Source organism: Cyprinodon tularosa, unplaced genomic scaffold, assembly GCF_016077235.1.
Source record: "Cyprinodon tularosa strain WSP-4 unplaced genomic scaffold, ASM1607723v1 ctg446, whole genome shotgun sequence".
Classification (NCBI taxonomy): domain Eukaryota; kingdom Metazoa; phylum Chordata; class Actinopteri; order Cyprinodontiformes; family Cyprinodontidae; genus Cyprinodon; species Cyprinodon tularosa.
Genome location: NW_024039170.1, coordinates 26,508 through 130,438, shown reverse-complemented (window position 1 = coordinate 130,438; position 103,931 = coordinate 26,508). Strand labels below are relative to the sequence as shown.

At 37.6% G+C, this 103,931-nt stretch overlaps 2 protein-coding genes across 5 annotated transcripts; one reads left to right on the top strand and one right to left on the bottom strand.

Moving 5' to 3' along the window:
• Positions 1–14,172: 14,172 nt before the first annotated feature.
• tpd52 (tumor protein D52) lies at positions 14,173–41,152 on the bottom strand. 3 transcript variants are annotated; one of them, XM_038300317.1, is made up of 7 exons: positions 41,004–41,152; positions 24,974–25,101; positions 22,268–22,416; positions 21,593–21,694; positions 18,675–18,716; positions 15,856–15,904; positions 14,173–15,706 (listed from the first exon to the last, which is right to left on the bottom strand). In XM_038300317.1, the coding sequence occupies exons 1-7, from the start codon at positions 41,020–41,022 to the stop codon at positions 15,581–15,583; spliced, it is 615 nt and encodes a 204-aa protein (XP_038156245.1). In that variant the 5' UTR covers positions 41,023–41,152; the 3' UTR covers positions 14,173–15,580. The 3 variants fall into 3 exon arrangements, with proteins under 3 accessions (XP_038156245.1, XP_038156243.1, XP_038156244.1); XM_038300315.1 differs by lacking the exon at positions 41,004–41,152 and adding an exon at positions 28,039–28,306; XM_038300316.1 differs by lacking the exons at positions 18,675–18,716; positions 41,004–41,152 and adding an exon at positions 28,039–28,293.
• Positions 41,153–44,940: 3,788 nt separating this feature from the next.
• On the top strand, positions 44,941–72,360 carry zbtb10 (zinc finger and BTB domain containing 10). 2 transcript variants are annotated; one of them, XM_038300312.1, is made up of 5 exons: positions 44,942–45,875; positions 53,142–54,174; positions 59,337–59,402; positions 65,051–65,226; positions 69,180–72,360. In XM_038300312.1, exons 1-5 carry the CDS (start codon positions 45,219–45,221, stop codon positions 69,459–69,461), a joined length of 2,214 nt encoding a protein of 737 aa, XP_038156240.1. In that variant the 5' UTR covers positions 44,942–45,218; the 3' UTR covers positions 69,462–72,360. The 2 variants fall into 2 exon arrangements, with proteins under 2 accessions (XP_038156242.1, XP_038156240.1); XM_038300314.1 differs by lacking the exon at positions 59,337–59,402 and having other exon boundaries at positions 44,941–45,875.
• Positions 72,361–103,931: the final 31,571 nt, after the last annotated feature.

Here is a 103,931-nt window from a genome sequence, read left to right as displayed (position 1 = left end):
AGTCTGCATGGCCGTACTACTATTCAGTAGAATCCATCATGCTGTGGGCCTTTTTCACTCAAACAAAAGATCACAACCTGAAAAAAAACATGTTGCATTAAAATCCTGGTGGAGACTTCTTATATTCTCACCATTTAAAGTAGGAAATTAAATGCTTCATAATTAGCAAAACAAAGATACACTATATTGCCAAAAGTATTTGCTCACCCATCCAAATTATTGGAATCAGGTGTTCCAATCACTTCCATGGCCACAGGTGTATAAATTCAAGCACCTAGGCATGCAGACTGTTTTTACAAACATTTGTGAAAGAATGGGTCGCTCTCAGGAGCTCAGTGAATTCCAGCGTGGAACTGTGATAGGATGCCACCTGTGCAACAAATCCAGTCGTGAAATTTCCTCGCTCCTAAATATTCCACAGTCAACTGTCAGCTGTATTATAAGAAAATGGAAGTGTTTGGGAACGACAGCAACTCAGCCACGAAGTGGTAGGCCACGTAAACTGACGGAGCGGGGTCAGCGGATGCTGACGCGCATAGTGCGAAGAGGTCGCCAACTTTCTGCAGAGTCAATCACTACAGACCTCCAAACTTCATGTGGCCTTCAGATTAGCTCAAGAACAGTGCGCAGAGAGCTTCATGGAATGGGTTTCCATGGTCGAGCAGCTGCATCCAAGCCATACATCACCAAGTGCAATGCAAAGCGTCGGATGCGGTGGTGTAAAGCACGCCGCCACTGGACTCTAGAGCAGTGGAGACGCGTTCTCTGGAGTGACGAATCGCGCTTCTCCATCTGGCAATCTGATGGACGGGTCTGGGTTTGGCGGTTGCCAGGAGAACGGTACTTGTCTGACTGCATTGTGCCAAGTGTAAAGTTTGGTGGAGGGGGGATTATGGTGTGAGGTTGTTTTTCAGGAGCTGGGCTTGGCCCCTTAGTTCCAGTGAAAGGAACTCTGAATGCTTCAGCATACCAAGACATTTTGGACAATTCCATGCTCCCAACTTTGTGGGAACAGTTTGGAGCTGGCCCCTTCCTCTTCCAACATGACTGTGCACCAGTGCACAAAGCAAGGTCCATAAAGACATGGATGACAGAGTCTGGTGTGGATGAACTTGACTGGCCTGCACAGAGTCCTGACCTCAACCCGATAGAACACCTTTGGGATGAATTAGAGCGGAGACTGAGAGCCAGGCCTTCTCGTCCAACATCAGTGTGCGACCTCACAAATGCGCTTCTGGAAGAATGGTCAAAAATTCCCATAAACACACTCCTAAACCTTGTGGACAGCCTTCCCAGAAGAGTTGAAGCTGTTCTAGCTGCAAAGGGTGGACCGACGTCATATTGAACCCTATGGATTAGGAACGGGATGTCACTTAAGCTCATATGTGAGTCAAGGCAAGTGAGCAAATACTTTTGGCAATATAGTGTATTAGAGTTAGGGTTGCCAATAACTAGTTTTTTTTTTTGTTTTTTTTTAAGTGAATAATTATTTCTTAATCAGGCTTTTGTTTTCTGACTATAAGATCATGCTACTGTGGTAAAAGACATTTGTTTAAAACATTTTGCACACAGGTTGAAGGTTTACTGGAGTTTAGAGCTATCGGGTTATTCCTGTCAAATGTGTGGGCACTGGAGTGCATCAGGCACAAGAAAAACATCTTAAATCAGAAAGAAAAATCAAATGTTTTATTGCTTATTTATTCCTGAGATTTTCATCTTAGGCACAATGTTTTCATCCTTAAGTATTTAGTAGGATGGATAACATGAAAAACATGATTTGAGCAGATTAATGGAATGCTTTTTTTTAAAGCAATAAAGCCAATAATGTGAACATGTTACCAATATTGTAATTATTATTTTTTGGATTTAGGTTAACATTGAATTTTACCAGTTTGTAAAAAAGTTATTACTTAAAAATAAATAATAACCATAACTTGATAATGCAACATTCAGCACAAATTCAATAAACATATTATCTGAGGAGACTTTAAAAGAGATTAAAACTACACATGGACTTACTAGACTATTGACATTAAAGATTAATTAATGGTCGACTGATTAATATAATTGATTGCAGCTAAATGTGGTTCATTACACCATTTGGAAGCAATTTCCTTTCTTAGGATACGCATTGAGTCGTTAACTTTGTAGCTGTCCGTTGTTAGAAAACTTGAGGCGACAGTGGAAAGGAACAACTATAGTATATAACTGGAAATCTAAAATGTTCTGCCCACTTTCAAATACAGCTAACCGGGAATAATTACATTTCTCTCAATATTTGATTTCAAATATTTAAGGAAATGAACAATATTAGACAAAATGTAGAGTAGAGTATTAGTATGAGGAATAGTTCTCAAATTGGTTTGGACTACCATTAATTGAACAAATAGTGCTCCATAGAGGATAATTCTTATATTCATCGATTTATGAATATGATACTAATGCTATTTTTGACTATTTAAAAAAATAAAAAGCAACCTAAATTACAAGATTTAAAATAATAACACTGTTAGATATTAATATCCACTGCAGTTAAAACTTCTTGAAAGGACTCTTTGGTACAAACCTAGCAATATAATGACTAGCCACAAAACGCTTTGTTAGATCACTGCCAAATCAGTAGATGATTGGATTTATTTCATTTAAAATAGCTAACATTAATGGCTGCTACAATCGAATATCTGCTGCGGCTCATTTTTCTTTGGCCAATTTTGGCCAGCTAATCTGTGGCACATTTTCAAATAATGACTTAGTTTAAGAATTGTTTTCTAATTAAAAGTTTTCCTCAAATTTCAGTGAATTAGTTGGAATAATAAATCTCTATTCTTTTAAAGCAACTGAGGAAGGTGCTTATTGCTCCTTAAGTCTTTTAAAAATGTCAGTTGTATGTTTGTAATCTCAGAATCATCTCGTCCCCAGGCTTTTATAAATATAAGCTTCAATTCACAATTTAAACTTTAACAGATCTCTTAAATGTTTAATAGGGACCATGTGAAACAGTCAAAAGCTCCACAGATAATAAAATATGTGTTTTCATTAAAAAAACAGCTTGTTTTCCTGCTTTTCAAACATGTAAGAACAGCCACTCTTAGCCATGATTGCAGCACCTTTGGGGTCTTTAATATGAAATCATCATATCAATGTGTTTTAACATGTAGGAGATCTTAAATGGTCAACTTTGTTTAAGGAAAAGCTTGCATAATTTGTTTGTTTTTTTTTGATGATACCTACAGTAACAGCATTTGACCTGACTTATTTATATACAGTGCTCTATCTATAAATCTTTCTGGAGGCTAATAATCATCTCTCCTTAGGTAACGATGGACTCTGATTCTTTGTCTTGTGTAATTGTGTGCAGTGGTGGCACCTTATGTGTTGACGGTTTTATATGGAGTCCTGGTTTATATAGCTGATCTTTAAACAACACCCCTTGTACATGATGAGAAGCTGACCCCTTACATACCCTGTATCATCTGCATATGGGTCAGTATATTCTACAGAATAAGCTGTGGTGCAGTATATCTAAGCAGTATCAGTGTGTACTAGTATTCAAACCTGTATACTCTCAAAATGGCATTCATGTTGTTCAGTCTGTGTGTGACGAAGGGGCTTGAAGGTCCCCCTCAGCTCTGTGGCTGCTGATTAACCAGCCACCTCCCCTCACTGCATGTGATAAAGAAACGCCTGAGCCACCTTTATCTGCCTTCTTACACAGCGATTCCTGCTTTCTGCTGATGTAACAGCAGGTGGCGCCCTGTGGAGTAGAAGTCATGTGATGGTGAGCTTGAGCCAGGTTTCTGTTAGCCATCTGTATGGCTTTTTGGGGGGTTTCAGGCTGCCAGTCCAGGTGTTGCTATCAATGAAAAGAGAAGTTTGTGTTTCGGGGATCTCCTTCAAAGTATATTTGAAGGAGTCTTGAATGTGCCTTGATAAGCGTGGAGTTTAGCCACGTCGTGTGGAGAAACTTTTGGACGTGTGATGCCCATTGTGCGCGCACGCAGATGAAGACGACGATAGAATGTTTCTGGTGCTGGCTAGTCCGAGTTCTGCTTTTTGTATCTAAGAGTCAAAAGCTTTGTGATACAAAGGAATGTCTTTTGTGTTGTGTACAGCGGGGCCTGTTTAGCCTCTCCTTTTCTTTTCTCTTGTCGGGGTTCTAGGAAGATGTTGCATCTTTAGAGCGACTTTTCTACTCTTTGCTGTAACTTGTAAACTATTTTTCAATTATTATGATGATGAAGCTGTGTTCCTGTCTGTTGTTTATTGTCTTATTGTCATCTTTGTTTTCCCAAACATGAACCCTCTCTCCCTTTCAAAAATAGGGCTTGTAGACTACCGTGGGAGGAAGTGTTGTGGCACACTCCGGCAATGTTTGGGAAATCAAGGAAGCTTCTTTTGTTAAATGGTCGGTGAAATGATCTCTCTCCTTAGCGAGGAGCCAAGCAGCCGTTTCCACATGAACCTGAGTGGGACTCCCCTCACTTTCAATGTGAATGTGGGTGAATTTTAATGTCTTTTTAAAATAGAGTAAAAAAAAAAACACTCATCAGCCTTGAATCAATTATTGGCTTTGATTGCAGCGTTAATCGGCTGCTTTTCTTCAGAGGCATTACTTACACGGCTCCTTGGGGTTGAAATATGCAACAGAGAGCGGCGACTGACCCTCTCTTTAAACAGGATCATCTCACTGGCTGTTTTTATATAAATACAATCACATAGACCTCAAGAACTCAATGACTGTCGCACTGGATTTTTACACCTTTTTTTCAAACTGTGTACTACTCTGGTCTTACTGTATTTCTAATGCTGCATGTGCATGCGAATAAGGAAGTTATAGACTTGATATAAATGTCTGCTATTTGTGCTGTAGCACCATAAATGGGTTGAGAAGCAGCCAATGTCACCCCATTCTGGTTTAAATCTAACTGGATGCCCACCATGTGGAGGATTTTACAGCTGATAAGCTTTCTATCTTGTGATCAACCTTAAACAGCCATTGTATTAGAATCATTCTAGCTGTTTCAGTTTGTCAAGCGGTCTCAACCATTGTGGGGACCAACAGATCTATGGCGGCTGCGTGGATCGGGTGTTTGTCAAACGTGCAGAAATGTGTGTGGACATGTTCTGATTTCACAAAACTCCTCTAAATCATTTACCGTCAACAAAGCAAAGCAAAAACTCATCTGAAGCGTGTTTGAGCACTTTGCTTGGCAGACGCTGATATCCACCCTCCAAGGCTTGTTACAATTCATTTTATTTTTTATCCCTTGAAAGCCTCTAAATGTAAATATTTTATATATGTCTCTGATCTGTAAACCCTAATTGTAGATGCAGCCTATTTTCCTTCTGCTCGGTGCATTTGGTGGCCCAGCAGGGCTGTAAAATGTCAAACACGACCATATCTGATGTTGCACATGGATGGGTGAGAGCAGTAGAGAGGGTAGAGGGAACTATATTATATACAGTGGAGCTCAGGATTTCGTTTGATTCACAGGCAGGAATTTTATGTTGCAGTCAAAAGTATTACTAAGATGTTAGAAGCAAAGTAACGTTTATATTTTAATGAAATGCATTCATTATTGGTGGGGGACGTTGATGGCATTAAGAGATAAAATATCTTTTCACCAGAACTTTAGAAAGGAAAAAAAAAACTGTTACTATTCATAAAGATCGAGATGAAACACATATATTTTACATATTTTTCCTGACAGTTGGAAAAACTCCATATGTTTGCAGATGCTACGAGACTGTGCTGACGTTTTTACGCTTTTTGTTTTTAGAGACACAGCTTTTACACGTATCGCACTGAAAATCCTATAGAAAGAGATGTGGGTAAGTACAGTAGGGCAGACAGTTTTTCAGGTAGTTTTCTAGTCAGGGTTTTGTGCAGCTGCTGCTTCAGTAACACCCTTGATTACATATAAGGTCTTTTTATTCAGCTTCATGCAACACATGTCAGTTCCAAACACTTGTCACCGGCGCTTTATGGAGCCCAGGAAATGCAAGATGCTGAGACAGAAACAGAGGTTCAAACAGATTTGCTAATGAACGTAGTTTTTTCAGGGAATACTTGATGAGGTTCTTACTCCTAGAATCTTCTGCAATAACCTCATGGAAAGATGCACCTCCTTCCTATAAAAACTGTCCAGACACCATTAGTCTTGTCGTGGTTTTATTCTTTCATTTAACTCCAGTTCTGACCCAACTAGCTGAAATCTGGACCCTTATCTTTGAAGAGTTGGAGTGTGACGTTACTTTGGTTGACAGTAATGGCCCCTGGTTTAGTCTGCTCATTGAGGTATTTCTGTCCACACATTACAGCTCGCAGACTATTTCCATTCATTTGGACCATTTTCTGTAAAACGAAGTTGACTTGCTTAAAACATCCCAGTAGATCAGACTGTAGATCAGTTCATCCTACACCAGCAGCCACAACTTTTTAAAAGTCATAGAAAAGTCTGATTCCTCCACACTTGCATGCTCAGTTTGAGTCTTTATGGAGGCTATTAAAACTAACTTACTTGGTTGTGTTAAGGTTTAAGATGGTCTAAAACAACTGGTGTCTTTGGCATGGCCTCCTTTAAAGTAGAGATTCTTGATCTCAAACTGTTTATTGTTAGATAACAGTGGTGGGGGGACTTCTTAGATGAACAGTCTTCATGCTGATTGATTAATTGATAAGCTAGACACTCCTGTGACAGATTCTCCACCTGATGTCGCCAGCTGCGTTTCCATTACCCATTTTTGCAATTGCGGTGCGTCTAATATTTAAAATACAAGTAAACTTCTATATGAATAACTTTGTTGAAAAAACGTAGCAGCAGTGGATGTAAAAACCTGAGATGTATCCATATTTCCGCCACAGCTTAGGCACTAGGGATGGGAATCGAAAACCGGTTCCTGTTAAGAACCGGTTCCGTATTTTCCGATTCCATGGCATCGTTTGGCAGCTCGCTGAACGATTCTTTTTTCGATTCCCGCAGCACCAGAGCCTAGAGCGCCGGCTCTGGGGAGCACGACTTACGTCACGTTTTTTACGTAAGTTACGCAAGTTACGCAAGTTGGAAGAACTATTCGAGGAGGAAGACAACGAGCTGCGGTCACTTTGTGAATCAAAGCCCCGTCTTTCCTTAGCCCAGAGGGTAGATCAGGAAATCCAGCTCTGTAAAAGCTTGCCCTCCATCCCCTGCAGGGATAGCGCCACACTGTGGTGGTGGAAGAAGCAAGATACGCTGCCCTTGCTATCTGGACTGGCTGAAAACTACCTCTGTGTGCAGGCTTCCTCCACCCCATCTGAGAGGGTGTTTTCCACGGCTGGAGACACCATAAGCGCTGAAAGATCCCGTATCCTTCCAGAAAAAGCAGATATGCTCATCTTTCTGCAAAACAATTGTTAATTTTCCCTCACTGCAAAAACGATCTGAAATTAAGTAAAAATATCTTAAATCAAGTGTATTTACCCTTAATTTGAGCAGGTAAATAAGACAGTTTGCCAATGGAATGAGTATTTTTACATTTAAAATAAGATAATTAGATAATATGCACTTGAAATAAGACAATGCAATAGTTTTTTTCTTATTTCAAATGTAAATTGTCTTGTTCCATTGGCAAAATGTGTCACTTACTTACTCAATTCAAGAAAAAATGAACTTATTTTAAGAACAAATGACTTATTTAGATTTACATTTTTTGCAGTGCTACTACTGTTTTATAATTAGTATTTTTTGTTATTTAAAATAGGTTATTATCCCATCATTTGTTATTAGACATTGTTGGTTATTAAGTTTGTTCTTGTATTCATTTTTCATTTAAACACAGATGTTACTCCAGTTTCACATTTCCTGTGGACATCTTGATCTTGTTGAGTTTGTAAGATTGTGCAATAGTTAAGTAAACAAAGTTGATTCTGATAATCAAACTGTTTGTTCTCCTTTTTCCCCCAAATTGGAATCGAAAAAAGAATCGATAAAGAATCGAATCGTTTCATAGAATCGAAAAGGGAATCGGAATCGTGAAAATCTTTTCAATTCCCAACCCTATTAGGCACATTGTGCGTTTGGTCGCAAACTAAATGTAAAAATACTCAGTCTCATTAAATATCAAAATATGCTGCACCATCATCCTCCAACTACTTCCAGTCTTCTTTTTTTCTTCATCTTTTTCTTCTTTCTTTATCTTTTTAGAAGGCAGTAAGGTCCAGTTCAAGATCACGCGACTCACCATGTGAAAAAACTGTTTCCATTGCATTTAAGCAAAATAGAACAATTTCGATACTAACCAAAAAAAAAAAACATACTAATCGAAATGCAAAAACTGCGAAGCAAAAAAAAACAACGTGATTTTTGTTCCATTTTGCAAATTTATTTTCATAATTACTATTCCAGCAATTCGATGGTTAATGGTAGCACAGCTAGCCCTGTTCTCTAAAGATCCAAATGTTTAGACATGGCTTCGTAAACCTCTCCAAATTGGAAAAAGTCAGAATTAGTTTCTAATCTATTCTTGAGTTTTTTTTTATATCAGGTCAAACATTTAACTTAGTTTATTTCTACTAGTCTTGCTGCAATGAGACCTGGTCCTGGCAAATGATATGTGAATTACTATAATCCATGATTTATCAAAAGTGCGGTTATTTTTTCTAGTAGGTCCAGTTGGGATTTACATCTTCATCATCTTTGAAAAGCAGCTATTTTGTATTTACTCAGGTCACAAAAGAAGAGTAGAAATTTGTTAAGCTAGTTAATGTTTTCTTTTTCACAGCTTTTCAAGGACTTCTCTTTTTATTTCTCCACCTTGCACTCCCTGGGCTCCGTACAGTTTCACCGTCTCAGATCCTTCCACACAAACACTCACACTTGGACGTAATATCTTGCAGTCAGAACAGTTTGCTCCCTAGCTGTCTGACATATGTCCCTGTGGCTTTGGGTCTCACCCAGAGATGACATGGAAGCTCCTCAGGTCTGCTTTGAGAAGCTCTGCTCTGGAGCTGTAAGCTTTTCACTGATGCAGAGTCATTTCTGTGACCTCCCAAGGTACGTCCCATCTGCTCAATGTAACGTTCACACCTCCTCCCGGTTGTTTTGGTTGGTGGAAGTGAACCCAAAAAGCTTGCCGTGAGCGTCTCCAAACAATCTGACCAAATGGTTCTCATTTTCACAGCCATTATGCACATTTCAGCAAGCAAGCTGTTGTGCCTCCCATGCTACCAGCTAGAAGACTGACAGAGCTTAATAAGCCCCCCACTGGCACTATTTGCGCCAATCTACCTGCCACTAATCATTAACATGGTTAACTGCAGCGCATACTTAGACCAAGCTAAGCTTTATGGCAGTTTCCATGATGCAGGGTTGCTTCTCTGGGCTGAAAGGATGAGATTTGCTTCTAAGCAGAAGCATGCAGGGATGGCAGGGAATTAAGGCCTCAGTGAGAAGCAGTCGGTGTTTGTTAGAATGACGCATGGAGGGAGCAGGAGGCTCAAGCTGTAACGTAAGCTGGCTTTAATCGCTGCCATCTAATTCCTGGCTCCTGTGCAACAGGTTCAAAGTTAGGGAAAGAGATCTTCTTTACAAGTAGAGCCAATCTAGATGTTTAACACAAGGTGAGATTGCTTTAAATTCAACTGCAAGATCTGTCTTAAATTGAAGAAACTGTTAGGTAATTATATATTCTAATACAAAGAGGAACTGTGCAAAAGGCCTGTTTTTAAAGATTTACTTAGTCTGATTTAAACAAACCTTAGACTGAGGAAAAGGGGCGAGAGGGAGGGGACACCCCGACATGTTACCAGTCAGTCAGAGACTTGTTTATAATCTAACCAGCCTATAAAGTGAACTTTATCCCTTGGTTTTTATGATGCCTTAAACACAGGTGTACTCTAGTTACTTATTACTGAATTCCGAAGACAGTTATGTTTATGGTTCTTCCCCGTTCAACATCAGTGTTAACATGAGCAAATGGGAAAATAGTCATATGTTCTGATAAACTGTTTTTCAAACCTACCGTTATTTAGAATTTTGCTTGAGAGAAGTACATTTTAAGGTAGGGGACAGAGGATCAGGGGGTTTTGTTCATTTTGCTTTCAGATTTCAGTTTAGCCTTGAATTTAAAAAGAATAATCTTTATATAAGATGGTGTGTTAAAACTATTAAAGCTATTTCCAACCTTTTGACCTCTTCATGCTGAGCCACCTGTGCAAAGCTGACGTTCAGATAGGAGTTTGGCATCAACCATCACTTTTACCTCAGCAGTTTGTTCCAAAAAAAAAAAGAATCATTTAAAATTATCCCAAATAATGAATTTGGGATTTGGACCTCACACACAAAGCCATGTTTGAAATGAATGTTTACTTTCTGCACATTTTAAAGGATTTGCTTCTCCATAACACACCCTAACAGCCATCAGTGTCACACACTGAGTCAGTCTGGGAATATCTATCACACCAACATATATTATATATATGTATATTTGCAATATATAAATATGCTCTTTAACAAAGTGTATATTCAAAGGCACCTCGGATGTTTCCTTATATTCTTTAACAAAATATATCAAAATGGATTCTATCAGTATATGATGATTTTCTTTTTCTACATAAGAAGAATCTGACTGTTAACTGTAATGTCTTCTTATTCCTGTGAGCTCTGTGTGTAGAAACTGCCATATCTCTCGTTGTAAACCGTGTTTTATTATTATAATTATCATTTTTTGCGTTTTCTGGTGATGTTGTTGCTGTTTGTACAGTTCAGGCTTTCTGCAGAGAAATCCATCCTGCAGCATCCAGTTATAACTGAATAAAGGTTTTTGGCAGCTGTTTGTTAAGAACTGTACATGTGCCATTTTCTTCCTTTTTTTTTTAGCTATTGTTGCCAGTTGGTGGTGGAGTGATATAGGTCATATGGGTGGCTGTCCAGGGTGCTATTAGATAGGGGAGGAGGCCTCTTACTAAAAGAAATATAACTTTTATGACAGTTGCTTTGTTTGCATGCAGTCAGTAGATGTCCTTCTAAGAATAGTTAGTTTATTTTAGATTATGTGAGACTCTGTACTCCAGATTTAGATGTTTTATAGATTCGGATTGGTTGCAGAACGCAAAAGCTTTTTTTTTTTTTTTTTTTTTTAAAAAGCTCTAAAAGCTTTTTTTTAAAAATACATCAAATATATGCAAAGTGTAATTATTAACCATGTGAGCTATTCTTGCTTAATTATTTGAAGGTATTAAATCCCCCTTTTTTCTTGGTTTTTAAGACCTGAGCAGACATCTGAGAAGGTCCTAAAACCTAAACTTTAGGAGCCAAAATGTTAATGTAAATATTGGTTCTTCAGTTAGTTTTCACCCTTTTTCTTTTAAGCATGGCGCTTGATAGTCAGGTCATGTTCCTTTTCTTCTCCAGTCTTCCCAAACATTGTGAATAATCCATCTTCCAGTCCTCTGCAACAAAACTTCAAGGACCTTCTGCCGAATACCAGTCTGTCCTTTTGGTTTTTATAAAGGAAAGCAGCTTTTTTAACTACAAACATGCAGATAAATCTTTAGATTTCGCTTGGGTAACCTCAGCATAAGCAGAAAAGGCATTGACACTAATGTTAGCACACTCCTATGTTGCAGTATAGTTTCACCTTTTACATGAGAGCTGAAAAAAATTCTAGAATCAGGAAAGACTTCCTTATGTTCGATTGGATGTAAAATAAACAAGTTCTCACTGCTAATTATGCTTATTTGCAAAAGAGCTGAGGTGGTTGCAATCGAAAAACTTAAGTCACAAGATTTCCCTCCAAATTCAACAAAAAGTTAAATTTTCAAAAAAATAATGTATTCTGAAAAAAGTTCAGAATTATTGATCTGAGGAACATTCCAAAACCAGACTGTTCATATTGAGGTTTCTTTAGATGTTAGAAATCTTATGTATTGTAATAAACAGTAAGCAAAGAGCTAGAATGTTTCTAGAAAGACAACTGGAAGCAGGGAGCTCTAGAGTTAAAGTAACAGGGCCTGCATTACAGGAATGTGGCAAAAACAGCAATCCACAAGTAGATTTCCTAAGAGGCAGGTGGTCAAATTAGTTCAAGTATCTTGAAAGTATCCTGGCAGCAGCCAATGAGGTCTAACTTTAGAGTGAGGCATAAATTAAAGAATTCACAACAGTCTTTTACTCCCTGACTGACCCAAAATACAAAAGAACAAACCTGTTCTGACTCGTTCAAGAGTTTTCCAGGCCAACAAATCAGACATGGAAGTGGACCAACAGAGCATCTGCAGAAGAATAACTTTGCTAGTGAAGCATGGTGGTGGCATGGTGATCCTCTGGGGTGGCTCTGCTTTTTACCAGGAAACCATCAAAAAATCCTTAGAGAAAACTGAAGCACTGGACTTTCCAACAGGAAATTGATCCAGTAAGTATATTTAAAAACAGCAGTATTAAAGTGTTTTCTTTCCACAAGGTGTGTTGGAAAATATTAGTGTGGCCATTATAATCTTCTGACTTGGTTAATATAGTTTAGGTGTCTTTCAAATCTCACCAGACAGTTTTTTTTCCACAAACTGCTCTTTGCCCATAAGGAGCAGGAAAACTGCCAGCAGATGCCTTTGAATCACATGTGTAACAGGTCATGCCAGCAAAACCATCCTATAACATCTAAACATACTAATCACGAAGCGACTGGGTACTTTGGAAACATCTGTTGTCATTAAAAGTGAACCTTTGTGTTAAGTTTGAACACAGGTCTCTTATAATTTTGATTTTTTGTTTTATTTGGGGCACCTGTGGACTAATATAGTTGGATCGCAAAGCAGTAAATTCAATTCCAGCTTTCTTTAGGGCCACATGAGCAAGGCAACACGTTCACCAAGCTGTTCTAGACACATATTGTATGCCATCATTTTAATCAATACTCTTGCTGTAAGTTGGAGGAGGAATAAGCCCCTGAAATAAACACTAATGCACAGAAACAACAGTGCACCAGTCACATTAGGCTACATTTCAGTCAAATCCTCATGCAGCACCCTTTTCCTCATAGTCAGAAGCTTATTGGGAACATTGCCTCCTCAAGAGGTCTACTTTAACGCAACAGGCAGCAGTTGTGAGGAACCAATAATGCAGCAGCCAGCTTTCAGGCTCCGGGCAGTCTGGTTGAGAATAGAAAATAAAGCTCAAAAGTAGGTGGCACTTCTGTGATTTGCTACCCTCGTGTGGTCATCAAAGGTACTGCACCTGAATTAAATTAAACCATCATCTCTACGGAAGAGGATTAGAGCCTCTGTAAAAATATAAAAAGCTAACAAATTTTAAAATTTTATTTCAGTTTACTATGGGAAAGAAGTCAGAATTCTGAGATTACAGTTAAAATTCTGAGATAAAAGTCAGAATTCGGACTTTTTCCCCATATTAAACTGAAATAAAATAAAAAAATCAGTTAAGCTTTTTTATTTTTTCAGTGGCCCTAATCCTCTTCCGTATGTTTTTATTGTGTATTTGCAGTGATTTTCAGATGAGTCAAAAGGATATTTTGGGGGGGTTACGTGTCAAAGATAAAACCAGGCCTCCACATTCCTAAGCCTGACATACAGGGTTTGTACACTATCAAGCCTCTTCCAATGATTGATATTCTGTAAGCTTTTTTTTTTTTTTTTTTTTTTTATAAACAAAATCAGGAAATCTTTTCATTTTTTAATGTTATATTCCTGTACTTTCAAAAATTGTAAAACACATAGCTGGAAGTGTAAAAAAACTAGAATCTTTTTGCACTAGAAGCTGTCATGTGAAAGCTTCTAGTGCCAAAAAACAATATGCATTCATTCATTAGGCAGGAGTTGTCATGTGACCTGCAGAGGAGCAGTTTAGAACAAACTTGAATTGGCAATTCAGATGCTAAAAATGACCCAACTACTAAAAGTTGCATCTATTTTGAATTAAAGTGTTTTCCCTGTTTCTTGGTCAATTATGTCCTCGAAAAAGTAGTTGCAGACTGAATTTTTATTTGTGAAATAAAAATTCTAATTTTTGCTGTAGAGACTAAATAAAATTTATAAACTAAAAAATTTTCATCAAGATTAATATACAACTAATATTTTTTTTTGTTCTTCTTCAGGCTTTAAATAAATAAACAGAAACACATCTAGAGTGTTGAACAGTACATTATACAGTTAGTGAAATAAATAAGTACAATAAAATAGTATTCAGTGAAAACATGAGACTCTTTATTGATAACAACCAAAGAAAAAAAAGACACATCAACACAACATGTCTTCCTAATCCACAGTCTTTACAGCAAGCAGTATCACTAATGAGTTATACTGACAGTGGGAGCTGATTTTTGCAATACCTGTTATCCATCAGCAGAGGGGAACCTTGTACCAGCTTGGACCTGTAGAAATAATTGTGTCCTTTTAGTTCAACTCGGCTCTATTTGGGTTTTATTGATCATTTTCACTGTTTGAAATCGAATCATATAAAGTGTTATTGCTTCCAGCATATAATCGAAAGAAAGCAGCATGAGGCTGTAAAGCCAAAATAACAGCTTAAAGAGTTTTTGCATTTAGAAGATGGATTTGATGAATGCAAAAGCAGCATTTCTCTAAGAATACTATAAAACTCTGCAGCTTGCCAACAATTGATCAATAAAGCTGTTTTTTTTTTCTCCCATCAATGAAATAAAAGAAAAACACTACAGGCAGCGCTGTGTACTACGCAGCATGGGTAGGTTGGGTGTTGCAGCTTTTGCAGAAACAATGCACTAGTGTTTAAATATTGACTCTGGCTGGCTGTGGAGGCTGCATTTATTTCTCTGTCACCTCAGGTCAAGGCTGGACCTTGACGCCATGTTTGCTCTGAGCTGTTCTGCTGATCTTGGCTCTTTTCCTGCAGCTTTCCAAGCACAGGGGGTGTTCATGGTAGTGATGGGGGGGGGGGGGGGGGGGGGGGGGGGGGTTCTGACAGGGTCGCTACAATGACATGGGGAAGGATTGAATATGAAGCTTGCAGTCAGTAGTCATACTTATGGCACAGTGAATCAAACCCGGAAAGCAGAGTAATCAGAGCGCTGCTTAAGACACATAAACATTAATATTCACGCCTCAGACATCATTAGTCTGGTGAACAGTTTGGCCTAAGAACAAAAAAAATAAAGAATAAAGTAATTCAAAACCACACAGGTTTAATAACAATAACTCCAACATTTAATATACTTCTGTAATCGACTTCTTAAGTACAATTGTTCTAAATGTGCAGTTTTCTACACTCGAGTGTTAATTTTATAAAGAAAAAAAAGTACACTGGAGCATGTTTGGCATTCAAGCTTTTCTGGTTAGAAAAAAAAGGCAAAGAAAAAAGGAGTGCAACAAGAAAGGAGGATGTTTTCTTGCACACTGAGCATGAACCAACTACATACACCAAAAGACAGGAGAACATGTGCCTGAACCCATCCCCTGGTTTTAGTTTCCACATGTCCAGAGTGGACAGCGGCCACAGAATACTGGGAAGGTGTTTGTTTCCAGTAAGGGAGCAACACAAGAGTTAGACTAGACAGGGTGGCGGGGGTCAGAAGGTTTAAAGAGGGGGGGAAACTGAGGGAGAAGAGGTGAGTCTCATTGCATGGGTGCGTCCTGAGAGGGAGGGTCCTCTGGTTGGCTGATCAGAGACTCAGTGGTTTCAGGGACACCGTCGTCCTGGTTACTGGGAGCACTGGTGGATCCTGCTGGGGTGATCTTAGTCTGAACGAGGAGGGAGAAGATTACGTTATTGACTTGAATGATCATATTCCTGCACTGCTTCTGCTAAAATAACATTAATTAAAAGAAAAATAATGATGCTTATGGCATCATCTGGAACATCAAGCAAATCCACGTATTAATCTCATCACCTTCAGGGTCTCCACTTTCTCCTCCAAAGTCTTGAAAGTTGGTGCGTTCCTGATAGAGAAACAGAGAGTCATAAGTTGACAAACGAACAGAGCTGAGCCGACTGCGTTTATCAGACCCGCAGCCTGAAAGGCAACACTAACAGTAAGCACAACTTTAGGAGGTGCAGATATCTGATACTGAATATTGGCAAAGCAGCCTTGCCTAAAGGTGGCCCCATTCCACCCAGATCTGTTTTTTTTCTTAAAGACTGTGAAGAGGTGTTGCTTTCCAAAAAAAGAAAAACTTAATAACAGGGAGGGGGCGATAAAAGCTGCAGATCTTAGAAAAAGAATAAAAAGAAAATGGTGGAAACTTTGAGAAAATTAAACTGGACAGAGTTTAAATTTCAGGGCAGAACGTCAGTCTCCATGCAGATGGGTTTGTGAAGGCGGGTGTTTGTCTTTATTTGGTGACTCAGGTTTATCTCCTTGTTTTCGACCGACTTTCTGTTAACTGGATGCAGCAGCCTGGCTGAGGGAGATTATCTAAACTGAAGTTTTGCTGTGTGCTGATAGCGGCTCGTACTGTTTGGATCCTGACAGTTAACACTCAGACCCGACTATATTCTCTGACAGGAATGGGGGATGCTTCTCCATACTTACAGAGCCTACTGGCAAAGCTAATATGGCAAAAGCATTTAATTAAAAGATTCTTCAGAGCAGCAGTGAAATCTTTCTTTACTAAATCTAAAATGTACTTCAAGATCATTTGAACTTATGTTAAAACTGATTTTTATTATGAGCACATCTGCTGTTAAAATGCCCAACCCTCTTTCTATAATAGGACTACTGAGTTTTGCCCAATAACAGAGAAGAGAGAGAGAGTCAATCTGCCCAATCACTGGAGATAACCCCTGATGTACTTTTTTTATTTAACTTTTAGATCTCAGGGCCGAGGCGATGTCTGCTGATCTATTAGGTCATCATCTCACTGCAAGAGCCAGACCCATTTTGAGTTGTCATTTTAAAAGCTTCGGAGCTTCTTGAGAGAGAAAAAAGCCACAGCATCATAGATCCTCCATCATACATTGCTCAAAAAGGGAACACTCAAATAACTTTGTTTTGTATAAAGTGGAATGTGCTGTCAACAACAACAAAAAAAGAAATAAAATTACACAATAATCATCAATGGAAATCAAATGTATTAGCTAATAGAGGCCTGGATTTAGAGTCACACAAAATTAAAGTGGAAAAACACACTATAGTTTGATTCAACTTTGATGCAACAGTATGTCCTTGAAATAGGTCAAACTGAGGCTCAGTATTGTTTATGGCTTCCATGTGTCTGTATGACCTCCATACAAAACCTGCGCATGCTCCTGATGAGGTGGTGGATGGTCACCTTGCAGGAAGGTCTGACACACTACAGCCACATGAGGCCTAGCATTATCCTGCACTAGGAGGAACCCAGGGCCAACAGCAACAGCATATGGTCTGACGAGGGGTCTGAGGTTCTCATTCCTGCACCTAATGGCAGTCATGCGCCTCCATGTGGCAAACACATGGAGGGCTGTATGGCCCCCCGAAGAAACGCCACCTACACCATTACTGACCCACTGCCAAACCGGTCATGGATGTTGCAGTCATGAGATCGCTCTCCAGGGTGTCTCCAGATCCTGTCACATGTGCCCATGTGCCCCTGCTTTCATCTGTGAAGAGCACAGGGCACCAGTGGCGAAATTGCAAATCCTGCTGTTCTCTGGTAAGTGCCAAGGCACATGCATGGTGTTGGGCAGGGAATGCAATCCGTGGACGTTGGGCCCTAATGGAGTCTGTATCTAAATGTTAGTGCAAACACATGCACATTTATGGCCCGCTGTAGGTCTTTTTGCAGGGCTCTGGCAGTGCTCCTATTCTTGCTTGCACAAAGGTGGAGGTAATGGACCTGCTGCTGGGGTGTTACCCTCCAACAGCCTGCTCTATGTCTCCTGGTGTACTTATCTGTCTCCTGTTGGGGCCTCCAGCGCCACAGCTCGCATTGATGGGTCATCCTGGATGAGCTGCACTACCTGAGCCCCTTGTGAGGGTTGTAGAGTATGTCTCATGCTAACATAAGTGTGAAAGCACCAACATTCAAAAGTGACCAAGACATTATACTGAGAAGTGGTCTGTGGTCCCCACCTGCAGAACCACTCCTTTATGGAGTGTCTTGCTATTGGCAATAATTTACACCCGTTGTCCATTTCATTTGCACCGAAGAATGTGAAATTGATTGTCAATCAGTGTTGCTTCCTAGGTGGAGATAGAAGTTTGATTTCAGTTGAAGTTGTATTCTGTTGTTTACATGTTTATTTTATCTTTATGGGCAGTGTACTTAAGAGTGGACATGAGGTTCTTTCTCACACAGTAAATTTTTTTGCCTAATTTTTGGTAGTGACGTTGTAGACTGATAAACTCATAAGCAGCGAGTTGTGTTTTGTAGTTTGTAATTTAGCTAAGCTTTCTTCTTTTTGTCCGATTCTTTGCATTCACATTCCTCTAAGGGATATGTTCAGACTAATTGTGCCGTTCACAAGACATGTCCTTTTAAATTAGCTAAAGCTTCAACTTTGGCTTGCAGTGGCAGGATCTGTGGATACTTGACATTATTGGACATCACTTTTAAAGGGCATCCTCCCAATCTTAGAAACATTTAAGGGCTGAGAATTTAATAAGGTTGTCAATAAGATTGGACGATGATGTATAATTCTTTGCTGACTACAGCTTGATGACTCCTTTGTTTGATTCATCATTTATATACCTGTAACATCAACATTAACCAGTTGGGCTGGCCTCCTTACCTTATAGCTGGCATACTAGCTGAATGTGGAATTGATTGTAAGCTATCCGACAGCATTAAGGAGAAGAAAGCTGGGGTTAGTCATGTTGCATAAAAACATAGCATGCACAGAAAGAACAGAACAACAACGGTAAGACGGGCTTCACGTACAGAACAAACAGAATTTATACCACCAAGTGGATAAAGCCTATAAACCCTGCTTCATCCCATTAAGATCGATTGTGTGTTATCACAGAGGGTATGTGTTAATCCCCGGCATTAGGGGTGAATATCTGCTCATCAAACAAACACATAAATCAACATCGGAGCAGACCAACAAAAAAGATCAAATGTAGGGATGGAATGCCTCCGACTGCTGTGGGTTCACAGTTCTTTACCCCTCTAAACGACCCAGACTCCATGAGGCTGCATTTCTCAGCACCTGCTGCTTTGACAGGGGCTAATAATCTTGTTTGCTGCTCAATAATCCCCAGAGAAGAAGGAAGAAGACAGCGTAGGTCCTGAGGAAGATCACTGAGCTGCCATTGGGTGTTTTTAATCCGTTTAATCCTGCTTAATCACAAACTGACCGACCAGCCGACAGAGAGGGATGGATGAAATAAAAGTTGGGGTGACGTGGAGGGTTACTAAAATCTCTCATCAGTAGGTCAGACCTCAAACACAACTGGAACTTGGTATTGGACAGTAAAAGCCTGATTGATGGATCAAATATTAAAACAGTAGAGGCACCAATTAGGTAATCAGAGATCCCCATTTTCCTCTAAATCGTATCTGACCTGTATTCAGTGGATTAAAAATACTTAAAAAATAGATATTCTTTCCCTACTATTTTATAAGGCAGCTTTGTAAAACAGTAGTTCCTCTAACTACTTTTTTTGGTCTATAAACGCGTCAACAACAGCATGTAGAGTTAATCCTAACCATTCCTACCTTTGGTGATTTAGGTTTTTAGGACTCTTTTTTTAATTACCAGAAGTAAGTTAAACATTTGGGAGTGGCCCAGATAGAATCCTGATTTGAATCTGTAAACACAGCTAAAGATTAGGGTAATGGAAAGGAGGTTTATAGAGTTCATCCCCCAAAGACTAATTCAAAGACACTCATAGCAATGATGACATTTTTGAGACATATGCCCGTGTTATTTCCTTTCACATTTTCATTGCCAATGGCTTTAATAATGTAGGGAATTAACTGTACTTAGATTTAATCTTAAAAAAACTAAATATTAGAACAAGTTAAAGGTTGTGAATACATACATAGATGTATTAATACTGATATGTTTGCTGAGATTCTATTGTATTAAAAACTAATACTTCAGCACAGCAATGGGAAGCTCAGAAATTGAAGAATCAGGCTGGAGATGCATGTTAGCCAGGAAAAGGCAATTGATGCATCTCCATTAAAAAATTAAATACTAAACAAAAACCTGTCAGATCTTTTTCCTGTAATTATCAAAAGAAAATGTCAAGTTTGAACTAAGAAGGGATTTAAACGGAAGTGATTTCAAAATCTCTCTTTCTATATGCAGGGCTGGATGTTAACCATCGCCTGATCTCCCGAGGCAAGTAGTTTTTATTGTTGGGAGAGTACAAATTTAATTGCATTTGCCCGCCGGGCAAGTGCAATGATCGAAAAAAAAAAAATATTTATCAGTCAAAATTACTTTAAAATCACCGACATTCGATTAAAACGACCCAGAAGCGTTGCCGGAGCCATTCTTGTTGTTTTGTACACATTCTCGCGTGATTTGGAAAAGCCGCGTGATTTTCCGCCAGATGGCGTGATTTTTGTTTGGGAATTGGTGCGAATCAGAAAATTTTTTTTCGACTTGGCAAGGTATAAAACAACAACAAGGCAAAGAAATTTAAGTACAGTAACACACCCACCACCTATTTTACCCTCGACCCATTTCACCCACCACCCAGATAACCCTAGATTAAAAATTATCGGTCAAGGATTAGGAAAATTGGCATAATTGTATGCCATGCGCACAGTGTAAATATGGCTATCATATGGCAGTCTTCTGTACAGTGATGCAGGTCATACATTAAAAAATGTTCATAAAATTTTTTTCTCTTAGACATTGGAGAGGTGCATTTAAATGTTTTAGAGCTAAACATGTTAAATTGGTGACCTGTTATGTTATTATTATTGTCTTGTTGCTGCATTTATTTTGTCAGGAAAAACTAATCCATAGTCAGTTAAAACTCAGGAAATTCTGAAATTATGTAAGACTGTGGAAACCCTGTTTAAAATAACTATGTATAATGATTCTCTAGAAACGTCACATTACATTAATAGTATTATCTTGTATCAACATACCGTGACTCTAAAATAAAAGTTATTCATTTGTGACATTGACTTCTGTAGTTTTTAACCTGTAAAGTTTTTATTTTTTTTATTTTTAACATTACAATTTATATTTTTCCAAACACACAACAGTTTAAAGCAAAGTTTAGTTTGAAAAGCATGTGCAGGAAGGATTGAAAAGCATGTTAACACAATAATGTAGGCTTGAGTTCATTATCTGACGCATGCATATACACACCAGGAACCTGTAAACTTAAAAAAAATACTGAATTACAAAAAACATTTAAAAAACAAACATGTTTCATTGATATATATATAAAAATGAATATATTAGGAACTATATTTACCAAACATTATACTGGGCAAGTAAAAATTGTTTCTGGGCAAATGAAATGTGAAAGTCACTAAAAATCCTTAACATCTACCCCTGATATGAAATGGATGCTTTTAGGATTTTATATGAAACACTATTAAACTGAAGGTATTTCAGACAATTAAGTATTCTATCACATCACAACACCTTTGGGGTAATTTGAAACAGATGCTGATTAGTTTTCTCATCTCAGAAACCGCTTATACTGAGATTACCCAGATTTCCATTTAGCGTACCTGACATCCTCCAGCTTCTTGCTAATGGCTGAGCCCATGTTGGAGAAGGCCGCTGTGGCTTTCAGACTGGCCTGAGACAGAGTTTCAGATGTCCTCCGATAGCTGGAATGCAGCAGGGGGAGATGGAAAGAAGAGGATATGAATGTAATAAAAAAAAGAATGAGGGATCAAAGGCTGAAAAGGAACATCAAGGTCAGAATCAAACTTCAATGCCTTCTTCATTTAAAACAAGCCTTGGAGAATCTGAATGCTGCTCATTTCCTGTAGAAAACCCCATCAAACAGTTGCACACAAGCCACAGGCAACCGGTCAACTGCGCTGGCATCTTCCCCCCCTCTGATAGTGGAGATGTTTCTCTGTAGCGCTGACAGCCAGCTGTGTTTTCAGCGCATTCAGAAATACAGAAGCATAAAGAGGAGCTTGAATAATTTACATACAATAGAGCTGTAGCTCATGAGGTTTTCATTCTTTCATTGCAAAGTTCAAAAGGTTGGCTGAACATGCTCAGTGTCATTTCATTATTATTTCATAATCCATTGAAGCAGAATTTGTTTTTGGTTGGATGATTGCATGGATGAGAAAAAAATAAGATGAAACACAAAAATCTAAAAGCCTGATATGTGTAGAAAATACAGTCAGACATGAGCTGATATTCTGTCAGGTAAAAATACTCACGCTGTGGAAGTGGTGACTTCCTGCCAGGTTTTGGTGATGTTCTGTTTCAGCTCATTTAAAGGAGTGATGCCCAGTCTCCTCTTAATGTCTGCAAGCTGCTTTTCTTTGGCTGCCAGCACCTGGGACAGGGTCTGGATCTCATCTTCAACCTGACACACACATACACATGAAGCTGCATTATGGGATGCGGAGCCTAAACTGGATCCATTGTAAATGCTCAATTCCGATTTTTTTTGTGAAATCCAATTTTTTTTGCATTGCTGTTCACATTTCTAAATATATGCGACTTGTATGTGATCTCCTGAAGTGTCCTGCATGTGCAGTACAGGACATAATGACGTCACAAGCAAGCGTGCTAAGTGTTTACGAAATTAAACATGGTTGGTAGTTCTGGAACGCATCTGCCGATCTTTCCCAACCTTAAAAACTTAATCTTTTCAAGATGGTAAAAAAAAAAAAAAGACTGCTCTTCGCATTGTCGTCCACGATGGTTGTTATTTTTCTTCCCGCTTCTGCTTGGGAAGACGCAGAATAGTGACCTTTGTTGAGTATTAATGGCGTACAGGTCGTATGAATGCGATTTGGCCGTTCAGACACAGGTTACTCTTGTAAAGATCAAATTCAGGACCACATAGCCAAGTGGCCTGGTGTTGCATTGTAAGAAAAAAAATATTGGATCTGTGTTGTTCAGACAGCCATGAAAAGATCAGGTAGAAAAAAAAAAATTAGATTTGGGTCACTTCACGTCATTGTGAACGTAGCCTTTGTTTAACCTCACAGGAGTTCAAATAGAGAACATTAGTGGGGGAAACGAAGAACATAAATATATGTAGCTGGGGATAGAAATTGCTGCTTAGACTAAAGCTAGTATTTTTTTTACCTGAAAATAATTATGAAATATTAATCTTTTGAAGTAAGCACATAAAACTCACAGAAGTAGATCAGACTCCTTCTAAATATGTTTATTTGCATTTTTTAGTTCGTAAATTTTCAATGAGATCTATTTTTCAATTCACTCTTATTTAGCCTGTCGGTAGCAAAACATGTGGACTCAATGAGAAAACAGCAAAATGATTATTTAAGGACACAAAGCACAGCGAAGATAATAATAAAGAAATCAAATCTGAGAGGAATAAATAGATCATAATCAACAGAAGTTATTGGAGTTATAATTATGCTTCAATAGATGCTTAAAGACACAGAAAGTTTCAATCACTTGTTTTCTTAAGGATTCAAAGGTAATCGCAGTCATTAGCATCTCACAGAATTTGGGAATCGCTAAAATTAATCTTGGCCTTGAATCAGCGAGGTCAAACTACCTGCAGCTCAAATGTTTGCTTTCTGATCTTCAACTGTCTAAAACACTAAGACAGAAATCATTAAAAACCTGACATCCATATTTTCTAATAAAGCCAGATCTGTGATGTCATCAATACGCACACAATATAGAAGATGCTGTTATCCTGCTTTTGTCTTTAAAAAACTTTGGATTTTCAGAATTTTCTCCAATTCCAAGAAATTCAATAAACCAATTATGTGTCTAATAGCTTCACTGCCTCAATATACTATGCATAAACATGAGGATGTTCCGCAAATACTTTTATCAGTTTTTCTTTCTAAAATAACCTGATATAGAAATTTGCTAAGATTTGATCCCATCACCCAATGTGTTTTTCCCCCAAACAACTTAGAGCCACTTTAGACATAAAGCAGGGAGAGTGGACTTAATGTTGCCAAGTGAAATAGAAATTTAAAGAGCAAATGATGTCTAAAATATTTTCATTTTAAGATAAGTAATTTTTCTTTATGAAAGTAATGTTTACGGAGGACGGAAAAATAATAATGATCTAAATCAACTGTCCTGCAGATTTTAGATGCATCCCTGCTCCAACATGGTCAATTCAAATGACAGAAATATTTCTTCATCATGCCATCGGGTTTGGCAAAGGACTGGTAACAAGGCAATAATTCGATGCAGCTGTGTCGTTGCAGGGAAGCATCTAAAACCTGCAGGAAAGTAGATGTTGGGGAACAGGGTTAAAGACTGTAGATAAATAATGGAGGGCCACTGATAAAAGGTGTAAACATTAAAAGCCTTGTCATATTAACCTCTTACACCCTTAGGGGGTATAAATAAATTTCTGCCTGACAAAAACACACAAAAGTAGATCACTTATAGCCTCACAGCTATTAGATTTAAGAAGAAACTTTTGGTACGTCTGTAAAGGTAAGATGTCATGAATGGTTTTCTGGTGTCAGCACCATTGTAGCTTTGACCCTGCCTGAAATATTAGGGACAAAATACAAAATATTTTGCATTTTTTGAATCTCGCCAAAATTTTCTTTGAAATAAACATTGCAAAACACTACCAAAATATTATTTATAGCACAAAAAAGTAGTACAGACTTTTAAATCTAAATGTTGTGTAAAAATATACCAAATTTGGACTCAATCAGATGAATCATATTTATTTTAGAATGGTATTAGTGAGAAATTTCTTAGGCGGAGAGGCCATTTTGGCACATTTATCCAAAAATGTCACCAAACTGTGCCAAATGTGTTTTTTACATCAATACTGGGGGTTTGTTAAAATTACAAGGTCACGTAGCAGCTGGACCCACCGGTGGGTCCGTAGGGTTCTAGGGGTTAAAGATTTAGAGGGAAACATTATTTGAATAACAATCTAACGCCCGCTCCCTTCTGACCTTAGCCAGCTCCTCCTGCAGTTCCTGACGCTCTTCCTCCGTCAATGTGGGCGGAAGAGGAGCTGGACCAACAGATGTCACTGCATCCTCTCCCATCTCTGCTACTGAGTCTGGTTTCTCCTGGAAACCTGGCAGGTAGAGAAATACAAAGAAAGACAGATTCATCTCCCAGACTCTTCACAGAGGAGTGGAAAAGACATCAGTAGAACAATGGCTGAAAGACATGAGTCAAAAAAACTGAAGAAAAAAAAACTGTTTCATTCCACTGACAAAGATGCAGCCATATTTTTGCACTTTAAACTAAGATTACAAAGTGTGCACACCCCTACTACGTATAACAAATAAGTCTCCAATCTTTAAATATTAATATAAAATGAGAGATACAAAACACAAAAACTGAATAAACAAAAACTGAATAAAAATTTACCTAAAGAGAAGAAGTCAAAAGAGGAAGTTGATGCTGGAACTTCAGGGGGAAATTGGCCAAACCTGTTTATCAACTGACACAGGAGCAGCCTATAGAGATCTAAACACTCCATTTAGGGGGTTTTATTTCTTAGGCTGCAACTAGATCAGTTTTAAGACATGTTCTTTCCTACCATCATATGTTCCTGTCAGCCCCCTCAGCTTTTAGTGCAGGCATAAAGAGCAGTGGAAGTCAATTAAGTCGGCAGATTTTATCACTGGCAGACGGATTTTATTGCATTCGTGCATCCAAGCTGTCATTTGCAGCTGCAATATCACATGTTGTTTTTGCAGCTCCTATTTACTTTGACCCAACCATCCTACTAACATAGACTGGTTATTTTACTGTAATGCTGCTGACTTAAAACATAAAATCAGATTAATTTCTGGACAAAAGAAAAGTAGTGACTGACAAAATAATGTTACATGTTGTGAGCTGAGAGTTGAGTTATTCCAAATGTTTTAAATATTCATAAAACATACTTTGAGATAAGAGTCACATTAATTCATCATGCCCTCAATTAATCCCTTTTTTCAAAGAATGGTGATCCACCCCACTAATGCCATACATAATACAGCTACAAACCAGGTTATAAACAAGGAACTTCCATAGTTTACGACATAAAATGTGCAAACTTTCAGGTCAACTCTAAGAAGCTGCATTTTGTTTTTACATTTCTGAAATCACTCAGTGGCACAGTCTGAATTTGCACAGCTAGCTGTTAAAGGACTAACTCACTCAGAACGTGAGAGCAGGAAATAAGGCAAAGGCTTGAGCGTGGAAGTTTAGCTTGTTCCACTAAATTGCACATCACTCCCTGGCGCCTCCAGTCACATCATTTCCTCCCGACAAGTTCTCCCCCAATGACCACCCTATTTTGTGTAACTTTCAAAGCAACATAAACAATTCCAATTTTCAAACACAAAACTGTATTTTTACAAGATTTGTGGAAAAAAAAGAAAAAGATAAATAAAATTAAAGCACTTTTTGGATGAAGGATGCTTACAATAAAAGTGTTAACTTACCTTAAGCACCGTTAAGGAATTAGCAAAAATAAAAGCTTAACTTCTATTCAGAAATTTCTAATTCTTCAAACTGAGATCCATGTTGAAAAAGAAACGGATTACTCTACCTAACTAGATCTGGAACAAGAGAAGATTTGGAAACAGCAGCGTTAGCAAGAAGATGTAAGGCCATGTGTTTTAACGGCCCTTACCATAAATAATAAGAATATTTTCAGGGAGATTCCTTCCTGGCTAATGTAAAGAGGACTAAATATCATCCACATAGAGGGAAGCAGTCAGGCTATCATTTAGGAAAGAACCAGTCTCCTTAATTAATCTTTCCTCAGTTAGATAGTAAAGATACACAGTTTACTAAAGCCACAAGATACAGTTCAGCAACCTCTTTTTAGAAGCTCTCATCCCTGCACCATGATATAAAATCAAAGATGTGCTCCAGTTGTCCACCGGTTGACTTTTGGATAGTTTTGTTTAATCTGCTTTTTTGTCGTGGATGGTGGTGAGATAAGCTCCAATCTCTCTTTATCAGGGCTGTTTTACATCTTCCCAGTTTAGCTCTAAACATAGATACATGGGAATTTAGGTTAGCAGCTTTTTTGTTTTTTGTTTTCTGACTTGATGAGAACAAAGTAGGGATGACATAGATGAATTTAACATTTCACCATTATATTATTTGATATTTCTTGTGATAATTCAATTGAATTGATCATATCAGTTCATCACCACACTGAGAAAAAAAGTTACAACAAAAATAGTAACAATCCCCATCATTGTCAATTTTTAGGGCATACAAATCTCATTAAAGTCCAATTAACAATTAGCAGGTTAAATGAACAATTCCCAATGATTTATTTGTGCCTATAAAAAGAAGACATTAAACCAACTTCAATGACGTTCTCTTATCTCTCTTATTTTGAGTAAAGGCTAAGATAACAAATAGACCTTTGTGTTTATCCCCCAAGGAAAAAAGGAAACCATGGATTACATATTAAACATTTCAATCATTAATCTGATCAGTGTAAACTACAAAAACTGTTAAACTTTATATACATTTAGCAAAATCTACCACTTTATATATATATATATATATATAAATGTATCCATGGAATTTGGATTTATTGCTCCTTGTCATTTATGTTATTTTCTTTTATTACTGTACCTTGTTTGTATCATGAATCAGTTAATTACCACACAGAGACTCAATGATTGTTATAAAAGAAGGTAGGAACACATATGTCTTAAAAAGAAATTAAATTTAGGATTTTAACAACTATATCTTGGAAACTTGCCCCATAACATATTTTGAAAACCAGGCGTTGGTGGAAATAAAATAAATAATATTCAAACATTTTGATTGGTTTTGTATTACAAAGAGAAATAAAATGATACAACCGTATAAAATAATTAAAGAGGAACTGCAACAAATATAGCAAACACCTACAATAATAACCCCACAATCTTACAGTTAGTGTTTCCCAAATTCTTCCTGTTCACTGACCCAAAGCCATGCTTTTTTTTTGTCCAGCTCTCACACACACCCCCTCCACTCAGTCTCTCCCTTTCCTTCTTATGATTACCTCTGGATCTGACAGCTGGCGAACTGGGCGGCGTGTCGCTGTAAGCTGGGGAGAGGAAGAGGTAACTGGAATTGACTCCTTGTTCAAAATCAAAAGGAGAGCTGTATTCTTCCAGAGGCTCCATATCTACGGGTCGGCAGATCACCTCTACGCCGCGATCTCTACCTACGCAGAGCCCGTCGAGTCCTGATTGTCTGCATGTGATCCAGCCGCGTGCTGGTTGTCACCGTCTCTCCTTGCTTACGACACTCTGGACTCTTGTTCTCTTTGTGATGAACACTTAAGCAGATTTTAGATTGGTGTAAGAGCAGTAGGAAGGTCAAAATGAAACAATATGACGCCACGTTTTCATTACTCATTGGTGCAGCAGGCCAAAGGGTTGTTAAAACTCTGCTCCTTGCAGACTTAATAAGTTACCAGTCCCCTCAAGCATCTGTTGCAGATCTCTGAAACAAACACATAGTCTCTCCCTCTCCACTATAACCCTAAAGGTCACTTCTCAGTCCATCATTCTAACATCCCTTTCTGCAACCAGTGCCGCCGGTTTTTGGATGCTTGCTTGCTGAGCTTCAACACCTTCTCTGCCATTTGCACTCCTACATTACTTGCCATCACCCAGCTTGTAAAGTGAGGAGAAAGTAGGAGAGGTTCCATTTGTGCAAGAGGGTCATGTGGTTATATGTGTAGGGGCGCATTAGATGAAAAGCATAATCTGCAGTGTCCCAGATTACAGCAGAGCGCTAATCCAGGAAGGCCTGTCCTACCCAGAGCAGCAGCAGTAATGCTAGTCAGGCAGAATGAGAGGGGAGGACGCCCCCCGGCTAAACTGGCTGCTCTGGAAGTAATGGAGAGAAAGCTCTTTGTGTTCTTTTAACAAAAGAAAAGTGCTACTGTGTGCGTAAAGTACTGGAGTTTATTCATTCCTTCTACGCAACAAGGACATTCACTTAACTGCAGGTTGCTGTTATAAAACAGTCACACAGAAACACTAAAAGCTGTACAAAGATTGATAGGGAAGAAATAAAGAATAAGCATGTTTCCATAGCAACCCAATCTCTATAAAATACATAAATCAGGCATTATAACATGACAACCTGCCTGATAGTGTATGGGTCCCCATTCTACAGAAAACGTAACCCCCTCCCCATTTACTGGTCAGATCCCTTCAGGTTTGCAACAAGTTGTTGACTTTTCCAGTCATATTTGTGATAAACAAACCCACACATTGATGAACGTTGTTAAAGCATTTAAACTTTGGATTCACTGCAAAATATGATGCCAGATTGTGGACAGTTTAATGCAGATCCTAGAGTAAAATTAAACAGCTCTTAAAGGGGAACACCATTTTTATTTTATTTTTACATTGGCCCCTTGATTTTACGTTATTCTATCATGTTCTACTCACCCATATGAGTTTTGTGTTATTTGGAGCTGTTCTGAAGATATTCGGTTTTGTAATCCAAGTAACGTCTTTCTTTGGGCAACGAGCTGAAGGCACAAACTAAACTGTTCATAATTTATTATTTATGGTACGCCAGCATTCATAGCATGAAGGCGAATCACTGTCCGCCAGACATTCCGGTTATATTTTTTATATTTATATTTTTTAATAACAAAGTGGAACATGCTATAAGAACGTAAAATCAAGGGCCCAATGTAAAAAAAAAATGACGTTTCTCTTTAGGATTCACAAAAATAAGGTAAATTTAGAAATATATACTACATAATTTAAGTTGATAATGGTGCATATTCCTCTGCAGCTACATTTTTGTATTGTAACGTATCCAGACTCACTTTCTGAGGCTGGAGCCACATGTTCTGTACGATCTCGTCTTCCTCACAAGTAAACGGCAGAAAGACTAGAGGAGAGTGGCCCCCTGGCAGGTAAACGTTAAATAATTCAAAGAAGATATCATTTATGATCAACTTCTATTTCTTCAGGATTTTTTTTTTTTCTTAAAACAAATCCAGCCTGCCACATTAATTACTTGAATTGATGGCACTAGTTCCTGACCTTTAGAAGGTCTTAAAATAGGTGCAACCATGTTTGTAGGCACAGAGCAGATCTTCAAAGAAGGTGTATAGTTATTTGCTTTGACAATTCAGCCGACAGTTTGCCTTCATCAATATGCAGATGATATTGACACAAACTCATGGATGGATAATATGCTAATGTAAACATTTACCACATGCAAAGGGATTTTCAAAATCAGAAACTTAATTACGGCTGCAGTTTTTGCATCTTTTTAGTAAATAGTAAAAGTCCTGTACCTAAATAACCCATTTTCAAGTCAGGAGGCTCCAAAGCACATAACTGGACATTTAGTTATTCATCCTTTCACGCACATATTCACACGCAGGTGGTACTTCTGAAAGCCGGGTGCAAACTCGCACAAAATTTTCTGCGGCCGATGTAACTCCAAAGGTACAGTGAGAGATGAGAGAAATAGATTCTGTGTGCACGTAAAGATATATGGACCACCAGAAATAACAAATCTAATAATATTAATAAAAAAATTTAAAGATAAATGCAGCGGGATGGCAGACAATCTTTATACATGACTGAAGTTAAATATTTGACATGATTATATGAAAAAAATATAAAAGAACATAAAAAGAGCCTACAAAGAGACATGGGGAGGGATACTCGCCACAACTGGGATTTTTCTCTCTTCATATTATAAATCATAAAGTTCTGTGCACAAAGCAAGGGTCAATTAGCAGACAAAGATAACTTTATTACATATTACATCTCTGATATTTAAATTTTGTAATTATAATCATTTTATTTGATTTACATCTTTACTAGCACTTTGAAATAACCTACCTATTTGAGTACAATATTTATAATATTCTTATTTAATTTTATCTTTTTAATTATCATTATCTTTCTTTTACGGTCCCTATCAAACTGCCTGTATCACACAATCTGCTCATTTCATTGGTGTGAAACAAAAAAAAATAAATAAATAATGCACGTACAATTTAATGTCCCTTAGTTTGATTCTTTGAACATCAGAGCATTAAAGTGTAATAGCTTACCTAATACTACAGCCAAGCTTTTCTCTGCAATATAAATTTTACTGATAAACAGATATATGCAGTACTCTATAATACACCAAGGTATTCTAGATACTGTGTGACACATCCAGCTAAAGCTGCATTGGACTGAAATGTAGGAAATGTACAGGCTGAGTTGATACATTAATGCAGTAATTATGTTGCAGAAACTAATTTGGCTTTGTGGTATTGTTGAAAGACGCAACAGGGATCAGGGAATATGTTTTTTTATTGAGGTGTGTACGGGTTGCGACAATGCTTAGGTGTGTCAAGGTAAAACCCTTATTGATGGAGGAACCCAAAGCATCCCTGCAGAACAATTCCCAAGGCGTCACACTGCCTCCACTGGCTTGCATGGTTCCCTGTTAGCTACCATGTCCTCACCAGGGAAACAATAGCTATTATTGTGCTGTCAAAGAAAAGCTGTACTAAAACCACGCAAAAAGGGACTTAGAAAGGGTCACTTTTCATTAGCTTTGAATCAGTATAAGAGGAAAAGAAAAATCCCTGGCAAACAAGGAGATCCTTCAACACATTTCCAACTATTCTCTTTTCTAAGGAGGCAGATGAGCAGGTCCACACTGGCCTTTTCTGAGAAATGTAATGGATTTAAAAACAAAGAAGGGCCAAATATTTGGAAAAAAACATGAGCACATTGAGCAAATCTTATTTTGATAATTCTGGATCAGATCAGTGCATTTCACTCTGAATGTGGCTGCAGATTCTTTGAACACCATTCAACACCATTAAAATTTTATTTTATTTTAAAGCGAAACGCAAATATGACCAGATCTATGGTACATTGAGATGTACTGATACGTAAATTAGATGCTTTCTGATTGGTCATTATCAAAGGTTTTTTCCCCCCTGCATTGGCTGATATGTGTATGTATCCACTGATTCATTAGTACATTCTGCATGATGTCTAGAAATCACATGAAAAACATTCAATGCTGCTCCCTCCCTTTGCCTTTTGTTAATAACTCTGTTCATTATGCTAAAGAAAAAAATGTATCCATTTAAATGTACCTATACTATTCAAGCTGACAGAAAGACAGTTATTTGTTAAGAAGGTAATTGTGATTATTTGTTTTTTTCCTTATTTTTTAATTAGTGTTTTTTCTAGCAGGAAAAAAAACTCTTATTGAAAAATTATATTTCAAGTAACGTCCTTTAAAAAAGCAAATAAAATATTGTTGGTCATGCTTCGAAGAAATTTCCTTTGAAATGTCTTTGTGCGTTAAAAATGCAAACTTTAGGTTATTTTATTTGGATTTTAAGTAACAGACAAGCATAGTGAGCAGGATTGCAAAGTTAAGGTAAAACAATAGAGATTTTTTAGGATTTCTTCATGAATTAATATTTAAACAATGTGCCATCTCTGTAGGATAATAAAAAAAAAAAACGGTCAGTCACTTGTGATGCATCTCATCCGGTTTTGTGCATTTAGCCAAATATTACCAAATCATGTCTACAAACCGGCTCAAACTTAACATATACAAACCAGGGCTGGGGATCACTGATCGATTCTCATTTTAAACCGTATCAGCATGGAGGCAGAGCCATGTTTTAAAATCTCTTTTTATTTAGAAAAGGTTGAAGTGTGGTTTTGATAGCAGCACCTCTGTAAACATGAAACCTCTCAGCATAGATTCTCAACTGGATTTAGAAGACTTCAGGACTTTGAGTTATTTGTTTTACATTTTATCAGTTCATTTTCAAATATATAAACTAAACAAGTATTTCAAACAAACTTGACTAACAGGGTAACAATTTAATTCCTACCACACTACACAAGAGACACAAAAAGTACAAGTGATCAAATAATAAATTGCATTGCATACATTTAAGTCATTATTTATGCAATATCTTAGATGATCATCATGCTCATGACCAGGAATCAAACAGATAAGAGTAGAGAAACTCAGCCTTCTGCTTAGACTGTAACAGGGGACAAACAGCCATTTTTAATTGGTTAATGCGGCACAGCGTAAGATCAATTATCCAAGGCATAGCCTGTCACATGATTGGCCGAAAACAAGAATCATGAGACATGAATGACTGCGTGAACTGGACCCAAAGAGTTCCCATGACATGTGCATCATGGGAAAACAATAAGGAGAGCTGCAGATGGAGCCCACATACTGTACATGTGTCTGCAATCCAGGCTCTGATAACTAGAGGAAACTGTTATTCTAATCTCCTCTGAGGTAAACTGTCAAAAAAAAAAAATCAGAAAATCTGAATCAGGTTAGCGTAATTAAAACATGTCATGAAATTTTGTATGGCCAAGTGGTTTTGCAGTGGTTGATGTTTTCTGCGTTGGCCGTTTAATTTACTCTGCTGAGGTTTTTAATGACTGAACAAAATTAGGAAATTTGAGACACAAAAGGGAAGAATCTGTTTTTCACTCCAATAAATCTGTTTTTTATGGAAGAAGGGCACAAAAATAGTAATCATGGAAATACACCATAAGAAGTCATACTTGGGGCATAGTAACCAAGAAGGAGTATTAATCACAGAGACTAAAATGGATTCATGATATCATGGCCTTCGTGCAAAACGCTGTGTTTGGTAGGAAACACGTCATGACCCTGAACAACTTCCCAATGTAAAACATGGTGGTGGCAGCATTATGCATTATCCATCCATCCATCCATCCATCTTCCTCCGCTTATCCGGGGTCGGGTCGCGGAAGCAGCAGCTTAACAAGGGAGGCCCAGACTTCCCTCTCCCCAGCCACTTCTTCCAGCTCTTCAGGAGGAAGAGCCAGCCAGCCGAGAAACATAGTCTAGTGTTGTTCAGCATGGGGGTGCATTAGTCATTCTTCATTTTACACAGAAAATGGAAGCTCGTCGGAATTGGGGAAGAAAGTATGCAGCTAAATATATGGATTTTATGGAAGATCTGTTAAAAACTGTATGGCTTTTTAGTGTAAGGGTGAATACATTTGAATGGTAGGATCTAAAGCACACTCATACATTCAGAAGCCAAGTAAAATCCCAGAAATATAACTGAATCCATAAGCTGTGGCTAGACTTAAAAACAGATTTTCAAATATACACTCCTTTCAGTCTTTGCAACTCTGAGCTACTACAGGTGCAAATGTGTAGTATACACACTGCACATATATGAATGATACAGACTACAGAATATACAAGCAGACATCAAGTGCAAAGGAAAAATGCTGCTTCACTGAAAATAGACCAAAGCTAAATTAAAAAAAAGCTGAAAAATATCAGCATTTTTAAAAAGCTGCAGTAGAAAGCCCAACCAGTAGGGGGAGTCAACTACGCAGGTCGGATAAGATCCTCAGTAAAGATAAAGAATTTGTTTTCATTATTATTATTATGTTAAACTGGGCAGTGATTTAAAAAATATGACAGAGTATTTCATAGGTAATATTACTGTGTTTGTCATTATTGACGGTCTGGTTCCACCTTAGCTGGTAAACTAGCCCCATCTGCCAGCGGCCAAAATCATTTTTGCCTGCGAGTGGTCTAGCCTCGAACAACGCCCCAGGCTCTAGAACTTGTGGGCCAATCACAACGCAGAGATGTGTTTTGAATTTCTGGATGCAAAGTGGGCGGGGTTTTGAGGGCGGGATGACAAAGCTGCGCGCCGCTGGAGAAAACACAACAAGGAAGATGGCAACAACTATTGAACAGTTTTCGTTTGACTCAGCTTTGGAATCAGTTTTGGAAGGATTAGACTTGTGGTTTTCGTTTAAATGTGAGCAGGAAGAGGCTCTACACTCATTAATTTTTAAGAAGGACGTATTTGCTGTTTTACCGACAGGCTGTTTGTTTACACTCCCCCACCAGCTTTTTGTCGCGCTTTCTATATCACAGTCAGTTGCGCTCATTGGTCAGAGCGTTGGCCAATAGGCACAGACATGGTTTGAAAAACAACGGGTTGTTGTCATCAACAATTTTCCGATGTCTGATGTCTCATTCATCGGGACCAGACTAAATTAAACATTTAATCTAACAATCTCACTTATCCGGCTAGTTCCACCTGGTTGACTGCCCCTAGTGGTGGCATTTCTTTGCACTGGTCATGTCTCTGCAGTGCAGTTAATCTGTTACACCTGTGAGCCAACGTCATTTTTGTGCAAATGTGCAAAACTAGGGGTGTCCGGATATTATGTTTTGAGTTCCAATATGATACTGATATTGCAGCTTTAAACAATGACCGATACCGATATGGACCCGATATCAGCATTAGTTATACAAAGATTATTTACATATTTTTTTGTGTGAAATGATAGATCAATAATTGATCAAGTGATATTCCTCAGAGAATAATAGACATCAGCTATGAGAACAGCTGACTGTTTTATTGTTTAATATTTGGTTTTAATCGATATATTTTATTATATTTGTTTTAATCCTTTAAAGTTCTACGCTGTTTTTATACAATTTTAACTTTACCTGATATGTACAGCACTTTGAGGCAGCTGTGGTTGTTTCAAAGAGCTTTATAAATAAAGTTGAGTCGACTCATTTCTTATTCACGAAAGAGTTAGATAAACTTTAAACAGCAGCTGATAGAGGATAAGTGTTTCTGAGCTTTCTAATATTGGATTTAAGAGACACGCTGATATAATTTCTTTTTTTTTATCATATCAGACCAATTTCCGGTATCAATGTCAGATCAGGACAGCCTGAGACAAAACCCAGAAAGTATTGGAGATTTCATTACAGCATAAGGTTACATAGAAAGTAGTAACTCTGGTTCGCCAAATGCAAATGCAGACCATACTTTACAGATTTTTGTATGTAGAGAAACGAAAAAAAGATTACCAAACTTTTTATTTCACTCAACACTTGCACGATTAGGTCTTTTCCTTTTAAAAAAAATGTTGCAATATGGAAAAAGTTTGAAAGGTATTAATTCTACAATTTCTTATGAAAATTTTACTTTTCAATATTAAGCATACATTCACATAGGGAAACCTTACTACAACCAAACAAAAAAACATCAACAGAATTTTGCAGTGTGGACGTTCGTGTTGGGAATTATTATGCATTATATATAAATGTTAATGTTAATATAAATGCATCAAACTAATCATTAGCAGTTTGTGAAACTCAACAAGCCAGTAAAATAATCATTTTGCATGAATGATTTACTCCAATAAATGAATCAGAGCTTAGAAAAACAGTGGTATTTATGGGCGCAGTGTTTAAACTGTCAGCCATAATGAAAGAAAAAATGTTTAAGCTCATTCTAATATTTACACCAAAAAAGCTAGTAGAGATGCTACTTCAGCTTTCCTGCAGCAAACCATTTTGTACAGTACAACTAATAAAGATATAGACAACAGAATGCTACAAAACAAATGAGTATTATTTGTATTCATTAGGTTAATATTGTATTATCAGTAGTAGAGTAGAGTAGAGTAGAGAGAGAGCAAAGAAAGAAAAAGCTTTCCATAAAAATGTATAAAGAACCTAACAGCAAACCTGAAAGAGCAACTTTCCAACATTGGGAGAAGTTCTAGAAAATTAATTGGGTTATGCAAGACAGTGAAAAAGGGATGTTAGAAAAACACAGGGCCAGAAATTCAAGTATTTCTGTTTTAAAGCCTAGGCTTAATCACAGGGTTTACTAGTGTACACCTTCTCCAACAAGAATTTCAGACAAACAGAGCTGCTTTTTTTATTTTAATTGACTAATTTACACAATTAAATCATCAGATATTTAGAAATGATCATCTATAAGCTACACACTGAGCTCCATTTGGCAGGGAGAGCTCAGTTTTTTAACGTTGAAAATCATTCAGTTGAGAGGACCATTGGTCCAAACCTTCTCAATGAAAATGCTTGCAGGAAGCAGCAAATTAGTTACAATGGTTTCTTTCAACTTTTTAAACTCTGGAACTATAGTGAAGGGAGTCTGTTTATTTAGTTACACTTTGTGATTTTTGTCATGTTAACTTACATACACACTGAGGCGTCTCTCCCCAACTCATTTTCTTTTGCTGTAAACCATGTAAATGCTGCATTTTAACTTTATGTTAACTAAGGATTATTTTAAAAAGAAAGGACTTCCTTAATATCAGATATAAATGTATAAAGGTTAGGACCTTCTAACAAATAAAAAATTATGCTATAGTGCCTATAATAATATAATCCAGTACAAATTAATTTAAACAAGTAATGACACAAATTTACAAATTTGATATATTAATGCGATCCCATTAAGATCACTTTAAGTATCTGAAATACTGTATTGTGATACTGTTTAGGATTAGTTCTTCCCCATTATCCAAAGGTCTTACCCATTTCTATTAGTTTAACCATCTTAGCCAATGGAGATCGATGGATCATTGAAAACTGGCAACACCAATGGGGGCAAATATATTCAGATTATTTCTAGAATAAATGTCACTCAGGTCAACAATTTTTCAAACAGCAAAGACATTTACTCCTTAGTGAGGGTCTGTCTATGATTGGTGGAATTTCTGTTAACACATTTGCCTTTTAGGACATACACGTGTACATTTAAATCAGAGGCGTAAAAATGTGCATCACTAAACAGATGTCAGACATAAGTGCACTTTTATTCCATCAAGCTGGATGATTTCATAAGAAAAACCCAAGCCTGAGTGTAAATATTTGAAAGAAAGTTCAAATCAAACATAGGACACACTGACATAATGATTATTATGGTTTATTTCATGCAGCTACAAACTGAGTCCAATTTGACTTTTTGGCACTTTTTCCTTTTTCTGTACATTGTTTTGAAAATTGAAAAACATCTAATTTCATTTTAAGAATTCACATGACAAATTACTTTTAGAAGAAAAATAAATAACAAACAATTGATGCATTTGATTTAATCTTCTTGATTTATTTGGCAGCGACATTTCATGGACTGAGCGCAGAGCCTCTTCAGAAAGAAAAGATATTAGCATTATAGTAGAGAGAGCAACAGAATAGAGAGCCTGTTAAACTCCTTTATAAAGATATGGTAAACCATTAAATAATTAATTATAAAACTGGCTTTTACATATTTACTTAAATATAGGTTCCTTTAGTTAGTTTGGGGAAAAATCTTACTTAATAATAAAGACAAAATACAAATGAAGTTAGGAGGACCCTTTTTAGACAGTTTAAAATAATTAAATATAATAGAAGCATTTCTATTCTTAATGTTAAAAGAACGTTAATAAATAGGAAATCCAATTATGCTTTCCCTTAAGTTCAAGTATGGCTTATATAACACAGATCTATGTGATTTAAGCCAATTTCTTTAAATTCGAAAAACAAAAAAAATGTATTTAAGCAAAAGTTCTTCATGCTGTCATTGTGACCTTTTTTAATTCAGGTAGTAGCTACAAGAAAGTAGCCACTCAACTAAACCTGTCCATATATGCCTTATAAAGTTGGATACAGCAGTGACTGTGTAAAAACAGGCTGAAAGAGGGCCCAAATTAGTTTTTTTGTTGTTGTTTTTTAGGGAGAATTTAACAAAATAAATCTCCAAAACCTTGAAATCCACAGAAATGTTCCTGTCAGATCCTAAAACTAATTTATTTTGTTGTAATGTGTTTCCCTCTTTACCAAGGATATGCAGCTGTAAACATATACCAGACCTTTAGCAAAACAAGCCACTTACAAATTTTAAGACAACCAGCTGGTAAGAATTACAATAGATTTCCACATAAAGCTGCAAGGATCTGCCATAAAACTCCAAAAATCATTTAAAAAAAATCTATCAGAATATGCTCTATACAGCTTGGTTCTACTTAACCAATTTCTTCATAAGATAAACCAGCCTCAGGGATGTTGACTGATCTGACAAATGAAAGCGGTCAGTTGTGCTTTATAGGAATCTAATAAGGAAAAATAGTTGAGCTGGGCTCATGATCAATCTTATTAAACCAGCCAGATGAAAAACAACATGACTGTCTTGTCATGTTGCTGACCGTCAAAAACAACCACAGAAACAGGAAATCAACGACAGCAGAAGAAGAAGAAGATAGGAGACAGTTTGAAATATCTGTAAAAGACACACTTTTATTCACAGCTTAACATCTGCCCTCATAGAAGGAGGTCCTGATTGGACCCTTGCACATCTTCCCACTGCATGTGAATCACAAACCAAAGTGTGCAGAACCTCCTTTTAAAGGAATTACAACAAAGAAATAATTAAGATCATGTGACTCACATACAATAGAGGGAAAGGAGGCTCTTAGAAACCAACCGCTCAGAGTTAACTGATCTTAGTCTTGCTTAAACCTGAAAACCCCTCTTCAATTAATCTGCAAAGACACAAGGCTTCATCTGAAATACTAAAACAATTTTTTTTTAAAGAAGACTACATGTGGAGAAAAATTGAACGGCTTAATGTAGAGAGGTCTAGAGATCAGCTTGTTTTTTTAACCCACAGTAAACACACCACACCCAAATAGCATTGGAAAAAAACAAAAAAAATCAAAACCAAAAAATGATTAAAGATTCAAAAGCCTTTCATCAAAATAAAAACAGAACTATAAAACATATAGGTATCCAATCTATAGAAGCAAATCATGTTTTTAATGATAGGCAGGCATAGCCAACAATTTTTAACAAAAATACTTCAAAAAAAGCCAAATTGATCTAACTTTTGAATTCAGGAAAAATGTAGGAAGCCGACCTGCAGTGTCCATAAAAAAAGTTCCTCTAAACCAGAGAAACCCTGATTTTTACTCCAGCACTTTTTTGTGGGACCTTATTAAAAAAATGCTTTGTATTTCAAAAAAATAAAGCATAAACCACTGCCAATTTTGAAATTAGCAATGATTTTTATTATTGCTGTACAATTAAGCAACCGTTGTCTTCTTCTAATGTGAATTTTGGCTCAGAATTTGAAATTAAACAAGACAGAAGGATATTCAGGAGAGCATCACTGCACCATACATACCAGACAGCGAGAAGCTAGAGTGATTAACTGGATGCCTGATAGTAGACCTCAACCTTCAGGTCTGTTGCAACAACAGTGTAAATTTACAAGAAAAAGGGAACAACCACATTTAAAGTGATGCAGCAACAGAGAGGAAGAACAATTATTTCCTTTTGTTGGCTGCTACACTTGTTAAATTACAGCCTTTTTATACTTAAACTGTTGATTCTAATCATAAAGATCACAAGACTTTGAAAAAAAATACAGAACAAATAGCTTCACATTATTGAAATGATTCTTTTTACAACTCTTGACCAACCTATGTAATCCCCTCTAATCAGCTGATCAGGTTTACAATGCTATTTTCTGCAGATATTTAACACTGCCTATGATTAATGACTAATGATTCTCATTGGTGGAGATGTTTAAGTTTAGATAAATATCTTAATTATGCAGAAATATTAAAAGGAGGAAAAATCTTGCAGGAAAAAACCTCTCAGCCCTCCTTGCTTGAACCCAAAACAATTGTTTTCAACAGGAGAGCTTTCCTTAAACAGACCCTGTACTGACATTTACACAAGGTAGCAGTCAAACAGGTGTGACTACTTCCTCCGCCTCTTAACTTTTCATTTTATTGCAATAGCTGTTTATTTTCTACTTTTTAGCCCGTGTCAATCATATTTCCGGATTTAAATTTAAACATTGAACACATCACGTTTATGTTTTGACTTAAATTAATACTTCTGACATTTATATTAGACTTCCGTATTAATTGTTTTTTTTTTTCAGTTGACACTTTAAAAAAAGAGTCGCAGTTTAAAATCCTTAAAGTCTTTCTGTTGTTACTTTAACATGAATAAATAAACATTACCTAACATGTGTTCTCCTACGACGCGATTCAACCTGAGAGCAAACTTTTGTAGCTAGTTTGAGAAATTTAAAGTTACAACAAGCAGCTTAAAAAGTCTAATAACAATACTAAAAGAGCGGGTTAAATGTGATAAATGGTTTACCTTTCTCTTCGCCCTCCATTGCGCGACTGACAGATGTTTTGCTCGTTTTTTAAGTCCAGGGTGTGCAGGTTGTCAGTTTGACTACGGAGGGTCTTCCTGTTCTGTCCTCGTGTTGCCAGGCTGCCCGCCGTACGGGGTGGGGTTGGATGGTGACGTCAGCACGCAAGAGTGTAAACAAATCAACGCACGTGGGTTTGGTTTTTAGACTGTCAACTGCGCAACAAGTGTGTGTGAAATCAGTTTTTGAGCAACTTTTGCGTTGTATTTCATAAACGTACTTAAAATATACATATTAAGTATATATTAAACAATTTAAGCATCAAATATTACATTTTGCATGGTTAAGATCTTAAAAAAAAAAAAGTACATTTGTTCAAAGAGTAGATTTATTTTTGGAAAAAATTTGCTGTGAATTTTCTGGTACCTACAGTTTTTTACAGGGATTTTATTTTTGAGTGTTCTTTTTTTCTACTTTGCATAGAATAATTACACAAAGCTATCAGGGAACTGTGTTCCTTTGCCAGTCATCTTCTGAAGTTTCACAATGCTTACCAGGAACTTAGATAGATAGATAGATAGATAGATAGATAGATAGATAGATAGATAGATAGATAGATAGATAGATAGATAGATAGATAGATAGATAGATAGATAGATAGATAGATAGATAGATAGATAGATAGATAGATAGATAGATAGATAGATAGATAGATAGATAGATAGATAGATAGATAGATAGATAGATAGATAGATAGATAGATAGATAGATAGATAGATAGATAGATAAAATAGATAAATAGATAGATTGTAAGATAGATTTATTGATAGATGTAGAAGTATAAAATAGATATTTGATAGATAGATAGATAATTAAAGTATAGAATGTGATGAGATAAGTAATGCTTAGACTTAGATAGATAGATAGATAGATAGATAGATAGATAGATAGATAGATAGATAGATAGATAGATAGATAGATAGATAGATAGATAGATAGATAGATAGATAGATAGATAGATAGATAGATAGATAGATAGATAGATAGATAGATAGATAGATAGATAGATAGATAGATAGATAGATAGATAGATAGATAGATAGATAGATAGATAGATAGATAGATAGATAGATAGATAGATAGATAGATAGATAGATAGATAGATAGATAGATAGATAGATAGATAGATAGATAGATAGATAGATAGATAGATAGATAGATAGATAGATAGATAGATAGATAGATAGATAGATAGATAGATAGATAGATAGATAGATAGATAGATAGATAGATAGATAGATAGATAGATAGATAGATAGATAGATAGATAGATAGATAGATAGATAGATAGATAGATAGATAGATAGATAGATAGATAGATAGATAGATAGATAGATAGATAGATAGATAGATAGATAGATAGATAGATAGATAGATAGATAGATAGATAGATAGATAGATAGATAGATAGATAGATAGATAGATAGATAGATAGATAGATAGATAGATAGATAGATAGATAGATAGATAGATAGATAGATAGATAGATAGATAGATAGATAGATAGATAGATAGATAGATAGATAGATAGATAGATAGATAGATAGATAGATAGATAGATAGATAGATAGATAGATAGATAGATAGATAGATAGATAGATAGATAGATAGATAGATAGATAGATAGATAGATAGATAGATAGATAGATAGATGTACTTTATTTATCCCAAGCTGGGAAATTGCAGTGTAGCAGCAGCTTTACATATAGTGACAGTCACAACACAATAAGATAAGAAAAAGTAAAAATAACATAACATCCACACGTATTTACATTATAAGGGTGCAGTGAACAGTCCTGAGGTGCAGTGAACAGATTATAAATAAGTATTAAAATATGGAGTGCAGTACAGTACAGTGCTGGTTACTGTATGCTGAAACAAGAGTTTATTTTTTATTGTAATAGGCTGTTTGAGGAAAGGTGTATTGGCACTGAAATAGTTCATTCAGGACACTTTCGTGAAATTTTATTTCTAGTAATTTGGTGCTTACTAAGATTATAATATAGAGCTATTTATCCTCACTGTTAACAGATGACATCATCCTCAAAATAATATAATTAAGAATTATTATTGTATCCAGAAACTAATTTAATTCCTTTCTTGTTCACATAATGTGCCTTAAAATAAAAACAACAGATGAGCCATAAGCAGAACCATTATCAAGCATTACACCTGAAGGCGTATACATTGGAAGAGAAAGGCTAATGTCAAATAGCACCCCCTCCTGGACATTTTGATCTGTCAAGAATTCCTTACTTTATGCTCACAGAATATTCTCAAAACTAATTGTACAATTACTCTGATTAGATAAATTTATTTTATCGTTACTTTCATCTTTGTGTAAAAAGTTAGAAGTCAAATTGTTCTCATTCCATTTGATTTAAAGTCAAAGTTATGTTGTAAATTACATAAATCATTATTCATCATACATGAAAAGCAATAAGACAAATATTTATTTAGTTATTATACTTTAGACAAAGCAGATTGGTCATGATTAGACAATTTTTTTTTTCAAAGTGAGGACTGGAACAGAAAAATAGACATATTACAGCAACTGAAGATGTGTGGGTTGGTACTAGGCTTTACTGTAAGTGACCTAAACTCCCTGTGTGTGTTTGTGTGAATCAGTAAGTTTTAAATGTTAAAAAGCTTCAAAATGGCTTTAGTTCCATTAATATTTTCACTAATGATCTTGGAAAATCCCATTAAGATTTAGATTCTTTTCCAGTACGACCAGAATGGATTCCATCATATCAAGACTCCTATCATGAAATCTGAGAAAACATCTTTTTAACAGTATCTATTAAATGCAGGTGTACCAGATATTTAGAAAGTGCATTTACGGTACGTTTTAAATATATCACATATATATATATATATATATATATATATATATATATATATATATATATATATATATATATATATATCGTTATCCTTCATTAATATTTTATTATATATTTTTACCAAATTGCTGAATTTGTTAACCATATGAAGGTGTATATAGTCCCTAATTATATATTATCTGCATATATGATTTGCATATGTGTAGTTTTTAGGTGGAGGCTTAAAAAGGTACGCTGACTTTTCTCATTTCTCGTTTAACTTATTTTTCTTTTGTATTCCATGTATTCTTTGGTCCAAAATAAACTAAACTATCCTTTATGATAATATGATTGCTATAGCATTATAATTGCATTGTTATTATTATTATATCTAAAAATTATTTAAAATAAAGGGACTTCTTTTGTTAATAATTAGAAGAAGTTATTAAATATAGCAATAAATAGATTTTAAATAGAGTTTGTTAAACTGAACTTAAATCTCTTTGGACTTTGATCAGCAATTTATGTTTATCAATATATTTCACTATAATTAAATTTTGGGCTGAAAGTCGGTCAACTTTTTTCATGTTTGGATTGATTAGTGTCATTAACTGTAAAAATATATATATATAATAATAATAATTTAAATCATAATCATCATTATCAATATTAAATTCAGCAAGATTTTCCAGTCCCATATATATATTTGTGTTTATATATCAAATGATGATTATCTCATGGAAATTACATTAATTAAAAATGCAAATGTAAACATTTTCATTGATATTATTTACAGTTCTACAGTAATGTATTGCTTTAGAAATCATATGACCACTGTGGTCACAATGCTTTAAACATGGGCTAAAGAGGGGCGCACTTGTTGGCATTTATAGGAGCGAAAACAAGTAAATAAATGAAAAAAAGAAGAAGAAGAGAAGCACGCGGAAAATGGGTGCAGCCTTAAAATACAAAGGACCCCTTGCAGATCAGCAGCACCCCCATCTCTCTTTAAAGCCGTCCCCCTTCCTCCTCAGCCCCCCCCCCCCGCACTGGTCGAGGTGCATTGTGGGGAGGAAGTCGTTGCCATTCGACCTCTGCGGGGCCTGCGCGGACGCAGCGAGAACCCTGAAATTCATTATGCGTTTAAAACCTTTATTTATTTCCGCATAACCTACATACTCTCACCGGGAGAGCCAGGCGGAGAAAACAAACGACGGCGGGGCCATCTCTTTCGGGGAAAGACATCGCTTTTAAATACACTGTTTATTCGTTGTAGGGTAGGAACTGTAAAAAAAGTGAAGATAGTAATATATTTAAAGAAGGGAAAAAAAAATGTCCGGTGAGAGGAATCGCAGGTCTTTAGCTTTCCGAGGAGGTGGATCAGCTGGGTTAACGGGTTCCAGCGGCATCGGTGGGGGGAACTGTAACAGCTGGGAGGCCCCGGCCTGTCAAGACCGACATTTTAACGGGAATATGCTGGATCAAGAGGAGGACAGGGATCTGGGGACGAAGGGACCGTCGCAGAAGAGAGTGGAGGGGTCTGTGAGCGACAGCACGGAGCCCGAAGCTGAGGAGGAAGAGGACCCGGAAGGGGGCAGCTTGGCAGCCGGGGACGATCGTGACGGGGACAACGGGTTTAGGGAGGGGAATAGCTTGACAGCCGGGAACGGTCCCACCAACAACCCCGAAGAAGGACAAGAGTCTCGGAGCGTTGCGAGGGGAGCCGAGACCGCTTCCAGGAAATCTGGGGTGGAGATGAGACCGCAGACTCTGCTTCAGAAACACTCAATGTTCAACGCTTCGTGGTTGCAAGATTTCCCATGGCTCAAATTCTGCCAAGAGACCGGACTCATGTCTTGTTCTTGGTGCCACAACATTGCCACTAAAAACAGCGACGAGCTCGTCAAAGGGACCCGAAACTACAAGCGGGCCTTGCTGCTGAGACATCACCTGTCTTCCGAGCACGGGAGAAATGACCCCACCAAACAGGTAACATTAGCTGCCTCCGCTTCCGTTTACCTACCGAACATGAAATACCTGTCAGACAACTGTCAAACTCTGTATTCGGTATCAATTTGATCGATACAGTTTGTAAAGTAAAAACCTAACGCGAAAATAGGCTTTTACATAAGCTTCCCAATCCCTTCCCTTGCTAATTGTTTAGCTTTTTTAGCTTAGCTTTCAGCTAGCTTAGCTTTCTAGCCGCCTAGGCGTTGCTGTGTAGCTAAAGGTAGATGGTCATTAACGGTGGCGAGGTGCTGCAACGACAGAAAACACTTGTAAATGGTTTAAAATATATATATTACTGTTTAAAATGCAACTTCTTCGTTTAAAATGTAAGAAAAGTTGCACCTGCTCTTGTTTTCCACCTGCTACACCACAGGTTGAAGGCATCGCAGTATATGTAGTGATAATAAAAAATAATAATGTGATAATTGTGTCTTATAGAATTAAGTATTGTTTTATTGGCATTTTTCTTGATTGCTGGTTTGCTTAGAGGTCAAGCAATGGCAAGAGCTCGACCCTGACAGCCTTTGGGGAGCCGCACCCCTCACCCAGCCCCTCCGCCCCTTATGCTAACTCCCCTGCCTTGCAGTCACTGGTGACCTTTGCTGCATTTCTTCCTCCTCCAGCCTCCTCCTACTTCTCCCTTTAGGGAGCTAAATTAGAGGCATTGTGCGAGAATGACCCCCCAAAATCCATAGATGGTGTCACTTGCAAGGCTGAACAAGAGGAGGGGAGTAAATCATATTGGCCAGAGCCTGACAGCTTGCTTTACCCAGAGGCCACTTTACAATAGGGAGGAATCAGTGAAATAGATGTTAGTAATCTAGTAGCACAGCATCACCAGTCCACTGCTATACTACTGCATTTTCTTTCCTCTCTATACAAGTGATGATGGCATAAAAGATGCATTGGTTAAATTCTTTTTTTTTCAAGCTACCAAATACCATTTTTTTAAAGACTTAAAGTACAACAAGTTTATATAAACAAACACATTTTCATAGACAAATGTCAAAGTGCCTCGCAACAGTTTGAACTTCTGCTGTAGATAAAAAAAAAACAATAACAAACATTTAGGATCAATCAAGGGGAAATTTTCATGCTGATTGGTGGATCATTAGTAAACATGTAATAACAGCATCAATTGACTCAGATCTTTAATTTTTATTCTTTAACATTTAAATCTATGCTAGAGACTTGAATTTTCCATTTGGTTGGTCAATTAAATATTAGTTAAGCAAAGTAGTAATGAGTCTGGGTCATTTTGTTTGTTAGTTGGAGCACAAACTTCATAACAAGGGTTGCATATTTAATATTTTTAATTTTATTTTTTTGCTTTGAATTTTCACAAATTCTAGATATAGCTATAAAAGTAGCTAGAATGTGATGTAAAACATTTGACTTATTTCCAAAGTCGTCTTTTGTCTGAGAACTGTATTACATGTTTTAGTTTGCTTCTCAGCCCAGTTTAAGAAATGATGATGGACCCATGTTAAGCCATAATATTTCCCCACAATGTACTATGAATGGAAAAAAAAAAAAGACCCGCATCTTAAAAGTCCCATGTACAGGTAAACATGATCAGTACTGAACACCAACCAGCTTACATAGAAGATATGCTCATCTTTTGAGGGTAATCCTCCTGATGTGTTAGAGCTGTATGCTAACTGACTTTAAGATTTCTTCCTTTTTATGTCAGGCTATAAAGATTAGTTAGTCACCCTAAGATTGAAAGAAGGAGACATTTATTGTCAGTATCCTCATACTAAATGCAACTAACTGGGGGAAAAAAGTTGAGCCTCTTTTATAGTTTAAGTATTTAATTGCTGATATGCATGAGGTCTCTTTATTGGTTTCTTAATTTTATTATAGCAGAGGCAGCACACTGACAGTCAATTTTCTTCGACCTCATATAAGCAAGCTCTTTGCTGCTCTGTTTGAAATGTTGATTCACCTATCAGTGCCCATATTTACTGTTCCTTCAACATGATCATGTAGTGCCTCATGCTCTGACAATGGCCTGAGCTGTCAGGAGAATTAAGATCAGGGTCTTATTTGACTCTAATTTGTGAGCAGAGAGGATTTCACTACTACATTTAGTTCCCTTCCTTTGTACACGCAGTCCCTAATCAGAATTACTTAAAGTCATCCGCTAACTTGTACACATCCCTAATTGGTAAGGAGAGCAGTAAGAGTGGATTAGGGGCTTGGTGTGGCTTTTCCCTAGCAACAGGGACCCCAGACACAACTACAGAATCTCCTGAACAACTAAGTCCTGGTTCTGCATTTAATTTGTGTAGTTCAACTCTTATTGCCCTGAAGTTATTAACGATCTATTACTAATTTGCGTTGTATTTATTTGTTTTTGAGTATGATAAGTTGGACAGCATTGTGGAGCAGCACATTAAAGGCGAATTATAGCGTTATGAGACCACGTCTTGTTCTCTTCACTCATTCCTGATGTTAGTCAGGCCTCGGCTGCATTTGTTAAAGCTAACTCGATTAGCCTCGGTGCACCCAGGCAGCTGTAGTAAATGTGGGTATCTTTGGGGGGAAAAAGGGACTGTTGTTCTTAATTCTTCCTATGCTGCTACTGTTTTGAAAGGTTAAGCAAGGGCAAAAGTAGACCCCTTGCTTTTCTGAAATTTAATATAATTTGAATATTTTTACCTAAATATTTAGAAAGCCATCATTGGTTTGATGTGTTATTGTTTGCTATTGTTCCCTCTAAAGAGTAATAAAGTGTGTACAAAGTTGCATAGAGCCCTGTGTTTTTAAGGCCTGTTACTTTAATTCCATAACCCAACCTCTTCTTTAACCATGTTTCTGTTAGCCTCTCTAATCATCCCAACCCTTTTTTTCAAGCAATTTTATGCATTTCATTTTGTTTTGTTTTAACACACGGCTCATAAGATATGCTCTGTGCAGATTAGAATAAAAACTGCTTTTATATTTTAACAAACCTCACTTTTTTTTGCTGGTCTTGATGTTAGTGAGATAAGATCACTGCAGTTAATTCTCAGAAAGGAAATTCAGATATTTTCGGAATTGTTAAGTCATATTCACACACCCTAAATTTGGTTATGACAAACACTTACTCATAATGAGGCCAGTCTCCCCAAATGGAGAAGAAGACGCGTCCGCCTTAGCGTGGTGCCTAGCAGATAGATGGGATGTTTATTGGGGGCCACAGGTCAGGGGTGCTTGGGTGGGGTGAACCCAGAGGGAGAATTCCTCTTGTTAAAAAGCCCCTTTCTTGTGGCACCCCCCCACCACCACCGCTCTTTTGCATCGTCAGGATTCAGGGAGACACTCGGTGCAGCCCTCCCACACCTTGGGCGAAATGCACACAGCGATATTGTTCTAGCATCTAGGGAACAGACGGGTCGGGTGAGAAGGGTGGAGGGGGGGTCTGAGCGAGCATGAGCAGGCATAGCGAAGGATGCAGTAGAATTAGTGGAGTGGTGAAGATGGCCTCAGGGCTGGGCTAGTCATGGGACGGGATGTATGGGTGGTGGGGGTACGAGTGTTCAAATAGAGGCTGATGTGTGTGTTAAAGGTACACAAAGGTGGCTCCTGTGGGTCTTTATGTTTCAGGCAGACAAGAGTTGTGTCACATGATTGTGTTCATGGTGTGTCTAAAAGTTTCTAATCTATCTGTTGGGCTTCGTGGTTTGTTTGGGTTTGCTGTCTGCTTTCTTGAAGTAGAAGTGAACTTCTTTGAGTGTTGGTTCTGTGGTGCTGAGCTTACGTTTAAGGCCATCTTGATTTAGTTAATGCACCTGTAAATAACCAGCTTTTTGGTAGCATATAACTGATAAAAAAAAAAAATTCAACTTTAACGTAGATAAAAAGTATTAATCTTGCCCAGCCCCTTGCATCTGGGTTTCTCTATTTATGAAAAAAAAAATTTTTCATTAGTCCAAATTTTTTATCTTTGTTGCTTAAAGACTTGGCCACGTCTCTATTGGCAGAGGTAGATTTGGTCCCAGCATTCTCTCTCAGCTTCTAGCATCTGCTGCACAGGGTTCATCTCCTGCTTTCTGTAAGCTCTCAGCTCATACGTGGCACATCTGGAGAAGGGATGCTGGCGCTGATGCTGAAGCAACTTATCCAGCACCAGGATAGTTACAGAGGCTGTAGGACATTATAGTAGCTTAAGGTGTAAAAAAACACATTTTTCCCCTGCTGCTTCAGAATTTCGATGAGAGTTAAAATCTGTTCATAGCAGATTTGATGCAGAGTCTGATTTCTCTTTAAGAGGTAGAATTACAAATGAAATATTTTATTTTTATCCAGCCATCCTGGTGTTTTGGGAGCAGAGGCAAAGGATTTTTGTAGTTAAAATGATGGTTCCATTTTGATCTAAGCATAGACAGCAGGGGAAGGGTTTAATAGATTTAATTTATTCTGTATGGAGCATATAATATTGGCATTCAGTGCTTCTATTTTTATCCATCCCTGAGGTTTTTACCCTGCATGTGGTTCAACACAAAAAAATACTTTTATAGTATTTTTTTGGAGAAAAGTCATCTTGAAAATAATAAATCTTAGCACCTAGCTTTGCAGGCCTGCATTTGAGAATGCTGAATGTATCAGGTTTCCAGATGTCTGCTAACATTTCCACATTGTGTGAGGATGGGTATTTTAGATTCAATATTTTCACAAAGGTTTGTGGTTTTTACGTTAATGATTAATGTCTTGTTTCTTCTTGGTCGATTAAAAACACGTTTTCGCCCATCTCTCCAGCGTTCATTGTTTCTATCCTACTTCTTCCCATTTGTGTTTCTTTACCCGTGTGGCAGTGGCAGTCTGTCTCCCACCGGCGTGGCATAAGTATTACAGATTTGTCGGCCAATACATTTTAAAAAGGCTTCTGTATCTCTGCTACCTCAAGATAACTTTTTAAATACACCCTGTATTGTAAATGCTTAACTTTTACTCCTCTTAATACAGTAATAACTTCTTCACCGAAGAGTTGTCTTTGCTTTTATCCGATAGCCTTCGGATATGGTGGTTTTACTGATCCGATTTTTGAGCCAGTTCTATTAACCAGCCGATCTCTCAGTTCACCATGCATATATATTCAACTGTAGTACTCGACAGGATGACTGCATCCCTCCAGAGGCTTTGATGTGTAGATCATGGAATAATTTTTCATCCTCCCTGTTCAACCTCTCAGACTCGCCCACATGCACCAGGGCTCCTTTTTTGCATTTGTCAGTAGGAGCTGCAGTGTAATAAGAGAGTTGAGTGCCAAGCCTTTTTACAAAGGCCCACAGTGAGTGAACAATAAGCCTCGGGGAGAGCAAAAGCCATTGTGAATGCTAAAATGGGGTGACCCAACAACTCCTTCCCTATCACGCTGGCTTTCTGTCCCCCTTTGCTTCAATCGTTCTTCTCTGCCTGTTATCAAAAAGCTCAGGTTTTCGCCTCTCTGAATCACTGCCCTTTAGCACGTGTCGGTTATCTGCGCACCAACAGTTTCTCATTTCTCTCTCTTCGCCTACTACTTTCTTTTTAACTTTTTTTTTTAGAAATGTTAATCCCACAAACCTTTGCACATATATCTGTAGTCTCTAATAGTTTGTCTTTGCATTCTTTCTTTCATCCGCTCAGCCACCCAACCTCCACTCACATCATCCTTCCCTCATCCTGACTCTCATTTTATTCTATCCCATCTCTGCATCTCTCTCCCCCCCCTCCAGCTGTGGCAGAGGCCGATAAGCTCCCCCCCCCTCCCCTCCATACAGCCCTCTGTGCCCAGGCTGCCCTGGACAAGAGCTGCAGTGTGGATGGAGTGTGGGTGGTGGGTAGGTGGGGGCTGGGTGGGGACCTCTGAGAAATGGATTTAATCTGAATTACGAGGGCCCAAAACCCCAGCTGTGTGTACGTGTGGGCAGCTTGATTTTTTTTTTTTTTTTTTTCCCGTGCGTGCGCATGCAAGCAATGGTTGTGGGTGGGGACAAAAATGCAGGGCCAGAGCAATGTGAATTATTCTGGATTAGGACATCTGCTGTGCAATTCGAAAATGAGCCAGAGATCTATGTTTCGCTTGTGTGTATTATGTAGGAAAAACCAAAAAAAGGAAAACAAACAAACCCTCCCCCCATGTGTCCTTCTGTTTAAAAAAAGCTTTCTATTGTTGTAAAAGCACTTAAGGATTCACTACAACCCAACCTTTGTGGGTTGTAATGATGCGGTGTATTTAGGAAGCATATCATGCTGGCTATTTACCCCAGCGCCACTCATCTACCCATTAATCCTGCTGTATGAATGCCAGGATGAGTTTGATGTGTTACAGGTTAGGTCTTTACCAGCTTTTCTCCCATGTTTCTGTTTTAAAACAGTTGTTAGACCTCCTCCTAAATGAATCATATAAGGCCTTATCAGTTCTTCTTAACTCAACCTGGAAAAAAAGCTTTTCAGGAGTCAAACGTCTATTGAAAAGTATCCAAGAAAGCCGATCTTTGTTATCACTTTAACCCCGATCTCTGATTTCAATCGCAAAATGAAGCAAGTTTGAACATGTTCACTGCCTTTTTTTTTGGGAAAGGTTTTAAAATATTTATTTAAGCATAAATACCTGAAAGACATGAAGGAAAAAAACACAAGTTAAACTGTTAGATAACTTCTTAATGAAGGCATGTATTTTCTTTTTTTTTTTTTTTTTTTTTTTTTTTTTATCTTGTGCTCTGAGGTTAAAGTTTGTTTGAGGAAACGATTTGATTATACGGCTGTTTACGGCCAAGCCTTAAAGTAATGTCTTTCGTTGCCTCATTCCTACCTGCCCCCCTCTTAACTGTAGCCTGTTGAACCTGTTTCACCTCTTTAAGGCAGGTGCAGTGGTGTCGGATAGGGAGCCAAGGGGATGTGTGTGCATATTTCCAGTGTATGTAAACAGACTGATAAAACCTGTTTCTGTCTCTATATTTCTGCAAGATGTTAATTCGGGGTTTAATAATACTGTTGAATATGATGCATACTGAGATTACGAGATAAAATTATAAAAAAAAAAGTTGGGTGAATATAAATTAATCCTCCCTATTTTTTAATGTTAATTCTAGATGTCTCTGCTGTCTTTAAATGTATATTATAGAACGCTGTGAGCGGCTGTTTCAGGTGTATTTTTGTTGTTAAATTGCAGTTTTAGTTTTCTTTGATATTTTGTAAAAAAAAAAAAAAAACTGTTGCTTTTTAAACAAAATTTCTCCACTAATGTTTTCCTTTCTTCCCCCTCTCTGCTATAAGGAGACTGTGAGACCATCCGACAACACCAGCCCCTCCACTAACTGCTCAGAGGACGACTATCGCAACAAGCCCAACGAAAACTCCTACTGTTACCAGCTTCTGCAAGAGTTGGACAAACAGCGTAAAAGTGGCATCCTCTGTGATGTCAACATAGTCGTCTCAGGCCAGGTGTTCCGCGCACACAAGAACATCCTGGTGGCGGGCAGCCGCTACTTCAAAACTCTCTACTGTCTGACCAAGAGCGAGGCGCAGGACCAAGCCACTGTCACACACCTTGACATTGCTGCCGTGCAGGGCTTCTCCGTCATCCTCGACTTTCTCTACTCGGGAAATTTGCTGCTCACAAGCCAAAATGCCATTGAGGTGATGACTGTTGCGAGTTACCTCCAGATGACGGAGGTTGTGCAGTCGTGCAGGGCTTTTATAAAGGATGCCCTGAATATTAGCATTAAGCAAGAGGCTCCTGATTCGGTGGTGGTGGACTACAACAAGAGGCAAACGGTGGCCAAAGATGGACAGAAAGGGCTGGACCGCAAACCATCCAACTTTTGGGCCACGAGTATCCTTTCAAAGCTATCAATCAAGGCGAGCAGCAACCAGGGCAAGGATGCAATTGATGAAGATGATGTGAACGGTAGGGTGAAGGAGGAGACCAGCGACGTAGAGGTGACGGCGGCTGGGGGCGAGGGCTGTGCCCTTGTGACCCCTGGGGCCTCCGGGAACTGGACCCACCACAACGACACCTCATCTGATTCTGCAGAGACCAACGACATCCGGGCGACGAGTAACCAGACGCAGGTCTTCGTCTGGAACGAGCCGGTCGCGGGTGGCACCGCGGCAGCACCCACCGGGATGAAGCGAGAGGCGACGGATGCTGCTGCGGGAAGTGGGCGGAGGAAAAAACAGACCACCACAAGGCGATTCGTCTACAACTTCCAGCCAGAGCCGGAAGAGGGATTCGATGAGGGGATGTTCATCCAGCCACCGGCCTCCTATCCCAGAGAGGACTTCTCCTCACTCTCAGAAAATGCTGGTAAGGATGAACATTTAAAAACTTGTTTTCTGTGAACTCTGATCAACACATAACTTGAGTGGGGCATTTCTGTTTCACACAGTATGAACTGTACGCCATTAAGCCATAATTGCACATCTAATAACGAGTAGGTCAAAGTTTACACTGAGCCGTATGACTCCACTGGGTCACTGGGTGGTGTCTGGCATCAAGTTGTTCTCAGAACGAGAAATCCTTCAAGTTAGAAGCTGAGAAATAAAACAAAGTTTTAACAAAATTCGAAGAAATATAAAAGTATCTTTGCTATAAATGGTATTTTAATTCTTCCTTCATCTTTCAATTCCACTTAAAAACTTGAGTTATTCTTCCTATACAGCTGCTGTGGTGATGGGTCCAGTCAATGCCAGACAAAACATTGATGCTCATATTTCTTTCAATTTTTTGGGGTCAGAAAATTGAGTATTCTCCAAAAAGTCAGTTAAAAATCTTGCATCTGCTTTATCAGGTCAAACTCCAACTTTCAAGATTTGTTAAAACGAAGAATAAAACACACATTGGTAAATATTTCACTCCTAAACACTCTATTTTATAAAATATTGGAAACAATATTGACATTAGGATCTGGGTGGTATAGAATAAAAAAAACATAAGGAACGGTTGTTTTGCAGCTTAAAGCTCCTTAAACTGCACAGCTTTATGCTCTTAGTATTCAGACATCTTTTCGTATCAATAAACAGCTTAAATGTTATCATCGAACGGCGCAGCTCTGATTGTGTATCAGTGGGCCTTGGCCTACAGCGCCCTGTTATTGGTTCACCAGTTGTTACCTTGGACTGCAGTAGGTGGATCTTTTTACTGTAGCCTGGAAACATTAAAATCACTCGCATATTTATTATATATACCTGTGAGGATGTATATATTTTGCACAGGTTTGGATTGGTCATATTTATACATCTGATCTGTGAATGAGGAGCTCTGGAAAGAGACAGCAGGAAAGGCAGGGTGTTTATTTTAATGTCCTTTGCATGTTTAAGTAGCCTCCACTACATAAGCTTCCAGTACCTAAAGATTAACAATGGCCGAGGTCACAGAAGGGTCAGAGAAGTATGTCATGCAGACTAACATTTGAGATTTGTGCCGTTTTGTGTATCTTCTTTTTTTGTGCAGATTATACAAGAATTTCAAAAATGTTGTTAAAGGAATGAAGGGTTATAAAAGAGTCAACACATTTAGGGTATTCTCATTAAAACAGCAGGAAATTAGCAATAAAAGTCGATGTTAGGGTGCTGTGCTCCTACTCTATAACACTATGCTTCTCAAGTGTTGTGACTGATTCTGCAAAGGTGGTCAGGAATCATAATAGAACCGGTTCATGTGTCTGGCAGTGCTAACTGCCTGTTAACCTGCAGGATACCTTCCCTGTCCCATCTACTTTCTGCTATTAATGGACTTTTTTTTTCTCCAATTATTACTTTATCTTAGCTGGATTTTATTAAATGTAACCCTGATTGTGTGATGTAATGCTGGTATGGTTCATTTTGCAGTTGCGTTGTAGTTTGGGGGAGATCTCTTAAGACATTTATTGATTTGCATGACGCTGTATGTATTTTGAACGTCTGCTGAGGTTTATTTTGGTTTATTTGCCCCTCTGTATAAAATATGTTATTTAAAAGCCATGTTTTTAGTGTTTAGGCCTTTTTTTTTTGCTGATAAGATATTCTTTTTGTCATTGTACACTTATCCTTCCTTCCTATATCACTTTATCTTTATATTGGTCTGCTCATCACATCCCGCATGTACATTCAGTGCCTTTGGTAATCTCCTTGCTCAAACCGCCTCCTTCGGCCTGTCCCATTTAGCCTGTAATAATATCGCATATTAAGTGAAGTGGTATGGACAGAGGGAGGAGATGTGTGTGCGGCACAAAGGGTGTGTAGAAATGGAGAACTGCTTTCAGTGTGTTTGAGAGCAAAGGCCTCCCTGATGTAGGATAATGAAGGAAGCAGGGGAAACTGTTGCTCCCCCAGGCCTTCCTAAATGCACTTGAATGCTCTTAGTGCCTCCAACTCTTCCTCTGGCTCTAGTAATGCGTGTGCATGAAGAGGTCCAGTGTGTTGTATTGGTCCTACTGGAAGAGTGGGGAAGTCTTTTTTTTTAGGTTTGATAAGGTCCAAGTCATCTTTTCTTCACAAACTGTAGGTGCTAAACTCGGTTAACTTATTTTTGTTGTTGTTGATCATTCCCCCCCAATTAAAGATTCAGACGTATAGGCTGGTAGTCAAATAAACGCCACTTGGATTAAAATAGTGTTTGTTCCTTTATAGCATATCAATGATATTCAAAAGCTGAAAAACTTACAAGTTCATAGAGATGTGTTCCCCTAGATGGGTTTGGAAGTTATTTGTTATTGCCTTAAAAGTTCAAAAGGAGAATTGTGCAAAAATTTCTGGTTTGAGTTGAAGTTGAGATTTTTTTTTAAAGGTGCTGGAGTAAAATGATGTGTTGGTAAGGAGTTTATAGAAATGTTTTCTAAGCTGAACAGTGTCCGTTTTAGTGTAGAGACGGTCGCCTGATAGGATAAGCTGCAACACGTCGGTCGGCTCCAAGTCGCCTAGCGGGAATAAACTTTTTAGGAACCAGCTACTCATATGAGAAACCCTGCTGAAAACTGTATACTTCTTTACATTACATCTCTTACATCTGGGGATGTTATCCTCATAGTAACACTGTTAGGAATATTTTCCAAATTCACAAGATAACATCTTCCCATCACAGGGAACAGATCTACTACAGCTTTTAAACCTATTTGGAACGACACGACAAACAGTGCAAACTAGCTTTAAAAAAAAGGGTGAATTTCCTTCCCCTTTTTCTTCATGTGGCACGTTTGCTTCAGACTAACCCTGCTTCAGTGTGTGCTGGTGGTTCTTGGATGCTGATAAATAGGTTCCATCTGCAGAATGCTGTTTACTAGTTTAGTTTAATCAGGCATAATCTCTAATATAACCAATATTTCAGACAACAGCAGAAACAGAAATAGTTTTTTAGGATTAATAAATGAATTGGGGAGATTTTTTGTGTGTGGTTAGATTTGGTTTTTCAGTGTTTGCCTCAACTACTTTGACTTCTAGGCACTGTTTTCTATCCTTCTACCATGTGGTCTCATTATGAAGCAGGGTTATGTTTTCCAATAGTGTAGCATTTAATTTTAAATATAAAGTTGTTTCCTCTTCACCACAATCGCTGACAGTAAAAATCACCCATATTCTGCTAACCCCTGCGAGTGCTGAAAAAAGAAAGCATTAATGATGCTCTTAGTAAAAATAATGTTTTCTCTTGTAAGCATCAAAAGCAATTTGAATTTACTTGTGCACTTTGATTCAAATTATCTTTTTTTATTACATTTTTTTTTATCACATACTATAAAAACAGCCTTCCTAGTGGAGATTATATGTGACCTGTCTGTAGCTCTGTCTTATAGGTCTCTTTTATTTCCCTTTAGTACCAAACAATTCATTTAGAATCCTTTCTAAGTGCTCCTTAGGGTCTTCTTGGCAAGACAGGCTGTCAGGTTCTCTTGGAGAAGATAAATTTTACTTGGAGCAGAGCATCGCCATTACTCGCTTTACGGGGATTTTTTAAAACTATATTAAGTTTGGACAAGATGTTGATGCGTAATCACATTAATGTGCGTGTGGTAATTCACACTTTCCCAGCATGCAAAGGGTAAATAAACTCCTGTCTGGTCCCATAAACTGTTACATGCCCTTGGTGATAAAAAGCCTAAGCTCAGTATAACTGAAGCCACTTTCCTGCTGTGGAGGACTTGTAACCCACTTAATGTTATTTTTCAACCCAATTGTCTTGTTCCATTTTCAGACATGACGTTACTTCAGAGTTCACAGTTTGTGACAGCATTTCTCTCCCTCTCTCCCTTTTGTTTTCAGTTGCTTAAAGGATTCATGACAGTGACATCACTGTGAGGAGGTCTAGCATCTTTTTAAATGTTAGACAGATTTTAGTCCTTTTAGCTGATGGGGAAGATTTTTCACTGAAAAGTGCCTTTTTGTTTTGCTGTATTTGCCTAAGTTTAACGTCTCTGTTGCATGCTTCCGTCTGAAGTTGTGATCTCATGCTTTTGGCTTTCATTTAGCTCCAGTTTGATTTGCGCTGCTCCGTTTTCATGACTACAAGGCCTGAAAACCTTGGCGATGAAGTGTAGCTAGCAATCGATTGTATTTTGCATCTTCAGCTCTAGGGGCTTGCATCCTTAATCTGGTTATGGTGATTAGAGACCTGCAGGATTGAGAACGTCTGACATCTTTATTGATATCTTGGTGACATCAGGATATTTGTTATTCTGATGAAATCTTGTTTTTGAAGCTTTATTCTTCAACCCTACCCAAAAAAGGCAGACAATTGCTAACTAAAAACTTAGTTTTAATAGACAAGTGCAGCTAAAAATGGTTTACGGGATTAAAATGATTTTACTGTCGCTGCGCTGAGCCCACCACCAACACTTAGAACTGGGGAGTTCCTATGACTGCTCCCAACAGGACTGTTGGATTGTTTAAAGGATTGTATCTGCCCAGGCACCTAGAGCAGGTGGGCATTTGCATGAGCACCGACCTCTAAAGTGCACACACCCATACACAATAACCCCCCACCCCCCCAGTCCCAGAGAGGTGCAAAGCTGCCAGGGGCAGTCCCTTCATTCTCTAATCCACTCTAATGCACTAGGGCTGTCCTCACTATTCCAAATATTGACCTAGGGAGCAGGAACACACGCACACACTCTCTCATAGGGGTGTGTCTTTAATGGGCTCTAAGAGCCGATGCTTTACGAAGGGTATACTCACAGATCTACAGGTGCTTACAAAAGCAGAGTGTAAGATGAGCCGGTGTGAAGGCTCTACCCTGTCATTCTCTAATTAACCCCCACCCTGTAAGAAACCTCGTTAGCTTGTTGCTGTCTTGGGAACCGCCGCTTTACATACAGTAGGCTTTATGAGTTTCTGTTTGCCTGTTTTGTTCTCTGGAACCTCCTTTGTGTCGAGCGGGGGTGGTTGGCTGCTGTGTACACAGAACATCATGAGGTGTGCATCCCCCACAGGCTCTCACCCACCTCTCATCTCTCTTTCTCCCTCCCTCCCCCCTTGTCCCCCTCCTTCCCTTTTTCCCAGAGCTGGCCAATCAGATCCAGTATAGCATCATGCAAGACTTACAGCAAGGGGAGTCCTGGGAGAATGGTAAGGTGCCAATCTCTAGAGTACAGCTTAATCTGCGAGCAAAGCTCGATTAGTAAATCCTGAAAGATTTTTGTTTAACAGATTTGATTCTCACTTTTACACCCATCTCCTTTAAACCATTAAGTCCTGTCGTAGTTAAACTGGTTTTAAAGGCGTTAATCTTAAGAAAATATCCCTCAGCTAAAAACACGGCATTATCTCAGGGGGAACATTTCCTCCAGTGCTTTGTTAGTTGACACAGCAGAGCAAACATGAACAATGAACCATGGGCCTCCTTCTGCCTCATGGTGTTCAAATAATCATACAAAGCACAGGTAAGAACCAAAATTGTCTCCGTTGTCCATGTTTTTAGAAAGTGCTTGGTGTAAAACGACCTCAAAAAGCATCAGCATTGTTTTGCTAAGACAACTTTCTATTCACCTTGAAATTCAGAACCTACATCCAGACATGACATTATGTCACCCCGACTAACCGGTGCTGCAACCGAAAGGCAGAAACCGTTTGTTCATGTCGTGTGACAATGGTTCCTGTTCATCGTCTTTTCTCATCTCTTCAACATTTACAGTAAATGTGTGCTGATGGGTCTGAGATTTAATAAACTGTTAATGTTTTTGAAAACTTTGATGCTTTAGGGCAGAAGTCACGGATTATTGGACCGTGATCCGGACCCACCTGCTGGCTAATCTGGACCCAACCTGATTTGAAACATTTATAAATTACCGCATGTCCGACGACGGTGTCTAACATCACTTGCGCCGCTTCTCCTGTTAATATGGTAAAGCCGTCCAGAGTGCATGTGACCAGGCTGCACCTGACACAAATTAGCCAATGAGCTTTGTCAGTCTGGGTCACTGCGGCGAGCCACTTTTAGACACAACAGGCAAATCTGTGGCAAGCCAGGCAATGGGAAAGAAGGAGAATATGATGAGGAAAAGGGAAAGTAAGTGTGGACGTCTGGAAGAACTGTGGTTAACTGGTGAAAGAAAAGTGAAATGGTGCGCTCAAAGATGATCCTGCACATTTTAAGTATGTTTAGCTCAACCTTCTGCTGTGAAGCTGGATTCCCAACCATGAACATAATCAAAAATAAATATTCATCCAGTCGATATCTAGTCGATAATTTTTCCGATAAATAATCGGATAGCAACAGGTTTCGGAAAGTAGACTTTTACAAAATTAAACTAGGTGAAACTAGAACTTTTCCACTTTAGGAGTTCAGGATTATGCATTGTTCACATTGAAATTTTTTTTTTTTATCTTAAATGCAAAAGGTTTACATATTTTTTTTTTTTTTACAATCTTGGTATAATTTCTGCACTAAGGGGGTTGCTCTGTCAGCTAAAGGCATGTTTTAGAGTCTCTATACTCCAGTTAACCATTAAGTGATTACTAAATTAGTCGACGATTATTTCAATAATCGATTAATCGGATGAATTCACTGGAAAAAGGATCTAGAAATAAGTAAAAATTCCTTAAATTAAGTGTATTTAGCTTTAATTTCAGTAGGTAAATGAGATAGTTTGCCAATGGAATTAGTATTTTTACTCTTAAAATAAGATAATTAGATAATATGCACTTGAAATAAGACAATGCAATTGTGTTTTCTTATTTGAAGTGTAAATTGTCTGGTTCCATTGGCAAAATGTCTCTCTTACCTCCTCAATCCAAGAATAAATACACTTATTTTAAGAAAAAAATTACTTATCTAGATTTAGATTTTTTTCCAGTGTTGTTTCAGCCCTATTATTGATATTAAGTTGCTATCCAGTCCTAGTTGCACATTATATTAAATCTCAAAAGACTGATTTGGATGCAGTTTCTTTTTAACAATGTAATTTCTGCAGGACAATTATTCAATTTGCTAGTATAATAGACTTTATAAACAAATGGCTTATATGAATGTTAGTGAATGGGATGCTAAGGATCACAGAGAGCTGATATTTAGGGTTAAATTTATGGGGAAAAAACATATTTAATATCACCATCATCACGGTATTCAACAAGAGTGGATGCTCACACTTAGTTTACCTTTATAATAGAAAAAAAGTTAGAGACCTCCTTGGTGCAAATCTGTGATTCCTTTAAACCGGAGCTGTACATCACATTGCATTACAGTCATTCCTGCAGTGATCAGTGTGTGCAGTGCAGCTATAGCGAAGGACTGTGTGGATTAAATGCTCTTAATGCCTACAGCTGATGTATATTTTTAGTGACTGTCATGTTAGAGGTTAGAGACCGGTGGGAGCCTTGTGTAAGCGTTTATAAAGCGAATGGGAAAATGTGGGTTGATTAGTTATTTAAATTCTAATCAATACCACTATAGCTACAAAAAAAATGAGAAATTATGCAAATATTAATATTTTAAAGGTCTTAACTGTCACTTTTTCATCAAAACTATTAAGTTTCTCTCAAACAAAAATTCAAAAATGATGCAGCAACAGATCACCTAGAGGGTCTACTAAAAATGAGTAGCATATCAATACTTAAATTTTGACATGATTATGATTGCAATGTCACCACTAAAGGATTCTGCATCAATAGGAATACTAGGTTGAAGTCATGTCAGACGTAGCGCTGAGTTTCATCTTGGTGTTAAATTTTTTTTTACATTCAAGCTACAAAAAAATATAACGAAGTAGAACCAGGTCAATGTAGCCCAGCTAACCAAAGACTAGCATCTATGTTAGCAGACCTACCAGCAAGCTGGCAAACTGTGCTGAATGAGGGCGGGCGAGAATGTCACTTACTGGCTCGTAGTTTATCTAGTAGCGATCACCTCTTAAGGTGATGTCCTATGTAACATTAGGCTCTTACCACAAGGTGGCAGTAATGCAGAGCGTTTTAGCCAATCAGGATCAGGTTTCATTGCTGAACAACTTTTTTTTTTATTGGGAACATTTTTCTTTCTTCTTCTTTTTATTAATCATAAACCATTTTTTATTTTATGCTTTTATATTGTTAGATGTTGAAAATTCACAACATTTACTCGATAAATAATGTGACTAAAATTGTAAAAACAAGAAAAGGGTTGGGACTAGGGCTGCAACAACGAATCGATAAAATCGATAAAAATCGACTTTTAAAAGCGTTGGCAACGAATTTCATCATCGATTAGTTGTGTCGCGCGATTAATGCGTCATCCGCTGCCGCCATTATCACTGCCACTTGACTGAAACGGGGGAAGAAGAAAAAAAGATACGGCAGAGCGAGTCAGCGCCGCAGGTGCGCAGTGTTTCCAACTCAGCGACTTAGTCGCTATATTTAGCGACTTTTCAGACCCCTCCAGCGACTATTTTTTTAAAAAAAGTGACTAGCGACAAATCTGGCGACTTTTTACGGTGTCATTGGCGGCTTTTGGAGACTCTTACGTGAAAGCATGTATCGTTCCTACTCTTGTCCTCCAGCGGCAGCTGCTGCCGTGGGGCGCCTCCCCCCTCCCAACCCCGTTCTCCCGCAGGAATCTCTCTCATCGCTGCAATCAGAGCCGCAGGATGTACTTGGAGAAGCATCCCGCTGCAGCCTGTTTCAGCGTCCAGACTGCAAATGAAGCGCGCATGTGCCGGGATTGACGGTGCAAATTGATCACAATAATTAAAATAGCCTTTATAAATAAATTATCTTGCAAATTATGAGGGCAAGGCTTTTGAAGTTTAAATCTTCTGGCAAAGATAAAGTAAAGAAGATCCTGCAATTTATGGAAGTAAAGGATAAAATCCAGCAAGATCAGTAATATGTCAATTAATTATCTGCCACATTCCCATGTAAATATCTGTCTTTGGAGGATGTGTTTTTTAACACCCCTAGTTCTCTCATTTTTATTCCAAATACAATTTATAATTTGAACCACAGGGCTATTTTTATCTCTATGGTTCAGTATTTTCTCAAGTAGCAACTTTAACTGCTATACTTTCCTGTCTTAAAAGGCAGAACTCTTCTAGTAAAAAAAAACAAACTCATTTGTTGAAATGGGGGGACCTATTGTTTGAACCCGTTAGGGGCTTTAGAAAACAAAAATGCCTTTTTTTGCGCTTAATGAAACAAAGTAGCCTATATTTTGTGGATGTACAGCTACATTTTTCATGTAAGTTTGCATAGTTTTAACACAAACATTTATTTTTCATATTGCACCAGTACAGTTAATGAGCAACCTGTACTTGTGTGCTTGTTTGTTCTGTCTAAAATGTTTATTTTGGAAAAAAATATAATATATATATAATAAAATAAAAATATTTTTTGTCCGATTCATCGATTAATCGAAAAAATAATCGCCCGATTCATCGATTTTTAAAATAATCGTTAGTTGCAGCCCTAGTTGGGACATGTTTTATTTATATAGTAAGCAATAAACATGTATAACAGAGATGGAGGGAAAATGTGTTGGGTGTCCTAAACAGGGCTGTAGTAGTTTAATTTGGTTGCACTGGTAAATTATTATTTCAGTGAGATGAATTTGTGTTATTATATATTAAAAAGCCAAATAACACGCTGCCAAAAGCATGAATGGTTGTTGTGTGTGTCTGATACAATACCAGCCTTGCTTGATAGGTCCCTTTCCAAATTTTTAAGCACCTACACATAATATGTGTGGAGATTCATTGTTTATCTTGGATCAAACATGTCATGGAAAAGCTTAAATAGGAATTGTGAAGATTCCTTTAATTATCATGAATCCCATTTCAGAAAAAAAAACTTCTTATAAAATCAAGGAACTCCCTCCATCTGTTAACAAGCATTGATATCAACCTTTTTCTGATCACTTATTAGCTTGATGCATGCGATAACGTAGCGAATAGAAAGCGGTTCTCTTCAAATGAAGAGCTTTAGCACCTCTTTTTAGCAGCTCCTTTTCAGCTGCGTTTCAAACCGACACACAGGAGGAATACACAGGTGACCTGCTTCTCATCAACCATCCCCCCTCCTCGCCCCTTGGCAGGCTACCTTAACAACGCCTCTGTTTTGCTCTCTCTGGCCTAAACAAAGGGATCTGCCCTGTTACCCCCTCTCTCCCAACATGGAGACTATCACGGAAGCATTTTCAGGATCAATACAGTCCTCACTGACACGTCCCTGCAGGCTTGCTGCACATTATCTGGTTGCCTATAAAGCATGCACACGTTTCTCTGTTTACATTTTTATAACTTTCTTTTTGTTACAAAAAAATCCCCAAAAAACCCTCATATATTGGATGACGGAATGTCAAAATCGGAACATGAAACAAAAAGGTGTGCTTTCACATAGCATGCTTCCTCATTAGCATTAGGCAGTGGTGACTCTTTGGGTGCAGGGCACCCGTAACATAGCAACAAGAACACAGAAGGATTTATTGATTTAATTTGTGTCTTAGCAGTTTTTCAGCCATCCATAGCTCGGACCAAATGATGTTTAATGTATGTTTTCAGTTTGTGGTTTGGTTTTGCAGTAATGGTCACCGCATTTCTACTCTCCGCTGATTAGATAAACAGGATATCAGTTCCTGATGCACCCCTTTCTCATTAGGACTTCAAACTTAAAATGTAGCTTTTATGATAATAGTCCTGTTCTCTCTTTGTTATTGGGTTGAACAAACCTCCTGATAGTTTAAATTAAAGCATCATTTTGGAATATGCAGTCGGACTCTGGTTGATCTTCTTCTGTTTGTCTCCCTTTAGGCGAGGCCTCACACCTAGCCCTCAATAAGCTCAAGTGCCCGCACTGTAACTACATCGCCAAGCACCGCCGCACACTCAAGAGGCACCTGATCATCCACTCAGGTGTGCGCTCCTTCAGCTGCGACATCTGTGGCAAGCTGTTCACCCGCCGCGAGCACGTAAAGAGACATTCCCTGGTGAGTCTGCATACGCACACAGACACAGTCCTTTTTATTTTATTTTTTACCAGCACTTGACGCGCGCCCTCCACGCTGCCAAACTCCACAGATTTTTGGCCCCTCTCACTTCATTCCACACCACCTTGTGTTCTGCGTCTGGCAGCTTTCCTCGAGGGAGTGAGCGCACAAGCAGTCTTATTCGACGGTTATCAGTTCTCCTCTAAACAGGGAGTAATGCAGGGTCACTCACAAAGTGGTACAAAAATGGATCGGTGCTCTTAAGCCAGAAAATAAAACTTACAGAAAAATATTAGATAATTTTTAAGAAAGAAAACTAACTTCTCCTGCTGAATTAAAATTAAACAATTGTAGCAGTAGTAATGCCTGCTGCACCTCCTTGGAAACATGGAGCTTATTTCCTAGTCACATTTAAAGATTGAAAACCTATCAGGATTGGGAAATATTTCTTATAAATTCTCTTTTCCTTACCGTAGGTTGATATTAAACGCTGCCTTCTTACCAACTGAAGCCTTTATTTTGACTGAGTCTGGATGTTATGTATACAAATGCAGTGTCTATTTCTGTTTTACAACTCAAAGTTAACCAGTTTTCCAAGCTTGGATTTGTACAGAATGCCCTCATCAATGGCGTCTGCTGCAGACAAGAGTAGAAATAAGGCCGTCGATGATGTAATCTATGGGATTGAAAATATGCCAAACAGACGAACAAAAGGAGCAAACCTGGGATGCGTTTCACGAAGCAGGTTTAACAAACTCTGATTCAAATCTGCAACTCTGAATTGATCTAGCCTAATGTAGAGAACCCAGTGTTCGGTTTCACAACAGCTGCTATCAATTAGTTCAATCATGTTAACTAGGTCCACTCAGAGTTAAGCGCATGCGTAACAAGAATGAAAAGCCATTATCAATAGGCAACAGGAAGTGCCTATTTCACCTCGCTGGAACTAGAGAGTTTAATGCAGAAATGCAAAAAAATAAAATAAATGAGAATGTGTTTAGAAGAAAGAAACGGCGTTACAGCTGCAGAGAAGAAGATTGCTGCTCGAGTTAATGAGTAAGTTTATTTCAAGGGGACTATGGCAGGCCGTTTCTACATTTATTAAAAGCACTTTCCTCCCTGTTGTTCCATTTGTAGATCACTAAAATAAGATTCTTCTTGATAAAAATCACGCTCCAAACTGTAATAATATATTTTTGATAAATTAAATTTTTGTAGCAAAAACTTAATTTTAGAAAGTAAAAAAAAAAAAATTATACTGTTAAGAATTAAGTTTTATATATCTTTAAATGTTTACACATTTATGATATCTGAAATAAATTTCTTCATAGTCAAAATAATACAAATGCAGACTAGTAATATTAGGAATATGGAGATCTGAAATAAATTTCTAGACATCCAGAATGTTTATTCTAGATGTGGAGGATGTCATTTTGTTTGTATATGTATCAGGAATTCATATTCAGTAAAACTAGTACAGATCAAAATGGCTTGCAGTAGTCTGTTACCGTGAAAATATTACAGGATTATTTCTTGAATGGAAGTAGATCAACATATCTATTTAGGTGAAATCTTCAGGCAGCAAGTGAAGATGAAGTCTAAAAACGTTCTAATGTATAGAACCCATGAATTATCATGGGTCCCTCCTCCTGTTGATTCAGTCTTCTTTTACACTTAAAAGTGGGTGTTTGCAGTCGCACTTCAGATGTTATCACCCGAATTAATGGTTGTTATTAGCAGCTATCAGGCCCATAGAATGTCTTCAGATTGTGCCAGTAGGCTCATTAGGCTGTTCTCATCGAGTGAATCCTAATCCTAACGCTAAAGTAATTCCTTTTCCCCCCGTGGAATTAATGACTCTATTTATGTGTAATCTTACAATATTTTCAGTAGTTCTTTATTTACTGGTAACATAACAAAACAAAAATAATATGATCCGCATCTCACTCATATTTAAAAAAAAATCATCCATCCATCCATCCATCCATCCATCCATCCATCCATCCATCCATCCATCCATCCATCCATCCATCCATCCATCCATCCATCCATCCATCACGCTTAAACAAACCATAAACAAGTAATCTCATGCCCTTTCCACAGAGTTGCGGAATCCTCCCCCCTTATAAATATTTTATTTTCTGTGAAAAAGTGTCGATCATTCTTTAATGAGATCCTCGTCAAACAGATGTGCTATGTTTGTTTTTAAAACCTAATGTGTGTAACGGACACAGTGAATTATATATTTTTAAGTGCACAAAAGTACGACAAAAATCTGACTAAATTAGGAAATAAAACAATCTGATTGGCTGTAAGGAGAGAGGACACTCTGAGTTTACTGAAGAAAACCTGCTACCGACCAGGTTAGCTCTTGGGAGAATCTTATTACGTTGACTGAAAAAGAGGTTTAGGAAACTCTTTGTGAACCAGGAAAGAGTTTCTGTTTTCAGATTTAGAAAACTTTTTAGTAAACCTGCTTTATGAAACGTACCCCAGAACTATTATAAGCAACATGTTTTGCAGTTCACTTGAACAAATGGAAACATTTGATGCCAATATTTTTTCTAAAGAAGGTGAATGCATAAAAAACAAAAAGTACAATCTCATAGTAAACATGTAGGTCTGTCATGATCTGTACTGTAAAAATTTGGTGCAAAAAATACATTTAAGAACAGGTACCACCATAAACCTGCAGAGACAGCAGAACTCTACATCCTGCCAGAGAACGGTTCTGTTCTGCTCTATGGATTTGGTATTTTTTGCAGTAAATAGCCAAAGAATAATACAGCTAAGCAACTGGGTATGCTAGGGCTCCATCTAATATGGATAATGTTGTTTGAATCCATAATGCCCCTTTCTGGCCCATCTTCATTACCGAGGCAGCTGGACTTAACTGGTAGTATTTCAACCAGAAAGGCTGAGCCTCTGACCTGTTGATGTAAAAACATCTTTTTTTTAGCTGCAGGTGCATACTTTGCTTTAAATAACATACACTAAAGAAATGTAATGTTTGGGTATAATATGCTGGCTTTATTTTTTAAACAATAATTTAATTAATTACTTGCATTTTCTTTTTCATGTAGTTCTGTCACTTGTAAACAAGTTCAACAAGTTAAAATAAATATCTGCCAATTAATCAGTAGTTATTACTAAAGAAATCATTATCTGCAGCACTATTTTAATTGTTTCTTTAAATGAAATCTGCACCGAATGTGTCTAAACTTTCGAAATGAGCCCCATGGTAAGCACTTGTGGTGGGGTTTTCTGTAGTCATGATTATGAATCTAGAACTTCCCAGGTTCCTGGAAAAAGGTTCCTCAGGTCCAAATCTTCTACCTTAAATGAACTGCAGTCATTCCACTGTCAAAATTCATTTACTTTTTAATGACTTCTGAAGTTTTTCATGAAAATATAACTTTTTATAAGATTTTATTTTTCTCAGTAACTGCTTCCAAACCAAAGAGTGTTGCAATGCAGATAAAACCCAGTAGCATTTGGACCTTGTGTTTACCTATCAACATTTTTGAGTTTTCAAACATTTGATCACCAGTTGTACTTAGAAAAAAAATACTTGTAAACTGTTGGTTTTACACTTTACTGTTCTTTTCATCAAAATGAAAACAAATTTAAACTATTATCCGCTTAAATAGGAAGGTTATTAACACAGGTAGCTAGCCTGCAGTCTGATGCTTTACAGGTGTTATTTGCCAACTATTGTTAGGTTGAAATTAGCGTTTGGAGGCGTTATTTCACTTCCCATATCATGGCCGCTCCCTTTATGAGGTGTTTTCAAACTGAATGCCTCTCTAAGACCCTTCACCCCAGAATGCTCTCCGACTGCTTCCAGCTGCCCACTGCTTCCTAAGGAAAAACCGCAATGAAAATGAAGTCTTTATAATTTAGCTGACAAATCATCTGAAAATGTCCCTTTATAATTTTTTCCACTTTCACAGGTGCACAAGAAAGACAAAAAATACAAATGCATGGTCTGCAAAAAGATCTTCATGCTTGCAGCCAGTGTGGGCATCCGCCACGGGTCACGGCGCTACGGCGTGTGCGCCGATTGCGCCGACTCACACCAAGCCACTCAGGAGGGCCTGGAGGGCATGGAGTTTCCTCGCGACGAGGACTTCGACGGGGAGGAAGTGGAGGACGTGGAGGGAGAGGAGCCCACCGACAACGACCAATCAAACTGGGGTGAGGGCAGCGCTGCCGCCGCCCCAGAGGAGGACTGAGAAATAGAAGAAAGCTTGAGAAACAAATCTGAAAAAAAAAGTTGATGTTTAATATATATTAATGTAAACAAAACCTAGCTGGTAAACAATCAACTCCAAAGTGCTATCAAACCTCGAGGTTACTTAATTGTGCAAGTACACAACAAAGATGATTTTTTTTTTTTTTTTTTCGCTTTATCAGTGTGGGAACTCCAAGATGTACAGATTTTATTATGACGATAATATGTCCAACTATGGGCCAAGCGCCTATAAGAGAATGATTCTAATGGCGAATTCTGTGATGAATCAGGTTTTTGGTGATGTATTTTTATTTCCTGTTTGTTTTCGGGGTGCGCGTTTGGTGGGGTGTTGTACTTTTTCTTTTTATTCAAGTTGAGGTAGGCCAATCATCTAAACAAAGATATGTTAATTATTTAATTTATGAAAAGAGCTTATTATGGTCTTATTAAATGCTATAATTTGTTTTTCTGTTGTCATTTTTTCCGTGTTAGTGAGCAAGCGTAAAGCGTGTTGCTTGAAGCACACAGACGAAGAGCATTATTGTCCACAGGTAGAGTGATACTTGCTCTGTAGCTGTTTAGATGCGCTAAATATTTTATTCGTTCCTGTTTTGTTTTTTCGTTTTTTTTTGTTGTTCTGATTTCCTTTCCCTGCAGAAATCTTGGAACCAAAAAAATCTGTTTTGTGACTCTAATGTATCACAGCCATATTTATGATTTAATTTAAACAAAAAACAAAAAAAAAAAGGCTGTGATATCGTGCCAAACAGACCGCACACCAAGATTTAGCAGGAAACAAAAACTACTGAATATACTTAAAAGAGAAACAAAGACAACATTGGGTTTGTTGTTTTAGATAGGGTGGGGAAATATTAGAAAAAGAGGGGAAACGTTATTGCTAGCTTTATACAAATCACAGCGTCACAGTAACACTTTATTATTATTATTATTATTAAACAAAAGCATTTGACTTTCACTTAAAGCTTGAATTTTTGCCAAATGATGAAACGTTTGGTGCTGTAATGCTTGTCGCAGAATACTGGACCTACAGGCTATATATGATGTTTATAATCATAAAAGCTTAAACTGACTCAGTTATGCATATGTAATCAGCTTAATCTATAGAACACTGTTGTGCTACGGCGACTATCAGGTATGCTTTTGCCATCGTTTTAAAGCTTTGTATTTTTAATTTAACGCACGCACACACCATTTTTTTTTTTTTTTGTAAGACTACCAACTGTACTTGTGATTGCCATCTTGAGGACCTAAATAGACATCGATTATCTGTTTATTTTATTTTTTTTGGTACTGAGGTTGAAAGCTAAAAAAACACAAATATATATTTCTAATCACTTGAACGTTGGTTTGTGATGGGGCGGGGTTAGAAAAGCGCAGGAAGTCATGACGCCTGATGTTTTAAGTCTAAAGTAACTCCATTTTTTTTTTTTCCTGTTTTGTTAAAGTCATCAGTTTAATTAGTCGTTCTAAGTGTGTGTGTTTATTTTTGTTTTTCTTTTAAGGTCTGCCAGGTAGAAAAACACTTTGTTCCACAAAAAAGTGAAGCTCTATGGCGCCTCATAGACATGCACTTACTTCTCATGAAAAGGTTGTCTTTTTATGTTTGTGTCTCTTCCCCCAAAAGCGGGTCTGAATGGAACTATATAAAATCTGTTGTCTTTCTTCCAGTCGCTTTTTTTTTTAAATAGATGTCCTTTTTTTGTTATTTAATATTATATATATACATATATATATAGACTCCAAAATGCAATCAAGACTGTTAATTTCTATTTGTCCAACCAAAATGTTTTTATTAATTATTGTCTAAATATAATGTATGCGGAAAAGCCAGGTGAATACTTGCGTAGTGTAGAGAAAAACAAAAATCCTTGCTTGTGTCTGTAACTGAGATTTAAAAAAATATTTTTACGCTTCAAAATCATTCACTTTACCTTTTTAAAAAAATGTTTTTTGTTCTTTTCCACTAATGTTTTCCTCCTTTGTTTCACCAAGCACATGTCTTTTTTTTTTCTTTGTAAAGAAACACAGATTGTTTGCGGGTTTAAACCTCGGAACAGCAGTATCTGTTCGTATGCAGTGAAATTATACAGTATGTATTGAAGTGCTAATGATACCGAAGATGTGTAACTTCCTTTTGACGCTCAGTGGAAGAAGATATATTTTAAGTCATAGAGATATTCATCCTCTTCGTGTCACTTTTACCTTCAATTCACAGTGGGAGAGGTTATGTTGTGGATATATATATATATATATATGTTGAGAATATATGAGATAAATATATATATATATGTATGAAGAATATATGGATTTAATGGAAAACATTCACAAACCTCCTACTGTGGTGAACTTTTGAACCTTTTGCTTTCTCCGTTCACACCGTGTGCTCGTTCATCTCACCATGTTTGTTCTTTTGATACTATTTACCATCCTACTGATTTTACTGTAATGAATGAAACTTAAAAGCTATGATGTATCATAATAGATTTCATGCTGTATTTGTTATATGGACAACAACAAAAGAAAAAAAACCCTCACAAAAACCGGAAAAAAACACACAAAGCAAAAACACTACAGATGTAAAGCAGAGGTTTTTTTTTCCCCCAGCTGTATTTTTTTACGCTGTTGCAAAAAAAAAAAAGGTTGTATTTTTCAACTCTTCTCTTTATCTCTCGGATTTTAACAATGATGCAAAACCCGGGGCGGCGCCTCAGTGCCCTTTTTTTCCGAACACAAAGTAAATTCAGGTTACTCTTTTTACGTTTTTATCAAAGGTTTTCAAAGATGGAACTACATTTTCCTTTTTTTTTTTTTCTGTCTGAATTGTACTACTGTTCCTCTCTGTACTACATTTTACGAATAAAACTTTGATATTGCTTTAACTGTTTTGTGAACCTATTTTCATCAACAATTTTTTAAATTTATTTCTTTAGATGATTTGTAGGAAGTTTGTGCCTCTAAGTGCTGAAGCAGCTTATGCTGAGACGGACTTCGCTGTCTGAGGTGCAAATAACAGCTTTCAGTGTGACACACCCGTGGTTAACAGATGACAAACCGTTTACTGTTAGTATAAATCATACCTGCTCCTACACTGGAATAACGGCTGATTTCCAACCAGAAGAAAATATGAGGTATACCATAGCAGCTTTATTTACTGGGCTCTATGAACACCCAGAATAATTAGATAACATTTGCAGCTTATGAAACCATAATAAACCAATATTTGAATCGCAAAGACCTCAATACAATAAATTAAAGCTCTGTTTTTGTAATAAGATATACAATGAGTACGAATGAAGATGGAAAAAATGTGTGAAATTATCGATGCAAGAAGTCAACATCTCTGTGTCAAAGGCCAAAGAGATGAGACAGGTTTTAACACTTTATCATCCATCTTACCATATTTGGTAATTTGATTTAAACACCATTTTGTAGCAAACAAGGCCAAATGATGAGGTCAGCTCTGGTCTGCAGGGTCTACCTCTGTCTTAGAGCTGAGTGTAGCTGCTTTAAAGATTACTAAGAGTCATTTAATGTTGCTTAAGGTGCTCGATATGTTAACTACTGTAAATAGAGGTTAAAAAAAAGTTTAGTTTATGACTTAAGCCAAGTAAAATAGTGAAAAGGTAATTCAAAAAGTTATAAAGCTAATTAAAGAAGGTTACTTTTCGGTTTTTTGGAATTATAGAAGCACTCTGCATTAATCTTTTTTACTAGTTTAGTCCAGGTGACTTTTTGGCAATAACATTTATTGTAACTGTCAAATTGTCCTTGATATTTGGCATGAAAATATTTTTTTTAATGTTACAAGTAAAGGGGTCTTGTTCTATTCTCCAATAACACTCTTGATTTGAAAATATGCTTGCAATTTTACCGAGATTCCCATTAAGGTGTAAGAAAATATATTTTTTTTAATTAAAAGACTTTAAAAGAAAAGTAATCAGTCTATTTTACCTTTCCACTTTCTTTGATTTGTTTTTCTTTATCTTCATTCACTTTTCCCACCTTACCTGCTCCATGCAGCCATTCACTGTTTTAAAGACTCATCTATTCATCATCATCATCATGCATCAGCATATAGCTCCAAAAAGACACAAACAAACCATGCAACAGTGTCTGTTAGATAATCATGCATTAACATTACATTTCTATCAGAAGATATTTTACAAAGAAAAAAAAAATCCCTTTCCTGCTGACCCTTAAGGGATCCAGAAATGCTGCCATCTGCTGTTGAGGGCTCCATTATAAGCATTAACTGTTATTTGACGCTAGGTGGCAGCACTTACCCATTACTTTGCTGTAAGGAAGCTGATTGATTGTAACTGAAGCCCTGCAGAAATGCTTTAATGATTATGGAAGCCATTAAGCAGCACCTGTGTTAATTTTAGCTTATTTTTTATGAATTTTAAAGAGGAGTTCAATAATGCAGATTTTTTTTAATATTCTGACTTTTGACCCTCAGCTAAGGATCTTTTTTTTTATGTAAATTGATAAATATCCATTCCACAGATAATCTCTGCAGATAAGATCACTCTTTCTCTGCGGTAAGCACATGATGAACACATGTGAAACCACACATGATTTTAGCAGACAGCGTTAAATCCTTCTGTAACAATTTACTTAACGTTATCTGAAGGACCTTATGCTGTCTCTTCCACCCGTCAGTGACTGAAACAAATTGGAAGAATGCATTAAGTCCTCTCCAGATGAATGTTTTGACATTTTTTTTCTGCAGCTCTGAGTTTTCTAACAGAGATGTTCCCCAGTGAGCTTGGTTGCGTTTTGTGAGAGAAACAACCATCAAACACTGGCACTGCAGCCAACCACACACTACCCCATTCTTTCTCCTGCCTCCTTCCCATTCACGGGGCCTTTTGTGTGGGTGTCTGTCAGCGGTGTTGTCTGCAAGTCAGGCCTCCATTGTGTCAAACCACTGCTCCTTATTGATACAGGGCCCCCGGTGCTTCATGTTCCCATGGCCCCCCAGCCCACGGCGGACGGAAGGCTGAAACCGGAGCCCTGGACCCGGGGAGAGTTTGTTTGCACTCGCCTTTCCCTCCCTCTCTCCCCTGGTGCTTCTGTAGTCTGTGTCCACAGGGCTGGGCGGCAGCGTGGAGCAAGTGTGCATTTGCTGTCAGAGGATGTTTGGATTTGTGAGAGTGTGTGTGTAGTTTGTTTGACACTGAAATAAAATGGGAAGACTTCTAATCATATGGTCACAGCTGCAGGGAAAACACACTGCCACCCACTGTGAATGTATGTAGCATGTATGTGCATGTGTGTATCTTACCTCCTCCATGTGACGGACCCCTGCTGTTCTCAATACTTTGACATGACGGTGCTGAGGTCAAGGGGAAAGCAAACGTTAATGCAGATCATTATACCCTGATCACTGCTATCTCCTGTGTGACCTGCTCTGACCCCTACCATGGTGGCAGAAGCAAATCCGGGTCTTAGCAAGTCAGACTTTAAAACTAACATTCAGGCAAAGCAGCAAGACTTAAATCACTGTGAAGGACAACTTCCTATTCTTTTTATAATTTTTTTTTTTTGGGTCCCAAACACTGATTAAATATGCCCAACGCAGCAGAAATAAAGTATTTTATTGCTGTTTTCACTCCTTCGAAACAAAAAAACGGTTCAGCTGTACAGAGAGGAAAGGTCTTACAGCGTAAATAGCCTATAATTAGCAGAGTAGCGTTCAAGAGTAACATTCAGAGGTCAGATCCTGGAATGACAGCATACAGAAGACACGTTTATCTGGAAAAAAGTATAGAATTTCTTAACTGCTGTTCTCAACATTCAAGTTATCTATTATTAGAAGGACAGGGTATTTATCAGCTTTCCTTACAGCTGTAAAACATCTGTTACCAACTGAGATTCAGTCTTTTAAGAAAAGGATTTTTAAAATGATGCACTATCTATACGACATAGCCATGTTAGATTTTAATGCATAAAACATAAAACTTAAATAACCTCATGAAAGTAGCCAAATAACAAAACTGAAATGAATTATTTAAATAGTCTTTCATTCTTTGCATATATATATTTATCGGTGTTAAAGAAAGACTTTGACACTGTATAACTCCCATCCTTGTGTCCATCCATCCATCAGATATGTACATAAATATGCAATCCTGGCAGGAGCATAGAACATAAACACACATATATTCACACAGACAGAAAGACATTACTGTGCGAAAATAAAAGGACCAATATGATGCATAGAGTTTGCTTGTGTCTGGTGTTGTCCTCATTTATATCCTGCCTTTATTTAGGACCAACAAATCTAAGTGAGTTCCTACAGCCGGCATGCACATAGTAACACACTTGCTTTATGCATCACATTGTTTGTTCCAGGTGCTGCAGTCTGGGTGACAGAAATGCCTTGTTTGTGTCCCTATATATCATCACTTATCTGTAGGCCGACTGTTGATCCAAACCATGCACACAGAGACATGCACAACGCTGTGTCACATTTTAAACTTGGGCTTTGATCTCATGTTTGCTGCATGTGTTACCCAGGGTCGGCCTGCATCTGTTCAGAGCCGTGTGTTTGTTTATAAGCATCTGTCGGTGCAAGTATTTGTGTGTGTGTGTCTGTGTGGGAGAGCATGGTCCATGTGAGAATGCATACACACACCGTGTCATCTCAGCGTGTGTCCCTGCTCGTCTGTGTTGTCAAGAACGGCCACGTGTGTGTATATATGTGTGTGTGTTTAGGAAAAGCTGCCGGTTCCCACAGCTCAGATCTAATTCGGCTGTAACTCAATCTCCGTGTGAGTGCCTCTTCTACAGTGCTCTCCTCTCCCTCTGGAGTGTGTGTGTGTGTGTGTCAGGGAGATGTTTCCCCTCTCAGACCCCTCAGGATCATGTTACCGTGTCAATGCCAGGAGCTTGACGGCAGCAGCGTAAAGTCATATTCACACACTTAGACATATATTCACAGCCATAAATTGAGCTCAGACTCCCTGTGGCAGCCTTTCAGACATCTGCAGAATGATCCCATTTCAGCAGTGAGTCCTGCAAAAGTAGTCAGCCGCTTCCCAATTAATAATAATGATAATAAACAACAACCAGCATCCAATGATATTAAAAGGAAATGGCCAAGGTTACAGCTTTTAATATTTCATAATCACTGAGACTTACAGAGACTTGATCACATATTACATTTATCCTCTATAACAAAGCAGCAGGACATGTCTAATCCATTTACTTGCTATCTATTAAATTATTCTAAAAGTTAGCTTTTGCAGTTGAATCTGGCAGCCTTTAAAAGTGAACACTTCTTATCAAAAAAATTTATTTTTATTTGAAGATTTCTTGGACTAAATGTTGCATTTGGGGCTTTTAAAGATGTTTATATGAACATTTGCATATTTTTTTTTTTGAATACTTGGAGAATACTTTGCAATGAATCAGGGCTTGAAACCATTGATCAGCTGATAGAGATAAACGTGCCGTACCTACCTGCTGAGGATGCAAGGTAAGGAGGCAAGCAGAGAAGCAGAAGGAGTCGGTTTCAGACAGAAAACAAATTCAAACAGATGTGAGCGAGTGTGGGAGCGCTGTGTGGGTTATTGCATCTATGTTTGTGTGCACTGGGGGAAAAAAAAAAAAAAAACACTGTGAGGGATCAGAAAAGACTGCTGGGGTGGGGGGTGAAAGTCTGTGTTTGGGAGCAGTGAGAACATGTTGGAGTGTTTGTGTGTAAACAAAAAGTGTGTGTGCAACATTATTCAGGCAAACAGCAGTACCTCGAGAGTTTCAGTGTTTGGTGGTCACTGGTCTGAGCACAGCATCCTTTTTCATTCCTCTATTCATGGGGGTTTCTTTGTGTTTTAGTTTCTGGCATTTAGAACAGAAGGAATGATGAATAACTGCGGATGTCATTTTATTGCTACTTTTGCATTATGCATAAAAAATCCCAAGATATACATATTATTAAAAAAAAATCAACAATTACAAATATATGATAACATTTCATAACATACATTATTTAGAATGTCCTAAGATATTCTTTCTAGTATTTTTTTTTACATCATTGAATACATGTTTATCATTGTATATATGTGTACAACTGAACTTGCATGGTAAACAAACGGCTACTGATCAGTCATAACTTATATAGCTTGGTTGCCGTTTACATAATAATACAACTGTGTATGTTAAATAAACAAAATAAATATTCTTTTTCAAAGTTTTGAACCAACATCTCACTGTTTCCTGAAGCACTCCCAGTGTTATCAATGGCCCAGTGCACCTTTTATAGGATTTATTTAAATTTAAAATGTTTTTAATCAGGCTGAAATAATTTTACGCGATAAAAAAAAATTACATGAAGTATAACTTATGTTAAATAAACATGTTTTGATAGATTTTTCTACATGAAAAGAACGCTGGTTTATTTTTTATCCTGTTGGTTCTGTTTACTTTTAGGGTGAAGTTTTTCTGAAACAGTCAACAATTATAAGGTTTTGTGATCTATGTTTTACAACAACAGTTTTACTATTTATGTCATGAGAAAATCCTATTTGGCATGCAGTAATTTTTTTTTTTCAAGAGTTAAAATTAGGACCACCTTTTAGCAAACAGTACTTATTTTCCTCAAACAATAGAAGTCAAAATAAACACTGGTTGGTTTTCTCAGGCTCTAATTTACTTAAAAATACTATGGTATCTGTATGTATGTATACAGTTGTGCTTAAAAGTTAACATGATCTTCCATTGAAGAAAGAAAAAAATCAGATGCCAGTAAAATAAAGTGAAATTAAGAAAAGTAATAATAAATAAAAACAACAACAAAAAAATATATTGTTTCAATCACAAAATCTATAAAAACAAAAGTAAAAATATATATTTCAATAAATTAATACATGAAAGAAGAAAAAAAAGGCTGACAGTGCTACACTTTGAGGCAATCTCTGAAATCAGGTGTTTTCTATAAGTTCATGAAATCTTCAGTCAGATTTCTGCACCTGTTAAAAGGTTTGTTGGTTCACTGTTCATGAGCAAAGTACTTTAATTTGTCTGGAGATTTCTTTTATGTTTTATTTTTTATAACTTATTGTTTAAACAAAATTAAAAAATCAATATTTTATTTTACAAAATTATTAATAAGTACATTTGTAAAGCTGTATTTATTTATTAATACTTTGTTTTTGTGTTATTTTAGTTACCAGTGGGAATTTATAAGAGAGAGAGAGAGGGGGAGAAACTTGCCTATTTTTTTTTTTCAATATATGGCCTTCCAAAAAGAAGTAAGTGTATAAATATATATAAATTATTAAATAAAAAAAAGGCAGCTTTATCAATTTAGAACCACTTTTTGCTCCTAATTTATTGAATTAATAAACATTTGAGCTCATCAAAACCAATGTTTATTGTTTTTAAATCCAAGTTTCGGTTAATCAGTCACCAGATTGGTTGAAAGTTATAATCATTAAACTTTTTGGATGGAAACCCATGATATTTTATGCAACTTTTAAAGATTTATTCTATAGAAGTGTGAACAGTAGATAAACATTCATTATAGAACAATTAGCCAAATTGAATATGGTAAAAAAACGACATAGCAACTATGGTGTCTTTATGCAGGTAACAACCTCAAACAGGAGCATCTAATTTAGGATAATAAATGGAGTGGAGGTGGACATTTCAAAGGCAGACTAACAGGTATTAGAGAGTCAGAATTCCAGCTCATAGACAGGCGTTCAAATACTTATTTGAAGCTGTATCATACAAATAAATGGTGGACATGCACCTACAATGACAATTTCATAACCCTCCCTCTTGACTCAATTTTTCCATATTTATGTATGGTTGTTTGACAAACTCTAAGTTTTATAATATTTTTGAACATATCTATATGAAAATCAGGACATGTTATCTCACATAATCCTTTTCTTTTACTGTTAATTATTGTTCTTTACTAGTCCTGCTCTTCTTACAAGTTATCAGCAATCTTCATTTTTTTTCTAACTACACTGATATTATCCATGCAGTCTAGAGAGGTAACACTAAGTCAAGATGGTTGTTAAAGCATTTAAAGTCCAAATCTATTTTCCTAGAGTCTGTAAAATATTGACAGTCAAGATTTCCTCCTCTTCCATATGTAGAAATATGACACAAAGCCCAACATCCTGTGATATTCCCAGTCTGTTGTGGGCTGCTAACAATGACAAGAGCCAAGATGTCTGCTTGATTGGTTTTTCAAAGACCTACTAAAGAGATTGTTGTCCAGCCTTGCTGGCTCTCAATTGTGTTCATGGGTGAGAGAGTGAGTTTGAATCCCCAGGCCTGGTTTCCCCCGGGTCACCAAGCCCTGCATTCAGACCAGTGTTATCTGCATGCCACCACTTCCTGCTGCAACCGCTCAATGCTGAACCTTTTAAATGGCTGAGTAGAACAAAGAAAAACAAAGTAAGGAAAATGAACGCAAAGGAATCACAAAAAAACACTAGTAATCCAGGTCAACAATAAAATAAATCTCTGTTCATGTCCTCCCTTAGTAAAGTGCTATAACTCGCCGTACATAGGCTGAGGGAGTGCACTAAGGTGACCCTTGCATGACTGTTTAATAAATTATAAGAAATTCTAAAGCCATTCTCAAAAGTAAACCTCAGTAAAATACCAGGGCTTTATTACATAAACAAATTAGGTTAGGATACATTTTTCACTTCAAAATTTTTCCCTCTTTAACTTAAATACAATAAAGACAATTAAACTTAGAAAAAGGGAAATCTGTTTTAGAGGAACTTATAAACGTAAAGAGATGCAAATGCTGAGAAATTCCTCATGTGACATCAAAGCTTTATTTTACACTATTTTAGGTTAATCAGATACAACTTAATAGCAGGTGTGACGTAAAGAGGACTGGAATTTAACCAAAGCATCCTTAAGTTATTATTTAGCTTCTAATATCGTTTTATTTAGTTATTGTCAGAAACAATGCATTTCTACTTTTGAATTGGGAAACAGGTATTGATGATGATAAAAAAAAAAATTACATTAGGCTAAGCAAAGTCCTAACTAGAGTTAGGTAGAAAGAAGGGAAAATACTTAAAGGAATAGTACACCCAAAACATGATTAGCCTTCATTTTCTACTCACCCCGATGCTGAATAACACTCTGGAGTACTTTTTTGATATCTCAAATGCATATGGAGATCTGGGAGGCTTCTTGCTGTCTGCTGACATTCAAATAATGGAGGTCTATGGTGCCCGAGACAGAAAGGTCCATAAAAGTCCACAAAAACGTGTCAATATTCCTCCATACTGCTCGTCCAATGTATTCCAAGTGTCCTGAGTGGGTAGCATCCAGAATTTACTCGAAACGAAGTCATTTAGAATGTTTTTAGAGCATAAACAGTAGTGTATAGGATTTCCTGAAAGCGCCCCCATGCGCGCTCACGACGCTATGGAAGCCGACAGCAAGAAGCCTCCCAGATCTCCAGATGCATTTGAGATATCAAAAAAGTACTCCAGAGTGTTGTTCAGAAAATGAAGGCTAATCATGTTTTGAGTGTACTATTCCTTTAAAGAATTTTTTTTAGATAATCCATATGATGTCTACATATTCCTTTGATACAGAAACCGTTCTGCAATTTTTACCTGAGGAACTCGTTTCAAGTCATAGAAACAAATTACCTTGGGTTTACTTTCACTACTGACTGTCATGTATGTAGATTAAGTTATATTTACTGTAGAACCAATTCAGTTTTCCCCTTTCCTTCTGCAAGGGGATGAGCCACACGCTCATCCCCTTGCTGATGTTAATCAGCAGTAAATAAAAGGAGATCCTACTGCAGAACCTAAACTTCTTTAGAAAGATTCAGACATTAACATTTTGAACTCAAACCTAAAAACGTCACACAAGCAGAACCGTAAATAGGAACAGCAAGGAGCAAGGATTGCAGTAGTATGGAAAGCCATTAAGTGCCACAAATTAAATTAATTAAAAGAGGCATTATTTTAATCTGGATTTTTAATTATGTGACTTCAGATCCATGCATCAAATTAATAAAACTATTGTTAATTGGAATAAATAAATTATACATATATTTTGATTTAGATTATTGCTTATTTATTTACTGCATACTTTGACTTTATGGGCAGGCACTGAAGACATAACGGATTTATTTTATCTCTCCATCGTTAACAATCAAAGTAATTCTTGCTACAAGGAAGTTAGTCATTATGATTAAGGCATCTAATGTGATGTGTTTGGGCAAAGAAAGCAAATCGAGATATTTAAATTTGTTGATTTTATTATTTATCATATTTTAATCAAACATTTAACAGGAAAAGGTGATGAATTCAGTAATAGGTCTTTAGTAGAGGAAGTTACATTAAATTTAATATCATTTACATTTAAATAATATCATGACCTTATTATTTGACTCAGGTGTTGAAGCAGAGACACGTCCAAAGGAACCCTGCTCTTGGGGGTTGATACCACCTATTGAAAACCTCGCCTCTACAAGTACAAGTTGGCTTTTCAATCATCATTGTCTGTTCATCAAATTAAATCTTTACCATATTAATTTAAAGCTCATCATCTCCGCACTGATGCCTGGTCTGATCACTCATTTCACACACCTGCTAAGTTCCACCCAGTTCTTATTACCACTGCATCGTTTCCACCTGCATTAGTCATTATATAACCAACCATCATACCAGTCATCAGTGCCAGATTATTTTGAGCCTTTGGTGAGACTTATTCCAGCATTCTTGTGTTCTGACCTGATCTTGACCTGTTGTGCGTCTTGACCTTTGAGCCTGCCTGTTGCCGTCTGATATGTTTGCCTGATCTGTCTTCTGACTCTTGCCTGATCTCTGCCTGCTTGTGTACCTACCAAAAACATTTGCTGAGCACTGAGCCCGCCTGCCCTCATCCACGCTGTCAGCCACAGTGTGTACTGTACCTGGAGCTGTGATCCGACTCCATCCTGGATTTTCCTTCAGCGCCTCAACGGATCTCTGACCTCCTGCCTCTGACAACTGATCACATCACCAACATCAGCTTTGGCTTCACCCTCTGGATCGTCCTGCTTATGTTCGTCTGCTCGGTTCAGATCTCCTGCCTGTCCTCAGACCACCGATACATCAATGTCTGGGACTCTCTGTGTGGCGATGCCACATTGGCAGTCAGCTGGCTGGAACCATCCTCACCCTCTTGTTCGGACTGATCTATAAGACCAGGTTAGTGGTTCACTTCCAGAAAGATGTGGTCACTAACCTGCTGCCTCCACCCACAGAGATTCCCACCTTAGATGCCAACGCCGCTTACTCCGATTCGGTTATCAATAAATGTTAAGAGAAATCTAATGGTTTGTTCACCTTGACAAAGCTTGACAAACTGTGCATATTTATTTATTTATTTAAAGTGTCTCAGATTGTAGTTTTTTGTTTTACATTATGCTTGATTTTGTACACAAACATCTTTAAAGAACTCAGAAAGTATATATTAGGAAGACAAATGCTCAAAAGTGTTGCCTAATTTAGATTTGTTGTTTAGTTTTATCCACTCCATTTTTGTAGATAAAGATTAAAGACATAAAAACTGCTACCAGATATAATATTTTTTATCTTCGGTCCTAATAATTCCGACAAGTATTCTTTATTTACTTCAAAAATAAAATATTCAAATATAGAGAGATATCAGAGATAAACCAGAGATATCTCCCATTTTACCAACAATAATTTCCTATTCAGCTTGGATTTTAATGTGTGATTTTTAAAATTAAAATTAATTGAAGATGAAGAAATTACAAGGTGCATCCATGTGTTTGAGACATTATGATTACATGAAGAATTTATGTTGAAAACCTTGGGCTGAAGTCATAACCGCTTGAAACAAAGTTTGCTTATCTTTTTTTTTCCGAGACACAAAGCAGAGTGAAAAGATAACAAACATTCAGCTAAACACTGAGTCACTCCTTTATGTGTCAACACCTTGTTTCTCCTCTAAAATGTCTGATCCAGGCCAGCTGTTATTATCTCGCACCAAAAACCCTTTTATTTACATTTCTGCATTTGCTCTTTGCACACATTTCTGTTTTCTTGTACATTTTGTATGTATTTTCTTTTACAAACGCACTCTTAAACTGATTTTCAAATTTTAAACAAATGTAGAAGATGGATGGATGGATGGATGGATGGATGGATGGATGGATGGATGGATGGATGGATGGATGGATGGATGGATGGATGGATGGATGGATGGATGGATGGATGGAAGGATGGATGGATGGATGGATGGATGGAGACTTTTAATATTCATCTAGTTTTCCAGTTTTTTAAATCATATGTTTTACACCAGATTTGTTTGTATTTGTGTCATTAGGAAAAAAAAATGGTCAAATTTTGATACATTTTGCATTTTTTAACTTCTTTATTCAATCCAGCAGGTGTCTGAGGAAAATAATATCTTTATTACAGAGGTTAAGTTCTCTGACACTGATAGCTACTGTTATATGTTATAGCTTTAAGTTGCTCAAACACTATAAGATATAATTTCTCCCCAGGAAATAACACAAAAAGTATGTAAATCAAACTTTGTAGCAAATGTTTATATATGGCTGGCTTAGATGCAAGACAACTGGAACATTGTCCGAAATGGAGATGATTGGCAAAAAACAAAATATGAAACCTCAGTACAAACTCCTGATAGCTTTCAAGGCCGGAGACGGAGTTGAGATAATTTGTATTTGTTTGTGAGCAGGCTTTGACCTCATCTGTTGCTCAACATTTTATAGAATAAAATCTAAGAAATTCTGTCCGACCTCTGAAACTGGGTCATCAGCAAGATGAGGATCCTAAAGGGAGCAAGAAACCTACAGAAGAATTGCTTAAAAAGGAGATAATGACGATGCAGCAGCAGCAAAGTTAAATTGCAGATCTCTGTCTGATGGAAACACTGAGGTAGGACCTTAAAGGAATAAAAACAGATGGTCAAATATGAATGACATGAAACGACATTGCAAAGAAAAACTATTTTAACGGTACTTGATTTAATCCAATTCCACTCCTTGCAATCGTTACTTAATGATTTTACTGCAACACTTTATCCAGTCTATACATAATATTAATTTCAACATCATCTTTTCTTAGTAAATTAGTTTGTTTTTCTATAAACTTTATAACGTTTTGCAATCAGATAAAGAGCAAATCAGTTTTATTTATTTCTTAAGTGTTTAAACCACATCCTATGAACATGGAGATTTATTTTTTTTTTTTTTGCATACATAGATGTTCAGACTTTTTCGAAAACAGCATCTTTTTAAAGCGTATAACCATTTGTTTGAACACTTGGTCGCCAACACAGAAGTGGGACGACTTAAGGAACAAGAACACACAAACCGTCACTAGCACCATTTTCCCTTATCACGGCTGTCCCAACCCTTCCCTTATATTATCACACAGCCCGAGGCTGGCTCACATTCAGCACTTCCTATTCCCCACAAATGTCCATTTACCGTTTAGCTCCTCGCTATCAATTACCACCATCACCACCATTACTACCCCGACGTCTCCGCTTCAAAGGCCGCATCAAAGCCATCTCATCAGGGAGAACTTTCACATGGGATTGGGATTTTATTTTGAACTTTTCATGTACAAAAACAGCAAACACCAGAGATAACTGTTTTAACTTTGCCATTAATTTTCATTCCAAAATCAGTTATCCGTGGTTGGAAGAGTGTGCCACCCTCCTCTGTGAAGAAGAAAGAGACAAGCATCATTGGGGCTATTTTTAACTTATTTGTATTGTTTGTATCAACCCTACTATTTGTGAAGTCATGTTTAAGCTCCTTTAAAGAAAATTATTAATGGCAAACATTACCTTTACTGATATATAAAAAAAACATCTCAGTGCAGTCATGCTTTATGGAAGAATGTTTCGCTATTTCAAACAGCAAAACAATTTTTCTTTTCCACTTAATGTCGTGAACTGCTGACTTTTCCGTCTGATCTGAACATAAGCCATGATGTGTGGGATCGGAAAGGTTGCTTTGTAAGAGCCCTGCAACCACATGTGTTGTGATTGGGGAATAAAAAGATAAACTTAGCTGAATTTAACTAAATTAAACTGAAAAGCCGCTCAGTGAAGAAGAAGCCATTACTGGAAAAAGTATAGATATCAGTTTGCAGATTCATAGCTTAATATCTACATAGTTCAGTAAAGCTGAAATTGTCAAGGCTCAGAACAGAGGACCCGCTATTCAAGGCAAGACAGACAGTGGGATTATTGAAAAGGCGTTTATTTAAAACCAGATCTGCGGATCTGCAGTAGCAACGGCTAGGGCATCTAAGGCAGGAACCTCTACAGGAGAGAAACACGAGTTAGTCATCACGATAGTCTGACGGAGGGTGATTACGAACACGTGGGTGATTAACCTGGTTTTACATTTCAGTCTGTGCCAGTCGGCTGACATGAGGCAGTGGATGCTGCCATAGTTCCAGACGCGGAGCAAGCAGTTAAATAGAAGCTGTAACAGGTGGATATGATAAGCGGAGCTAAGCAGGTGAATGAAATGAGCAATCAAGCCTTCCATCAGTGACAAGATGACAACAGAAATAATATTGTTTGGTTTTGGTGAAAAGAGGAACACAGCAGTCCATGACAGCTGAGAACTAAAGAGGTGGCAGTTTCATGTTGTGGAAATTAATTACTGCTGTAGGGTAAAGGTGAATTTCCCCACAAAGATGGCTTAATGAGAGGATATATTGAAGTTAAATATCAAAGCTACAAAGCAGAAGTTACAAGAAAGTTACAGTTTTGACACAACTATGGATGATAAACCTAAATAAATAAACCTAAATAATCAAAAAGTGTGATAATGTTATTAAAAAATAAAAATAAAAGTAATATAAATATTAACTAAAAAACTGTATTTTTTATATCAACACGGAAAATTATGCTGCACAAACATAACAAGAAATGGAGCATAGGCAATGAAACAGGCAGACTTGGGATGGTAACTAGAGAACTTAGGACAGATCATTGGCACATTTAAGAGATTAAAGATTGAAAGAAGCATGGAGAATGACAGTTGATTCAGGGGAGAAAACCAGGAAGTGAACTAAAATAGACTAGATAGCAGATTGAGGTGAACTATTACAAAAAAAAAAAAGGAAAAAAACTGTTACTGACAAAAAGGGACAAAAAAACAATAAGCTGGGAACAGAACACATTCATAAATTATAAAACTACATAGGCTTAAAGCGATTAACCAAAGAAATGAATGGTATATGGCGAGACCTTTTAACCCCTAATGCTTAAACTTATATCTAGCTGTATAAAAATGTGTCGTTTGTGTTTTTTTCTGTAAATCAGTTGTTAGATTAAATAGAGGTTATTTCACGACCGCACCTATAAATAGTATAAATTAAGGTATGACGCTGATTAGCGACTCTAGGCGTATTGTATATTAACCATTTATCAATGCTGTTTTGCTTATGTCATCAAAACATTTGCTCTTAAACAAGCATTTTTTTTTTTTTTATCATGCTAGAATTTCCAATTCACCAAATCGTGGAAAGTCGACTCTCTACACAGCTCCAGAAGCTATTAGGCCTTTCTTTGCAAATTAATCTACGACATGTTAATGAACAATCTTTACATTTTAATTATCAAAATGTCATCAAATGATGTAATCAAAACATTTATTATTTTTGAAAACTGTTGCTATTTTTCACTCGGTGTTAAATCCAGTGGGGGAAAAAAATCACTTTAGGATTTTTTATCTAAATGTTTAATTTATCAATATTTTCTTATTGAACGAAAGTTATTATAGGATTCGTCTTTAGATAGAATCCAGAATAGAAATAAATTCATTTAACAGACATTTTCTACAACTACAATTTGAACTATACATATTACTAATTTTACTTATCTTTACTACTTAGTTGCCCAGTAAAGCTAAAAAGCTAAAAACTAAAAATCCAACTTAAGGAACTTTTGGTCAGAAATTGTCTATTCTTTTATATCTGTTTTAAAAGACAGAGTAATACATTTTATTGAGTTTATCAGCTAAATTCCATGCAGTTTAACAGTGCATCCTTGTTCTTACATGTTTAGTTTGCTCTCCCAATAACTAAATTACGTTAAAAGCACATTTTATGGTATCCTTAGTAGCAAAAGCTTATGCATGTATGTATCTATTTCGACTGTAACTGGTATGAAGCTAATTAGCTACTCCCATTCATAAAGGGTTAAAACATAGAAAACAAGTTAATCAAAACACCCAAAGAAAAAAGACGAGATGCTGAATGGAGATGGCTTTCAAGCCGATTACGGAGGCCTTCGTCCTTGACACGGATGTCACAGGTTTGAGTCCTGCCCCGTAGATCTTTGCAATTTCTAGAAACCTTTTGCGAGAATCTTCTAGAAAGAGACCATAAATGCTCATACCATATCACTCATATCATACAGTTGTTAAAACTGTTGAAAATGTATGTGATGTTCTGAATTTGAGTAAAGTCGGCCATTTATCAAAGACAAATCATTTTGGTCATCCTGACTGACCTTCACATGCGATAACACAACTGGTCCCCTTATAAAAGCCACATTTAGTCATCATTTGAATGCTCACAGAGCAGCATGAAGCGCCGTCCATGTGTCCCTCCTGCCGTGTCTGTCAGGACGTGTGATCTTTAAGCAGGGGGATAATTACGTCAATTATACTGCTGTCATGCACACACACACACGGACACCCTCTCGCTGGCCTGTGCTCTCCATTTGTCTCCTTTTGAAATATTAATCACAGTCAGCTGCCGACTTGACAGGAGAATGTTTGCTGAACACGACCCCCCCCAGTACTCGTAGTCACTCTCCAACGTAAACCTGCATCTTACATACAAACACACACGGCGAAAGTCTCAGCCTCTTTCGCCTGTGCATCTGTGTCTGTGAGGCTATACCAGCTGTCAGAGGGATTAGAAACAATCGAAGGATGGTTCTGGAGGTCGGCCCGTCCTTTGACCCGAACCTGATGGGACTATAGATCCATTTATTTCTTCACTGTAACCAGACATTTATGGTGAACCAATCAAAATACGACTATTTATTAAAACCACAGGGGCACTTTTACATTTTATTCCATATTACCCTGAACAATGGGCCATGTTAATATTTCTTTCATTTTACAAATATGTTCGTACAGCGTAAAGGCCTTTTTTTTTTTTTATTCAATAAAAAAACAAAAAAACATTTGCCTTATTTAAGTAATTTTACTGCTCTCTAATCTTAGGTTTATATATACAAATATACTCCTGCAAAAAACACAAAAAGAACAAATCATATGACTAAACTTAACCAGAGGTTTTAATTAGCTGACATTACAACATGGTGTTAAATGAAAAGTAACGTAGCTAAAAGCTCATAAACTTTATTTGTTGTAGGTGTTGTAAAAAAAACTCTGCATTTATTGACACTACATGTGGAACTAAGAAAAATCTGTCAAATAATGGAGAGACAATGTGTATTTTCCTTCAGTGGCAGAACCTCATACTGGGGATTTGCTGCTTACTTCTTAAAATAGCTGTTATATCTCCGTATTCCACATGGTTCATAAACGAGATCATCTTCCAGGTTTGCTATTGCATTTTTAAAAATTGTTTTTAAAGCTTAAAGTTTTTCAAGGCCGTCTTTTGTTCAGAAGTTATTTTCTTGGATCCATTTCCTTACTTATCAAGAACAATGAACATATACATTCGGCAAAAAATTCATGCGCTCTTGTCTTCCCCATTTAAACGAGTACAAAGAAAGTAGGAGTCTATGAAAAAATTTTTTTACTTGAGTTTAACAGGAAGTCAAATACTTCAAACAACTAAAAGCCACCCTGTTTTACTTTAAAAAAGTGAAGTACAGATAAAAATGTAAAACATAATGAGGTTACTTTTTTTAAGTTGGTTACAGCTGCTATTTAAACTTAACTATTTGATGTTATTTTTTATTATTTTTAAAGGCTTTTCACACTTCTTTGTTAATTAGAATAAAGCGTACATCAAGAAATTCCAAAATACTCACAAAAAAAGCAAGGATGCTTTTAACTAATGTCTATATTTACAGTACTAAGGCTAGAATAAAAGAATAATATGCTTTTTTATTTGTTTACAGAAATGTCTTTGTTACGGTAAAAGCAATTAATGAAAAAAGTAAAGAAGAAGTTTTTACATGAGGAATGTCATTGGTGATACAACAAATCTTGAAGTGGTTTTTGACAACGCTGGGTTTTGTCAGGTACATATTGATTTACTTACAATGGAATCCAAATATTCTGGAAGCTTCAGCTCAGATCTAGGAAACTGGATAGATTTTTATACTTCTTGTGCAAAAATATTAAGGTTGTACCATAAGTAGGTGCAGCACTTTTTGAGTGAGATGCAAGATGTTAGAAGAGTAAGCGAACAGCTATTTCTCTTCAGTGATGTACTTACCTGGGATTTTGTTATTTATCTTTTTGCAGTCATCAGCTTCTTTAAAACAACATTTGTATCAAGAACAAAAATGTATAATGAGACTCATGAGTTCAAATCAGAATTTCTGAGCACAATGTTACGTATAGAAAAATACAGATTTTGATCTGGACTTTAAAAGTGTTATTCAGCTCTTCTCTTTTCATTCTTTAGACTGTGCAAATGCATTATATGTTATACAAGCAAAACATCCTTTTATTTGATCATACAAGATGACCATAAAATAGCCTCAAACTATTTATTATATATGAAATCTAAGAAAATCACAAGATATTATTAACAAAGTTGCATTTGTTTTTTAGAAGATATGCCTGTTTACGTTTTACACAGTGCAGTGTGTAAAACTGAGTTTAAATCAAGCTACTGAAGGTGAATGTCTCCTCTCCCTTCCTGGAAAACCTTTAGGGATGAGCAGCTACAAAGAGAGCTGACTGAGGCCTCTGCTGGATGGACTGTGCCCCCATGTTGCACCAAGTGACATGGGAACAATCAGAGTTGTTTAAATCAAGAGTCTAACCACCACCCTGCTCCGCCAGGAGGGGGTTCTGGATACTTTACATTCCTACAGTGACTTAGGACTGTGAGAACATAAAGACAGAGACAGAAATATTTCTAGGACTTAAATAGCCGTGTGTGTGTGATCCAATGAATGCAGAGGGAGTCTACCTCTGCGAAGCTGTAACCACAGCAACCCTGATATACTTTAGGTCCTTTTTGGGGAGGGGATTGTTTTTGTGCATTTTATATACTGGGCTTTTTTAGTGCATCTTCCCATTAATGTGCGATCATAAACCATTGCTCAGGAGGATCTGCCGGAGTTCTAACAGCTGAGAGTGCCCACTTTCCCATGCTGTCAGGGATTAAAGGTCACCGTGCAGCTACCGACGCAGTTGTCACGGCCCCTCGCAAACAAGGCCCCTCCTGTGTACCGATGCACGATTGCATGTTACTGGGAGAATATTAGTGGATGTGAAACAAGTGGGCAAAGCGAACACTTGGCAAAGCATTCATACCTAATGAAGTGTTTCACATTTTTGACAATTCCTTGTTTTTCAAAACTGTACATTTGTATTTAGCTGCATTTTCTTTGACCCCCCCCCCCCCATAAATTCCTCTTCCTTCAGAGGTCACCTCATTATCAAACCAACCTCAGTACAAAACCTGCTGTTCTGTTAATGCCTTTAGTGTTTCTTTAGAGAAATCCCAGCATCAGAAAGCCTGAGGAACAAAGCTGACATATCAGGGATGAACCTGCTGAGTAGCTGAATCAGGGAGAGGCTATAAAACAACATAAAAACATAACTTCACACTGACCGCTGTTTAATCTCTATCTCACATGGAGGATAACAAAAGAAGCATGTCTTTAGAGGAAAATAGGATTAAACAAAGAAGTACGGTAGCCAATTTGGTTATGGTTACTCTGGAGGAGCAGCAGAGATCCACTGCTAAATCTTTCAACAGGACAAATATCAGGCACACCATTAAACTGGACAACATAGAAGGTTGGCAATAAATAACCATCACAGAAGCGAATTCATGAGAAATCACCCTGCTCAGTCTCATGCACGGTGGTCGAGCATCGTGTTAGGGGATGGGTTTTTTTGCATGGGAACTGGTTTAAGTTTATAAGATGCTTAATGGAGCTACAATCAGACCAGTCCAAGAGGAATAACCTACTTAAAGATAAAGCTTTTAGATTTTGCAAAAATAATAGGATTAATTTTTAATTTTGAAACCAGTTGGTTTCTAAATTTTCTTGTAACAAAGACTTAAAAACTGTACGTTGCTTTTTTTCCCCACTGACTATTATACGCTACTTTTTGGTCTTTGTGTTTATTTATTTAAACACGTGTGTGTATTTGTGTGTTGGTGTCCACATATATGTGTCTGTGCGAAGACCTTTTGGCCTTCTTTTCACTCCTTTGAACTCCTGGCATTCGGATTTAGAAGTTTCCTGCTTTTCTTCCACATGCTAATACGCCCAACCTTCATTTGTTTTCCTTGCCAGCTTTTTCTTATAATTACATCTCTACTCTGAGGCTAACAAGAAAATTAAACTCTTTCAGGACCTGAAAGCTCATGTCAGGAACGGTCTTGACACTGAGCTCTGGAACTCTTTTCTTTTCTCTTTCCGTTCTATTCGTTAAGGATCTGAAAACATTGGGGGGATAAACCGATGCAGGTGAGGTTTTGTGTTGGTGGATCTGTTTTTCTAGCTAGGAAGAAAGCTGCCTGTAGGTGATGCATTAGATGAGTCGAAGGCCACTCTTTATCCTTCGTTAAGCTCCTCTGGGAGTCAGGAGCAATGTTGCAGCTTTTGATGTCCCTTTTCCAGCCAAAGGGTAAAACATCAGGCTTTTGCAGCCATCACCTCGACTCTTTTGTTGCTGCAAACGGGATCTTGAAACAGGCTGAAGCAGTTTTCTTTGGACCAGAGTTCTAATAAAACGTACATCCCTGCAGGCTGCATTTCAGTCATTAAAGTAGTTGCTTAAACCTAATACAGCCTTTGAGGAACTTTTTGCATACCAAAAATGTGAGGTTGCCTCAAGGCATGCTTTATCTCTGCATAAGCCCGGCTCGGATGGACAGCTGTCTTTTGGCAGCTAAGCCCCACCACATGTCAAAGGAACGGAGAATTGTTACTTTGCAGCAAGGGTCTGAATGCTTTGGTGTTAAACTGTGTTGTAATCCCAAGGTGTTTAACCGTGATCCGGTTGGATTTAGTCCACTAAAGCTGGGCAGCCGGGCAGGTGTCAGCTGATAAGACCTGGGATTCCAACACATCGTAAATGGGGATAGGGACGGGCGTAAAGGGAAAGTGACTCAATAAAAGTTGACTGTTTTTTTCTTTTCTTTTTTTTTTTCTGCAGTGAAACACAATGTAAAGGAGTTTGATTTTGGGTTGTTTTTGCTAAACCCTATCTGGTGAATCATATTGTAGCTTAATATTCATAGGGCCGGATCTATCAAAGGTTTGCGTGTATTAAAACGTGAGCTATTTCACTGCGCACGCTAAAAAATGTACAAACTGATCTATCAACAGCGTGCTAAAAGCATTTGGTCTTTAAAACGTGCTAAATAGCGCCTCTGATCCATTTAGTACTTTTTCTGCAATGAATATGCAATATGGGGCGTTTATACGCTAAAGTGCGTCTTGTGGGAGGAGAACATGTAAATATATTAATTTAGCACTCGCAAAGTGATTTATCAAACTTGAACGCAATTTTGCTAACGGTATCTGACTCTATATTTAACACGTTTCAAAAGAAGGTGCAAATGGTCTGTATGCGTAATTGCGCACACATGGCAGCGGTTATTGTCGCAAGAAGGAGACATGGAAATAAAGCAAGGAGACGCAGAGAACGCATTTTTTCACTCCGTGTGAATATTTTTGCAATGAACGAGGAAACGATCATCAAAACATATAGTTTATCCAGCATTGCCATTTTGGAGCTGTTGGGGGAACTCCGAATGGATTTGGAGCCAGCCACAAGGAGGACCCACGCAATACCAGATATCACAAAACTCCTTGCAACATTGCACTTTTTTGCATCTGGGTCATTCCAGCGTACGGTTGCAGCGTGAGCTGGGATCTCCCAATCTCGTTTTTTCAGAAGTGCTGTCCGACGGGGTCGGGGTTCTCCCCCTGCGCCTGTGGAGCAACGTGCCAAATGCTGCGGGGATCCCATCCACAGTCACAGGCCAATACAAAACACCTGTTTTTTTTTTTGTTTTTGTTTTTACTGCAAGGTTGCCAATTTATATATATATATATATATATATATATATATATATATATATATATATATATATATATATGTGTGTGTGTGTGTGTATATATATATATATATATATATATATATATATATATATATATATATATATATATATATATATATATATATATATATATATATATATATATATATATATATATATATATATATATTTACTTATTTATTTTTTTTGTTGGGGGTCACTGTAAGATTTAAATTTCTTAATGCACTAGTTTGTACAGACTACAAACTACTTTGCCGCAAACCACAAAACGCGCAAAACCATCATTTAAATAGGGCGTCTCCAACAGTTTTGCACCTTCCACCAGTTACGCAATCACTCTTGTTAAATCACCCGCAAACCATGGTTCAGCCCCTCGCGCAAAATTCCAGTTTGCGAGCGCAAATTACTGCACGCAAAATTGGATCTTGATAAATCCGGCCCATAGTTTCTTGACCCTTGCATTTACATCTCATGGCATTTTACAGAAGTTATCAATTTTACCATCTACTTTATTGGGGTATGGTGTCATAAGCCTGGTTGTCATCCCACTGAAATGCAAATTTTAGGCAAAATTTTTATAAGAGAAAGGAAATGGGAATTTGCACTGTTTGGTTTGAAGCTAATTAAACAAGCACCACAAAGCATATTGTCAACATGTGTCGTCTTCTACACTGCATTGTCATCGAAATGCAAGGAAGTCACAGAGATGCCCAGAGAAAATAGCTGCACAGGTCTACAAGTGGACGCAGCCAAATGTGCCAAAGTAACCACAACCAAAACAGGAGCAGCAGGAAGGAGAAGAGAGGTAGGAAGATTGGGATGAGGAGGAGAGAGACATGCCCCAAGAGGGAAAGATCAATACAAGGTCAGAAAAAATACTAGCAAAAAAAAAGAGTTAATAACATTAATTAATTTGCTTCATAAGGTAAACACAACAGTTACAGCATAGTACTGGGAAGGGATATTGATGAGGAACTAACATAAAGTAAAAGACATATATATATTTTCATCAAATGCAGTTTTCATGCTAGTAGAAGATAAGGGTCTGGATTATGTACAATTCAATTCAAAAGGCGAGGTCAGTTTTCTGTGTTTTGAAGAAAAGGGACATTATTTATATTTAAATAATGTTATGAGTAGATTTTGTATCCTGCTATTATGTTATGTTAATATTCCATAAACTTACTGTTATTAATATCCTGCGGTATTAGTGAGACATTGGCTGGTTTAAAAAGATTAGTTTTAATGTATGATGGTTTACTTTAAAATAACTAGGCTTTTTTTTTTATCAATGTGTGTATTTTTTCCACACTGATCCTTGTACAGATTAAAGAAAAAGTAAAGTAACCGACATTTCCTACTGCAGTATTGCTTTCATAAGTTTTGTTTAGGAAAAAAAAATATTGTTTCTTGTGCATGAATTGTTAGTCTTTTAACTTAGTAATCAGTATAGGACCTTGTTTTTCAAACTACCTATTTACTCATGATTAATTTCCTTTGTTTTATTTTATTTAAAACAACACAATGTCTGCATTTATATCCTCCAGTATGCTGAGTGTCTTACTATGTTGTACAGCTAATCAAGGAGGCGCCCCGACCAAGAATGCCAGGGCCATTTTTTCGGGGGCCCAGTCCAGCCCTGCCTACCATGTAGTAACACTCATCACTGGATAACTCTTCATACCAGAACCTTTCCCTCTGAGCTACTCCAGACCTGCAGACAGAAAAAAAAAATCAATCAATAAACAATTTAAAACTGTTTCCCTTGTCCTGTGTGGTTTCCAGCATGCTTGATAGTAAATTACCTCCAACCTTAGCAAAAACACTAATGGCACAAAACTGTGAGAAGACCAGTTTTATAAAAGATTTGGTGTCACTGTTATCCTTTATTCAGAAATTCACACAGGACACACCTTCTGATAGGGGTCAAATCTATTTCTATGTCATGTGTCGCCCAAGGAGGACATTTTAATGTGAGCCATCAAGGCTCAAAGAAAACAACTGCAGCAAGGTGGTCTACACAGAAGACATAAAAATGAAAGTTTCTGCCCCTATCAGCCTAAGTCTGGATGTTCCCCTAAACACAGCTGTGACTTATTTCTACTTAGTTCTGCACTAACTTGTTTTGTTAGTGGTTTCTACATCCATAGCTGTGTGCTGAGTTATTTTTAGGGGGGTGCAAATTAATATTTTACATGGAAAAATATAATGAAATATTTAGAAAAATATGTGAAGCCTTTCCTCAGTGTTGTTAGATTTATTCTGCTGAAGTTTCTGATTAAAAAGTGAAGCAATTGGATAAACTCTTGTAAAACCTTTTGATGAGACACAGAGCCACAAGCCTCAGAATGAGTTAGCTCTTTGGTCTGAAATAAAAGGATGACTCAGAGAGGTCACCCGCCTTCAGCTCAGGTTCCGCAACCTGTAAAGTGATATAGGTTCTTCGCACAGGTATCAAACCAGCTTTATATCTAATTATAATCTATTTTTTTTTTACGATTCAACCTTTTTACATGTAAGGTATTGGAGTTAAATTAAAGTAGATATTGCTTCCAATATAACAGAATTGTAAAGTTTTTAAATTTCTGGACCTTTTCTAACTTGATATATTCGTATATGTTAGAAAACTGATAACTTTGGTCAAAAATTTGTAAAAAGGCTTGGTTTTGTTTTCCTACTTATAACAAAAACTTTAATTTTTTAAGAACTATGAAAAGAAAAATAGACGAAAATATTTTCTTTTTTTTACGTCTATGAGAAAGGAGATTATTAGAAATATTTCTAAAGATAGGAAAAAAACGTTATGACCTGGGATAAAGCTGTTGCTTCGACAGCAGCCAGTCTGACATCAGCTCCACCCGGCTTTTCTTTCAAATATGATAAGATACGGTGCTGATGAAGGACCAGGAAGCACTGAGGCTATTTTAAGACTTTGGGAACTGTTGCCTACAAAGCAAGAGGAAAAAAAAAAGGTTGGTGTGATCTAAAAGAGGGGGCTTACATGTGTGTATGAGTAACGGGGTGGAGCGTGGGGACGGTGGGAATGGACAAGGAATGTCAGAAAGCCAAAGAAGGGGAAAGAATGAAAACAAAAAAGCAAAGAAGTGGTTTATGCCCACAGAACAAAGATGAAGAGGGGTTTTTCTTTTTTTATATATATAATTGCCTTTTCCTTTGGGTCCCAGACTCACTGGCTGAGAGGAGGAGACAGGGGGACAGAGGGGAGAGTGTGTAGTCTCTGTCCAACACACACAAACACACAGAGAGACCACAGGACTTTAAAACAACAGAAGAGTTCTGGATGTTGGAGATGTGGACCCATTTGATAGATAAACACTGTCTGATTTCTGTAGCTGTTCCACAGCCATTTTATCTAAACCATTCACAACTCCTTCTTGCTGAAGCCCCCCATAAATGGGAACCTGTGAGTGTAGAACCAACTGACCCTCTGGCCCTATCAGCATCTCACTGAGGAACCATGTTTTACATAGGACAAGCTCGACCTTGATAAACTTGAGTCAATCTGTTTGTCTTGCAGACCAGCTCTGGAGGGCCAGCTCTTTAAAAATCCCATTGTGTCTGTAAAAAGCTTGCAGAGTTGCATTCTCACAGTCAGTTTAATTATTTGTGGGATATTATATTAGAAAATTCTGGTTGTGCTTTGGTGGCGCACTGGTTAGTGCACATGAATCATGTATGGAGGCCTAAGTCCTTGATGCGGGCGAACCGGGTTTGAATCTGACTTGTAGTCCTTTCCCACATGTCTCTCCCCTCTCACACTCCCTTTCCTGTCAGCCTACTGTCCATAAAAAATGAGCAACTAGTGCTGTAAAAACTAGAAAAACCTAAGAACTTTGCTGGGGACTTTTGGAAAACTGGATTCTTTAGTTTTCGTGTTGACTCTGCTGAAATTAGTCACTTATGCACCGTGCAAACTTCAATGAATTAGAATAATATCAAAGTGAAGGACTTTATTCAGTCCTTCACTTTGAAAAACTTGAACATTGAAAAACATAGCTATAAAGAAAGACTGGTTAATGTAATGTTCAGTGAAAGACAAGGTGGATTAGGAATACGTGACCAGCAGCACCAATAATCCTAGCACAGATCAATAGTATAATATGTAGAATATCAATTACCTCAACTCTAACAGTGGCTTATGGAAAGAAAACAATGTTTGCATAAATTGAGGACATATTGGAAAAAAATTTAAAATTGACAGTTTTTTATTAAATTCAATCAAAGCGTAGATGGAGCATGCTTTCTTTCACAATCAAGGTAGTGTGATCTATTTCCGGCTGCCATCAATGTAAAATGATACCAGCTCCTGCAAGCTTGTACACACAGACTCAGTGGGACGGCAGCTCAGTGTATGTTGTCAGTCAGCTGACTGCAGGAGCAACGGCTGCAGTCTCCAGTTTCCAAGTGATGAAAGTGCATCCTTTGCAGGTCCTCCCTGCTGCTTAGTTTTCCTCCCGGTCTGACTTATCCCTCCTACCTGTGGGAAGGAGGCAGCGACACACCCCATCAGTGTCCTTCCTTATGCTCCTTATGCTTTTTATTCCTCCTAATTTTCTCTTTTAGCAAAGGGGTTTTACCATTGGAACAAGTTAGACAGCATTTATCTCATTAACCTTTGTGGTTGCTAACATTTTATTCTTAAATTTATTCAGTTAGTGCTATAGAGGATCTGAAAAAGTGGGTTGATAGAACAGGATATAGGGCTTTAAAAGGGAGAACATGTCGTGAAAAATGAGGCGCGATCACCTAGGACCTCCCTTGGATTATTGTCATAGAAAAACAGGACAAATTGGGAGTTATGAAAGAAGAGAAGACTGACGATTGGTTTGGCTTAACCTGTATGATTGAGCATCTAGAGGTCCAAACGACCTCATCTATTCATGGGTTTGTCAGATTGTAGGTGTGACTCGACCCCTTTGTTCAGGCCACCCCCTTAGTGGAAGATCTCGATTATGGTAAAGGCAAACTCACACTCCAACCCATGGTGGGCTTTCTTTTCCCCACTGTTGCATTAAGACAGATTATGTAGATTACATATCTAGAAGTTGTCCCTTTAGGAGATTCTCACACCTGAGCTCCTCTAAAGTAGTGATCCACCTCTTGGTTTCTTCTCTGATCGATGTCCTCTTTGCACAGCCTGGAGAAGCTTCCATCCTTTGGTACTTTTGCAATTCAACTCAGTTATTGCTCACAGGCACATGGGAAAGCATACATATGGCTTTATAATCAAGAAGAATGTAAAAAAAAGTATAATTTTCTGATTAATATCTTTCTTCTTTCAGTCTAGTTTGCTAAAATCATATAGACTGAAGCAGATTAACATGTTTATTGATAGAAACACATTTTATTGATTTAACAAAGAAATCTCAGTGTAGATAATATGTTTACCATACATTTCCAAGTACTCCCATCATAAATAAGATATTCCTACTATGGTCTTAACAAGGAGGAGCACAGCTAAATGATTGAGGCTTAAACATTTCAAACCTCCATTTTAGAAGCTAAAATAGGTCATGACAGATTATCCTTTTGGGAAAGAAGTAACTCCTCTTATGTCATGATTTCAGCTGCTCCTTTACCGTCTCAGATAGACGTTGACTCACACATGTTCACACTGGATAAGTTAGCACACACTTTCTGTTTTTCTCTCCCACACTATGACTCCGTCGTGGTCTTCCAGCTCCAAATAAACACTCACACATGGAAAAGCTAGAATCGCTGCTCAGTGTCCAGCTCTGGGCGGTGTTCCCATCCCCATGGCCTTTCCCAGCACAGACAATGCTTTGTGTCCCACAAAGGACGCTCTCATCCAGGCTCTGGGGCCCTGTTTGGCCCTCAGTGGCCCCCTCCCAGATCCCAGAAAGGCCCCCCAAAACACCCCACCGCAACCTGCTGAGGTGCCAAGAGGAACATCTGTGTGACTCAGCCGAGGAGACGCTGCAGAGGTTCTCACAGTGAGGGGAAGAGTGTTACTTGTGTTCGTCTGTGTGTGAGTTTTGTCTCCGGCTGTGTAAGTGTGTGTATCGGTTCATGTGAGCACAAGTCCCCGGGTCCTGGGAGTCTCCCAGTGCAGATAATAAATGGTGTGAGAGGAAAAAGGAGAGGCAGAGAGTGTAGCCAAACTTTTCCAGTCAATGAACCACGTGTCTAAGGGTCTGTCCTGCCAAGCGGAGACTCTGAAACAGGGTCACATGAACAAGAACAAACAGCTGAATGAGAAGCAGAGGAAAGATGAGCGATTAGCAAGAGACAGGACCAAAAAGATGAATTAAAGCCTGTATTTGATATTTTGAAAATGCTCTGATAAAGACTTCTTTTCCTTTTACCTATCTGGGTTTGCCAGAGATGTTGGATTAACATGTGATCCAGGATCATCCAAAAAATTAGGTAGATAAATATATTGAATTGAGTGAAGAATCATAAATTCAAGTAGGAGATTCACAACTTATTAGTTAATTTTATTAAGGCTGCACTTCAATGCATACACTGTGAATGGGATTTAAAGATTGGGTAAAGCAGGAAAGACCATGCCAGGTATCTCGAGTGAAAAAAAGAACAAGATAATGAGGCTACAATACATGCAGGTTCAAAGGGTTGGATAATAACAGCAGAAATTATTTCCTGGTCTAAAGGGTCTTGATATCAGCCAAGAAGCTGTCACTGTTCTCCAGTCACCAGATCTTAGTCCAAGGGAGTGTCTTTGGGATGTAGCGGAACAGGGTATTTGGGCCTGCTCTCATTCAAGTAGGGACATTCAGCAGAACCTTCTGAGCTGCTTGGGTAAAGCGACACCTAGTTCCTGCCTGCCAAAGTTTGATATGTGCCAATCAACAAGTAAAAAGGCACAAACAATTTGCCATCCAGAAATGCACAAAGCACTTCTTTCTGACCATCGTTCAAAGATGAAATTGGGTATTCTGTCAAAGCAGATGTGGTTGCAGCAGCTGTGCTTGCGTCTTGCTCAGCTGCACTATTTATTTAAGTAGGGTTGTGGGCTCTGCAGCTCTTGTATACATCACAACTGTGTGCCTCTTTTCAGCCATAATACAGGAACTTGATTGGTCAACCCTTGCTGGATCGGTTCTCACAAGATTGAGGCAGGGGTGGAACAAGATTAACTCTTTTGTGTTTGTGAGTTTACAAATACTACCAGAATTCAGCTTGCAGGCAAGGTTAGCTGAGTGAAGCTAACATGCTAATATGAGCCAAATTCTGAAAATGTTTTCCAGACCGCATTGAATATATGCAACTAGGAATTAAAGCAATTCCAAACCCTTAAATGTTCTTACGTATCATGATGTGAAGTAGTTTTTATAGATGTTTTGTGGTGTATCAATAACTCCAATATGTCTGCCTATTGGTGTGTTGTGATATTCTTTGTCATATTTAAATGTGAGCACTCCAAATTAATATTTATACAACATTGTTTCATAAAAATACAGCCGAGAAGCAGAGTGAAGGAACTAAGCTAAGTATCATGATGTTGCTGCTGATCACTGGCTGGGTTACTCATTCTTTCAACTGCCTAGCTCTGCCTGTTTACTCATTACTGTTCATCTTATTCACCTGCTCCAGCTTCTATTTAACCTGCCTCCTTTCAGTCATCAGAGGCCAGATTAATCTGGAGCCAGTGGTGTGTTTCCAGCATTACTTAGTATTTCTGATTACCTGATTCTAACCTATTCTGCTTCTCAACCACTGAGACTGCTTGTTCCAGTCTGATCTGTTTGCCTGACCTGTTTTAGGACTCCTGCTGGATTCCGCCTGTTTAATTAACCTGGAACTTCTTCCTAACCTGGATTCTTCTGCAGTACCTCTTCGGACTTTTGGGTCTGAATCCTGAGCACGTCTCCGACACTGGCTTTGGCTTTGCCCTCTGGATCATTCTGCCTTCCTTCATCTGCCCGGATCTGATCTACTGCTTGTTTTCTGTGCTCTGGGGCTGCGGTGTCTGGGACACTCTAGGCAGCACCTTCTGCATGTTGTTGGCAGCCCACTGGCTGGATCCTACTTCATTCTCTGGGCACTGACTGAACTGTTAAACCAGGTTAGTGAATCAGGTTCATAATCATCCTCCATCAGATTAATGTGGTCACTAACCTGTGTTTCCCCCTTCAGAGGTTCCTGCTTTAGATGCCCTTGTTGTTATTGCAGATTCGCTGTTCTTTTAATAAATGCTTTTGAATTATCTGATTCTCTGTCTGCCTTCAAAACTGGGTCCTCTGTTCTGAGTCTTGACAGTAAGGATCTATACACTGGTTTAATGCTGGATCAGTTTTGAAAAATCATAAATTGTTTTATTTAGTTTATTCATTTTTGTTCAGCAAGGAACAGTTTAATGTTTACTGGAGGAAAGTTATATCTAAACAGAGCAGAAACGATCTATCAAATGCTAAATCACTTTAGCAAACTTTCACACGCTAACACCTTGTTTGTATAACACTGAAGTTACTACATATGAGGAGCTGCTTATAATTAAAAGATTAACCTAGCTTGCATAGCTTTGTCAATCTGAAATGTTTTATTGATAAAAATAACATTTAAAGATAAATTTTAATTAGGTAAATACAGCATTGGAGATTTAGCAGTAACAAATGATGAGTGAGTTAAATGGTCATTTAAAACTGGTAATTGAAAAGTTCGGTCATATTTAAAATCCCAACTACTGAAAGTACTTAAATATGAAATTATTACATACTTTGCAATAAATGATAAGTGTTTTTAATTTAGAGTAATTTCATTTGAATGTGCTTTACAGGAGACATCCATGTTTGTCAAAGAGCACTTTTGCCACCTACAGGTTTGTGACATCACGGTGCTGTATCGGTTGTTGATCAAGTCCCAGTGCTGTATCTGGTGTTTGTCCAACGCACGATTATCCAAGTCATCTTGAAAAAATGTTGGCTACATATGACGCATTTTTTCTCTGGCCAGAAGTTAGATGGAAAATCTTCAAGATGGCAATCCATCGACAAACCCATCCATGGTGAATTATGAATCGGAAAGGTGAAATAACCAATTATTATTTTTTTTTTTTACTTTTACTATTGATGTATTTTAATGTATTAGTTCCCATTAATTTTACTTGTAAAGTGGGGAGAATGGCCCTAGGCTTACCGCACGGTGACATCACTGCAGTGAAGATGTCAGGAGTGAGGTGTTACTATATTTGGGCAAAAATGGCCGATCAGTGATCGCGACGAAAATTATTATTTTCGTTTTTTACTGATTAACGCTAAATTCATTAAATCACAGTGAACATATTCCTTTTAGATATAATGATCCATTAATCATTATTTCCTGACAAGACTTTTCCTTTAAAATAAATAATATCCTTCTTCTGTATAAAGTTCTCTCAGGAGTAGATAGATACATGTGAAAGTCTGACCCCACAGTGCAAATGCTGCAGAAACCTGCAAAAGGATTTTAGATCATAGAAAACCCTTCATAACCAAACAGGGTTAATTAATTTTCTTGGACTTAGCCACCACAATTTGAAGTGCAGGAGTTTGTATTGTTTTGGTTTGTTTCCCCCCCCCCCCCAAGACAAGGAACGATAGTGCAGTAAATGTACGCAGTATATTTGGTTTTGTTCAGATCCCTAGAAAGGCCTCTATTCTTGGAGGATTTCCTTCCTGTTTTTTTTAGACACGACGACGCTGCAGCTGGGTCTCTGTAGAATCCGCACCCTCATAAACACACAAACACAACGCTATTGAGTGCAGGAAGTGACATCATGCAGCACTAGCGAAGCTAAAGGAAGCATGATGACAGTCTCTGAAGGACATGGAGGATACAAGAGCTTTGCATAATCCACCAGCTGCTACTGCAGATCCCACACCCATCAGCCCACCCCCCCACACACACTTTGCTTTTTTACAACTGTGTGAGAACTTAGTCCAGTTTGCTAAAATAACATATTTATAACTCTGGCATAATTTTCTTCAGGAGCTCAACTGGTCATTCAGGGCCAAATGTTAGTGTGGGAATGAGGTTGTTTTTGATCACTGAAGTGTGGGAAAGCGTCGGCATGCTGTCTCTTCAGATGGGTATGGACTCCATATCTATTTGGTCCACATGAGGAAAACTTTGTTTAACTTGACGTGCTTTTTTGGTACCTAAGTAAGACAAGTACAGAGACACTTGCATTCCTTTAACATAATAATACA

Bases quoted from the DNA above. Each gene is read 5' to 3' on its own strand.
- tpd52 (XM_038300315.1), bottom strand. From the start codon at position 28,162: ATGGAGCCTCTGGAAGAATACAGCTCTCCTTTTGATTTTGAACAAGGA. The intron at 22,417-24,973 runs GTCAGAAGGGAG...TGTGTGTGTCAG, and splicing joins TGCAGGAGGAGCTGGCTAAG to GTTGAAGATGAGATCCAGAC. The intron at 15,707-15,855 runs GTGATGAGATTA...CTCCTCGTTCAG, and splicing joins AGAAAGTGGAGACCCTGAAG to ACTAAGATCACCCCAGCAGG.
- zbtb10 (XM_038300312.1), top strand. From the start codon at position 45,219: ATGTCCGGTGAGAGGAATCGCAGGTCTTTAGCTTTCCGAGGAGGTGGA. The intron at 45,876-53,141 runs GTAACATTAGCT...CTCTGCTATAAG, and splicing joins GAAATGACCCCACCAAACAG to GAGACTGTGAGACCATCCGA. The intron at 54,175-59,336 runs GTAAGGATGAAC...CCTTTTTCCCAG, and splicing joins CTCACTCTCAGAAAATGCTG to AGCTGGCCAATCAGATCCAG.